This window comes from Muscardinus avellanarius (genome assembly GCF_963383645.1).
Source record: "Muscardinus avellanarius genome assembly, chromosome: 10".
Taxonomy (NCBI): Eukaryota; Metazoa; Chordata; class Mammalia; order Rodentia; family Gliridae; genus Muscardinus; species Muscardinus avellanarius.
Window position 1 is genome coordinate 29,168,946 of NC_137796.1, and position 121,896 is coordinate 29,290,841.

The following is a 121,896-nucleotide window of genomic DNA, read 5'->3' on the forward strand; positions in this document are numbered from 1 at the left end:
CCTCCCTCCCATGCTTGGCTTAGTAGTTGACATCTAGTATTATGGCATTTTATCTAAAATTAAAAATGATAATCTCACATAACAGTTTCATTTGTCTGATACCAAGCTTTTGATGACTTAAAGATAACATTTCAATATTTCTTTTTGCTTTCTTTCTTACCAGAGAATATTTTTTTTCTATTTTTTTTAGGTGAAACTATCATATATTTATATATTTATTTTTCAGAAAAAAATCTATCCTAATATGGAATATGGACTCTAGGTACCCAAAACGATCTTGAAAAAGAACAAAGCTAGAAGATATATATTTTCTGATTTCAAACCATATAAAGCTATAATAATTGAAACAGTGTAGTACTATTCTAAAGGCAGATATATAAACCATTGGAGTTAAATAAAAGCCTAGAGCTAAATTCTTCCCTATATTGTCAAGTTATTTTTGACAAGGTTTCCACGAACATTTGGTGGTGGAAATAAAAATCTTTTAACTAAATATTGTTAAAAAAATAATAATTACATGGAAAAGAATAAAATTGGACCCTTACCTAATCCCATATACAAATATTAACTCAAAATAGATAAAAGGCTGGCTTCGAATCTGTGCGATCCTCCTGTCTCTGCCTCCCAAGAGCAGATATTACAAGCATGCACCACCACGCCCGACGACTTTATGATTTTTTTTTTAAAAAACCTAGGCCTTAATTTTTATGTAAAATCTCCACTTTAAAAAAATCTGCTGGCATGGTACTTGGGAGGCTAAAATAGGAGGATTGCAGGTTTGAGGATAGCTCCAGCAATGTAATGAAACTCTCAGCAACCTAACAAGACCCTGTTCCAAAATAAAAATAAAAAAGGGCTGGGGATTTAACTCAGGGGTAGAATGACTCTGGGTTCAGTACTCTGTATGACACACAAAAAATATGAAATCCTTGAATCATGGATTTGATGGCCTGGATAAAGCCTCTTTTCAGTCTCTGAGCTGAGCAAACCCACAGTAGAGAATCAAGGGATTGCACAATAGGGAATCTCTCAGTTGCATAGGTAAACTGAGGCCCAAAGTATTCCCTGCTTCCAGCTCTGACTCCTTTGGGTGGCCTCCCGAGGAACAAAGAGCCTTTCAGGCTAGTTTTTTTTCTTTGGGCCCCAGGCAAGCCTTTAACTGTGGGGCCCAGTTTTTCAAATTTGCACTGGGACTGTTGGAGCCAAGTTTGGCAGCTGCCTGGGACTTGAGTGTGTGGGGTAATTAGGGTTTGAAAAATCACTTTGAAGCCTCCCAAAGCAGAGGAGCTAAGTACACAGAGAAACACAGAAGGGAATTTCAAAGGGCTTGTTCCTTAAAGTACTACCGACAGATATGCCCCATCCTGTCCCCATGACTAGGCGGCCTGACCCAGGGAGTTGTGGGAATCTAAGGGGTACACCATACCAGAGAAGCCTGTCCTTTCCTTCCTCCCTGCTGTCCCCCTTCTCCCTCCCCCAGATGCTCAGTGAGCCCCTCCTATATGCCAGTCACAGTGCCAGCCCTAGAAACACATCCTCATGGGATTTGCAGCATAACAAGGAAAACGGACAGGGAGTCAGAAAAGACAGTCAAAGGGAGTCAGTGTGTGATACAACTGGAACTTGCAAGGGGTCCCACCTAGAGGTCCAGGAACCCCTTCCCCAATTTCAAGGAAGTGATGCTTTAGCTAAAACCTGAACACTGAGCGGGTATTAGCCAGGGTGGAGGGAAGGTGGAGGAATGTTCCAGGTGAGAGGGAGTTTCCAGGATCAGAGGCTAGGGGAAGGGGGAAGTTTAAGTGTTACCAGACCTGAGATACCCATGTTGGCCAGGGCTCAGCGCTCACGGCCAAGTGGTGAATTGGTGGAGGTAGATAGGAGCCGAGTCACACAGAGCCTTAGGAACCAGGGCAAAAGCTTTGTGAGGTGTTTCTGTTTGTTTCTTCATTTGTTTGTTACCTGGAGGGTAATAGAGTAATGAGAAATTTCTTAGTTTCAACCCAAAAGAAGATGTTTTATTTTATTTTATCTTATTTTATTTTTTATTTTTGGTACTGGGGGTGGAACCCAGGGAGTTTCTACCTCCAGGCTATACTTCCAGACCTATTTTATATTTTATTTGGAAACAGGGTTTCACTAAGTTGCCGAGAATCTCACTAAGTAACTGATGCTGGCTTCGAACCTGCGCGATCCTCCTGTCTCAGCCTCCCAAGTGCAGGGATTACAAATGTGCGCCACCACGCCCGGCAAGAAGATGTTTTATTTGGTTGCATTTCTTCATAGCTCAGCTGTTACTTTCTTGGTTTCCTCTCCTTAGAGGAAAACTTGCCCAAAGAATCGCTTCAATTTCTGTTCTTCTATGATCACAAATCTCCTTTTCTTCACCCCAAGACACTAGCAGCTCACTTGCAAGGTGGATGCTACTGTATGCCCATATTAGGGATGAGAACACTGGGTCATAGAAGTCATTTTCCAAGGTCACCCAGCCAGGCAAGTGCAGAGTGAGAATTTGAACCCCCGATTATCTGGTTCCAAAGCCCACATTCTGCACAGTGCAGGGATGGTCAATATAATGGCTGACATTTAAGAAGTGAACTGTCTCAGCCACATCCCTTGGTACAAAGATCCCCCTATCTGCAGAGCTTTCCTGCAGATGTTGGAGAAGAAAAAAAATCTCATCTCTAAAATCAACATCTGCATGGAGTTGGGTCAACATTTGCACAGAGCGGATGGAGGAGCTAAAGATGTGTGTTTGCCTACTAAGGAAGCAACGACCGGGCACCTGCAGCTCATTAACCAGGGCCTGACCTCCAGGGTTCTCGGGACACCAGCTTTTGTACAAGTCTTTTCTCTTGCAGAAAACATTGCGCAGGTTCCGGGAACACATGCAGCACAAAAGGGCCTTTCAGGGCTTCCTGCTGAATGAAGCGTTCTGTTCTCATGAAGCTTTTAAAGAAAACAGAAATGTTTGAAAGAAAACAGAAATATGCAAAGAGACCAAGAATTCTGCTTCTTGGGGTGGGCAAGCGGGCACCCTACAAAGTCTGAGAACAGGCCTGTCATGAGACAGACAAGCTGCCTGGGCCTGGGCTGAGTCACAGACCCAGAACCTGTGGTTAGTGATGGCCCTTGGTTTATAGCCAAACAACCTGAAAGAAGACTGGAGTCATGAGATATGATGGGACACTCGGTGGTCCAAAGGCAGCAGGAGATGCACACCCTTTTCCCCTCAGCACCCAAGGGATCCCGGGAAGGCGTGACCTGGGATGCTCCTGGATGATTTTTCCAGGGGAGAACTGGGTTCATTTAAGTGCAAGAAAAAAATGAATACAGATGCCTTTCAGAGTAAATGGCAAGATATCCATCTGCACTTATAAATGCAAACTGAAACAACAACAAAATACCATTTCAAAAATCCATGTGATGGGCAGAAATCCAAAAATGTGAAGCACACTGTGTAGGGAGGCTGTGGGACGTAGGCGTGCTCAGCCACAGCTGCACCCAGATCATGAAAGGCTCACGTGCTTTCAAAGCAGCTCCGCTTGTGGGAAGTGATCCTGTACATTTATGTGCATGCTGTACACCACATGTGTCATTTGCCACAATCTTGTTTGTAAGTGACTGGAAAAGGACCATGACAATGGGAATGGGGTCAATTAATTATAATATGTCAGTGTAGTGGAATTCTAGACAGCCCATAAAAACACAAGGCAGTGCCAGGCGCGGTGGCACATGCCTATAATCCCAGCTACTTGGGAAGCTGAGGCCAGACGATCATAAATTCAAGGCCGACCTGGGCAACTTAGTGGGGCTCTGTCTCAAAATAAAAATTTTAAAGGACTGGTAGTCACAAAAAGTGAAGGGTCATATGAGTAACTGGGATACAAGAGGGACTTTACAGAATGGAAGAGAAACCCCAGTGAGGTGATGGAGGGGAATTAAGGGAAGGATGGCAGGAGGTGGGGAGAATCGATGAAGGAAACACTTCCACTGAAGTTACGTATGTATGTGAAATTACCAATGCCAATCTCAACATCACTGGATAACTGGAGAAAGCAAGACACGGATGTGTATGGATCAGGCAGGCAGCCTTTGTGGAGGGGGAAACTGGGAGAGACAATCTACTGGCTATGTTTGTTTTTGGTCTGAAAACCACCACCAGGAGGTGCAGAACCAGGCGTTGGTGCTTAGTTAAGAGGCCTGGGAGTGGAGGTTTTGCTCAGCTGGGTGGGAGACTTAACACTGTGAGAATTTGGTTTTTGATTTTTGGGTTTTGAGATGGGGTCTCACTATGTGGTACAGGCTAGCCTCAAACTCCTGGGCACAAGTGATCCTCCTGCCTAAGACTTCTAAGTATCCAGACTACATGTGTGCACCCAGCTTTGTAGCATTGGGATTATTACTATTATCATTATTTGCGGTGTGGACAATTAAACCCATGGTGTCTCCCAGTCTAAAAAGGTGTTCTACCACTGAGCTGCAACCCCCCCCAGCTCCAGTATTTGGATTGTGTATTTTACCATATGCTTGTATTGCTTTTACAATAGAAAAAGAGAAAGAAAATAGAAGAGATTAAAAAACACAAAATGATATTTACACCATACAGAAATAAATACTAATAAGATTTCAGCTCATAGATGGGTATGATTGCGCATGACTGTGATCCCAATACTTGGGAGGCTGAAACAGGAGGAAGGCAGGTTCTGGGACAGCCTCAACAAGTAGTGAGATTCTCAGCAACATAGCAAGACCTTGTTCCAAAATAAAAATAAAATAGGGCTGAGAGTGTAACTTGGAGGAAGAATGCCTCTGGATTTAATCCCTAGTAACACACACACACACACACACACACACACACACACACACACACACACACATTTTGTATAACAAACATGTAAAAACACATACAGTTTTTTTAAACAAAAAAATTAGCCTATAGTTCCTCTCTTCTCAAACATAGGTTGGGTTCATCTTTATTTTTTAACATTAATAAATTTTTAAGGGTTTGAGAACAGAGCTCAGTCATAGAGTACTGAACTAGCATGCATAAGACCCTGGGCTCAATCCCCAGCTCTTTTAAAAAAGTTTTCTTTATTTATTTTAGAATAGGCATCATAGTCATATGGTTCAAAATTCAACAGTGTCAAAAAGAAGGAATCAATGAAAAGGTACCTCCAAGCCAGATGTGGTGGTGCAATTCTATAATGTCAGTTCTTGGGTGGCTGAGACAGGAGGATCTCAGGTTCGAGGACAGCCTCAGCAACTTAATGAGACTCTTAGCAATGTAGCAAGACCCTGTTTCAAAATAAAAAAAAGAAAAGAAAAGAAAAGAAAAAGGTCTGGGAGTGTAGCTCTGAGGTAGAATGCCCCTGGGTTCTGTGTCAGTAGAGAAACAAAACAAAAGTCCCCCTTCTTCCCCTGACCCAGCCATGCAGTTCTCTCCAAGGCAACTATTCCCTGTTCTGTGCTCCTTGTGAGGCAGGAGTACAGGGTTTCGTTTATGTCAGTGACTGCTGAAAGGAAAGGAGTGCCTGCTCTTATGCTTGATAGAGAAGGCAAGAGCACCTTCCCCAGCCAGGTCCATTGTGTAAAACAAATAACAAGAAAGCATCATGCCAGTACAGGCAGAGCTGACCACCACTGTGCACCTACAAGTAAGCAAGACCCTCACTTAAATGCATTTAGAGCTGGGTGTGGTGGCACACGCTTGTAATCCCAGTACTTGGGAGGCTGAAATTGGAGGATCGCAGGTTCAAAGTCAGCCTTGTCAATTTAGCAAGGCCCTCTGCAACTTAGTGAGACCTTGTTTCCAAATAAGAAATTTAAAAAATTGGGCTAGGGGTTTATCTCAGAGGTAGAATGCCCCCGGGTTCAATCCCCAATCACACACACACACACACACACACACACACACACACATTTACAAGCTGTGTACAGTGGCACAAGCTTGTAACTCTAGTCCTTGGGAGGCTAGGACAGGCGGATCCCAGGTTTAAGGTCAGTTGGATGGTAACTTAGTGAGGCTCTGTTTTAAAATAAAAAATAATAAATGGGGAGTAGAGATCAGAGGTAGAACATCCCTGGGTTTAATCCCCAGTACAATAAAAAATATAAATAAATGCATTCACACACTACACAATAAAGGAGGAGAAAGGAACCCAACACTAGGCACATTTTGAACCATATACTAACATTTTTGGCTGAGTGAGAAATGACAGATGGTAGTAATAATGTTTCTGCATAGCTTATGATATGTTAGTTTTAAGCGCGCGCGCGCGCACACACACACACACACACACACACACACACACACACACAACGTATACATGCTATTTGCCCCTTGGTTTCCTTGCTACTCTGCTTAGGGGTAGTCATCTTGCTATGTGAACCAATGTAATAAATAATTCCCACCAAGCCTCTCTTTGTTAGCCATGTTTGATTTCTAAAGAACCCACTGAGCAATGAACATGCATGGATGTTTCATATAAGTATCTTGGGAGAGTCCAGAGTTTGGACTTCTTGTGAGCAATGTGCAGGAACCTATCCATCCTTATAGTTATTGTGGCATAGTGGCTTCTGGACCTGCAGCTTCCCAGGATCCCTTAAGAGACTCCTTTGATCCCCTCTGGAAAGAACCAAAATGTCTTGGAGGCCAACCTAGTAGCTGAGACAAAACATCCTTTTGAGGTCAGGAAACAAGTCTGGCGTCAGGTGACATCATGAGCAGCTTTCCATGGGGAATCAATATGCTTCCACATCGTCATCGTCACCCGAGAAAGCCCACTTTCACCCTTTTGAAAGCTCCAGGGGCAGGAGGCAACGTGTGGAGAAAGGAGTAAGGAACACAGGGAGCGTAGCAGGTCAAGGTTAGGTCTAGAACCTAGCAGGCCAGGGCTGCAGCCCAGACTCTGCCGTTTATCAGTAATCCGAGTGACCACTGGAAAGTCAAAGTCTTTATTTTTTTTCCAGAGTATTGGAGATTGAAGCCAGGGTCTTTTTATTTATTTATTTATTTATTTATTTATTTATTTATTTATTTATGGTACTGGGGTTTCTGGAAGCCCTTCTACCTCCGGGCTACACTCCCAGACCTATTTTTACTTTTTATTTGGAAACAGGGTCTCTTAAACCAGCACGGCTGGCTTCGAACCTGCGCGATCCTCCTGTCTCCGCCTCCCAAGCGAGGGGATTACAAGCATGCACCACCACGCCCGGCTGAAGTCAGGGCCTTATTACACATGCTAGGCAAGCGCTCTACCACCAAGCTAACTCCCCAGCCCTATGAAAGTCACTATCTTCTTCCACCCATCTTTCTCACTGTAAAATAGGCAGACTTCTACCCACTGCGTGTAGCCGCTTTGAGGAACAAATGAGCGAATCTAATGGCTGCCTCCCCATGTTCAATAAAAGTAGCTGCCTCTTCCCAGCCCAGTAGGGAAGGTGAAGTCACAGCCTGTGGTCACCTTTGGGACCCTCCCTATGCCCTAGACACCCACTTTCAAAGCCCACAGGGCAGCAGCCTCACCCACATTCCTGCCTTGCTGAAAGGCATCACTTTTGATGATAATTTCATTTGCTTTGATGTGCCATTAGTACTTCTAGAAAGCCCAAAAGACTGGCTTCCCTGTGAGTCAGAGACTATTCCCCAATAGACTCCAATTCTTCAAAATATGAAACTGAAGACAACGATATTTTTGTCAGTGGTTTCATTGCCTTTTTCTAGGGTGTAGGGCTCTTACCCCATGTGGGAGGTTCTGAGACCGCCACGCAATCATTCCATTCGTGCCAGAAATCTGGACTGGAGACCAGGCAGCTTTCTCCCCAAGTGTTTGAGCCACTCAGTGAGCCAAGGTGGTGAACAGCCTTGCTCGCAGGGAATTTACATTCTCGGGGAGGATGGGAGGAACCCGAGTAAAAACAATGAACCGATGAGTGGGTCATACAGTTTGTTAGAAGGCAATAAATGTCTTGGAGAAAAGGACAAGAAGAGCCAGGCGTGGTGGTACATGCTTGTAATTCCAGTACTTGGGAGGCCGAGACAGGAGGATTGCGCAGGTTTGAAGCCAGCCTCAGCTACTTAGTGAAGCTCTTGGCCAATGTAGTAAAACTCTGTTTCCAGATAAAATATAAAACTCTGTTTCCAGATAAAATATAAAATATAAAATATATTCCCAGTATACCTGGAGGTAGAAATCCTGTAGGTTCCATCCCTAGTACCACCAAAAAAAAAAAAAATAATAATAATAAATAAAAGAAATAAATAAAGAAAAGAAAAAGATAAGAAGAGTACAGGGGCACAGAACTTGGGGGAGTAGGGGATCCAAAGCAGATATAATAGGATGGTCAGGAGTCTCCTTAAAGATGCAAAGCCCCTCAACAGCCCTGTGAAGCAGTCTCCATTCCTAGATAGTGCAGCAAAGGCAGAGACGGGCTAAATACCATGCCTGAGACCACAGCCTAGGCAAGGGCTGGGCCAGACTGGACTCCGGGCTTGAGTCTGTGTTTTACCAACCTGCTGTCTAAGAGCTGCAAGGAACCTGGGGATGGAGAAACTGAGGTCCAGGAAAGAAGGGTGATGGAGTAAGAGGCAGAGATGAATGAGTCCATTCTCCGCTTACTAGGGCCATTGGCGCTCTTCCCCTGGAGCTCCCAAAAGGGAGGGACTTGTAGATGATCCCTGAAAAAAATTGTGGTTTTCGTGGTCTTAGTAGTTTTCATTTTTTTCTAATATATATGCGAAAAATACAACAGCACATCAAACTCATTTCATAAACTTAGCACTTAAGATGAATAATTTAGAGTCAATTCGATGTAAAGACTCAACTATAAATTAGACAGAATGTAGGTATAGCAAGATTTAAGGGAGATTAATTCACACTGAAGCTTAGGCAGTTGTGCCTTTGGCTGTGGCCTTCTTTGGGGCTGGAAAAGGAAATTTTTGGAGGGGCCCAAAAGCTCAGCCTCCTCGCTCAAGGATGGTCTGCCCAGGAATTCCTACCTGTTCCTACATTATCACCACTGCAAGCTGCCCCTGGCTCGCTGCCTAAGACTGTGGGAACGAGCCCTTTTTATGGACAATTTCATCTTCAAAGTGCTCTGGGCTTGTTAATTGGCTTGGCAGGTCCTGCCAAGAGTGGCTGGTTCCCATCAAGCCAGCTGGATATCCCAGATGCTCTTCTTGGTGGGAGGTTGATGAAGGGAAGACCCTGCTGGGCTGATGGCCAAACCTCTTCTTGCTGAGACCCCTGCCCTGAGTTAGAAAAGCCTAGGAGAAAAACCCCAGACCCACCATTTCAGTGCACCTTTGGAAGCCAGTTAACTTTTTAGATCTATGATATGGGGGTGATAAGAGGGCTATTGGGGAAGATTCAGCATCTCAAGTACCTGCTGAAATAGATACTCCCCAAGTATTGGTCCCTTCACACTCAAACATCACGTCCTTGTGTGACAATCTGTACCATCTCTCTTCTAATCTCCAGAACATTCTGTTTGTTCCACTTCTAACATGGATCAATTTCTGCCTTATATTAGGGTGAATTGAGCTCATGTCCCTGTTGCAAATTCCTTGATGGAATTTATATCTAAAGGCATCATTATATCCCCCTTGGTAGGAAGCCCACAGCCTGGCACGAAATCCAGTAACTGCTGGCACGCTTCATAGCCAGCACAGCAGAGGGAGCAAGAGCCAGGGCCCCAGAGCCCCACTATGTGGGTTTAGTCCCCATTTTTTCATCCATTAGATCTAAGGCAAGTTACTTAACCAATTCATGCCCTGGAGCCCTGAGCTGTAAAATGGGGGCAATTAATAATGCCAACTACATCATCAAGTTGTTGTGAGGATTAAATCTTAAAAGTTAATATGCCTGAAGCGCTTAGAACATGGTCTCCCCAAGATGAGTGGTATATAGCTGTTGGCCATTAATGTACCAGCATCTAGCAAAGGGCCTTTATCCAAATGGCCTCCATAAACTGAAAGGACTGTATTCCTGCCTCATTCTATCCTTGTGGATATATATATATATATATATATATATATATATATATATATATATTGCAGATTTCTGAAATTCTACCATTCCTAGATCATTATTTGGAGTTAAGACATTAGACCTTGTTAAAATATAAATGTTGATCCAGGTGTGGTGGCACATGCCTGTAATCTCAGTATTCGAGAGGCTGAGACAGAAGGATCTCAGGTTCAAGGCCAGCCTCAACAAATTAGAGAAGCTCTCAGAAATGTAATGAGATATTGTTCCAAAATGGAAAAATAAAAAGGGCTGAAGGTGTGACTCAGAGGTAGAATGCCCCTTAGTTCAACCCTTAGTACCAAAAACAAACAGAATTCTCCCCAAAATGTATGGCGATGGAAAGAGGATTTCCTTCCATTATATACATTTTTCCAGAAAATGTACGTTTTTATTGTGGTAGAATATACATATCATAAGTTTTTGTCTTTTAACCATTTTAAAGTATTTAATTCAGTGGCATTAAGCCACAAGTTTGTATGACCAACACCATTATTGTCTTTGAACCTGTGATCCTCCTGTCTCAGCCTCCCAAGTACTGGGATTACAGGCATGAACCACCATGTCTGGTTCACCACCACTATTTTTAGAAACTTTCTCATCATTCCAAACAGAAACTTATATCCATTACTCAATAACTCCCCATTCCTACCTCCCCCATCCCTTGGCAATCTCTATTCTACTGTCCCTAAATTTGAATACTCTAAGTACTTTACGAAGTGGAATCACATAAGTATCTGCCCTTTTTGCACCTGGATAACTTTACTTAGCATGTCTTCAAGGTTCATCTATGTTGTAGCATGTGTGAGAATGCCACTCCCTTTTATGGCTGAAGAATATCTCATTATATGCATATGCCACATTTTCTTTCTCCATCTCTTGGGTTGCTGACACTTTTTGGCTGTTGTGAATAATGCTGTTGTGAACACTGGTACAAGTATCCGAGTCCCTGCTTTCAATTCTCTTGGGTATATATACCTAGGAGTGAAATTGCAAAGTCCTATCGTAATTCTATGTTCAATTTTTTTTTAAGAATCATCCTACTGTTTTTCACAGGGGCTGTACCACCTTACAGTTCCCCAGCAGTGCACAAAGGTTTCAGTTCCTCCACATCCTCATGTATATGTCTCTATGCCTTTCAACTTAGAATATCAAAATATTACCCAAGCAGTGGACCTGAAGAGGCTGCTAGCGGCAAAAGCAGCACCAAGAAAAAGAAAGTTCCAGAAAGCACCCCAGGAAGATTAGAAAGGACATTCCCTGGAGGAAGGACATGCCCCAAGGTGATATCTCCTGTCCTATGTCCTAAATCCCAATAAAAACAGACTCAAAAGAAAAAAAAGTACTACCCATCCAAGTAACAAGTTAAATAAAATATTTTTTAAAACATTGGTGCCAAAGAGGTGAGAGTGGGTGGGTGATAGGAAGACAGCAACAGAAAGCACAAAGTGGCCCTAACATTCAGCAGTGGGAGCCTGGGAGTTGGAGCACTGACTTTTAGTCTTGTCTTTGCATTTGACTGGCTGCCTTACCAACCCCACCCTAGAACTGAGTTTCCGGAGGGGTCCAATGAAAGGGTTGGGTCAGAGGGCCCTGAGTTCCCTTCCTGCTCCATCAGCCAGGGCCCTCCTCCCTTGTCCAGGGACTTCTAGTTGCTTAGGTGATGCAGGAGCCTGGAGGGCGGGAGGAGAGAAGGTCAAGACTTTTGCTGCTCCCTCCCTGCACTGCCGGCTCCCTCCCTGCACTGCCGGCTCAATGAACATTGCTCCAGCCCGGTAGCCTTCTTGCTGGGATCCTGAGATGGACTTTCCTTCCCTTTTGTCCTTAGGCCTAGGGGTGCTGTGTTAGTTGCTAGGCCTACTATAGCAAAGTACCATGGGGCTGAAAGGCTTCAAACACAGAAACTCATTTTCTCATAGTTCTGGAGGCTACAAGTCCAAGATCAAAGTGTCTGATGGGCTGGTTCCTCCTGAGGTCTGTGAGAATGAATCTGTCTCATGCCTCTTCCCCGGCTTCTGGTGGTTGGCTGGCCATCTTTGGTATTCCTTGGAACGTAGGAGCATCTTTCTGATTTTTTGCTTTCATCTTCAAACACCCTTCTCTCTCCCTCTACATTTATCCTTTTTATCAAGACACAAGTCATATTGGATTTAACTTGATTCTCTTGATTTAACTTGATTATCTAGCTCCAACAGTTTCTCAAATAAGCTCTCGTTCTGAGGGACTGGGGCTTCAACGCATCTCTTTTTGGGGAGGAAGGCACAGTTTGGCCCATAAAACATGATCACAGCTGCAACCCTGGTCTCCTTACCCTGTGTTTGTTTTCCAAGTCCCATACTTCATTCAATTTTTTCGCAGTTCCAGGTGAGCACGCCTTCTGGCTCCTGCAGAGACGCATCAAGCTCAGCACCTTTGTCAATTGGTTTTTGTCTCTTCTTTCATAAAGGAACACTGAGCTAGAGGCATAGCTCAGTGGTAGGGCATGTGCTCAGTATGCACAAGGCCTGGGTTCAATCCCTAGCACTGAAGAATAAAAAAAGCAAAGCAAAAAGCACTGACCTTTGTTCCCCATCTTTGGCTGGCGAGTTCCCTGTTCTCTGTGTACAGCTACCCTCATCTTTGTCTTACACCCGGAGAGGCAGGTGGAATCAAAGGACGTGTGTGGTGGGGACGGTGGGGAGAGACCCACAACATGTCCATATCTGCATCTGAGCTTTGTTCCTTTCAGAGCAGACCCATTAAGGAAAGAGTGATGGTAAAGTGTACCCCCATTCGTAAAATCACCTTGGGAATCCTTGAAGGGCCATTTGGTGGTGTACAGCATAAAGGAGACTTAGAGAGAGGACAATCCATCTTCAAATACCCAAACAGCCAACACGGGAAGAGAGAGGAAGTCAATCTGCTTTTGCAGAGAGACTGATATGGGGATCAAATATAAGCGAAAGAGTTTTGAGAAGTGTGTTTGAATGGAATGACTTGCAAGCCACCTCGTCACAAGAAGTATTCAAACAGCAGTTGGATGGTGATTCTACCCTTGGGCAGAACCCTAGACCAGTGATCCCTTTGGCCCTTTTTTTACTTGGAAATGCCCTGAATGTAGAGAGAGAACTTGAAATTTCATCTAGCCTTTCGTGTCTCCTTAAGACCCACAAAGCTGTATGCTGCTGGCAGTTACAAGAATTCAGAAGTAGAAAGACTCAGAACTCCAGAGCAGGTGCCCCAGAGGTTGGCTTCCCACCCAAATAGGTAGTTACTAAAGCTGAGTCAAGTCTTGGCCGGCGTCTGAAGCTGGCCACACCCAGGGATGGCTCCGGGGGTTTATACAGAACGCACTCCTTAGGAACTGGAACCTATTCCAGCTCTCCACTTTGATCTGAGCCTGGGGGTGAGGAGGGCAGAAGCTGGTTCCTCTGCTCCTTGGGTGCTGGGTTTGCTGCATCCCACCGTGGTCTCCTCTAATTTCAAAATTATTTGAAGACTCTTGGGCTCTTCACTGCCCTGGCAAAGGAGACTTGTCGTCATTGTTAGCACATTTCTGGTCACACCTCTCCATCAATACTGTTTACAGCTTGGAAAGTGGAGGCAAAAGAGGGAGGAATTTTCCAGGTCTTAATAAAAAGATCAAGGAGAATAGATTTGTAGATTCAAAAGAATCACAGCCTATGTAAGTTATAAATGCATTTCAAAATTAGAAGCTTATGCTAAAAGCCAAAGAAAATTAGAAAGAACATCATTGACAAAAATCATGAATCAAAATGTCTTCTTTGAGTGAATTGTTTGGCAATGCTATGATATTTGATCTTGGTAGATGAAACCTTTTCTTTGTTTTCCTAAGGAGTCTTTAAATGCCCCTCACTGAGGAAGTCCTTTAGTACCTGAGGATGTAGTGCACAGCCTTGCCTTATTGTTGTGGGTTGTCTTTTTGTGTCTATGTGGTACTGGAGATGGAATCCAGGGAGATTCTACCTCTGAGCTACACCCCCAACCTTTCTTATTTTTTGTTTTGAAATTAGGTCTTGCTAGGTCTCTGAGAGTCTCCCTAAATTACCGATATTGTCCTTGAACCCACAATCCTCCTCTTTCTGCCTTCCAAATACTGAGATTACAGGTGTGTGACACCACCCTGGCTGCTTTATTGTTGTTCATAAAACAAAAATAAATCCTAGTCCTAAAATGGGTACAAATGGTACACGCTTTTGTGACTTTCCTTTTTTGCTCGGGGGGGGCTTTGGGTCACCCCACATTGTCCAGAATCTCAAGTATGGTCTTGTGGGTGCCACATCATTTACCATGGAGCTGGCAAATGATACAAAACAAGAACAAGAAAAAGATACCACTTCTCACTGCTTATTGGTGCAAATCCATATAATCTAGTTTGTGTGTTTCAATGAGAACAACTTAGGTAGACTGAGATCCTACAGGCTGATGGGGGGGGAGAGGGAGGGAGGGAGGGAGAGAAGAGAGAGAGGCAGACAGACAGACAGACAGACAGACACTGGGGGTACAAGGCAGGCCTCTCCAAGGAGAGATGGCTTGAACTGAGATCTGATTGACAGGTAGGAGCCAGGCTTGAAAGGATTTGAAGGCAGAGGATTCCAGGTGGGCAGAGCTATCGGGTAGTATAGCAGGTCCTGTCAATGAGTTTTGTGGGACTCAAATACTGATTTATTTGAATAAACACACATTCCTTCACCAACTACTTAAAGATTACCCACTGTGTGTCAGGAGCTGCGGAAGGGGCCTGGATGGCGTCAGGCTGGAATGCTGCTTGCATAGGAGTTCCACTCACAGGAGTTCTGCTTTGTGGTGACACACAGAAGCCAGGCGTGGAGAGATCTGGACAGAGCATTCCCGGTGGAGGGAACTGTAAGATCAGAGGGCAGGAGGTAAGACCCAACTTGATGTGTTGGGATCATTTGTAGATAACCAGAGCTCCACAGGTCGTTAGAAGTTTGGATTTTATTCAATGTGTAATGGGAAGATATTGACGGCTTTTATACACGGGAGTGATAGACTTGTGTTTATTGATTTAAAAATATTAGAATCATCCAGACGTGGTGGCACATGTTTGTAATCCTAGTACTTGGAGGTTGAGATAGGAGGATTGCAGGTTTGAAGCTAACCCCAGCTAGTTAATGAGGCCCTTGCAACTTAGTGAGACCCTGTTTCAAAATAAAGGAAAAAAAAAATAGGACTGAGGGTGTAGCTTGAGGGTAGAATGCCCCTGGGTTAAATCCCCATTTCTGCCAAACAAACAAACCAACAATCAACTTTCTTTTTTTTTAATTTTTTTATTTTTTATTGGTGCACTGTATTCATACATCATAGTAGGATACATACTTTTGTAGACATACATGCACACTTTTCCCAGTCAGCCCCCACCCAATCCCCACCCCATTTTCTCCCTATCCCTCCCTCCCATGCTTGGCTTAGTAGTTGACATCTAGTATTATGGCAATTTATCTAAAATTAAAAATGATAATCTCACATAACAGTTTCATTTGTCTGATACCAAGCTTTTGATGACTTAAAGATAATATTTCAATATTTCTTTTTGCTTTCTTTCTTACCAGAGAATATTTTTTTTCTATTTTTTAGGTGAAACTATCATATATTTATATATTTATTTTTCAGAAAAAAAATCTATCCTAATATGGAATATGGAGTCTAGGTACCCAAAACGATCTTGAAAAAGAACAAAGCTAGAAGATATATATTTTCTGATTTCAAACCATATAAAGCTACAATAATTGAAACAGTGTAGTACTATTCTAAAGGCAGATATATAAACCATTGGAGTTAAATAAAAGCCTAGAGCTAAATTCTTCCCTATATTGTCAAGTTATTTTTGACAAGGTTTCCACGAACATTTGGTGGTGGAAATATTAATCTTTTAACTAAATATTGTTAAAAATAATAATTACATGGAAAAGAATAAAATTGGACCCTTACCTAATCCCATATACAAATATTAACTCAAAATAGATAATAGACCTAAATATAAATCTTAAGACTATAAACTTTTAGGAGAAAATCTGGGTCATTAAACCTCACAACATTGAAATTGGCAGTGATTTTTTGGTTATGATTTCAATGGCACAGGCAACAGAGGAGTATACAAACTCCCTAAAAAATAAAAAAATATTGTATATCCAAAGACAATGTAAACAGAGTTAACAGTTACTAATAGAATTGGATAAAATATTTACAATTGCTATATCTGAAGGTATATTAATATTCCAACTAGAAATCCTAAAAATTAACAACAATAAAGGCAAACAATACCCTTTAGAGATAGGTAAAAGACTAACATAAATAATGAATCTCCACAGATAACCAATCTTAGTTGTCTGTTGGATGGAAACTCTTGTTTCTCTGGTTCTGGTGAGTGTTACCTATTTCTTCTTTGTAGTTAATCTCTGAGTATTTTCTCTAGTGCTGGTTTTGAAGACATAAATTCCTTCAGTTTCTGTTTGTCATGGAAGCTTCTTATTTCTCCATCTAATTTGATAGAAAGTTTTGCTGGGTAGGAAATTTTTGGCTGGAAGTTGTTTTCTTTCAGAGTTTGGAATATGTTACTCCAAGCCCTTCTGGCTCTCATGACTTGGTTTGGGAAGTCTGGAGTGATTCTAATTGGTTTGCCTCTGAATGTCACTTGGCCCTTTGCTTTTGTTGCCTTTAAGATTCTCTGCTTGGCTTCCACATTGGTCATTTTGACAATTATGTGGCGTGGGGATCCTCTTCTCCGATCCTGTCTAAAGGGAGTTCTATAAGTTTCCTGGACCTGTGTATCGACCTCTTGCTCTATATCTGGAAAATTTTCTGCTATTACTTCCTTGAAGACATTGTTGATCCCTTTGGTTTCACTTTCTTTTCCCTCCTCTATTCCAATCATTCTTAGGTTAGCTCTCTTAAAATGGGCCCATATTTCTTCAATATCAGATTCCTGCTGTCGGATATTTTTTTCTAGATTAGAAACTATACGTTCATTTTTGGAGTGCTCATCTTCTAAGAGCGAGATTCTGTTCTCCATGTGTTCTAATCGGTTGTTTGTGCTTTGAATTGAGGCCTTTACTTCATTAATTGCATCCTTTATCTCTTTTTGGCTCTCTCTGAGTTCTTTTCGAAGCACCTCTATTATTTCTACAGTTATTTTCCTGATTTGATCTTCTAGAAATCTCTGATTTTCTGTTTTATCGGGTTCTGATGTTGTGGGGTTGTGGGCATTTATTGCTCCAGTATTATTCCTCTTTCCCATGATTTCGGATGTTTGTGCCTTCTCTGGTTTCTTCCCTTGGGTCACTATGACTTCACTTAAGGTGTTCTGGATCTCGAGTCAGTAGTATCTCAGACCCCACTACTCCTTTCTGGGTTTTATCACAGAGTCTCCGACCCAGAGAGTCGATAGAGGCTGCTTTAGACTGTGGGGGGTGCCAGGTTGCACGTTCTCCTATGGTGTGATATCTCTGCCACCGCCCCTCCCCCACTGGGTCAAGACCCAGGGAGTACAGTACTGGGATTTCTCCTCTGTGGCCCGCAATTTGACTCACTGTTCTTGAGTACGCAGATGTAGCTGTACTGGCCTCGCTGAATTCGCTGCTGCTGCCGCCAGTGGCAATATGGCGCCGCTGCTATGCCCTCGGCTGTGGGGCTGGTGTTTTTCTTCTTGGCTTTGATTTCCACTCTGAATCCCTGCAGCGTGTGCTGAGCTCGGCCACTGGGAGCTTTAGATGCTCTCTGCGCAGAGAAATCCCGCCTGGCTGTTCCGCAGTGGCTCACCTTGGCTTGCTGTAGCCGTCCCGTGAATTCGCCGGTGCCGCCGGCAGTATGGCGCTGCTGCCGCGTCTGCCGTGTCCTCGGGCGTGAGCCCGGTGTATCTCCTCCGTGGCTCCGTTCTCAGTCCGCTTTCTCTCTGGAGCCTGGTGATTCTTTGTTTCACTGGTGATGGTGTTTTCTGGCCATGAAAGGCGCTGATTTTGTGGTAATGGAGATTTGTTGTTAGAGGGGCTCTTAAGCCCCGCTTTTCTCGGTCGCCATCTTCCCGGAAGTTAACAACAATCAACTTTCTTGAGGCATACTTTACATACAATAAAAGATTGGGGGATAGCCGGGCGTGGTGGCGCACGCTTGTAATCCCCGCGCTTGGGAGGCAGAGACAGGAGGATCGCGCAGGTTCGAAGCCAGCCACGCGCGCTGGCTTAGGAGACCCTGTTTCCAAATAAAAAATGTAAAAATAGGTCTGGGAGTGTAGCCCGGAGGTAGAAGGGCTTCCAGGAACCCCAGTACCACCACCAAAAAAAAAAAAAAAAAAAAAGATTGGGGGATAAGTATTGGGGATTGAACCTAGTGGCATTCTACCTCCAAGCTATACCCTCATCCCATTTTTAAAAAATAGGGTCTCAGGGCTGGGCGTGGTGGCGCACGCTTGTAATCCCCGCGCTGGGGAGGCGGAGACAGGAGGATCGCACAGGTTTGAAGCCAGCCGTGCTGGCTTAAGAGACCCTGTTTCCAAATTTAAAAAAATATAAAAATAGGTCTGGGAGTGTAGCCCAGAGCTAGAAGGGTTTCCAGGAACCCCAGTACCACCAAAAAAAAAAAAAAAAAAAAAAAGGATCTCACTTAAATTGCTGAGGCTGGTATCGAAACTGTAATTCTCTTGTCTCAGTTTCCCAAATACTGGGATTAGTTGGGTGTGGTGGCACATTCGTGATGCCAGTAGTTGGGAGGCTAGGACAGAAGGATTTGGGGCTTGTGGCCAGCCTCAGCAACTTAATGAGGCCCTCTGCAATTCAGTGAGACACTATTTCCAAGTAAAACAAGGCTGGGAAGCGGGCATGGGGGCACATGCTCGCAATCCCAGTACTTGGGAGGCTGAGGCAGGAAGTTCAAGGAGAGCCCCGACAATGTAGCAAGACTCTCAGCCACTAGCCAGACCCTGTTTGAAAAATAAAATATAAAATAGAGTTGGGGTGTGGCTCAGAGGTAGCATGCCCCTGGGTTCAATCCTCAGTGCCACAAAAATAAAACTAACTAAATAAATAAATAAGCCGGCGTGGTGGCACAAGCTTGTAATCCCCGCGCTTGGGAGGCTGAGACAGGAGGATCGCACAGGTTCGAAGCCAGCCTCAGCTACTTGGTGAGGCGCTCAGCAACTTAGTGAGACCCTGTTTCCAAATAAAGTATAAAATAGGTCTGGGAATATAGCCTGGAGGTAGAGACTCCCTGGGTTCCACCCCCAGTACCACAAAAAAACAAAAAATAATAATAAATAAAAATAGGTCTAGCAGTGTAGCTCAGAGGTAGAATGCCCCTGGGTTTTATCTCTAGTACCACACCAAAAAAAAAAAAAAAAGTAAAACAAACAAAAACTACAGGGATTAAAGGCTTGCACCTCTGCATGCATTTTACAGTATACTTATTTTAAATGTCCAGTTTTAGCCGGGTGTGGTGGCGCATGATACTTGGGAGGCTGAGACAGGAAGATGGCAAGCTCAAAGTCAGCCTCAGGAACTTAGTGAAGCTCTCATCAACTTAGTGAGACCCTGTTTCAAAATAAAAAATAAAATAGGGCTGGGAGTGTAGCCCAGAGGCAGAATGCACCCGGGTTCAATCCCCAGTACCATTAAAAGGAAAAAAGAAAAAGAAATGTACAGTTTTATGTAATTGTGTTTCTTTGTTTGCTGTGTTGGTGATTGAACCCAGGATTCCGACTGTGCTAGGCAGGTTCTCTACCACTGCCCTGCACCCCCGGCCCAGTTTAGTAAGTTCTGGTAAATGTACACGTGTATGTGACCACTTCACAACCAAAATATATAACGTTTTTATCACTCTCCTCAAATTTTCCCACGCCCCTTTACGGCTGATATTCCTATTACTGTCTGGATTCTCAGCCCCAGATGAGAGCTCCGGCAGAGATGTCCCCCATCTGCCTAGTGATATCATCTTGCATAACCATGGTGAATTTGTTCAAAGGAACATTGGTACAGTATTATTAACCAAACCACAAGCTCTAATCAAATTTCACCAGTTTTCTCACTGATGTTCTTATTCTGCTCCAGCAACCAATCCTGGCTGGCACTCAGGATTGCCCTTAGCAATCACCTCTCACTAGTCTCCTAGAATCAGAGACAGTTTCCTAGTCTTCCCTTGGTTCTCTGTGATCCTGGAAGCTTTAGATGTTTCACTTTTTTACTGTGATACTGGGGACAGAAACCCCAAGCCTCATGCTTGCCTAGCCAGAACTCTATTAATGAGCTACAACCCCAGCCCTATTTCTTTTACTTATTTAATTTAATTTAATATTGTTTTATTGTGGTCCTGGGAATTGAACCCAGATATTGTGCCTCCATGGTGAAAAGGCACCTGGTTATCTGAATTTTGAAATGCCGGGTTGGGATACTTAAAAGCTGAGTGTCCGCCACTCGGTACTTGGAATTGTGGCAACAATTCTCATGAGAGAAGGCAAAAGGTGAGACAAAATAGATGCTGATGCATTCTGGGACAGACGTGGAGGTGTGCTGTAGCCACGTGTCCCTCACAGGAGACAGGGATGCCTCCAGAACTTTCTTCACCAGAGGGAGGTGAAAAGCACAATCTGTGTGTTCGGCAGGCTTCATCAGGAAAGAGAAGGCGCATGGTGTTTACAGTGTAGGGAGGGAACAATTTCCCCTCTGCCTTCTGGGTTCCTTGCTAGGATCCCTGTATCAAAAGAGATTAATAGCCAGGCTGTGGTGTTGCACACCTGTAATCCCAGTGCTTGGGAGGCTGAGACAGGGAGATTGCAGGTTTGAAGCCAGCCTCAGCAACTTAGTATTTTAGCAACCTAGCAAGACCTTGTTTCAACATAAAAAAGAAAAAGGGCTGAGGTATAGGTCAGAGATAGAATGTTCCTAGCCGGGCGTGGGCACTCGCTTGTAGTCCCAGCATTCGGGAGACTGAGATTGAAGGATCAAGGTTCACAGACAGCCTCAGCTACTTAGTGAGGTCCTCTGCAACTCAGTGAGACCTGGTTTCAAAATAAAGAATTAAAAAAAAAAAATAGGGCAAGGGGTGTAGCTCGGAGATCAAAATGCCCCTGGGTTCTATCCCTAGACCCGAAAAAAAAAAAAAAAATGTTCCTGGGGCTTCATCCCCAGTAACAAATAAACAATGATAAAAACAATCCTCATGCCAAAGTGGTATGTTTGGGGTAGAACATTCTGCTATCCTTCGATGATGATGGGAGTTTAACGAAGGAACTCCTTATAGAGAGGTGGGCAGGGCTAAGGGGAACCTAAAGACGACGAGGTCCCTAGAGACTCGCACAGTGGGGGCCATTGCCGTCCCCAGGCCTGAAGAACAGGAGACGTAGGAGGCCTCACCAGAGCCCAGGGAAAGCCAGAGAAGGCCGAGGCCCTGCCTGGTAGGGGCTACCCTGCAGTTAGAGGAACACAGCCATTCCCCAAATCACACCCAGCAGCGAGGGAGGAACCAGTTGTTTTGTTTTCAAGTTTTGTTTGATTGACCCCAGGGCTGCTCTGTCTCCGAGCTATATTCCTGTCCCTTTTTATTTTGAAACAGGGTCTTCTGGTGAAGTCACTGTTCACTGCCCAACCCGTGGTCCTCCTATCATAATATCCCAAATACTGGGATTACAGACGCGTGCCACTGTGCCTGGCAGAACCAACGCTCTGACCTTCCCCTCCTCCCAGGCTCTTATTTGACAGTGCAAAGACAGAGAAGGGGGCAGATAGATCTGGGCTGGAGACAAATGGGGAATATAAAACCAGCAACACAGGTTTAAGAACTCAGTAGTGGGGTAGCTTTAGAGACAACTCCTTTATTGTAAAGAATACATTGGAGATGCATAATACTGTGACTTGGGTTTAATGTAAATGTTCCTGAGTCTCATCTTCAGCATCTCTTATTGAGATATTTACAGATTTAAGCTACAGGCGTTTTTTGTTTTTGTTTTTGTTTTTAATGGTGGTGGTGGTATTGGGGATTGAACATGGGGCATTCTACCTTTGAACTATACTCCAGCCTTTTTTTTTTTTTAATTTTGAAATAAGGTCTCTCTAAGGCTAAGGGCTTTGCTAAGTTGCTGAAGCTAGCCTGGAACCTGCAATCCTTCTGTCTCAGCCTCCCAGGTGCTGGAATTGCAGGTATGGACCACCATGCCTGACTTAAATTATAAGCATCTTAATAAGGTTGGACCCTGGCCTCACCTACAAAGGGGGCCAGAGCCCTTAGAGGAGGGCCATGAGATATTTCAAGGGATATGAAACTGTGGACACTGGGATGTGTGGCCTTCCAGGGAGTTTTGAGCCCATGGAAGTATCAGAGAATCTTCAGTTAAAGGAGGCCACTGGGAACAGTAGCAACTACAGAGACTAAAGGTGTTGTGCCACTCGGCCTCCTTGGTTCTGATGAATGTCTGAAGTGGGGGAGAGGGTTAACACACACTGACTTCCTTCTAGCCCCAGGGGATGTGCAGGGGCCCGGGAGAATTTGGGCTTGAAATTAGTAAAACAGGGATAATAATATCACCTACTTCGCAGGATTGAAGACGAAGTGAGATATAACACAAGTAAAGGGTTTAGCCACCTGGCACATAATAAGTGCTCGGTAAATATTGGCTATTATTACTTTTATTTTTTTTATTTTTTTTTTTTTTTTTTTTTTTAGTATTGTCTAACATTGTTTTATTTTTTTTAATTAATTTATTTTTTAAATTGGTGCATTGTAGTCATATATCAATCACATTGGAGTACAAGACTTGAGAGGATATACAAGCACACATCATCCAATTAGCCCTCCTCCAGCCACCGTCCCATTCCCTCCCCCTCCCTCCATCCCACACTTCTTTGGTGATTTACTTTGATATATTTGTTTATGTACCTCCTGCATTTTAAAGAGGCTCCGTCCTCCAGTATTACATACCCTCTGATTGATCACATTAGTTGCTTCACTATAGGGCCCTTTCTATAGCTCAACCTCTTCCTGTTGCCCTTTTCCTCCTAGTTATTGCTGATTAAGAGAAGCGTCTGATTTATATTTTCTGCGATATTTCTCTGTGCATGCTGCGTTGCAAGTACCAATCCCACTCTTGATGGTCCCAGTAGTGGCCTGGCTACTCAGTGGACTGATCCAGACCTCGCTGGCTCACGCAGCGGCCTTGCCTCATGGGAGGACCCAGTTCTGGTCTCGCTGGCCCCTGAACCGGTCAAACCCCTAAGCTGGCTTTGGTCCCAACCTTGGAGGCCGCAGGAGTGAACTTGCCTCACGCCAGGCTCCGATGCTGGCCATTGGCCCCTGCACCGGTCTAACCCCTTGGCAGGATTCCAATCCCGGCCTCGGAGGCCCCAACACTGGTAATGCCTCACGGCAGGCTCCGATGCCGGCCTCACTGGCCCCAGCACCGGCCTAACCCCTTGACAGGCTCTTAAACTGGCCTCAGAGGCCCCAGTACCGGCCTTGCCTCACGGCAGGCTCCGATGCCGGCCTCGCTGGCCCCAGCAGCGGCCTAACCCCTCGGCAGGCTCCGATCCCAGCCTCGGAGGCCCCAGCACTGGTCATGCCTCAAGGCAGGCTCCGATGCCGGCCTCGCTGGCCCCAGCACCGGCCTAACCCCTTGGCAGGCTCTTATCCTGGCCTCGGAGGCCCCAGTACTGGCCTTGCCTCACGGCAGGCTCCGATGCCGGCCTCGCTGGCCCCAGCACCGGCCTAACCCCTCGGCATGCTCCGATCACGGCCTCGGAGGCCCCAGCACTGGTCATGCCTCACGGCAGGCTCCGATGCCAGCCTCGTTGGCCCCAGCACCGGCCTAACCCCTCGGCAAGCTCTTATCCTGGCCTCGGAGGCCCCAGTACCGGCCTTGCCTCAAGGCAGGCTCCGATGCCGGCCTCGCTGGCCCCAGCAGCGGCCTAACCCCTCGGCAGGCTCCGATCCCGGCCTCGGAGGCCCCAGCACTGGTCATGCCTCAAGGAAGGCTCCGATGCCGGCCTCGCTGGCCCCAGCACCGGCCTAACCCCTTGGCAGGCTCTTATCCTGGCCTCGGAGGCCCCAGTACTGGCCTTGCCTCACGGCAGGCTCCGATGCCGGCCTCGCTGGCCCCAGCACCGGCCTAACCCCTCGGCAGGCTCTTGTCCTGGCCTCGGAGGCCCCAGTACCGGCCTTGCCTCAAGGCAGGCTCCGATGCTGGCCTCGCTGGCCCCAGCACCGGCCTAACCCCTCGGCATGCTCCGATCCCGGCCTCGGAGGCCCCAGCACTGGTCATGCCTCACGGCAGGCTCCGCTGCCGGCCTCGTTGGCCCCAGCACCGGCCTAACCCCTCGGCAAGCTCTTATCCTGGCCTCGGAGGCCCCAGTACCGGCCTTGCCTCACGGCAGGCTCCGATGCCGGCCTCGCTGGCCCCAGCACCGACCTAACCCCTCGGCAGGCTCTTATCCTGGCCTCGAGGCCCCAGTACCGGCCTTGCCTCAAGGCAGGCTCCGATGCCGGCCTCGCTGGCCCCAGCACCGGCCTAACCCCTTGGCAGGCTCTTATCCTGGCCTCGGAGGCCCCAGTACTGGCCTTGCCTCACGGCAGGCTCCGATGCCGACCTCGCTGGCCCCAGCACCGGCCTAACCCCTCGGCATGCTCCGATCCCGGCCTCGGAGGCCCCAGCACTGGTCATGCCTCACGGCAGGCTCCGATGCTGGCCTCGTTGGCCCCAGCACCGGCCTAACCCCTCGGCAAGCTCTTATCCTGGCCTCGGAGGCCCCAGTACTGGCCTTGCCTCACGGCAGGCTCCGATGCCGGCCTCGCTGGCCCCAGCACCGGCCTAACCCCTCGGCAGGCTCTTGTCCTGGCCTCGGAGGCCCCAGTACCGGCCTTGCCTCACGGCAGGCTCCGATGCCGGCCTCGCTGGCCCCAGCAGCGGCCTAACCCCTCGGCAGGCTCCGATCCCGGCCTCGGAGGCCCCAGCACTGGTCATGCCTCAAGGCAGGCTCCGATGCCGGCCTCGCTGGCCCCAGCACCGGCCTAGCCCCTTGGCAGGCTCTTATCCTGGCCTCGGAGGCCCCAGTACCGGCCTTGCCTCACGGCAGGCTCCGATGCCGGCCTCGCTGGCCCCAGCACCGGCCTAACCCCTCGGCATGCTCCGATCCCAGCCTCGGATGCCCCAGCACTGGTCATGCCTCAAGGCAGGCTCCGATGCCGGCCTCGCTGGCCCCAGCACCGGCCTAGCCCCTTGGCAGGCTCTTATCCTGGCCTCGGAGGCCCCAGTACCGGCCTTGCCTCACGGCAGGCTCCGATGCCGGCCTCGCTGGCCCCAGCACCGGCCTAACCCCTCGGCATGCTCCGATCCCGGCCTCGGAGGCCCCAGCACTGGTCATGCCTCACGGCAGGCTCCGCTGCCGGCCTCGTTGGCCCCAGCACCGGCCTAACCCCTCGGCAAGCTCTTATCCTGGCCTCGGAGGCCCCAGTACCGGCCTTGCCTCACGGCAGGCTCCGATGCCAGCCTCGCTGGCCCCAGCACCGGCCTAACCCCTCAGCAGGCTCTTATCCTGGCCTAGAGGCCCCAGTACCGGCCTTGCCTCAAGGCAGGCTCCGATGCCGGCCTCACTGGCCCCAGCACTGGCCTAACCCCTCGGCAGGCTCTTATCCAGGCCTCGGAGGCCCCAGTACCGGCCTTGCCTCACGGCAGGCTCCGATGCCGGCCTCGCTGGCCCCAGCAGCGGCCTAACCCCTCGGCAGGCTCCGATCCCAGCCTCGGAGGCCCCAGCACTGGTCATGCCTCAAGGCAGGCTCCGATGCCGGCCTCGCTGGCCCCAGCACCGGCCTAGCCCCTTGGCAGGCTCTTATCCTGGCCTCGGAGGCCCCAGTACCGGCCTTGCTTCACGGCAGGCTCCGATGCCGGCCTCGCTGGCCCCAGCACCGGCCTAACCCCTCGGCATGCTCCGATCCCGGCCTCGGAGGCCCCAGCACTGGTCATGCCTCACGGCAGGCTCTGCTGCCGGCCTCGTTGGCCCCAGCACCGGCCTAACCCCTCGGCAAGCTCTTATCCTGGCCTCGGAGGCCCCAGTACCGGCCGTGCCTCACGGCAGGCTCCGATGCCGGCCTCGCTGGCCCCAGCACCGGCCTAACCCCTCGGCAGGCTCTTATCCTGGCCTCGAGGCCCCAGTACCGGCCTTGCCTCAAGGCAGGCTCCGATGCCGGCCTCGCTGGCCCCAGCACCGGCCTAACCCCTCAGCAGGCTCTTATCCTGGCCTCGGAGGCCCCAGTACCGGCCTTGCCTCACGGCAGGCTCCGATGCCGGCCTCACTGGCCCCAGCAGCGGCCTAACCCCTCGGCAGGCTCCGATCCCGGCCTCAGAGGCCCCAGTACCGGCCTTGCCACAAGGCAGGCTCCGATGCCGGCCTCGCTGGCCCCAGCAGCGGCCTAACCCCTCGGCAGGCTCCGATCCCGGCCTCGGAGGCCCCAGCACTGGTCATGCCTCAAGGCAGGCTCCGATGCCGGCCTCGCTGGCCCCAGCACCGGCCTAACCCCTCAGCAGGCTCTTATCCTGGCCTCGGAGGCCCCAGCACCGGCCTAACCCCTCGGCAGGCTCTTATCCTGGCCTCGGAGGCCCAAGTACCGGCCTTGCCTCATGGCAGGCTCTGATGCCAGCCTCGCTGGCCCCAGCACCGGCCTAACCCCTCAGCAGGCTCCGGTCCCAACCTCGGGGGCCCCAACACTGGCCTTGCCTCACGGCAGGCTCCGATGCCGGCCTCGCTGACCCCAGCATCGGCCTAACCCCTCAGCATGTTCCGGACCCGACCTCGGAGGCCCTAGCACAAGCCTTGCATCATGGCAGGCTCCAATGCCGGCCTCGCTGGCCCCAGCATCGGTCTAACCCCTCTGCAGGTTACAATCCCGCCACGGAGGCCTCAGTAGTGGCCCTGCCTCACAGCAAGCTCCGATGTCGGCCACTGGCCCCGGCGCCCGCCTAACCCCTCAGCAGGTTCCGATCACTGTCTCTGTGGTTAGTATTTCAAAGGTTCCAGTTGTAATGTATCAGATCTCTGCCTCCCCCGAATATTGGCCACTGGCATTGCCACTGCCTCCACCGTTTCAAATCCTTCCCAGGCTCTTTTTCCACTCTGAATGTTGTCCAGTGTTCCTAAGCATGCGTGATGGTAGCATTCGACATTTGGTGTAATTTCTCCAAAAAAATAAAGTTGGTAAGATCCGGTTTCTGCTTCTCCTGAATACAAGTCTCTACCACCATTGCGAAGAACTCTTTCAACACCGCATTTCTCCTTGGTCTCCGCTAAACTCTCTCCTTATATGTGATGTCTGAGATTCTTAACAATATAGAGAAATAGCAGTCCTCTTTCACGGCGAATTTTTCCATAAGTTCCAGTGCATTTAGATAAGTTTTGTCTGCATCTCCAGTGTCCTGGCATCCATAACGGCTTTCTTACCACCTCTCCGATATTTTTCTTTATCTTTTTCTGTTCTGGGCCCGGTTTCTCCAGGGGTCTGGCGTGCTACTCGCAGTTCGGCCGGGACCCAGAGTCCCGCGATCCGGGCCCCAGCTGGCGTGCCCTGTGCTAGACCCCCGCCCAGAACCCAGCGTCTTACTGGGCCTTGTTTCTCCAGGGGTCTGGCGTGCTACTCGCAGTTCGGCCTGGGGCCCAGAGTCCCGCGACCCGGGCCCCATCTGGCGTGCCCAGCCCGCGACCCCTGCCCAGAACCCAGCGTCTTACTGGGTCTGGTTTCTCCAGGGGTCTGGCGTGCTACGCGCAGTTCGGCAGGGGCCCAGAGTCCCGCGACCCGGGCCCCATCTGGCGTGCCCAGCCCGCGACCCCCGCCCAGAACCCAGCGTCTTACTGGGTCCGGTTTCTCCAGGGGTCTGGCGTGCTACGCGCAGTTCGGCAGGGGCCCAGAGTCCCGCGACCCGGGCCCCATTAGGCGTGCCCCGCCCGCGACCCCGCCCAGAACCCAGCGTCTTACTGGGCCTGGTTTCTCCAGGGGTCTGGCGTGCTACGCGCAGTTCGGCCCGGGGCCCAGGGTCCCGCGACCCAGGCCCCGGCTTTTGTGCGCCGCGCGCGACCCCTGCCCAGAACCCAGCGTCTTACTGGGCCTGGTTTCTCCAGGGGTCTGGCGTGCTACGCGCAGTTCGGCAGGGGCCCAGAGTCCCGCGACCCGGGCCCCATTATTATTACTTTTATAGGTAGCTTTTCTGCTGCCTACTGAAGAAGTTGGCTGCTTTTTTTTTTTTTTTTTTTTTTTTTGCGGGTCTGGGGATGGAACCTGGGGGCATTCGACCTCTGAGCCACATCCCCTGCCCTAGTTTTTATTCTTTAATTTGAAACAGGGTCTCACTAAGTTGCGGAGGGCCTTACTAAGTAGCTGAGGCTGTCCGTGAACCGTGATCCTCCGGTCTCAGCCTCCCAAATGCTGGGATTGCAAGCGTGTGCCACCACGCCCGACTGGCTGCTCTTTTTTTCATATGTGATGTGCTGCTAAGTGACTGAACATATGATACTTTGTGTCGTATTTTCTGACATACATGAAATGAGTAGAGAGAAGAGACTGACATGGCCAGCTTCACCCCAGGGCCATGACAGACACATCATGCATTCCCGGGCGTTCTAGAAAGGAGGCAGGTGGTGAAAGTCTGAAGGGTGAGGTGCCCAGGAGGGCTGCTCCTGAGGGAAGCTGGGACAAGACCTCCTCACAGAGCTTGACTAGCTGAACTGGTTTCCCAATCCCAGGGTTGAAAGGACACTGGGAACAATACCACCTGGCCCCGTGTCACCTGCTCTGCTCCGGTGGTCTCCCAGCCCTGTTCCTCCATGGCCCGGGGAGGGCTCCTTGTGGCCATTCCCCTTAAAGAATTTGGGGAAACTGAAGACTATGATCCTTAACAGGCAAGCCCTGGGACAACAGGGATGGAAAAGAGGCTGTGGGTCCAGATCCCTGAAATTATCCAGAGGTAGCCTCCACTCACACTGTTATTTTAAGGTTGTTTAATTATTATTATTAATAATAATATAATCATCATCATTACAAAAGTAAGACAAGCTTGCTGCAAAAACAGCAAGTCAGGCATGGTGGTGCACGCTTGTAATCTCAGCATTTGGGAGGCTGAGCCAGGAGGATCACAGTTTGCGGACAGCCTCAGCTACTTAGTAGGGCTCTTTGCAATTCAGTGAGACCCTGTTTCAAAATAAAGAATAAAAACTAGGGCAGGGGATTTAGCTCAGAGGTCGAATGCCCCTGGGTTCCATCCCCAGTACTACCAACAAAACAAAACAAAACAAACAAACAAACAAAAACCCCCAACAAAAGAAAACAAAAAAACCAGCAAACACTGCAGTGTCCAAAGAAAAAGACCAAAGCCCTTCTCTAGCTGGCCTCCCATGGAAGTAAGCCCAGTGACTTGAGATGTCCTCAAGCCCCAAGTACGCGTGGCACTGTTGGAGGCCTTCTGACCTGCAGAGTCTCCCACCCTTCTCCCTCCATGCCTTTAACCCGAGGCCCCAGATCTCTGTGTTTTACACCTGCACACCCTCTAGTGGGGCAGCTTTATAAACCTGGAGTGGGGACAAGGAGAAGTGGCAGGCAGCTGGCCTGGCCTAAGGCCCCTTTACCTTCCCCTTCCCTGCAAAACAGGATCTAAAATTTTGATCCTGACCGAATCTGCTGGAACTTGACTAGCTGAACTGGTTCTCCAATCCCAGGGTTGAAAGGAAACTGGGAACAATACCACCTGTTGACAAATGAAAAAAGACACCAAATTTATTACCACGGTGACCCCGACCAGTCAAAGGTAGCCTTTCACCCGGAGGTAATAACCACTTCTGGGAGCCCTTATTAAGCACCAGGCGTTCCTTTAAGCCCTTTCATTTGTTCATCTTGTTCTCACAGTACCGCTCCCGAGAGCAGTGCTGTGCATATTCTCTTTGCTAGGTGAGGACAGGTGCCAGGGCAGTTCCCTGCAGGAGGCAGTGCAGGGCAGTAGTTAGCAAGCTGCAGAGCCCGGCCACGTGGCTTGCCATCCTAGTCAACTGTGTGATGTTGGGTTTATGTTACAGGGCCTCTCGTGACTCAGTTTCCTCTCTTGTAAAATGGGGGATGATGACAGGGTCTCCCCTTGCGGGTGCTATGAGGATTAGTGAGTTAGTGTGTGCACGTGCCTGACACAGAGAAGGTGCTCAGTGAGCACTAGGATTAAATAAGTGGCCTGCGTCTCGGCTGGAGGGGGGATTCAAACCAGGTCTGCATGCTGCTGAGGCTCATGGCTGAACCTTTGGACAGCGCTGCCTACATGTCCTAGGTGCCCAGGAGCTCCAGCTCCCAGTGATATGAAGATAACAAGAGTCTCCTCTCAGTCCTCTGCCTGAATAGGTGCTAGGCAGGGAGAATGGGATTTTCCCTATCCTTGGGGAGCCCTGCTAATCTTTCTGAGGTTTATGCTCCAAAAACTCAAATACCCTCAATGTGTCAAACGGTATGATTGTTGGAGATCTGATGAAGGTGTTACTGGCACCTGGTACCTGCCACAATTTGCTAAATCAAATAATTGGGAAAACCCTTTGGGATGAAGGAAAAAGAAATGATTTGCTAGCAAATCAGTAGGCAGCTCACATCTAAGTTGTCTTTGAGTTGGCTCTGTCTCAGACTCACAGTTGCCTGGTGCCAGGTCTTCACCCTTTTAATCAGTAAAATCATAAAAGGATGTCATTTGTTAACAAGGGGATCTGGGGTAGGGAAGGAGGAAAAGAGGGGAGGGAAAGAAAAATGTCAGCTTTGAAACAGGCCATCTGTTAGCAGCCAGGGTCAGGAGCAGGCCTCCCTTACAAAGATACGCAGGAAGTGGGACTGCTTCCTAAGTGTGGGAACAGCCGTGACAGAGGCCTTCAGAAATGACTCCCTGGAATGGAGAAGATTCAAGTCTTTGAAGATGGAAGAGAAATCTGAAGTGGGGGAAAGGCACTCCAGGCAGAAGGCATGATCAGGGCAGAGGGGCTGGACATAGCGCCTGAGGAAGGTTGGGGTTTGAGGCAAGCAGCAAAAGAGGCTGCAGAGACTGATGGTGGTCAGACCTTTGTGTCATCGGTTAAAGAGCTCGTGGTTTCTTTGGTTTAAAATGGAAAGCAAGGCCGGGCGTGGTGGCGCACGCTTGTAATCCCCGCGCTTGGGAGGCAGAGATAGGAGGATCGCGCAGGTTCGAAGCCAGCCGCCCGAGCTGGCTTAGGAGACCCTGTTTCCAAATAAAAATGTAAAAATAGGTCTGGGAGTGTAGCCCGGAGATAGAAGGGCTTCCAGGAACCCCAGTACCACAAAAAAAAATAAATAAATAAATAAAATAAAATGGAAAGCAAACAAAGATTTATTAAATAAATAAAATGACAATGACAGTTTTATCATCTGTATATACCTCATAGAGTTATGGTAGGATAAAAGTACTTAGAATGGCATATACTTAGAATGGCACCTTGAAGCTAAATAAATATCAGAGATGCTGGTGCTGATGGTTATAATGTCTTGTTAGGAAGAGCAACTGCAAAGTCACAAACCATGAAGGCAGTACAGAGAATAAGTGAGGTTTGGCCAGGTGGATGGAGGCCAAGACCAGCCTTATGTGGATATCCAATAGGTCTTGGACTTGTCTGCCTGCTAAAGGTAAACTGCAATCCTCTTGGTGTGGTCCACAAGGGCTATGCTCTGCTGACCACTCTCTCACACACAATGGCCTCTAGCTAGGTCATCTTCTAATCTTCAGATATGTCCACCTTGGCCCCTGGCCCCTGGCCCTTGCTGTTTCTTTTATCTGGAATGCGGTACTGTGGATGGAACCTGGGGCATTCTACCTCCAAGCTACACCCCTAGCCCTATTTTTTAGTCTTTTTAGTGTTTTTTAAACAAGGGCCTCGCTAAATAGCTGGGGCTGTCTGCAAACTGCGATCCTCTGGTCTAATCTCCCAAATGTTGGGATTACAAGCGTGCACCACCTGGTTCTACCACATCTTCATATTGTAAACCTCTTAGTTCAAATGTCACTTCCTCTGAGAGGACTTTCTCAGCCCCAGCACATCAGCCTTAGGTCCAGATAAAATGACCTGATTTACTTTCATGTTAAATGTCTGTTGTTCCATATCCCCTCCAGTAAATAAACTCTATAAAATGATGAGTTATGTCTTTCTTATTTATCATTGGATCCTTAGGTCCTTGAAATTGTTTAGAATAAAAAGGCCCATGAAAAATGTTTGCCAGAAAAGAAAATGAAGGCTCCAAAATGATGTCTTTCAAGCTGTTTCATTCCTTTCAAGCTGTTCCTGGCAGAGGTGGTGTGTCAAGTTGTGATTGGCAAACAGTGGGATAGATTCCGTGAAGTGACAACTTTGCGGACACAGAGACAGGACTTCATAAAGCAGTAAGTTTTGAGGGTCCAGGGCAAAGAACAGACCCAGAGAAATTTCCATTAGAAGCCTGGTCAGGGAAGCTGCTACAGGACTGTGGGGTCTAGACAGGGGACAGATGAGGAGGCTAGAGATGAGGCAGAAAGGGTTCGAGTGAACTCAGAGGCCTGGTCTATCAGAGGGGTCCTGGAGGGCCACTGGCTCAGGTCTTGCATTTCATCACAACCCTCAAATTTAGTCTTTTGACATTATCTCCCAAAGAGGTTACAACTAGTCACAGACACACCAACAAGCTTGAAAAAAGATGCTCATTTGTACAACTTTAATTTAAAAATGTGAATACCAAAAACATTTTGGCTGGGTGTGGTGGTGCACACCTGTAATCCCAGTACTTGGGAGGCTTAGACAGGAGAGTCACAAATTTGAACCCAGCCTCTGCAACTCAGTGAGACCCTCCAAACTTTGGAGACCTTGTTTCAAAATAAAAAATAATTCGGGCGTGGTGGCGCACGCTTGTAATCCCCGCGCTTGGGAGGCAGAGACAGGAGGATCGCGCAGGTTCGAAGCCAGCCGCGCGTACTGGCTTAGGAGACCCTGTTTCCAAATAAAAATGTAAAAATAGGTCTGGGAGTGTAGCCCGGAGGTAGACGGGCTTCCAGGAACCCCAGTACCACAAAAACAAAAAAACAAAAAAAACAAAAACAAAATAAAAAATAAAATAGGGCTGGAGGTGTAGTTGAGAGGTAAAACACCCCAGGTTCAATCCCCAGTATCACCCCCTCAATTATTTTTTTTAAAATTCATCTTTCAAGACTTACCTGTGGTCTCTGCCAGTTTTAATTGTCCTCTTTCTGGCAGCCTTCTCTTCACTAGGCTTCCCAGACATGATGCAAGGTCTCCTGGTCCTACTTCGGCACTAGCTGATGCTTGCTGCTCACCTCCCCATTCCCCCCACCTCTAAATGGCTACTTCTAGAAGGCTGGTAGAGTGCGCTTCCAGGGCCTTCTCATCTGCAGTTCCTCTGCTGGAACATTCTCCCTCATGGCTGGCTTCCTCATTCTGATCAAGTCCTTACCTGAATATCACTTTTTCAGTGAGGTCTCTTCTCCTACAACCTTAATATAATTGGACTCCCTCCAACTCTATTCCTTAATTTCTCTATGGTGCTTACCACCCAGTGACTTACTCCATATTTCTTGTTTAGTGCTGGTCTCCCAGGACTAGGATGTTAGTTCCAGGAAAGCATATGTTTACTTTTTGTTTACCATGATTTATTGTCTGGAAGAGTGCCTAATACAAAGTAGACCCACAAAAAATATTTGTTGAATAAATGGTCATGGCATTTCAATTTTGCACGTTTGCATTTAAAAAACATACAGGCATGCCAGGCGTGGTGGTGTACGTTTGCAATCCCAGTACTTGGGAAGCTGGGACAGGGGGATTGCAGATTCGCGGTCTGCCTCAACGACTTAGTGAGGGCCTCTGCAACTTCGTGAGACCCTGTTTCAAAATTAAGAATAAAAATAGGGCTGAGGGTATATCTCAGAGGTAGAATGCCCCTGGGTTCAATCCTCAGTACCACAAACAAGCAAATAACAACTAAAACATACAGGCAGTCTTACAAGTCCTCCCAGTTCTATAGGCCAAAAATCTGAAATCTGGAGTCAATAGGGCCATGTATCCTCTGAAGAGTCTAGGAAGAACTGTTACTTGTCTCTTCCAAGCTTCTGGTGCTCATTCATTGGTTTCTAGTAACGTAACTCCAATTTCTGCCTATGGCCTTCGGTCTTCTCTGTCTCTCCTAAAAATTCCGATTGAATTAAAGTCTGCTCTAATCCAAGGCGATTTTATTTCAAATTCTTTAACTTCACTAACATCTGCAAAAACATTTTTCCAAATGTTACATTCACCAACCAGAACTATTTTTATCTTATTTTTTGTGCACTGGGGATTGAACCCAGGGGTGTTCTACTTCTAAGCTACACTCCTAGCCTTATTTTATTTTTTATTTTGAAACAGCGTCTCAGTAGGTTGCTAAATCTCCTTAGTTGATGAGGCTGGTCTTGAATCTGCGAGCCTCCTATCCCAGCCCCAATACTGGGATTACTGGCGGGCACCACTACATCAGGCCCCAGTACTACTTAAATGTGAGAATTCAAAGCATTTTTTTTTCTTTTAAGAGTAACAGTATACTTAGTGCTGGTAACTTCTGTAGTTTGCCTCGACATTAGGGGTAAAACAAGGGATCGAGCAGGAATTCAAGACATATCTCTTTAATGACCCTTTGGAATGGGGTAGCGTCACGTGTGGTCTGCAGCGGTGCAGATGGGTTGTCGTGCTAAAGGGGAAGCATGGGGGCTGCACTGGCTCAGTCACAGCCACCGAAGACACCTTGGAGTTGGGTCTCACGCAGATGAGTTACAGCAGCAAAAGACACCATCCCACCTGCGACAGAGAACCAATTTCAGGTTTCCCCGCGTGCAGGGTGACGACATTGCGCAACCGCAAAAGGAAGTGGGCGTGGCCCGCGCAGGCGCAGACGAAACTAGCGTGGCCCGCGCAGGCGCAGAAGGAGGTGAGTGGCGGCGCTCGCTCCTCAGTTTCGTGCCATTTCGCTTCGGGCCTGGTGGGCCTAGTCCCCGCGCAGGTCACCCGGGTGGGTGAGGCCCGTTTCGCTACGCCGGCGTCGGGCGCTGGCCCTGCCCTAAACCGCTGCATCATGCTACCAGTGTTCACCCTGAAACTGCGCCACAAAATCAGCCCCCGCATGGTGGCTATAGGGCGCTACGACGGGATTCACCCGTGCCTGGCAGCCGCCACCCCAGCGGGCAAGGTAACCGCTCCCATCCACACGGGGCCGGGCCGGGGTCCCTGGACCTCCGCCGGCCGCGCCCAGGCCCCGCCCTAGGTTGCCTAGCAACGCGTCGGTAGTCGCAGGGTACCTCTCCATTCTAGTAAGAGTAATAGGGTCAGCTATTAACAGGAGCAGCTTTTCTGAGCAGTTTAGTTTCTTACTGTCAGGCATTTAGACTCGGACATTAGTGGAGTGCCTTGACCGATAAGGAGCTTAGGGGAAGAGAAGCCTCCAGAAGGGAAGGTCCTTGGCCAGGATTAGCAGTAATAGGTGACCACAGATTCCCTCATAGGGCCTCTGTTTGTTGCTTGGCACTTCTCCCATTCTCTCACACTGTCTCTTCACAGGCAGATGGGGCAGGGATAGAAGGAAAAAGACTGTAGACACCCCTAAATTAAGTTCACGTAGCAATTTCTTTCTTTCTTTTTTTTTTTTTTTTTTTGAGATCCTAGAGATGAAACTTGGGGGCTTTCTCATACTTGGCAGGTGTTCTACACCATTGATCTATATTCTCCAGCCCTCAAATTGCACTTTTGATCCTTGAACATGTACATGCAGGGTTTTCTCAACAATGTTTCCAGTATGTACCAGATACTGTACAAAGTATGAGAGACACAGATAATAAAGACATGGTCATTCAACATTCACCAGACTTCTACTGAACACCTTTACGCTAGATATTAGGGATTCAGAGATCAAATTGGAGTTTCTGCTTTCAGAAAGCTTATAGTATAGAAGGCCCATAGGCTATAAGCCCAAGACCAGTATACATGGAATACAGTAACATCAAGGGTAATAACTTCTAACAGGCACAGAGCCTTATTTTAATTGTCTTAGCATCTTTACTACAATGTCAAAGGCAGTAGTATTGCACAGGTGTTGTGGATCCTGGCTTCATTACCTACTAAATTCATTATATTTATTGGGAAGGTACTTAGTAGAAGTACTCAATTTAGAGTGATGAGGATACATTAATTTATGTAAAGCACGTGGCATGTAGGAAGTGGTCACTAATTGTTAGCTGTTACTGTTTTCTTTTTTGATTCTCATTTTACTGACTAGAAATACTTTAGAGAGTCAAAGCAGTGACCAGAGGCCACTCAACTGGAAAGTGCTGGAAATGAGAGTAGAGTGCACGTTTTCTGATCCAGCGTGCATCTCATGGCTAGCATTTGTGTAATGATTCACAGTTTTCAAGATATGCCATGTATGTTTTATGTTGCTTCAAATGATGTGCCTGGTATACATAAATAAAAAGCAGTGATTCATTTTCATTAGTTTAATGGGGTAAAGGTCTTAGCAGAGTGTTTGGTATATGCTAATGTAAGTTGTTAGGAAGCACTGACAAATCCCCCCAAATAAATTCACATTTATTTGCTATATAATGGGCTGAAAAATGTCCTATTGATACTTGCTGGGAATGTTCTTAGCTCTGCAGGTCAATGGTGTGAAGTTTCATCCCTCTGGAGGGTAAACCAGATGAGAGTGTGTGTGTGTGTAGGAGAAAAAAAGTAAGGGAATTGGGATGATGAGATCTTGCAGTGGATCAGTCAGGCCGGATAACATCAGAGGTTTGAAGGAAATGAGGAAACAAACGGTGGGTAGGTAGGGGTAGGTGCCTTTTAGGCAGAGAAATCCACAAATGCAAAGGTTTTGGTGTGTTCCAGAACACAAGAAGGCTGTGGGGCTGGAATGGAATATTGGAGGCTGTGCTGTAACCAGGGGCCGGATCATATAGGGCCTGCCTTGCAGGCCAGGCTTTTATATGGAGTATGTAGGGAAGCCCTTGAGGGTTTTGATAAAGTGGATGGTAGGATTTGCTTTATATTTTAATAAAGGGGCTGTGGTTGGTATGTGTAAGATGTACTGCACGAAGATGCAGGAGGTACGTGTAGGAGTGAGGCGGGGAATCAGGCGGAGGTTTCTATGGAAGCCCTTATGTTAGAGTGTGACCTAGAGTGGGAGTCAGGAATACTTGATTCTAGGGCTGTTTTTGAAGATGAAATAAAGAGGTTCTGTGTTCTGTGTAATTTGATACTTTCTGTTCAGAACTCAAAAGAAATTTGAAAGGTCTGACTTAGTCTTTTATCTCGTGACCTTAAAAACTGATAACATTTTATGATCCACATAACATAAATATATCCTTTATAAACAAACATTCCAGGCGAGGCTAAAGCTTACCCTTTGACCATTAGTGCCTGTGTCTCCAGAATATATTACATTGTCATTACACCTGGCATCGGGGACATTGACTCTGGGCTGGAACAAGAATATTTTATTTGAATTTTTATTTATTTATATTTTGAGATATGGCCTCAAACTCATGATCCTTCTGTCTCAGCCTCCTGAGTGGTTGGGCATATAGGCACATGCCATGGCACCTGTTTTTAAAATATCCTTTAAAACAGGGTTCTTGCAACTCTGTTTTAAAACCGGGGTTATTTTAAAACAGGGGTTCTTTTATTTTAAAACAGGGGTTTTAAACCCTGTTTAAAACAGGGTTATTTTAAAACAGAGATATTTTAAAACAGGGGTTCTTGCAACATGAATATTAGTGTTTTCCTCTGAGAACATATTTTTACCTCACCATGGAGCTGGGGGACATTGTCAGCAGCACCTCCTCAACTAGAACAAATGCTCTGTGAACTTCGGCCAGTCCTAGGGTCTAAAACATAGGCACCGAGAGTGGCCCATTTATCCTGCGACTCAGGTTGGCTTTTTCCTTGCCTGAAGAGACAGATGGGTCTCCTGGGGACTCATTTCTTTGTGCAGAGAACAGCAGGGGGACCTGGAGAGAAGGCTGACGCCTGGGATTCTTGTTGCTCTTAGCAATGAGCGGGAATCTCTCCATTCCAGTAGCAGACTACAGAGCCCATAAGTTATTTTCCCTCTTGTTCTTTCTCAGCATATCTAATTGACTAGAAGACTGTGAGAATTGTGCTCAGAACTGTTATAGAAGGAAGTGTGATATGGTGGCCAGAGTTTAGGGTCGGGGCTTGATGTTTTGGCCCTGTTATTTACAGTCTTGAGACCTTGGGAAAGAGCCTTAACCCTTCTGATCCCTTTGACCTTATCTGTAGTTAGGGGTGAGTATAAGGATCAAGTGCAATTAGTGTTTATAAAAGCATATTGTTGCCAACTGTGGTGGTGCAGGCTTGTAATCCCAGTACTTGGGAGGCTGAGGAAAGAGGATTGCAGGTTCATAGCCAGCCTCAGTTACTTAGTGGGGCCCTCGGCAACTTGGTGAGACTCTGTTTCAAAATAAAAAATAAAAAATAGACCTGGGGGGTGTAGCTCAGAGGTAGAGTGCCCCTGGGTTCAATCCCTGGTACCACACAAAAAAAGGGATATTGTAAAATATCATACAAATGTGAACATAAAGGTAATAGTCTGTAAATGCACACCTTTTTTTTTTTTTAAAGAAAGTCAGTTTTTTGAATTTTTTCGTCAAATAGGCAACCTTTTGTAGGTAATAATTTAAAATTAAAATTGTTTGGATTTATATCGAAGGGATGAAATACTCATTTATAGATTGATAGTTTGACAACTAGGAGGGCCCAGAGACTTCTAGTCCAGCATTTTTCATCCTTTCTTTTACCAGGTTGGTCCCTGCACAACATTTTTTTTAAGACAATCAAAGTTTCCCCCAACGAAATTTTTTTTTTTTTTTTTTTTGTGGGTCTGGGGATGGAACCCAGGGGCATTCAACCTCTGAGCTACACCCCCTGCCCTATTTTTTATTTTTTTATTTTGAAACAGGGTCTCACTAAGTTGTAGAGGACCTTACTAAGTATTAGCTGAAGCTGTTTGCAAACCACAATCCTCTGGTCTCCACCTCCAAAATGCTGGAATTACAAATGTGCACCACCATGCCCGGCTCCTCCAATGAACTTTTAATACCATACACACACACACACACACACACACACACACACACACACACATATACATCTTTTTATAATATGGCCCTTTGGAAGTCACTAGCCATTCTAATATTTAATATTCCTCCACCTCACACCTGGTTACGCGTCTTGGGAGTAATATCACCAATCATGATAATACATTTTTTTGTTCTTTATTTATTTATTTATTTTATTATTATTATCATTTTTTTAGTGGTACTGGGGGTGGAACCCCATGGGCTTTCTACCTCTGGGCTATACTCCCAGACCTATTTTATATTTTATTTGGAAACAGGGTCTCACTAAGTTGCCGAGAGCCTCACTAAGTAGCTGAGGCTGGCTTTGAACCTGTGCAATCCTCCTGTCTCAGCCTCCCAAGCGTGGGGGTTACAAGCGTGTGCCCCACACCTGGCTATGATAATACATTTTTTAGTCCTAACCTTTTCACAGATGGAGCAGGGAATTTGAATGATATATGTAGACACTCAAGTAACTATAATATTTGAAACTGTTGAATGCATTATTTTTGATCCTTCATACTCTTACTACTTATAGATTATGAAAAGGTCTTCAAAAGCTGGGCATGTTGGCATGCACTTGTAATCCCAGTACTTGGGAGGCAGAGACAGGAGTATCTCAGGTTCCCAGCCAGCCACAGCTACTTAGTGAGGCCCTCGTAACTTAGTGAGACCCGGTTTCAAAATAAAGAGCAAAAATAGGACTGGGGATGTAGCTCAGAGGTAGAATGCCTCTGGGTTCAACTTCTAGTACTGCAAAAAAGAAAGAAAAAAGAAAGAAAGAAAGAAAGAAAGAGAAAGAAAGGACAGACTTTAGCTGGGTGTGGTGGCTCACGCTTGTAATCCTCGTGCTTAGAAGGCTGAGACAGGAGGATTGCACAGGTTCGAAGCCAGCCACAGCTACTTAGTTAGACCCTGTTTCCAAATAAAATATGAAATAGGTCTGGGAGGATATCCCAGAGGAAAGCCCCTGGGTTTCACTCTCAGTACCACCAAAAAAAAAAAAAAGTCTTTAAGAAATGTGATTTGTATGATCCAGTTATCCAGTTAGAGTTGGTAAAACATATTTTCAAACTACTAGACTATTATAAAGATTAGAATGTTAATTTATTTTATTAAGGGATTAGACCCAATACAGTAAAGGAAGTATTAATTTTGTGTTATCTGTGATAACAAGATTGTTATCTTGGCAACCACTTCAAAGCTGGCTGACCAAGGCTAGTTACTGAGTGTTTTGACATCCTGTTGGTAGGTAGCAGATAGGCTGCCTAGGTAAGCAACAACTACATCTCATTACTTACCTCCTTCTTTCTATGGCTGAGAATCACTGGTTTTCCATAATTTGTAATGACTGAAAGCTGACCTTAATCTATGTAGGAAAGTGACTCTTGCTGGGTGTGGTGGCGCACGCTTGTAATCCCAACACTTGGGAGGCTGAGACCAGAGAATTGCACAGGTTCAAAGCCAGCCTCAGCTACATAGTGAGGGTCTCAGCAACTTAGACTCTGTTTCCAAATAAAGTATAAAAAGAGCCTGGAGGTAGAAAAGCCCCTGGGTTCCGCCCCCAGTACCACACACACACAAAAAAGTGACTCTTGTTAATGTTGATATTTGTTAATAGTCTCATTAAAAATAATGTATGATGTTATTTAGCTTTTTTGTTATTGACTGTTTTTGTTTTAGGTTTTTATTCACAATCCTCATACACGGAGCCAGCAATTCAGTGCATCCAGAATTTTTCAGAACCCCCTGGAGTCAGATGTTTCTCTTCTCAACATTAACCAGGCAGTCAGCTGCCTGAGTGCGGGAGTACTGAACCCTGAGCTCGGGTATGATGTTCTTTTAGTGGGGACACAGACTAATCTTCTGGCTTATGATGTCTACAATAATTCAGATTTGTTCTACAGAGAGGCAAGTATACCCTTTATAACCATAAAATCCCCATTACTCAATAATATCTACTGGTGTTTTTTATTTTTGAAGGAGATCACACATTTCTTTTGGTTTGTTTATTATGTGGCTGTTACTGTATAGTTAAACAACTTGGAGAGTTTAGTATTTACATCTGCTTTATGGGACTTAAATTTGGAACTTATCTGATCATGGTTGGTAATCACTTGGTGACACTCCAGCTTGTCTGTAAGGTATATTTGTGATACCATCTGTTGAGGCCTCCTATTAAGAATTCAGTGAGGAGCTTGGAAGCCAGAAAACAGGTCTCCTGGTGGCCTTGCATTAAAGTTTAGTGTAGTAGTTTGTGGGAGAAGCCCTTACTGTAGCCTGCCATCTACAGGCTGCTACAATTTTAATACCTAAGTATTCATATTTGTTATAGAAAAGATAGGGAAGCACAAAGGAGAAAAAATCTGTAACTTCTTCTAGAAGTTATACTCTATTTCTCCCCCTCAGAAAATGAGGGTGCCTATTTTTAATATGCCCTAGTCAACAATAGATATTATAGTTCTTTTTTCATCCTTGTTTATCTGAAAAGTGAAAAATGATATATTGTAAGAATGAACATTTTTCATATTGGTGATTCTGGAGAGCCCTGGATTATCGAGACAGCGCGTTCTAACAGTTTAGTGTGAGAGCCAAGGCTCTGAGTTTACCCTGGTTCTACGCTCACCCTTGTAGAACCCGCAGTCACAGGCTTCAGTGGAGAGCCCTGGCTGCCAAAGATAGATTATGTGGCTTCTTATGAAGGATGACAGAGGAATTCAACTGTCTATATACAAAACTGCCATGTACCTGCACATCACTGTATCTAAGATTATATGGGTTTTTGTTGTTTTGTTTTGTCTTCCTAGGTAGCAGATGGGGCAAACGCCATTGTGCTGGGGAAACTGGGAGACATTTCTTCTCCTCTTGCAATTATTGGTGGAAATTGTGCGCTGCAGGGTTTTGATCATGAAGGAAATGATCTCTTTTGGACGGTATGAAGAAAGGGCATTTTTAAACATTTTTATTTTTAATTTTCTGTAGTTTTATAAAAACCATTTAATGTACTAAATAATAAAAATAAAATAGAACAATATTTATAATCATATACATTAAAAAGTACAGATTGTACTTTAGTGATTTGTATAATCCTCTCCATGTAGTTAACATATTTGGATTAAGTGAAAGAAAAGGTGGTTTAATTATTTTTTTATTTTATTTCCAGGTTACTGGAGACAATGTTCATTCTTTGGCCTTGTGTGACTTTGATGGTGATGGAAAGAAAGAGGTCTGTGGGGAGAAGATGCCCCTTTGATATGTTCAGCTGAATAGATTTCCCCACGATAGTGACATGAGTGTTAAGAGTAATAGATTCTTAAAAGCCGGGTGTGGTGGCGCACGCTTGTCATCCCTGCACTTGGGAGGCTGAGACAGGAGGATTTCACAGGTTCAAAGCCAGCCTCAGCTATTTATTGAGGCTCTCAGCAACTTAGTGAGACCCTGTTTCCAAATAAAATATATATAAAAAAAGGTCTGGGAGTATAGCCCGGAGGTATAAAGCCTCTGGGTTCCACCCCCAGTACCAACACCAAAAAAAAAAAAAAAGAGTAATAGATTCTTGTGGCTGATTTTGGAACTCTTATCTAAATTATGAGCTAACCAGCTTGATATTTCTCTCTCTCTCTCTCTCTCTCTCTCTCTCTCTCTCTTTCTCTCTCCTTCTCTCTATCTCTATCTCTGTGTATGTTACTGGGGCTTGAACCCAGAGGCATTCTATCTCTGAGCTTTAACTCTAGCCCTAATTTTTTAAATTTTGAAATAGGACCTCACTAAGTTGCAGAGGGCCTTGCTAAGTTGCTGAGGCTGGCCTTGAACCTGTGATTCTCCTCTCTCAGTCTCTCAAGTATAGGCATGCGCCACCATGGCTGGCTTTTTTCTTCTTTTTGAACAATAAAACATTTGTGTTTGATACAAAGCTCAGGGCCGTAAACTTTCAAAGACATGGCAGAGGGAAGAAAAAGCAGAACAGGGACCTTAGCCATATTTATAATCTTATGAATTGTTTCTGATGTTCTAAACCCGTATTAGTAGCTTCTAAATTTTGGCCCACTTTTTCAGTAATATAAAACTTTTTTTTTTTGATACTGGGGATGGAACCTAGAGGCATTCTACCTTCAAGTTATACCCCCAGCCCGATTTTTTAATTTCTTATTTTGAAAACAGGGTCTCACTAGGTTGCTTGCTAAGTTGCTGAGACTGGCTTCAAACTTGTGATCCTCTGTCTCAGCTTCCCAAGCATGTTCTACCACACTCAGCTGAGATGTTTTAGCTTTTGAAACTATTCTTTTAAAGTGATCTTCTTGAGAGGGCAGTACATGTGAAGTGCAGTGTTGGGCAGTAGCTTAGCCCAACACTGCACTTGTCCAAGGGCACTAGGCTCTGGTGTTTGAAGTAGAGCTTCCTTCTGTGGGCAGGGAAAATGTCTGAGCCAGGGAGCGTTGTGAGGTGCACAGTGAAAGAACATATCTGGCAAGACGTGCATCCCAGTGGCAGGATAAAATCTGGTAGCCACTTTTCCTGCACTAACTGAATGTGTTGATCCTTCCATTAGACAGGACCTTCTTGAGCATTAGATTATTAGAGGATTGGAACTCTTTGGTGGCAGTAACAGCAAAGTATTGTGTAACTTTAAATTTTAGTTATGGAAATCTTTCTGTGCTCACTTACTGAACTAAATGTGTGTGATTCTTTTCCCCCTTCAAGCTTCTTGTTGGATCTGAGGATTTTGACATCCGAGTTTTTAAAGAAGATGAAATTGTGGCAGAAATTACAGAAACAGAGGTAATTAGGACCACTCTTAAGCTTAACCTATAGATTTTTAGTTAGGCCTACTATATAATTTTCATATAGCTACACAATTATTATATGTAAATGATAGTTGTAGATCGAGAAGATATAGAGAGAAATGAGTGCCAAAAGCAGTAGTGTGAAGAAGTGTCTATATAATTTTGCAGATGGCACAGTGCTTCCTACTTTCATTGAGAAAATATGGAATGTGTCGTAATTAACTGGAAAACACAGTAACAAAATGACAAGCTGGTTGAGGCTGATAATCAGTACACAGTTATGCATTTAACAAATACAGATCCCATGCATTTGCTGGGGATAAAATGGCAAACAGGTAGATGTGATTCCTTCCTTCATGGAGTATTACAGGGAAAGCAGATGCACATACAGTACAAGTAAGGAAATCCAGAAATTAGTTTGTGTTAAATGCTGTGAAGAAAAAGAATGACCACTCCTGTTGCCTATGCTAGTGTCTAGGTGAATGGTGAGTTAACCTCGTCCTAGCAGCCATTATGTTGCCATTTATCTAGTACCCACCATTGTGCTGGTCTCATAGTTTAATCTTTGATAATATCTAAATTCTGCTAATGGTGTGTCTTGATCCAGTCTATAACAACAGGAATAGAAAATTTGGACATTATGAGACAATTAACACTCCTTTACAAGTAGAAACGAACAGTGGAAAGGTATAAGCCAGTGTCTTTTGATTACAGATGGAATTCATGTGCATATTGGCCCTTGAAATGTGACTAATCAGCCAAGTGTGGTGGCACTGCCTGTAATCCCAGTACTTGGGAGGCTGAGACAGGAGGATCATAGGTTCCAGGACAGCCTCAGCAAGTAGTGATCCTGTTTCAAAGTATAAAAATAAATAAAATAGGGCTGAGAATGTAGCTCAGAGGTAAAATGTACCTGGTTCCATCTCTAGTACCACCAAAAAAGTGACTAATCCAAATTAAGAGGTATTATCAGTATAAATACGTACAAGATTTTGAAAATATACAAAGAAAATGAATGTAAACTAAGTTTTTTTTCTTTTTTCTTTTCTTTCTTTTTTTTTTTTTTTTTTGGTGGTACTAGGGAACCCAGGGCCTTTTTACCTCTGGGCAATACTCCCAGACCTGTTTTATATTTTATTTAGAAACAGGGTCTCATTAAGTTGCTGAGAGCCTCACTAAGTAGCTGAGACTGGCTTTGAACCTGTGCAATCCTCCTGTCTCAGCCTCCCAAGCGCTGGGATTACAAGCAGTGCCACCACATCCGGTTGTAAACTAAGTTTTTATGCTGGTAAATTACTACATTTGGGGCATAGTGGGTTAAATAAAGTATTATTAATTAAAAAAAAGAAATGTCTCTATAGGAGGTTCTGTTTTATAAGAATGTGCTTATGTGTGCTTTTCCAGAAAGAGAATCCTTAGCTCTTAACTGTGTTCTTAAAGAGGTGTACAAACCTCCATCAGAAAACAATGGGCTGTTGGTGCTATGTTCTATACTATCATATCTTTTTCATTCTAATTTGTAGTAAATCTTTTCCCATTTGGTAGGAGTAATTCAGGGTTTTTAAATTTTTCTGTTATTTTTTAAATTTTAGATTGAGGAGATGTGTAGTCTTTGAAACACTTTATGCTTAAATTCTAAAATAGGAGAAGAGAATATGATATAGAGCTAGAGATTAGAAGGAACTTGTTGCTCCTCTAGTGCACAAAAGAAAGAAGTGAATGAACTAAAGAAAAATCAAAGGACCTGGGGAATCTGGGGCTAAATTTATGAAAGTATGGACTTTATAAAATTGTTCATTTGCAGAATCATTTTTCTGTCCTCTTAACTTGATTTTGCTCCTAGCTCTGATATCTTTTCCCAGCTCAGCAAAATCATGATTCAACTTGGCAGTTGAACAGTTCTAAGTATTGCCAGAGGAATGCCTTGAGCTAAATAACTCTGGATTCCTACACAGCACTTTGTATTCAGAGTTAAGTAAAGTAGGTGGTTTTGTAGAAAGGCTGTAGGTGTAAAGGAAATTATATAACTATTCTCTACTTTTTATACAATTTATTTCTTAATATCTCTTGTATTAGGGCCAGAATTAGAAAATAGATCTGTAGAACATAGATATCATTAAACATTGGCTTCAGCTTTTTTGTTCAGTATTTAAAATTTTATCTTCCTAAGGGTGTTAAATCCTTATATAGTCCTCTAAATATTTCTGGGTTTAATGTATGCAATCTGTATGTTGTTACATACTGCACATACCCATGTGCTTGGATTTTCAGTTTTAAAAGGATTATGCTTGAGTTCATTGTCACAGAGGCGCCTCAGTTGTATGTGCTTGGAATAGATGAGTGATTTCAGTGAACAGTTGACAAGGCCTATGACAGAGGATGAAGAGGAGGAAACGTCTGTGCACTCTGGATACATTTTCCCTGGCTTCAAAAACATAGACACTGTAGGTTATTTGGAAGCTTGGAAGCAAAATTCTGTTTTATCACCACCAAAACATCGTGGAGACTTTCAGTACCTTTGCTGACCAGAAGAAAAGTATTGGCATCTTGAATTATTTAAAGATCTCTTTACAACATGAATTGTATCTAGTGCATCATGGAAGTGGAATGCTTGAGGATGCAAATAGAAATCTAAGCCAGGCACAGACATGGAGATAAGGTGAAAAATCATCTTCCCAGGAAATATTAATCAACCTTGTTCAGGCCTACCAGGGGCTTTTTTTTTTGTACTGGGAATTGGACCCAGAGACATTCTATCTCCAAGCTGCACCCCAGCTATAGCTTTTATTTTTTTATTTTGAAACAGGGTCTCATTAAGTTGCAGAGGGCCTCACTAAGTAGCTGAGGCTGCCTTTGAACCTGCGATCCTCCTGTCTCAGCCTCCTAAATACTGGGATTACAGGTATGTGCTACCATGCCTGGCCTACAAGGGGCTTTGCATATTATACATGGCCTAAAAAGAAGATGAAATTATCAAAGCGTGGTGAGTGAATACAGATGAGGATGATTATGCATACAGCTCAGCAACTGAAAATATGCTCAGTGAGAGCTGGAAGATATCTGTCAATATCCCTTCATTAATTAAAATTCCTGGAGTTTGGGGTCCTTTTGTAAAGAGTTATGTTTAAGAGATGCTAGAATTCTGTAGTGATCAAGATAAAGCCTGAAAGATACTCACCAATTATGCATGTGATAAAAAGTTCCCATCAAGTCCAAATGCCCATATATACTTATACAAATTTCTAAAGAGAGAGAAGGCACCAAGAGCAAAACTGCTAAGTGTGCTTAAGATTTTATATCAGGATGTACCATCTCATAAATTGATGTTAGAATTCCATATGTTACTTAGAAAATCAGAACAAGAAGAACCCAAACTTAAATTGAAAGTATTGCTTGGAGTCTTGGATTTTGCTGGATGCACTAAGAACATAACTGATTGGAAATATTAGGCAAAATATCTGAGATAGATCTTAATGGAGAATCGTCTTGCTTGGGTTCAAGAAGAGTGGAACTCCAAGAAAAACTAGTGGCCCACCTTTCATTTCAGCTACTTTTGGATGAACAGTGATTGATTTTTTTTTTTTTTGCGGCACCCGGGGATGGGGATGGAACCCCAGGGCATTCTACCTCTGAGCTACACCCCCAGCCCTATTTTTTATTCTTTATTTTGAAACAGGGTCTCACTGAGTTGCAAAGGGCCTCACTAAGTAGCTGAGGCTGGTCGCAAACCCGGAACGTCCTGTCTGAGCCTCCCAAATGCTGGGATTACAAGTGTGCACCACCATGTCCAGTCCAGCTAATCCCCCAGTTTTATTGTGTGTTTTTATAATATTCTGAAACTTGCTTGATCTAAAACTCAAACTCTTTGAGTTTATTTAAATCTTGTTCTCCAGCTCTGAAATAGATGACATGGATCATAGAGAAGAGGAATATATTCTTTACTAATGCATTTGGAAGTGCCTTTAAGTCTAATTTTAACATAGTTGTAGCAAAGCATGAAATTGTCTAAATCTATACTTCACATTAAGTTGAACCTTAATGAAAAGCTTTTTTATGTATTATTTTTACAGATAATCACCTCTCTATGCCCCATGTATGGCAGTCGATTTGCATATGCCCTTTCCAATGGCACAGTTGGAGTTTATGACAAAATAGCCCGATACTGGAGAATTAAAGTCAGTATAGTTTAGCCTTTGCTATTCAGAGACTTTATACTTTGAATATTGAGAGACTCCTATACTAATTATTGAAATTCTTTTACAGTCCAAAAATCATGCCATGAGTATTCATGCTTTTGACCTTAATTCTGACGGAGTGTGTGAACTGATAACTGGTTGGTCCAATGGGAAGGTAAGTTTAAATAGCAGAGTTTGTGTATAATTCACAGAGTAATTTTTCTGTAATTTTGGCTGTTTGACTTAAGAGTGGTAACATCTAAATATAAGCTTGAATTCTTGGCTGTGCTTTCAAATTTAACCTCTTAGTCCTTCCACATTATTTTTCCTGATACAGAATGAGCAATGTCCTTACAGCCTTGTAAGCCCTGTTTGAGAGAAAATATCCAGGGAAATTCTATCTAAATCTCTTCTTTGAAGGAATGAGAACTCATCACTCAGGTTGATTATAGGTATAAGCCAGTAAAAAAAAAAAAAAAAGAAGAAGAAGAATTTTAATAACCTAATATTGAGTCATCTAAATAATAGCTCATTCCTAACAAATCTTTAAAACTGATTGAAAACTTAGAATTAGAGGGAAGAATGATGTTAGCATATTATTTTCCCAGCTATAACTTCAAAGTCAAATCTTTTTGCTTTCTTCCTTTTTTTAACTTCAAATGAGAATTTCTTACAGTCTTTTGGCAAGTCAAAATTGTCTTGTTAGAAAGTGCCTTAAGTAGCTGCCAGATCTCCATAGATACCATTTGCCCTCACTTTCTTGTCTGACAGTGTTGGACTGCCTAAAGAAGATCAGCTAATTCCTCTTTTCTTCTTTGATTTTTCTTTACCTTTGGCCAGCACCTTTAGCCTTTCTTTGGTGTTATACAAAGAACAGATTCTAAAAAGTTGTTAGGAGCCGGGCACAGTGGGCTGAGACAGGAGGATCACAGGTTTGTGGCCAGCCTCAGCAACCTAGTGAGGCCATCTGTAACTTACTGAGATCCTGTTTCAAATATTAGGACAAAATAGGGCTGGAGGTGTAGCTCAGAGGTAGAGTGCCCCTGGGTTTCATCCCCAGTACCATAAAAAAAAAAAAAAAAAAGGCTGTTGGTTTCTGTTTCTCTTGGATTTGTCATTGGTGTGAGTATTAAAAATTACAAGCAGCCGGGCATGGTGGTGGACGCTTGTAATCCCAGACCTTAGTGGGCTGAGACAGGAGGATCACACAGGTTCAAAGCCAGCCTCAGCTACTTAGTGAGGCTCTCAGCAATGTAGTGAGACCCTGTTTCCAAATAAATTATAAAATAGGTCTGGGAGTATAGCCCGGAGGTAGAAAGCCCCTGGGTTCCACCCCCAGTACCACACACACACACACACACACACACACACACACACACAAATAATAAATACAAATAAAAAATTAAAAAATTATAAGCAAAGACTATAGAGTTGCTTCTTAAGAAATTTGAAAGTTCATAACATTCTTTTGGGATGTTATAATAAAATCCCATAGACTGAGCAGCTTATAAACAACAGAAATTCATTTCATCCAGTTTTAGAGGCTAGACGTCCAGGATCAAAGTGCCAACATATTCGGTGTTTGGCGAGGGCCTGCCTTCTTGTTGTAGGTGGCTGTCTTTTCACTATAACCTCACATGTTGGAAGGGGTGCGGGGCCTCTCATGGGCCTCTTGGGAGTGTACTGATCCCATACATGAGGGCTCTGCTGTCTTAACCTAATCACTTCCCAAAGGCTCTACCTCCTAATACTATCACCTTAGGGGAGTAGAATTTCGACATACAAATTTTGAGTGACACAAATGTTCAGACCTTAGCAGTAAATTGTATTCTGGAAGAATATAAGTTACTATGATTGATTCAGGAGTTAGAAAACTATTGAACTTGAAGAATTATTAAAAGTTACCTCCAAATAGACTCTGGACCTATAGTTTTTATAGTTAAATGCTCTCAAATTTTTAAGAATTTTCTATTATATAATCTATTACAGAGCATAAAAAGAAGAAAATTATGCAATCATTATATAAGCGGAAAACTGATTATCTACACTTAACTAGAAATAGCATAGGAAAGGAAAACATACAGATGCCACTTGTGAATGTAGGTATAAAGATACTAAGTAAATACTGCTGGCCAGTTAACTTTGACTTTAATAGGTTATTTGTTGAATTGAAGGGCCATCCTCTCTTTTAGGATAAACTTTCATGTTCTTGAACCTGCGATCTTCCTGTCAGCCTCCCAAGTACTGGTATTCCAGGTGTGTACCACCACTCCTGGCTATAAAGGACCTTTAAAGCTAGTTTCTATTTTAAAATTTGGTGGTGGTAGTGATGGTATTTTCAAACCATAGCATAAGTGATTTTTTAAAGTTCTTGTTCTATTTTTAGGTTGATGCTCGAAGTGAACGGACTGGAGAGGTCATCTTTAAAGACAACTTCTCTTCTGCAATTGCTGGTGTGGTAGAGGGAGATTACCGGATGGATGGCCACGTACAGTTAATCTGCTGCTCGGTGGATGGAGAAAGTAAATTAGAATGAGAAATGTCCTTGAAAAGTCAAAATTTCAATTTGGGATTAAAAGTTAGGAAATTTCACTATAAAGCATTTGTGCTGAGATCTTCTAGTTAAAGTAAGGTTACCTAAGTTAGGAAGGTGAGAATTAGGGTTGTTAGATATTTTTTTTCACTCCCAGACGTATTTTTACATTTTATTTGGAAACAGGGTCTCCTAAGCCAGCGCGCGCAGCTGGCTTCGAACCTGCGCAATCCTCCTGTCTCTGCCTCCCAAGCGTGGGGATTACAAGCGTGCGCCACCACGCCCAGCTGATAGAGATTTTTTAGAAAAGCAAGAAGCACACAATAAGGTGGAATGTGTACCATTTCCAGAGAGAGAAAGAGGGAGAGGGGGAGAGAGGAAGAAGAAGAGGGAGAAAGAAAGGGAGGGAGGGAGGGAGCAAGAGATTGATTTTTGGTTGTTGGTTTTTAAGAACATGTAATTGATAACCTAAAATTAATTGTGAGATGGGCATGGTGGTCACGTCTGTAATCCTAGTGCTTGGGAGGCTGAGACAGGAGGATTGTAGGTTCAAGACCAGCATTAGCAACTTAGTGAAACTCTTAGAAACCTAGTGAGACCTTGTTAAAAAAAGAAAAAAAGAAAAAATACCTAAATGTGCCTATACTTGGGATATTCCTTGGTATAGTAATTTTTTCTCCCTCTGTTCAGTCCGGGGCTACCTGCCAGCCACAGCTGAGATGAGAGGAAATCTCATGGACACCAGTGTAGAGCAGGACTTAATCCGAGAATTGAGTCAAAAAAAGCAGAGTCTGTTGCTGGAACTCCGTAACTATGAAGAAAATGCCAAGGTAGGTTCTCGTGTGAAGGGGAAATAGAATCTGAGACCCTGAGACTGGCCAGAGCATTGGCAAATGTGAGAGAATTACAGTGCCAGAACCAGCCAGGCATGGCTTATCCCCACGTAAGGACATCCTTGAGCTTTGCCATTGTTAAAGTTAAGTGGATTAAGTGGGCATGAGTCCATAGATGCAGAATATAGAAATTCTACTTGAAGGCAGGAAATACTTTTAGTGTTTAAAGACCTTATTGAAGCACTTGTTTCAGTGATGCATAGCTGGAATCAATTTAAATGTTCATCAATGGTAGGGAGTATGTGCCAGGGAATTAACAGTAGCTCAAAAGAAAGTATGCATACTTGGAGTGACATTGAAGGGCATTTGTGGTGTAAGTTTAAAAAAAAAAAGAAGTATATGGAGTATTTTTATTGTCCTTTTCTTTCCTTTTCTTTTTGTGGTACTGGGTATTGAACTTAGGAGCATTTTACCTCCAAGCTATACACCAGCTCTTCATTCTTTTGTTTTGAAACAGGGTTTTACTAGTAGCTGAGAATCTTGCCAATGTTGCTGAGGCTGTCTTTGAATTTGTAGTCCTGTGTCAGCCTCCCAAGAACTGGGATTATAAGTATGCACCGCTATGCCTGGCTTCTTTTATATTTTTCAGAAATAAATAATATAGAATTGACAACTAAAAACACATCGTGCGCGCGCGTGTGTGCATGCGTGCGTGCGTGCGTGCGTGCGTGCGTGAACACCAAAGTGGTTGGAGGATGAGTTGGAGAGTGAGACTTCAATTTTTTCTGTCATACTGTACCAGTATTGGGAATGGCCTAGGAAGATTTGAGAAAGCTCTGATTATTAATATATTTCAAAATTTGGGTGAAGGGCAAATCTCTGCAAGGACTTGGTTTCTGCCTAAAAGCAGGCAACTATTCCAATGTAAATTAACCTAGCTAAAAGCAATTAACCAGTCAGTAGAAGAGGAGAACTAGGCCTGTCTCTTATCTAAAGACAGATCTTAGTTGAGGAGAACTAGGCCTTTATCTAAAGACAGATCTACATGATTGGATAAGCTAGCTAAGATGGTAGGAGGGGTCAACCTTCATGAAAGGAGACACCTGCCACACCTTGCTGAGGGAGGTACCCTACAGGGTAAAGGGACGTACCTTACAGGGATGTTCACTACATCAGAGTCACGCAAACAAGATGGAGGTCATGGGTATAAAAGGCTGACTCCACGTGTAATTCCTTTGGTGTATTCATTTCGAGTCACCCCCCCCCATGCCATTTTGGCATGGGGCTGTATTTCTATTTTCTGTATTTCTATCTTTCTAATAAACTTCTTTAAATCTTTAGCAACTGTCCAAGCTATGCATATTTTTTCTTAGCTTAGGACAAGAACCCACGGTAATTTTCTGGTTTTTGTCGTTTTGGATTTTGTTATGGGTTGGGGGAAATTGTGTCCGGGACCCTAGCAGGGGTCCCCGGGGAACAGTTTCCCTAAACCATATTCTTCCAATCCGTAACAATACTATATTTGAATTTGGTATATCAAGTAAAAAATCTTCCAGTCTGTCTCTCTTCTACTGCTGGATGTTGAACCCAGGGCCTTGTGCATGCTAAGCATGTGCTCTACCACTTAGCTACACTCCCAGCCCCCACCATTTTAAAGAACAATATGAAAAGAATGTAAAAGTCACGATGAGGGCCAGTGGACTGTAACCACCAGGAGAGGCAAGGGTATGCATATTTCCCGTAGGGCCAGATAGAGCAAGGGAATGCTAATGAGGTGAGTTCTCTGAATTCCAAAGATTCAGATTAGTCAGGCGATGGGGCCTGCCTTTTGAAACTAAATAGCCATATTTTTTAAAGTGGCATCAATTCAGTGTTTGGTGAACGGAGTGGGGTGTTTTGCAGGCTGAACTGAGCAGTGCAGTGAATGAGGCCGATGGGCAAAGAGGCATAATCCCAGCCAATACCAAGCTCCACTCTTCCCTCTCTGTCAGCCTGGGAACCAAGACGCAAGCTGCTCACGTGGAGTTGTGCATTTCCACATCAAATGGTAAGACACACTTACAGTTGGTTCTTGTCGGTGCCTGTGCCATCTTGGAGTAGATCCTGAACTGCTGTTTTTTCTCTTCTCTGCAGACACCATCATTCGAGCAGTATTGATTTTTGCAGAGGGAATTTTTGTAGGTGAAAGCCATGTGGTACACCCCAGTATTCACAACCTCTCCAGCTCTATTCGCATCCCAATTACGCCTCCCAAAGATGTCCCTGTGGATCTTCACTTGAAAATCTTTGTGGGTTACAGAAGCAGGTGACCCTTTACAAGTCACAGTTTATTTCCATAGAATACCTAGAGGAGGGCAAGATGTGTAGGTTTTCTATTGTGCATGTGTTCTGTGGGGCCAGGGAAACCATTTAGTGGTTCTGCCAGCCAGTCAAGGTTTCCCATGACCTTTTATTTCTCTAACTTAAAATCGTTTTCAAAAACGTGTGTGTTTGTGTGGGAGGGTGTAAGTTTAAGACAGTTATTTTCTGTGTTTAATCAGATGGTCTCAGAGCCACAATTTTTCTTAAAAACATGTTTAATGGGGTTTAGAAGGATGGTTCAATGGTAGTATGCATGTTTTGCATGTGAGACCCTGGGTTTTAGCCCCAGAAACACACACACACACACACACACACACACACACACACACACACACACACACTTTTAACTGATGACTTGTCAGCTTACAGTTCTGGCCACTAAGTGGGATTTACCTTTATATGTAACCTCAGCTAGTTAAGAAAAACCATTTATTTTTGGAAAAGAAAAGTTTTTCATATTCTTTTAGGGTGTTTTAAACACTTGGTGCATGCTTGTGTATGTATAGGCTCATACTATCTTCTTCAGTTCCCAAGTATCATTATGGTAATACTTTAACCCTCAAGTGTTTGTGGGGTTTTCTTCAGTGAAACTCTTAAATATTAGTTGATGATGATTTAGTGGTGACCTTATTTTCTTAAAGTTTTTCTTAAAGAATAGAATGAGGTATAAGCCGTGTATACCCATAAAAGGGCTGTCTCATAAACAGAATTAGCATTGTGCCTCACTCATTTGTACACTGAAGGTAAGGTTATGTCTTAAGTAGAAAATGATTTGAAATAACACTGTGTAAACACTTCTCTTGTATTTCTTTGGTTGGCCACAGCACACAGTTTCATGTATTTGAATTGACAAAACAGCTGCCCCGATTCTCCATGTATGCACTGACCAGCCCAGACTCTGCCAGCGAGCCCCTCAGTTACGTCAACTTGGTCATTGCAGAGCGGGCACAAAGGGTGAGTAGCAGGCTTTTCTTTAAATGCATTTACAATTTGGAGTCCTTTAGATGTTACTTTGAGAAAGAGAGAAGTCATATGAAGGTATAATGTTGGTAGCAGTAAAAATGATATGAAAGAATTATGTAGCATGGTTTGATTAATAACTTGTAATAAAATAGCTTTTCTCACTTTGAAAAAATACACACATTATTTTCTGAGCAATCCTTAATTACAAGTGAATTTTCACTAGTTCTTAATTCCCTACAAGCACATTCTTACTGGTTTTTATTTCCTCTTTTGATAGGATCTTAGTGTGATTGTTTTGACTTAGTGTTTTAAGAGGAACCTACATCAAGATGGAAAGAGAAACTGGGCACAGTGGCATGAGCCTGCAGTTTCAGCTGCTAGGAAGCCTCCTACAAGGAATGCAACAGGATTCCTTGAGTTCAGGAGTTCGGGGCAAGCTTGGGCAAACAAACAAACAATGGAAAAAGTGGTACTTGGAGCTGGGACATGTTTTGCGTTTAAATGCTACCTTAGTTAAATTCCAGTTGATTTGGGGGGATTCCCCTCACCAGTCTGAGCCTCTGTAAGGGAAGATAGTGTTGTCCACCTTCTAAGGGGCCCCCCAGGATACATGATTTACATATGACAGCACTTTGTATTTTTTAAATGACTCTTATCACTGGACTTTAACGTTGGTTGGGCCTTAGGATTCTTGGTGAGACTTTTTAACTACGTAATTTCTCAGGCCCCTGCCCAGTATGTAGAATCAGAAGTTCAACAGGTGGACCCTTCTACAAGGCCTCATGAATGATTCTTACATGGAACTTGTGTTGCAAACTACTATAAAATATTGCTGTTACCAACATTAAAACTTAATGTGTGGAAGTGTCTTTATGTCCGTGGTGTGTGTGGATGTGTACTTAAAGTTTTTCTTAACAAATAGAATGGGATAATTTTAGAAGATAGAAGGGCTGTCTTGTCAACAGAATTAGCATTGTGTTTTAGTCATTTGTACACCTGGTGTAAGATTATGTCTTAAATAGAAAATACTGTGTAAAATCATGCCTGTAGTGGGGCCAGACATAATTATGAATGTTACTTAAGGAGATGTGCACACGTGTGAGGAGGGGAAGGGGAGTGTGATTAGTATTCTCTTGGTGAGGGAGCAATCTCTCCATGCTGACTGTGCTTTAAAAAAGTTCCCTTCCTTCTATTCATTTTTAAGATTGTTATGTGGCTCCACCAGAACTTTCTGTTCCCGGAAGACACTAACATTCAGAATGCTCCATTTCAAGTGTGTTTCACATCCTTACGGAATGGTAGCCATCTCTACATAAAAATAAAGCCTAGCGGAGAGGTAATGTTTAACGCCGTGGGCAGCGCGCGTTGCGCTTGTGCTCTTCAGTCATGGAGCGCAAAGCGAGGTGGGCGGTGTCAGTGTCAGGCATAAAGCTCAGCGTTTCAGCCCGTCTGTTAGCATTGCCTTCACAGATATTGGGTATGGTCTGCAAGACTGGTATAATTTGAGAACGTTTGGGATTACAAAGGTGCATAAAAACATATCCATTGTTTGAAGAAATTTTCATGTATTTTATTAGGCTATAGTTACCTGTAAGAAATAATTAATATGGTTTATAATTTCCTTAAGGATTAAAGCTTATCTCATTTATCACTTCTTATAATGATATGCTCAGGTATTGTATTGAATAGGGAACCATTCAGGTACTTTTTCAGTTAGGTTTGTTTCATATATAATGATGCTAAACCTGCCTATTTTTTTTTTCTGGATAGATCACAATAAATACTGATGATATTGACTTGGCTGGTGATATTATCCAGTCGATGGCATCGTTTTTTGCTATTGAAGACCTTCAGGTAGAAGCGGATTTCCCTGTCTACTTTGAGGAATTACGAAAGGTGCTTGTTAAGGTGAGGGCACGGAGTGGATGCACTTGTGAGACAGAGTGGTCTCATTCGTAGGCTTTTTTTTTTTGGTACTGGGAATTGAACCCAGGACATTCTAGTTCTGAGCCATACTCCAATCCCTTTTTATTTTTTATTTTGAAACAGAGTTTCACTGGGTTGCTGAGACTGGCCTCAAACCTGTGATCCTATGTGTCACCCTCCCAAGTACTAGGATGACAGGCATGTGTGACCATGCCTGGCTCATAGTTTGAAATTTTTCTCTGAGAAGATGAATGGGACTACAGATGTGCTTATGTTATACGACAATTATGTTCTAATTGTTTTTTTTTTTGTAAAAATAACAGTGGTGCACACTTTTAATCTCAGCATTCATGATTCGTAAGGCTGAGACAGGAGAATTGCCATTTTTGGACAACCCCAGCTACTTAGTGAGGCCCTTTGCAATTCAGTGAGACCCTTTTTCAAAATAAAGAATTAAAAAAAATAGTGTATCTCGGAGGTAGAAGGCCCCTGGGTCCCATCCCCAGTACCAAAAATAAATAAATAAATAAATAAATAAATAAATAAATAAATAAAATGAACTAGTATTGAAGAGTTCACTAAAGGATTTCTTCTGTAAAAGTAGGTGGTCATCTCTTGACCACCCTACTTTCTTTGGGTTAGGGGGATACTTGAAAAAATATATGTCATATTAACATTTTCCTTTTTTAGTCTTTCATTTTTTTATTGACTTATTATTTATTATTATTATTATTATTATTATTATATATTTTTTTGCGGTACTAGGAATGGAACCCTGGGGCATTCTACCTTTGAGCTACAGCCCCGGCCCTATATTTTTATTCTTTATTTTGAAACAGGGTCTCACTGAGTTGCAAAGAGCCTCACTAAGCAGCTGAGGCTGTCCTGGAACCCCGGTCCAACTGTCTCAGCCTCCCAAATGCTGGGATTACAAACGTATGCCACCACGCCTGGCTAGTTTTTCATTTTTTTATTGGTGAATTATATACTTGTACATAACAGGGGGATTCATTGTTACATATTTTTACAAGCTCATTATCCTAGCCTTTCTTCTTATCTGGTTGTATCTACCTTGCTTTTCAGTTTATTGATTTTTCAAAACCCAAATTCAAAATAAGAAAAACAGAGGATTGTGATCGGCTCCAAATTATAAAACCATTCTAACTCTGAATTCTTAAAATGTTAACATATGCCGGGCATGGTGGCCCACGCTTATAATCCCCATGCTTGGGAGGTGGAGATAGGAGGATTGCGCAGGTTCGAAGCCAGCCTTGCTGGCTTAAGAGACCCTGTTTCCAAGTAAAAATATAAAAAAATAGGTGTCTGGGAGTGTAGCCTGGAGGTAGAAGGGCTTCCAGGAACCCCAGTTCCACACACACAAAAAATGTTAACACATATGCTGCTAGAACGTCTAGTGGTAAGATAGGAGAAGGGCTTACCTGGACTGTTATCATTAGAGGCAGCATAGGATAATTATTTTTATGAAGAGGAGATGAAATAATAGAAAGTATTATTTCTGTCATGAATAATAGGTTCCAATATGAGGGAACAGGAGAAAGAAAAGGGCCTCTGTAAATGGTAGGTAGCATCTTCTCTGTATGTCAGATTTTTAGTTAAGAAGATGCAATGCCTTTTTATTTATTTATTTATTTATTTATTTATTTATTTATTTATTTGCAGTATGGGGGATGGAACCCAGGGACATTCTACAGCTACACTCCCAGCCCTCTTTTTTTACTCTTTAATTTGAAACAGGGCCTCACTGAGTTGCAAAGGGCCTCACTAAGTAGCTGAGGCTGTTCTTGAACTGCGATCCTCCTGTCACAGCCTTCCTAATGCTGGATTACAGGTGTGTGCCACCACGCCTGGCTGGTAATGCCTTTTTGTTCGTGGTTTCCAGGTGGACGAATATCATACAGTGCACCAGAAGCTAAGTGCTGAAATGGCTGATAATTCTAATCTGATCCGAAGCTTGCTGGTCCGAGCTGAGGATGCTCGTTTGATGAGGAACATGTGAGTATTTACCATGGGTAGGACAGGTGCAGGATTAAACCTGAGCAGTGGAAGGGCAGCTCTCAGATGCTACTCGAAAGAGTCTAAATTGATGCATATCATGGCACTATTTTTTTTTTTTTTTTTGGTGCTGGGGATTGAAACTAGAGGCAGTCTACTTCCAACCTACACCCCAGCTTGATTTTATTTATTTGGAAACTAGCTATCACTGGGTTGCTAAGAGCCTCGCTAAGTTGCTGAAGCTAGCATGGCACTATTGGTAAAGTTGAAAAATACTATGACCCAGCAATTCTGCTTCTAGTATATAATCTAAAGAATCTTGTGTACATATAAACCAGGATATTTATATAAGAATATTTATAGATATATTGCTTATAAAAATCCTGTATTAGTATATTTTCCATTGTTACAACAAAATACCAAAGAGGCTTATTCAGCTCATAGTTTGGGAGGTTGCCAGTCCAAACAACATGGCGGTAGTTCTGGCGAGGGCCTACTGGCTTGTCACTAACGGTGAATGGTGTCAAGGCAGGCATGCGTGTAAGAATGAGAGAGCACATGGTGAGACGGAAAGCCGGGCTTGCTCGTTTACAGCAGTCCTCCTGAGAACTAGCCAGGGTCCCAGGAAAACTGCCTTCGTGCCTTCTGAGGGAGGGCCTCTCATGGCCTAATGACCTTGCACTAGGCCCCACGCTTAAAGGCTGCACTGTTCCATTCTCTCTTAACAAAGCCACACTGGGGACCAAGCTTCCAACACATAGACCTTGGGAACATGACTTACATCATGTCCAAACCATAGCAGATCCCAAAGTGGAAACAATCCAGAATAGCTCAACAGTATAATAAGTTGGTGGATCTATGACACACAACATGGATAGCCCTTTTTCTTTTTGGTACTTTCCATTGTTTAACTAAATTGTTGTTACCATTCACCTGTCCCTGCACATTTAGGTTGTTTTCATATTTTGAACATTGTGAATAGTGCTACAGTGAACATTGGAAGGCTAATTTTAAGATTCTGATTTTAGTTCTTCTGGATAAATACTCAGAAGTAGGATGCTGGATCATATCTATCTATTATCTAGTTTTCTTTCTTTCTTTCTTTCTTTCTTTCTTTCTTTCTTTCTTTCTTTCTTTCTGTATTGGGGATTGAAACCAGGGGTATTCTACCTTTAAGCTGTACTCTCAGCCCTATTTTTTATTCTTTTTATTTTGAAACAGGGTCTAAGTTGCAGAGGGCCTCACTAAGTAGCTGAGGCTGGCTGCAAACTTGTGATCCTCCTGTCTCAGCCTCCCAAGTACTGGGATTAAATTGTGCACTACCACACCTGGCTTAGGCTTATATATATTTCTATTTTAAATTTTTGAGGAATTTTCATTGTTTTCCATAGCAGCTGTGCCATTTTATATTTCCCCCAGCAGTGTGTACAAGGGTTTCAGTTTCTCCACATTATCATCAACACTTGTCTTTTTTGGGGGGAGGCAGGTGGTGCTGGGATTTCAGACATGCTATGGAGTATCTACCAGTGAGCTATACCCTAGCCCCATCTTTTTAACAATTGTTAACCTGATAGGTATGAAGTGATATTTCATTATGGTTTCAATTTGCATTTTTGTGATGACTAGTGGTATTGAGCATCTATTCATATACTGTGCTTATTGGTATGTCATTGATATATTTTGGACAATTATCTATTCAAATCTCTACCCCTTCTTGCTCTACTCTGGATTGAACCCAGGGGGCGCTCTGCCACTGAGCAACATTCCTAGCCTTTTTTTTTTTTTTTTTTTTTTGCGGTACTGGAGTTTCTGGAAACCCTTCTACCTCTGGGCTACACTCCCAGACCTATTTTATACTTTTTATTATTTGAAAACAGGGTTTCTTAAGCCAGCGCGGCTGGCTTCAAACCTTTGCGATCCTCCTGTCTCCACCTCCTAAGTGCAGGGATTACAAGCTTGTGCCACCACGCCGGGCCATTCCTAGCCTTTTTAATTTTAAGACAGAGACTTGCTAAATTGCCCAGATTAGCCTTAAACTTGCAGTCTTCTGAGCCTTCTGAGTAGCCTCACTTAAAAAAAAAATTGGGGAATTAGAGTTCTTTTTTTTTAACTATTGAATTGTAGAAGTCATATATTATGAGCAATGCTGGCCATCTTATTGTTTTAAGGGCCATTTGCCTTTTTAAGGGCCATTTTGTGTGTGAACTGTTTATTTTGTCTATCTTTATATCTACCTATCTAATTTTTTTTTTAAATTTTGAAATAGGGTCTCGCTAAGTTCTTAAGTTTGGCCACAAACCTGTGATCATCCTCTTGTCTCAGCCTCCCAAGTACTGGGATTACAGGTGTGCCATCACACCCAGATCTTTTTCCTGTTTATATGTGCAGTATAGTAATTCCTTATTTGTGATATTAGTTGCAGATATTTTCCCTGTTTTGTCATTTACATTTTCTCTTTGCTTAGATATTTTTTAAAAGTCTTATTTTGGTTTGCCATGTAAAGACTGAAAAAATTATAATATAGTTAACTGAGTAGTTTCTTAATATATCTACATTTTGAATTAAAGTTGGAAAAGTTTACTCCTGTTATAGAATAATTCTGTACTTTCTTTTAGTTCTGTTTTTCTTTCCTTACATTTAGGTGTCTCTTCCAGTTGTTTACCCTAGTGTTCATGTAGTACTAAATTGCATTTTATCTCTTTCCATATGACTATCACATTGTTTCAGTATCCTTTTATGTTTTTCTTTGCGGTGCTCGGAATTGAACCCAGGATCTCACACATGATAGGCAGAAACTCTTAGCACTGAGCTACACCTCTAGTCAGTACTACTTCTCTAAATTTTTTCCCCACTGACTTGAGATGATGCTTTTATCTTATTTACATATGCATTTTTGAGTTTGTGGCTGGATTTTTTTTTTTTTTTTTTTTTGGTATGGCAAGGATAGAATCAATGGTCTCATGCCTGCTAGATGAGTGTTTTGACACTGAGCCCATTCTATTTTTTATTATTGAGATAGGGTTTCACTAAGTCTGTCCTTGAGCCTCCTGTCTCAGCCTCCCAAGTACTGGGGTTACAGGGGTACACCACTATGCCTGGCTTAAATTTAATTAATTAATTATGAGACTGACATTATTACAACAGTGTCTTGTTATTTAAGAATATATGGCAGGCCGGGCATGGTGGTGCATGCTTGTAATCCCAGTGCTTGGGAGGCTGAGACAGGAGGATCGCAAAGGTTCAAAGCCAGCCTCAGCTACTTAGTGAGGCTCTCAGCAACTTAGTGAGAAGCTGTTTCCAAAAAAAATATAAAATAGGTCTGGGAGTATAGCCTGGAGGTAGAAAAGCCCCTGGGTTCCACCCTTAGTATCTCACACACACACACACACACAAGAATATATGGCAGTATGTCTTCGTTCAAATAATGTTTTTTTGTCTTTCAGGAATGTTTTATGGGTTTTTTTCATGTAGAGATTAGATATTTCATATTAAGTATTTTTATTTTTTTATTTCCTTTAAAAATTTTTTCTTGTAGTTTTTCCCATGTTTAGTTTAAGCTTAGGTATTTTCTGCTTTCTTTTCTATAATTATAAGTACTATCTTTCTACCACATCATTACTATCTATAATTATGGTTTTGTGAATATTTATAAAGACTATTGATTTTTGTTATGTGATATGCCACTTAATTATCTTTTAATTTTTCCAGATGGGTACTTGCATCATTGATAAACTGACATAGATTTTTGCCTTATCTGGCCTTTGCTTTTTCTAGTCAGATCTCTCTAGACCCTCTAATTTGTTTTGAAATAGGGTCTCACTAAGTTGTTGAGGCTGACCTTGAACATCTGATCTTCCTGTCTCAGCCTCCCAACTAGTGGGATTACAGGCATGTGCCACTATGCCTAGCTTGACTTTTGATTCCCAAGGTGCTGGGTATCAAATCCAGGACCTCACACATGATAGGCAGGTGCTCTGCTAGTGATACATGCCCAGCCTGTAAAAGCCTGTCACATTAGCAATAATGATACTATGTTTCTGTTGGTTTAACAGGAAAACAATGAAGAATCGCTATATGGAACTCTATAATCTTAATAAAGACTTGCTAAATGGATATAAAATTCGCTGTAATAATCACACAGAACTGTTAGGAAACCTTAAAGCAGTAAATCAAGCAATTCAAAGGGCAGGTCATCTGCGTGGTAAGTCGGGCTTCATAGCACTGGATTCGTTTGTGATGTTGGGTGGGGTGGTGAGGATCACTGACGGTGCTGGTAGAATTCCATATGCATATCCAGGCCCAAAGTAGCTGTGCTTTAACACTCCAAAGTTGGCCCCATTGCTTGTGTTTCTGTCAAGTCAGCCTATTATTTAGTTTTGATCTCCAGATTTCAAAGGGACAGAAAACCTTCAGCTTATTTTCTAAGATCTTATTGCATTAGCGTTTATCTCCAAAAGGAAGTGTAGCCCCTTAATAAAGTCTCCATTACAAACAAAGAATGAGGCCGGGCATGGTGGCGCAAGCTTGTAATCCCCAAGCTTGGGAGGCGGAGACAGGAGGATCGCGCTGGTTCGAAGCCAGCCTTGCTGGCTTAAGAGACCCCGTTTCCAAATTTCAAAATATATAGCTGGGCGTGGTGACGCACGCTTGTAATCCCCACGCTTGGGATGAGGAGACAGGAGGATCCCGCAGCTTTGAAGCCAAGAGACCCTGTTTCCAAATAAAAAAGTATAAAATAGGTCTGGGAGTGTAGCCCAGAGGTAGAAGGGTTTCCAGGAACCCCAGTACCACCAAAAAAGAAAAAAAAAAAAAAAAAAGAATGAAGCCGGGTGTGGTGGCGCATGCTTGTAATCCCAGCATTTGGGAGGCCGAGACTGGAGGATCATGGTTTGTGGACAGCCTCAGCTACTTAGTGAGGCCCTCTGCAACTTAGTGAGAGCCTGTTTCAAAATAAAAAATAGGGCAGGGGCTGTGACTTGGAGGTCAAATGCTCCTGGGTTCCATCCCCAGACGCACACACACAAAAAAAGAATGAAAATTCATGAGTTGTGTCCAACTTAAAATTTTAAAAAAGAACAATAGGCTAAATCAAAGAAAGCAGAAGTATAGTGAGATTTATATCTGAATTCTGCTTTGACCTCTTTAGAAATTTTTTGCTAGTCTAAAAATTTTTAGAATATTTGCTAGTCGGGTATGATGGCACATACCTGTATTCATCCCAATACTTAGGAGGCTGAGACAGAAGGATCACAGGTTTGAGGACAGCCTCAGCAACCTAGCAAGACCCTGTTTTAAAACAAAATGGATGGGAAGTACGATGCCCCTAAGTTCAATACCCAGTACTACTACTACTATTACTACTACTACCACTAATAATAATAATAATAATAATAATAATAATAATAATAATAATTTTTTGCTAGATGGATGTAGGCTTTGGTTCTTTTCTGTAAAACCTACTTTTGGTTTCTAGGTTTGAGATGGCCTCTAAGTTTGTTTTGAGATAGTCTTTTAACAAGTTATCGTTTTTAGAAAGAGAGTGGTAAGATGAATTAGTAAGAAGTTGCATATATAACTCTTTTCTACCCTAGATTTATATTATTTTAAAACTGGCCTCTGATTTATTATTTCACTTTAGCAGTGTTTTGGGACATACTGATTTGGTTTTTCTTCTTACATAGTTGGAAAACCAAAGAACCAGGTGATCTCTGCTTGTCGGGATGCAATCCGAAGCAACAACATCAACACGTTGTTCAGAATCATGCGGGTGGGGACAGCTCCTTCACAGAAGAGGAGTAATCAGGCAGTGAAGTTCCCGGAAAAGGGTTTTTCCTAAAAAGCCTTGGCTGGTTCGCTTTAGATTACATCTTGGTGAACCCAGGGTGCTAAGAATGAAAACAATCTTGGTGAGTTGTACAAATTAAAGACAGAAGTATTCCAGTGAAAAATGAATCCACTTCCTGTTTTTAAAGCAGTAGTACTGTTGTTGAATATTCGCTGTAAATGAATGAATACTGTTGGACTGTCAGGGCCATGAGGTCCAGTTTTTGTTTATATATGTATAAACATATATTTTTTCTTGAAGTTGTAATTGAATTTGTAATTTTCAAATAGATTATCTACTTTTTCATTAAAATTAAAAACTTATCTTCAAACGCATTATATATTGTATAGTTGTACAAAAATATTTCTGTCCTTATAAGCTTTTTCTATTAAAATACCGTTTTACTTTTTAAATGTTTTGTAAAAACTAAAAGCTGGAATGTTGGTGCACACCTATAATTCTAGTACTTGGGAGGCTGAGAAAGGTGGATCACAGGTTTGAATCCAGCCTCATTAACTTATTGAGACCTTCAGAAACTTGGTAAGACCCTGTTTTAAAATAAAAAGGGGCTGGATATGTACCTCAGAGGTAAATGCCCCTAAATTCAATCTCCCATACCAAATAAATAAAAACTAAGAGTCAAAGACACATTAGCCTAGGCCTCCACAGGGGGATGATGATCAGTGTCACTGTCTATCTGCACAGCTTGACCCACTAGAAAGTGGCCTGGGGCACTAACACTCATGGGGCTGTAATCTATCACAGCACCTTCTTCTGGAGCACCATCTCAAGGTCCTGTCGGAGGCTGTTTTTTAGGTAACTCTTAATAGAAGTGAGCTCTAAAATAATGATAAATAGTATAATATGTAAACCAGTGGCTGCCATTTATCATCAAATACTACATATTGTTCCTAATTGTGGTATACCTTTATACAACTGGCAGCACAAGCTCGTTTATGCCACCATCACCACAGACAGAAGAGCAGTGTGTACATTACAGACACTGTGACCTCTCTTGGCTACAGGAATCTTCCAATTCCATTAGAATTTTAAGGAGCCCATCATATATGCAGTCCGTCCTTGACTGAAAACACTACAGAGGACTTTACTACTGAGGAAAAGAAGCTTCTCAATCTGCATATCATCAGACCAGAAAAGCAGCCCACAAGTCACACTGTTCTTTATGGTCCAAGAGGTGCTGCCATAGACGACGGAGCTGACAGTAATATCAGAGCTGGGCTCTTAGGGATTTGCTCCCTCAGATACCCAAATCCTTTTCACAGTGTAAAGAAGATTGTGCTATGTTGACACCATAAGCACACAGAGATGAAGGAGAAACTAATAAGCACATTTTCAAACACGGGTAGGGGCTGAGATTTTGAGCCAGATTTCCAGAACTGGAAAAGCTCAGTGGTGTTAGATGGATGGCACTGACAGCCATGAAGTCTCAACTGTTTTCCAAACTTGGTACACGTCATGGTTTCACCTACCCAACACCTTCCTCTGGGGCTTCCTGGGGCCACAGAGATCAGGGCAACTATAACCTCACTCCTCCACTCACAGCAACAGGGCAGAACGCAAGTGAGGGAGACTGACAGTGTGAGAGTTGACTTTCAGTCCCCAGGAACTTGGAAAAGACCAGCCTCAAATTGACCATTAGTAACAAAGTATCTGTAACCCCATCTGAGTGTCACTGCACTGTGGTTAAAATGTGGTCTCCAAAATGGTATTAAAAATGGTTCATTTAGCCAGGCGTGGTGGCACACACTTGTAATCCCAGCATTCGGGAGGCTGAGACCTGGAGGATAGTGGTTCGCGGAGAGCCTCAGCTACTTAGTGAGGTCCTCTGCAACTCAGTGAGACCCAGTTTCAAAATAAAGAATAAAAAATAGGGCAGGGGGTGTAGCTCAGAGGTAGAATGCCCCTGGGTTCCATCCCTAGACCCACACACAAAAAAAGTCCATTTGTCACGTGGGTGTGGGAAAGCAATACTAGAACTGGTCTGGATATTCCTACCTTGTCACTTAAAAACTAGTATTTATTTTATCATACAATAATGTTTTATACCTAATATTTACAGATAATTAACCATATAATAGAAAATATCCATATTTATTTATGACAGATAAATATCCATATAACAGGCATATATGCTAAAATGTGTTTTACTGGTTGGATAATAAAAATTGAAACCATCAAGCTAAGAGGCAGAAAGTGAGACTCATTCTCTTTATTTAAGCACAAACTTCACAGAAGAATCAGTACTCGAAGTTTTGGAAGAAGAAGCATGTTTGAGAAGTTTAAAGGCCCATTGCTTTTCCTATTAATTAGTAAAACCCACACTAAAAAACTACTGCAATAGCAAGAAATGGATGGAAAAAGAGAAAGGATATAAACAGGGCAATAGACTTGGGATGGAGTGAGAACAGCATTTTTCATGCACCCAAGCACAGCCCCGCACAGTAGAAAGTTATGACAGAGCCCTCTGGAGCAGTTCAGAGGGAACCTGTAACAAGACAGACAGCCTCTTGGCATTCTGATGTGGCTTTTTAGCACTGGAACTCTTAAAGGAAGAAAAGACAAACTAGTTGACCCTACAGCATTTAGGAAAATGGAATTCACATGTGAAGCTGAACTCACGTAATGTACAGAAGCCACAACACCAGGATGGGAAGGCAGCAGGCAGCTGGAAATAATTACCTATGCCAACAAGTGGCCTGTCCTCTTAATCATCAGAAGTTCCTTGGGGTCACGTGGATTTAGGCAACATAAGTCTACCCTGTCCTGTGAGTCACAGTGGGACACAGCCCACGGAGCGGGGGAGAGTGTGATGACTCAAATGTGTCAAAACTCTAAGACTCAGCCTGAACATGATTAACGTTCTGTAATTTTCTAGGTTAGTGTGATTGGGAAGAACAATCTGCAATCACCTAGGAGTAAAAAGGGAAACACTGAAGAACCTTGAGGGCTTTATGCTAAGTGAAATAAGCCAATCACAAAAGGACAAATACTGTGATTCCACTTGTAAGGAGTATGAGCAAATTACCTGAGAAAGAAAGAAGGAATAGGAGTAGATGGTGGAGAGTTACTACTTACTGGGCACAGAGTTTCAGCTTGAGAAGATGGAGAAGTTTGGGATATGGATACAAGCTGAATGCACTCAATTACACTGAAAGGTACTTTTAAAAATGGTTAAGCTGCTCAGTTTTATGTTACATGTATTTTACCACAATAAAAATAACAAAAAAGTTCAATAGAGTTAGAAAAAGCTTCATATTGAACAGTTAATATGGAAAATGAAGAACTAAAAAAAAATTAAAACCCCCTTTTTATTTAAATCAAGAGAAAAGTATACAACGATGAGCTCAAGGTCAGGTAGGTAGAAGACAATCATGATTCCTTTTACTGGCCAGCCAGTTTAAGAACACCAGTAGATCGGCCACCATATAGCTCTCCTCACACCACACTTCGCTCCCCAGACTTCTCAGTACTCGGGGTTACTTTTTTGTTCAGCTTTGTCAGTTCTTTCATTCATAATAGACGAATGAAAAGTCCCAGAAACCAGTTCTGTTTGGGAAGGTCTTCTTTTGTTCTAGGCTTCGGTGGTTAATATGCTTGACAAATTTCAGAGTTTCTCTATCTCTGTAGACCAAGGCCAAAGAATTGTTTTCGGGACTCACTGTTAGCAGCTGAAATAGGCAAATTCAGAGACACATCAAGACACAGAGCTCATTCTCACCTCACCACACAACTGATGTGGTTTCCTTTTTATTTATTTTTTTCTTTTCTTTTTTTCTTTCTTTTTTTTTTTTTGGTGGTACTGGGGTAACTGGAAGCCCTTCTACCTCCGGGCTACACTCCCAGACCTATTTTTACATTTTTACTTGGAAACAGGGTCTCCTAAGCCAGCATGCGCGGCTGGCTTTGAACCTGCGTGATCCTCCTGTCTCTGCCTCCCAAGCGCGGGGATTACAAGCGTGCGCCACCACGCCCGGCCTGAAGTGGTTTCAATATCAAGTACTTAAGTTTGGGATAGGAGGTTCTTGATAGTAGCTAATTCCCCCTGGCTGTCAAGACATTTTCCAACAAGTTCTACTCTACCAGCACAAAATCAGAAAGGATTTATCTAAAGCATTTATTTCCAGCTATGTCAAAAGATTCATGGGAATGATTCACAAGCCTCTTAATTTGGAATTTCTCAATAAGGCAGAATAGATACGTAAGTGATTATCCTTTAGTATCTTTATTCCATGATCAGTATTTTCCTGTAAAATGTGGATTTATATTAGTTAAAGACACAGCTGAGGCTAAGAAAAAAAATTAGGTATCTGCAGAATGAAAACTTTCTCAGGAACTACAAAGGACAGTTTGCTCTCAGAAGCAACTTACCTCTTCATCTTCACCTTTGGCAATGTAGGAAGTAAAGCCACCGAATTCTGGTTCCCAGCCTGACAAGGGGAAACACAGACTCAGAGAGCTCTCACTGCAAGAGTTTATATCAGCTCTGAAAAGCGAGGGGCCTGGGATTCAGCAGTCACCAGCTCAGTTTATCATCTCTCAATTCAGGGTTCCCTTTCCCCTAATGTCTAAGTCCCAAGGCAGCTGAACTGGAATGCATTCTTACTTCAGTCAGTGTTGTCTAAGAAAGTTAAGAGAGAGTTTAAATATACCCAGAAGGGCAATTTCAGAAAAGCTGTGGCTCAGGGGCCGGGGGAGAGGGGAAGTTTGGAGAAAAGTCATAGTATGACTCTCCTCATTCCCCGTCACACACATATATCCTACTTTGAGTTGGGAGACTGAAATTCCTGATCCTGAACATCCCTCTGAACTGTGAGCGCCTGTAATCTGAGATTGTGGCCACAGCAAATGATTTTTAAGTGGCTCAGCTGGAGAGGGTCACTCAGGTGGCCCCTCTAGAGAAACAGTTCACTGCTTTCCTGCCTCCCTCTTACCTTCACAGCCACAGTAGAGAACTGCATCCAGGGCAAACTCAGTCTTACTGTTGTCATGGATTAAAGTGTAGTGACCAGTCTTCCAGCGCCTCAGTTCTCCCTGGCATGTGGGGACACTTGACTCTTCAGAAAAAAACAGCAGAAGAAGGGTAAGTTTTAAAAATAAATGATAAAAATGCTAAGTTTTAAAAATAAATGATAAAAATGCTAGATTAAAAGGGAATGATAGGGGCCGGGATGCAGCTCAGTGGCAAAGTGCCTGCTTTGCAGGTATGGTGCTCTGGGTTCGATCCCCAGTTCAAAAAAAAAAAAAAAAAAAAAAAAAAGGAATGATAATTAGAAATAGTAATGCACTAAGGGGGAACCAGTCTCATAATCCTGTACATGATTTTCAGTAATTATAAGGTCTATTTGGGGAGAAAATGTTGAATTTCAATTTCTCTGTAATAAATACCAGATGAATTAGATTTAACTGCTAAATAAATAAAATATGAATATTATTTTATCTAATCCTGAAGTAGAGAAGAGATTTCTTGGCACTATAAAGAGAAACTAAAAGCAGAAACCATGAAAGGCAGAAACAGATCTGACTACTAAAACAGGTTATGAAGGTTATGGGCTGGAGATATAGCTCAGTGGTACAGTGCTTTTAACTAGTATGCACAAGGCCCTGGATTCAAGCCCTAACATCTTTAAAAAAATTATAGCTTAGGTGGGGCGTGGTGGCACACACTTGTAATCCCAGCATTTGGGAGGCTGAGACAGGAGGATCGCGCAGGTTCGAAGCCAGCCTCAGCTACATAGTGAGCCCCTTTGCAACTCAGTGAGACCCGGTTTCAAAAAATAAAGAATAAAAAATATGGCTGGGGATGTCGCTCAGAGGTAGAAGGCCCCTGGGTTCCATCCCCAATACCAACCACCCCCCCAAAAAAATTATAGTTTAAAACATGCTGAACAAAATCTAAAAATCAAACTATATAGCATGTAGGACACAAGGTTATTACTATGACAAAAAGCCCAAATCGTGAAAGAAAATCAAATAATAAATTGAGGGGAAATTTAAAATCATACACCATCAATCTATGAAAGGCAAATGGCATTTTCACCAACAAAATAAGCAGAGTGGAAGAAAGACACACAAAAGGCAGTTTCCCAGAAAGAAGGAAGGTATCATGTACAACGCTAGTGGGAGGACAAAGCGATACAAATTTTGGGGAGGACAATTTGCCAACTGCTTCACAATTTTGAGCAGTCTTTGATTTTGATGTAGCGTTTGTGTTTCTAAGAAGCTAGTCTGGTAGTCGGGCATGGTGGCACACACTTGTAATTCCAGCATTCGGGAGGCTGAGACAGGAGGATCACAAGTTCGTAGCCAGCCTCAGCTACTTAGTGAAGCGCTCCACACTTAGTGAGACCCTGTTTCAAAATAAAGAATAAAAAATAGGGCTGCGGGTGTAATTTGGAGGTAGAATGCCCCCGGGTCTGATATTCAATTCTACCAAAAAAAAAAAAAAAAAAACTATTCCAGGAAATAATGATAGTAAAGGACAGGAAATGTTATCACTAAATAAGTTCATGGTATGAACTGCCTAGGAGTCACTAAAAATTATAGAATGCTGGTTCTATAAAGTTTCAGGTTTGGAATAAATTCTTAAAATGAAACACAAGGAAAGAAATGCAATGCTGAACAGCAGGTATATATGTCTATAAAGCTGTTTGGTTGGGAGGTGAGTGACTCCTAACTGAGGGAGTTGTACAGATCTGTTATATTTGCCATAAAGGATATAAACAGTAAGAAAGAGGTTTTCGAATTATTAAGTAAAAAAAGATTACTGCCCAATATATATGGTATAACCCATTGTAAATATTTATGTGTGAGTGTGTGTCTGTATAAACTGATGGTCTGGATGCAATGAGATATCTCAAATAATAAACTACTTCCTTGGAAAAATGCAGGTATAGGAGTGTATAGCTAAGAAACCCAGTGCCAATTTGAACCAGCCTGCTAAGTGGTTATATACCTTATGTCAAACTGCTAAACCTCTCAACTTCTTATATTTGTAAAATCTGGATCATAATACAGCTTTTCTTTTCTTTTTGGGTACTGGGAATTGAACCCAGGGACATTCTGTCTCTGAATTACAACCCCCAGGTCCCCAGCCCTTTTATGTTTGGAAGATGGTACACACACACTTATACATGTATACACCTACATAGCACAAAGGAGTAGAAGGATATTACAAATGCTAATAGTGGCCACCTTTACGTGCTTTTTATTTTCCGTTTTACTTGTTTACCAAACATTCTGAAATTGATGTGTTATTTTTTATTAAAAAACAAAAGAAAACCTTAAAATTACCAGGTCCATTACTGGTTATATCACTAGATGTGCCCCAACTATGCCAACATTTAATACTGCTATTAATACCCAGAAATCTTATAGCTTCTATTTAAAACAAAACAACAACTCTCTATAGTTTTTCTGTAAGATGGTAAACTTTGCAAATGGACTTTTCTCATTCATTTTTATTTTTTTTTAATTTTTAAAATTTTTATTTATTTATTATATTTATTTATTTATTTATTTATTTATTTTTGTGGTACTGGGGTTCCTGGAAGCCCTTCTATCTCTGGGCTACATGCCCAGACCTATTTTGACATTTTTCTTTTTTTTTAATTTGGAAACAGGGTCTCTTAAGCCAGCGTGCGCGGCTGGCTTCGAACCTGTGCGATCCTCCTGTCTCTGCCTCCCAAGCGTGGGGATTACAAATGTGCGCCACCACGCCTGGCCCTTCTCATTCATTTTTATATTCCCCACTGTTTTACTTTAGGGCCATGCATATAGCAGATGTTCAATAACAAAATAAAGTGTCTTTTGATCGTCCATATAGATTTTCTTTCAAGTTGCAGGTATCCATAAAAAGAAAACCAAAAAGAAAACAAAAGTGGACAAATACTAAAAAATAAATCCTGAGGCTCCACTGACCTTCACCCCAACTCCTTTTAGGCTCTGGGCATAGATGCCAGATATCAATTATCAAAGAAAACTAATATTTCAACGAAAGGTTATCCTGTGCACTGAATAGCACAGAAAAAGCCACTTGGGGCTAGTTTCCCCAAGCATTTATGGTAACTTAAGTGACTTGGTCACTCTGCTTTGGTAGGCCACAGACTGAGTTAGGTTGCTCACAGTCATTCAAGTAATTGTGTTTTTGCAGGTCTCCACTCTTGTTTGGGCTCTCCAATTGCACAGGGTCTTTCCCAAGAAAGAGATGGAAGCAGGCCACGCTAAGACTGAGCACAGGGCCTGAGTGATGGGTTTTCTAATCTGAAAGGTCGGTGGGTGTTAAGACATCTAAGATGAATTTGTAGACCAGAGAGTGGTGCTAAAAGAAGTAAAAGCTCCTAAAGAGCTTTACTTTGTATATTTCCTGTATTTTTCTTTTCCATCTTACTTGTGGATGATTAAATTCCCTGTTTATAATAATTTTCTTCTACTTGTCTAAACTCATGCAACTTTATTTAGACTCCTTTTGACTCTCAGCAGACATTATCTGCTAACCTTTTTGTTCTTTATGTTCTTGTGGCTTAGAGTACTTAAGGCAGCTGTACCAATATTTTCTCCACCACTTGTACTATTCTTAGCTTATTAAAAGGTGCCAACCATTCTTCTACCTAGCATGCTCTTTTGCAAATCCCTTGTCATTCAGCTTAAATGGCAGCTCCTCCAGCAGGCTTTTCTGGTTTATCTACTCAACTAAGAGACCTCAATCATCTTATCACATGAGACTTTTAAAATGCTACATAAAGCACTTGTAATTATTTGACATTTTCTTGTTGTTTGTATATATATTCGGCCTTTCTTTTCTTACTAGAATGTATGTTCCAGGAGAGCAGAGACCTCTGTTTTTCCTCCAGCTCCTGAAATGGGGTTGAGCACAACAGTAGATGCTCAAAAAATATTTGTTGAATGAATACATGATTGAACGGCTAATGGTAAGTATGGATGGACCCCAACAGCAGTGTACCTTTCTTTGCTCCATCTTCCTCTGTCTGTGTGGAGTCTGTCTGTTCACTGCTCTGTTGGCAGTTGCTGCTGGCGGCTGCCTGGCTATTCTCAGGCTCCTGGGAGCTATGGCTGGTTCCTTCTTCGGTGCTATCAGCAGCACTTGCCACTTCGCCCTTATTTTTGTCCTCAATCTCTTCTTCTGATGGGGCCAAAAAGTGAAGCTTCAGGCCTGTGAAGTTGGAGAGCAGCAAGAATAGTGCCTCGGAGTGGAATAAGTCCATGCAGCCCTTCAGAACATCAGGGAGCTTACTCTCCTCTGCTTTCTCATAAAACCTGAAAAGCACCAAAGCCAAGTTTATCAAGGCAGACATGTCAAATTACTCATGGAATAGAAGCTGATCTTAAGCTTTGTAGCTCTCTCCTTAAATCTCAGCATAGCTTACTAAAAGCACAAGTTATTACAGTGGTGGGATTTTGTTCAGGCCTGGAGATCCCTAACAAAATGACGTCCCTTGGAATAAAATGGCATTAGGGCAAATGTGCTATTATTGGAGATGAGCTATGTAGATGAAGGTAGTTCCTGAGTACAGATGCAAGTGGCTCAGACGATGGCTTCTACCTTTTGTTAGGTGGTCCACGGGTACTCCATTCCACATCTCCTTTCTCCAACGCCTCGCAGACCTTTGCAAATTTCTCAGGCTGGAAAATAAGCAAATAAAGAAGCAGTTAGGAACTTTTCCTATGAACCTACACTGGTCTGGAAGGGGTGACAGTTCCACCAAACATCAGTCTGGATGGTTCCTAAGAGGTCCACGTGATTCTCACCTCTTTCATAAAATATCCCCTGCTACTGTGAAACCAGGGCAAAGACTGGATAAACTGTCTTCTTGTTTTAGCTAAGAGACCCAGTACCAATTTAAGCCATCCTATTAAATGGTTGTTTAAGTCAAACTGCTAAGCCTCTTAAATTTCTAGATTTATAAAATGTGGATCATAATACAGACTAGACTTTATTTTTTTCTTTTTGGTACTGGGGACTGAGCCCAGGGGTATTCTCCCTGTAAGCTATGCCCCCAGGTCCCCAGACTTCTTATTTTTTGCTTTGAAATAGGGTCTTGCTAGGTTGCTGAGAGTCTTGCTAAGTTGCTGAGGATGGTCTAAAATCTGTGATCTTCCTGCCTCAGCCTCCCAAGTACTGGGATTCCAGGCATGCACCACCATGCTCAAAAAATACTGTGAAGAGAAAAGTTAAACTGCATTATATTCAATGTTATTACAATTAAAATTTCTACATAACAATACAGATTCTCTTGGCCCCAGAGTATCCTCTCATTTACTAAGCTTTCTAAAACTGAAGAGTCAAGTTCAATACAAGAAGCCCAGCTGGGTGTGGCGGCGCATGCTTGTAATCTCAGTACTTGGGGGGCTGAGACAGGAGGATCCCAGTTTGCGGCTAGCCTCAGATACTTAGTGAGGCCCTCCACAACTTAGTGAGACCCTGTTTCAAGATAAAGTACAAAAAATTGGGCTGGAGGTGTAGCTCGGAGGTAGAATGCCCCTGGATTCAATCCATAGCACCACAAGAAAAAAAAAAGGCCCATTAATCAATACCACCCACAAGAGGCTCTATGTTTGCTTAATACAATTCCCCAGGGGGTCCTAATCAGCTGTAATTTGTGAAAGAGGAAGGACCCCATAGCATGGTTTAAGTGAGCTCAATTAAATAGCTAAACAAGCTTATTTATTAAATGCTTCTCAAATTCTGTAATATGCTAATGTCAGTTGTAAAATTTTGAGAGACAGCGAGAGGAAAGGAGGGAGGAAGAAAGAAGGTGGAGACAGGAGAGGGAAGGAAGGAGGGAGGATGTCAAATCCCTCTGTACTTTGTCCTGGAGGCAGAGTTTCTTTTGGGAGTAAAGCTCCAGGAACCCCATGGTCAACTGTGAGGCAATATTTCATTCACCAGTCTCAGCAAATATTATTTAATGGGGCCTCACAAGGGCCTCTGCAAGAAAGGTAAGGTAGGTATTAATTATCTCACTATAATTGATAATAAAATAAACACCTAGAGCCGGGCGTGGTGGCGCACGCTTGTAATCCCCATGCTTGGGAGGTGGAGACAGGAGGATCACGCAGGTTCGAAGCCAGCCACGCTGGCTTAAGAGACACTGTTTCCAAATAAAAATATAAAATAGATCTGGGAGTGTAACCTGGAGGTAGAAGGGTTTCCAGGAACCCTAGTACCACCAAAAAACAAAAACAAAAAAACACCTAGAAAGATTTAGTTCTTTGCTCAAGTTAGTAAAACTAGAGCCAGGACATGAATATTGGTCTCTTGCCTGTAGCTCTCTCTCCATGATTAATAGACCATCATTAATAGATGATGGTCAACTATAATTAATAATAAGCACCATATTTATCAAATGAAAAGAAAGGTAACTAGGTAACAACTCCCTTTCAGGGTAGAAGCTTCTGTGTGTATCTTTTTATCATTTTTTTTTTTTTTTTTTGCAGGTATGGGGGTGTAAGCCAAGGGGTACTTGACCTTTGAGCTATACCCCCTGCCCTATTTTTTATTCTTTATTTTGAAACAGGGTCTCACTAAGGTATGGAAGGCATCACGAAGTAGCTGATGCTATCTGCGAACCGCAATCCTCTGGTCTCAGCCTCCTGAATTCTGGAATTACAAGTGTGTGCCACCACACCCGGCTTTGTGTGTATCTTAACCATTAAGACTAGAGAATTGGGAGATACCCAAGAGACTCTTAACCTGTTAAGCATACAACTGATTCTAATGTTTAAGATTGTCATTTCTGTATTTTTTTTCTTTTGGTGGTACTGGGGTTCCTGGAAACCCTTCTACCTGTGGGCTATACTCCCAGACACCATTTTTTATATTTTTATTTGGAAACAGGGTCTCTTAAGCCAGCAAGGCTGGCTTCGAACCTGCGTAATCCTCTGTCTCTGCCTCCCAAGCACGGGGATTACAAGCATGTGCCACCACGCCTGGCTGTATTTTATTTTACTAAAATGACATAAATGTTCCAATCAGGAAGAAAACAAGCAAAAACTCTCTTAGTGATGTTTATTCACGCATTCAAGAAAGAAGACTGAATGCCAAATAAGATCTACAGAACAGGGCTGGGTGCAGCGGCACACACCGGCAATTCCAGTTACTTGAGAGGCTGAGACAGGATGATTATGCTAGTCTGGGCAACTTAGTGAAAGTATGTCTCAAAATTAAAAAAGGGCTGAGGCTGTAGGTCAATGGCAGAGGGCTTGCCTGGCGTGTACAAGGTCTGGGGTTCAATCACCAGCACTACATACATACACAAAGATATCCTGAACAGCATATGTTGACCTACCTTAAGAAATTCCTTCAGGAGAATTTCAGACCTTTCTTCAAATTCTTCTTGAATTTGAAGTTGATACTCCATGTCGAGATAAGTAGGGTTGATCCACTCATACAAAACTTCATGCTTAAAAAGAAGCAGTATATGCAACACATGGATTAATCATTACTACAGCATTTGTTCCTACATCATTTCATGTTACTAAGATATAGGCAAATCCTCACTTTTTAAGTTTCTTCTATTAAGCTGGATATGGTGGCACACACTTGTAATCCTAGCATTTGGGAGGCTGAGACAGGAGGATTGCAAATTTGTGGACAGCCTCAGCTACTTAGTGAGGCCCTTTGGAACTCAGTAAGACCCTCTTTTAAGATAAAGAATAAAAAAATAGGGCTGGGGGTATAGCTCAGTGGTAGAATGCCCCTGGGTTCCATCCCAAGTACCACAAAATAATAATAATTTCTCCTATTAAATATAAAGTATTAAAAATGGTGCCTGAGAAAGACACTATCAAAAGTTTATTTAAGCCAGGCATGGTGTCACATGCCTGTAATTCCAGCTACTTGGGAGGGTAAGAAAGGAGGATCACAAGTTTGAGGCCAGACTGGGTACATTAGGGAGACCCTGTCTCAAAATAAAATAAAAAGGGCTAGAGATGCCGGGCATGGTGGCGCACGCTTGTAATCCCTGTGCTTGGGAGGTAGAGACAGGAGGATCACACAGGTTCGAAGCCAGCCTTGCTGGCTTAAGAGACCCTTTTTCCAAATAAAAAATATAAAAAATAGGTCTGGGAGTATAGCTCAGAGGTAGAAGGGTTTCCAGGAACCCCAGTACCACCAAAAAAAAAAAAAGAAAAAAAAAAAAAAAGAAAAGAAAAAAAAAAGGTGGGGGCTAGGAATGTGGCTCAGTGGAGTGCTTGCTTAGCATGTGTGAGGCCTTGGGGTTCAAACCCTGGAATCACTACTACAAAAAAAAAAAAAAGAAAAAAAAAAGTGGAAGCGGGCAAGTTCAAAGTCTAGTTTCATTATCAGGAAGAGCTCATTTTAAAATGAGAAAAATGAATAAGAATCCCAATAATTTATCCTTACATCTTGAGGAATATGGGGGTTCCGAGGTATGGGAGGTTCAAAGTAGGTGGGAGGCCTGGTCAATGAAGGACCATGAAACCAGCCGCTTATAGATAAACGTGGATTTTCTTCAGATAGGACTTCAGACACCTGAAAGGACAAGACAAGCAGCATTTCAACACAAAGGCTGAGGAGGGAAGATATCATCTAAGGAACTTTAATTTGAAGATCCTTTAAGTATGAAAACAACCTAGTGAGATAACAAGTCCAACAGGAAGCTATCATATTTAGATAAAGATGTCTTAAAAGCATGATCCTTAAGACTTTATGTATTTGTGGCTTAAAATCTTTACCTGGTGAAAGGATACTGGAGACACTTCAAAGAAAACCAGTTTGTTCCACGAAGGGATAAGAGACTTGACAATCTGCTTCGGCTGAAAGTGCTCTGCACCAGGAGAGAACACATCTATAAATGTGGCTCATTACCAGCAACCACTTCCGGCTGCTGCTTCTCACTCTTAACGGCTCTCCCCTTTCAGAGGGTACCTAGATACACCCTCAGATCCTAAAAGTCACCCCTCCCATCTTTCTCACTCAGATTTGCTCCTTCTGCCAGGGACATGTACCTTGCCATGTCATCCCCCTAGTATTGATGAGGGCTGGAGCAAGTTCTCAAAGTTTCCTGGAATCAACCTCTGTGCCAGTCCTTTAAGAAACCCCTGGCTTCCTATCCAAGAGACTGGATCTTACAGATTCACAGCCACAGGAAGCTTCATATGCTTTCTACACCTCAGTGGTCAGTTTTCAGAAGCAGGATCTATTTCTAACCTTAAACTGATTACAACTTATTCCTGGAGTAATGGTTATTTTAAGTACTTTGAGATGGCTTCCATCTCCTTGGGGAGTACACACAAGACATATAAGATGCTGAGTCCACAGGTCTTCATTGAGAAGTGGCCATTGGTGACAAGCATGCACTTGTCTTACCATCAGTGCTGTATAGGTCCAGGCTGCCCCCAAAGTTCTTGTCCCAGGAAGGAACCAGGTACAAAATGAAGGCAATGCGTCGACCCTCCAGCTCATCGTCATGACAGAGGAGGGCATCTGTAAGAGATCAGTGCACACCTTAGATCCCGGCACGGGCAATGAGCAGCTGACATCTTATTCTGCATTGATATCAGTCCATCTGACTTTTATCGGTAAGTGTCAGCTCCAGCTTTAAATGTCCCCCAATCTTAACATGATACTTATTCTTCTCTTTTATAAGTATAGAAATAAAGCTGTCAACTAGAAACTCTAAAAGCCCTGAAGAATACACATGTAGATAGGTCTATACAGTCACAATATTTTTGCATAGATTCATCTTGTATTTTTCCTATACATGCATATTTACTTTTCAAATTATATCTAGGCAGGCACAGTGATGCACGCCTGTAATCCTAGTACTTGGGAGGCAGAGACAGGAGAATTTTAAGTTCCACACCAGCCTTGATAACTGAGACCCTATTTCAAAATAAAAAACAGAAAGGGCTTGGGGTGTAGCTCAGAGGTAGAATGCTTCTGGGTCCAATCCCCAGTACCATAAAATTTTAAAAATAAAAAATAATTAAAAAATGGTAGCCTACAGTGGTTGTTTGCCTTTCTTATTACATGGCAAGTGTAATAAACTTTCAATGGTACTACATTGATTTATCTTTTGGACAAACGATAATATAAATAACTAGAAGATGTAAGTTTATCTTCTAGGCCAGGCATGGTGGTACATGCCTGTAACCCTATTACGTGGGAAGCAGAGATAGGAGGCTGGCAGGTTTGAGGCCAATATCAATAATTTAGCAAGGCCCTCAGCAACTTAGTGAGACCCTATTTCAAAAAAGAAAATAAAAAAAGGGCTGGGGTGTAGCTTGAAGGTAGACCTCCCACCCCAGTTCAATACCCAGTACCACAATAAATAAATTTATCTTCTTCCTCCTTTAGTTGATTTCCTGTTTATTAATTGTTCCTATTTCTCGACTGGTATAAAGACTCCTTTAATGAATATTATTATACATGGATCCTTTGTACTTATTCCCATTAACTGCTTAGGCTAAATTTCTAAAGGCCATTTGGTGGGATTTAGCAAGGAAGGAATATATGCAGGGTGAGGTGGGGAGAGAAGGCTACAATGAACTGATGTCATTTATATCCAAAGGGATTATTCTAGGTAATAACTATATTGAAGATAATAGGAGCCAGGTTTCTCACTGTTGAAGAAAGAAATTACAAATATAGAAAAGAAGAAATCTAGAATGAACCCTGTGGCATTCAACTGAAACTGTAGTAATCAATGTGAATTTAGTTTTCTGTGTCTGGGTATAGAAATACATATAAATGAAGCCAGGAATGGTGGTGCATGCTTGTAATTCCAATACTTGGGAGGCTGAGGCAGGAGGATCTCAGGTTCCCAGCCAGCCTCAGCTTCTTAGTGAGGCCCTCTGCAACTTAGTGAGACCCTGCTTCAAAAGAAAGAATAAAAAATAAGAATGGGGGTATATCTCTGAGGTAGAATGCCGCTGAGTTCAATCCTCAGTATTGCAAAGGAAAAAAAAATCATACAACTGAAAATACATGTGTATGTATCCATATGTTTATCCACAAGCATACAGTCATTGGCTACCTCTTTCAACTGAAACAATCTGAATGGAGTGACACCATAGTGAAAAAGATACCTACAGTCCAGATCCCAATTTTAAGGTATCATTTTTGACTAAAGAGAACCTAGGTTCCTTGGAAGAATGGCCATCTCTAGGTTATTCTAGGACCTGGGCATGGAAATTTTATGGTAAACATGTAAAATCTTGTTTTGCACAAGATAAGAAATAAAAGAATGATAGGGATATGCATAGCCAAAGGACACAGAAGTCAGCTTGAAGGTGCTTTTCTTGATGAAATCAAGGGCAATACAGGCATCAATATAATTTAAACAGTAACTGAATTAGCCCGTTATATACATGATAATCCATAAATCCATACTAATCAAATAAGTGAATAAATAATGAGTAGAGAGGTTTTCAATACAATAGAATGTTAAGTAGAAGAAATAATTGTGTGTGTGTGTGTGTGTGTGTGTGTGTGTGTGTGTGTGTGTGTGTGTATATATATATATATATATATATTTTTTTTTTTTTTTTTTTTTTTGCTGAGACTGGCTTTGAACCCATGGGATCCTCCTGTCTCAGCCTCCCAAGCATGGGGATTACAAGCCTGCGCCACCACAGCTGGCTGAATGATTGTATTCTAAAGTCACAGCTTGGCAACCTTCCTTGCAATAGCAAGAAACATCAGTGAATGCTAAAAAAGGGAATCAAAGTTTAGTGAGAAGCGGGATAATTACTTAATCTTGAAGTATCGCCCCACAGAATACATACTGATGAAGTGAAAAGGAACAGTGGACAAACTTGTTATTAGTGACACCTTAATAAAGTACTCAAAGTTAACGTCACTAATGTGACACACAGGAACTGTGCCACCTGCTAGGATGCGGTGATAAGAACACAGCATTTTCTTTAATATTCCTACCAAAAAGGCATGGCTTGAATCTGTGAGGAAGCTTCGGACAAATCCAAATTGAGGAAAGTGTTACAAAATAGCTTATCTTAGGTCTTCAGAAGCATTAAGATGGCTGAGGCTGGTCTCAAACCTGCAATCCTCCTGTCTCAGCTTCCCAAGTACTGAGATTACAGGTGTGTGCCACCATGCCTTGCTATACAAATTTGGCTTTTCACACAGATGGGAAAGTATTTCTGTTGTCTCTAACTTAGTGATACACAGGAAAAGCCATGTTGTAGCAGCTCATCTTTAAGTCTTCAGAAGCATTAAGATCCTAGAATGCAAGAAAAAGTCCGAGAAACTGTTCTATTCTGAGGTAGACTGAAGAGACATGACAAGAAAATGTGATAGGTAACCCTGGACTGGATCATTTTGTTATCAAGGACCAGATAATGGAATGTGAATGGGGCCTATGGATTAGATGAGAATAATGTATGGATGTTATTTTTCTGATTTTGATGGCTTATTATTATGTAGGAGAATATACTTGTTAAAGGAATTACTAGCCGGGCGCGGTGGCGCACGCTTGTAATCCCTGCACTTGGGAAGCTGAGAGAGGAGGGTTGCACAGGCTCAAAGTCAGCCTCAGCTACTTAGTGAGGCTCTCAGCAACTTAGTGAGACCCTGTTTCCAAATAAAATATAAAAAAGGTCTGGGAGTATAGCCCAGAGGTAGAAAGCCCCTGGGTTCCACCCCCAGAACCACAAAAAATAAATAAATAAATAAATAAATAAATAAAGGAATAAATAAATAAAGGAATTACTAAAGTATTCAAGTGTTATGGCCCATCATGATTGCAACCTACTTTCAAAAAAAAAAAAAAAAAAAGAGGAAACAAATTGAACTGTGCTTGCCTCTTTTCAGTAATTCTGAAATTACCTCAAAATAAAAAAATAATAAAAATTAAAATAAAGGTCAAGGCATGGTGGTGGCAAACACCTGTAATCCCATCTACTTGGGAGGCTGAGTTAGGAGGATCACCAAGTTTGAGACCAACCTGGGCAACACTGCGAGACCCTTGTCTCAAACTAAACAGAGTTGGGGACATAGGATGGTTGTAGAGCACACACCTAGCATATGTAATGCCCTGGGTTCTAACCACAGGACATGTCAAAATAAACAATGAAATAAACAATACAACATGGCTTTTCATATGAATCACTAAGTTAGAAATAATAACAACAAAAAACTTTTCTATCAATGTGAAAAGCTAAATTTGTATTCAAAAGTACATTTGTAGTCAGGCATGGTGGCAAAGGCCTGTAATCCCAGGATTTGGGGGATTAGACAGGAGTACTGCATGTTTGAGACCAGCCTCAGCCATTTAGCAAGACTTTGAGCAACCTAGTGAGATCGTTTCAAAACAAAAAATGAAAAGGGTGTATCATAGAGATAGAATGGCCTTGGGTTCAATCCTCAGTAAAACACACACACACACACACACACACACACACACACACACACACACACACAACATGTATGTGCTCTGAAAGGTCAATGAGGACAGCAATCTCTGAACAGGGGGCAGAGAGGTAAGGGGGACTATCAGGGTGTTCACTTCTTATCTTCAAAATAAAGAGAAGATAGCCGGGCGTGGTGGCGCACGCTTGTAATCCCAGCACTCGGGAGGCTGAGACCGGAGGATTGCGGTTCACGGATAGCCTCAGCTACTTAGTGAGACCTCTGCAACTCAGTGAGACCCGGTTTCAAAATAAAGAATAAAAAATTGGGCAAGGGGTGTAGTTCGGAGGTCAAATGCCTCTGGGTTCCATCTCAAGACCCACACACACACACAAAAAAAAAACCAAAATAAAGAGAAGAAAAAATGACCCTAAGGGAGATGGCTATTTCTTAAGAAGTCAAAGAACAGAATTTATAATATCACCTCTGAATTTTACATAGGCAAGGTTAGTATCTATGTGAATTATGAACATTTTTCTGAAATAATGGTGAATAGCTTTTATCATATTCCCAAAGAGAAACCACTGCCTTATCCTCTACAATATGTTTGCTCTTTCTATATATGAGTTGGTCTTTATTAGAAAGAGCCTGATGTTGTACAGGGACATTTAGGCTAGTATTTTGATGTTATCTTTCTATCATTGTGGAGTTTAAGCCTTTATATCTCGTAGACATCAGGGCACTGTCTTCCTTACCAGTGAATTCATATTTAGCACAGGACATGTCAATTGTTGATTCCAGGTCAATGTTAGAAATGTCAGAAAGCCAGGCCCGAAAATCTTCAAACAGAAGTTTCCTAGAAGTATAAACAAAAGATAACTTGTTATTCCATAGATTGGACTCCATCTGGATTTATGGCATAACTCTTCCTTCCTGGAGGTCACATTTTATTAAAGAAATCCATTATTATTGCATTCAAGACATTCTGAGAAATGTTTCTCAGTTTAAACTTGCATAGTCTAAGACAAATGTTCCCAGAGAAGTATCAATCTTTAGATACTATAGCATATTTTTATTTTAAAGAATCTCATTTATTTCATTCTTCTACCTAAATTTAAATGTATGTCCTACCATGGCAGCAACCTGGCCTTTGTTATAACAACTTATCACACATTGTTCCATTTTATTTTATTTTACTTTTTTTGTGGTACTGGGGATGGAACCCAGGGTGTGCCTCTGAGCTACACCCCAGCCGTGGTTTTTTTAATTCTTTATTTTGAAACAGGGTCTGAGCTGTGAAGGGCCTCGCTAAGTAGCTGAGGCTATCCGGGAACTGCAATCCTCCGGGAGAGCTGGGATTATAAGCGTGTACCACCATGCCAGGCTGTTCCATTTTAAATAATGGATTTTCAGACATGTTTTTCAGCAATAAAATGTGAAACTCAACTGTTTTTCTGTATACACTTTACTTCTAACATCAAATGTGTGTGTGTGTTTTTTTTTCTCCCATACTGAGTGATTCTCTGAAATCAGCTGGATGTCCTACCTCATTCAACTAAATTCTGACACTATCTATGGGGCTGAATCTCATAGGCCTGCCACCCCTCACACACCAACCTTAACTCCAGGTTATAACCTGTGCTTCTGACTGACTGGCTCTACATCAGAGGTCCCTTCAACAGCCTCCCCAAACATGGTCATTTGCTAGGCAGTCTACTTACTCTATCACCAGTGTATTATAAAAGGATACAACTTAGGAAGAGCCAGGTGGAAGAGATGCATAGCACAAAGTACTGGGGAGGGGCGTCTAGCCTCCATGTTCTTCCCATGCACACCATTTCCCCAGCATCTCCACATTTTCAGCAAATACAAATTTTTGTGGAGGCTTAATTAAACAAACCATTGGCCACCAGCAAGTAACTCAGCCGGCTGCCAGCCCCTCTTTCCTTCAGGGGTTTGGGATGATAAGGACTGAAAGTTCCAACCCTCTAATCACAATGTTAACAAAAACATTAATATTAACTCATTAACATATTCTCAGACATGGCTGAAAGGGATCTGTTGTAACAAAAGATGTTCTGTGCCAGGCATGGTGGCACATGCTTGCAATCCCAGTACTTGGGAGGCTGAGACAGGAGGATCACAGGTTCACAGCCAGCCTCAGATACTTAGTGAGGCCCCCTGTACCTTAGTAATTTCCCTGTTTCAAAATAAAGAATAAAACATATAGGGCTGAGGATGCAGCTCAGTGGTAGAATGGCCCTGGGCTCAATCCCCAGTACAAAAAAAATAATAATAATTTCATTTACCTTTACGGAATTTTTTTTTTTTTTTTTTTTTTTTTTGGTACTGGAGTTTCTAGAAACCCTTCTACCTCTGGGCTACACTCCCAGACTTATTTTATACTTATTTAAATTTGGAATCAGGGTCTCTTAAGCCAGCGTGGCTGGCTTCGAACCTGCGCGATCCTCCTGTCTCCACCACTACGCCTGGCTTACCTTTACTGATCTTTTTTTTTTTTTTTTTTTTTTTGTGGTACTGGGGGTGGAACCCAGAGGCTTTCTACCTCAGGGCTATACTCCCAGACCTATTTTATATTTTATTTGGAAACAGGGTCTCACTAAGTTGCTGAGAGCCTCACTAAGTAGCTGAGGCTGGCTTCGAACCTGTGCGATCCTCCTGTCTCAGCCTCCCAAGTGCAGGGATTACAAGTGTGCACCATCACGCCCGGCTTACCTTTGCTGATCTTAACACTTAAATTCCAAAGGTTCTAGGAACTAGGTGCCAGGAATGGGGACCAAGATAAGATACATATTTCCTCTAATAAGTTGCAAGATCACAAACATCAGTACTAGTACTATCATTTAATTTACACTTGGGTGTAACTCTTGTAGAAGACCATGATTGTAAATTACATTAACAATGAATACTAGCTGGGTGTGGTGGTGTACACTTATAATCCCGGTACTTGTGAGGCTAAGGACAGGAAGTGAGGCCCTCCACAACTTAATAAGACCTTGTTTTCAAAAAAAGAATACGCCAGGCATGGTGGCACACCTTGTAATCCTAGCATTTGGGATCGGCTGAGACAGGAGAATCAAGGTTTGCGGCCAAACTCAGCTACTTAGTGAGGATCTCCACAACTCAGTGAGACCTTGTTTCAAAATAAAGAATACAAAATAGGGCTGGGATGTAGCTTGGCAATAGAATGCCCCTGGATTCCATCCCCAGTACTGAAAACACACACACACACACACACACACACACACACACACACACATCACACACATCACACACATCACACACACACACACACACACTGAATACTAACCTAAATGTACAACAATAAGTCCTTCACTGATGCTAACAAAAAACCATTAAAAGATGGTGAACATTTCCATTTATCAGCTAAAGTGAGACTCTGAAGAAATCTCTAATACAATTCATAACCACTCGGTCTATCAACTATGACATATTAAAACACTTTCAAAGGACTTACATTAGTTCAAATTATGCACATAGATATTTGATTAATATTTTTGAGTTCTAGTTCAAATGCTTATAATTTAAATTCCCATAAAATGCAACTTGTTGTACATAACTATCAAGTCTCCAGGTAGATCTGTAAGAGTTATCAATAAATGCCTATTTATTTATTTATTTATTTATTTATTTATTTGTTTTGGTGGTACTGGAGATGGAACCCTTCTACCTCCGGGTGACACTACCAGACCTATTTTATATTTTATTTGGAAACAGGGTCTCTTAAGCCAGCAAGGCTGGCTTCGAACCTGTGCGATCCTCCTGTCTCTGCCTCCCAAGAACGGGGATTACAAGCGTGTACCACCACGCCTAGCGTGCCTTTTTATATTATATACTACTCAAACCAAAATTTTCTATAAAATGTTGTACTTGGTTAGTCCAACTGGAAGTATTCTTTTAAAGGCAGACCTTCAAGTTATAAATGAGCCATGATAGCTAAACTGTGGAACCATGCTTTAGGCAATATGGAAGTTAAACATTTCTGCTAAGTCTTAATACTTTAAACAACTAATATCATCAAAGCCTTAAATCTTTCTTTTATTGGTAAGATCAATTTTCACAACCTTACTCCATAAAGAGCTTTTCTACTCTATGAATTTGTCACAGGGACAAGCTTATTTTTCTGTCATCATTAGCATGTGCTAATAATATTCATGAGAGAATTCCCAGAACCCAAATGAAAAATAAAAAGGTCAGTTTTCTGTAATCAGGGAATGCTCTCATATTTGGCTGTGAACCTCTGGTTATGGAATGCAAACTCAGTCCCAGATTAAATGATTCGTAAAAGGGTGTTGTGAATTAATGAGGTAATGGCTTAAAGTGAGACTGTCTCTCTTTTGGGAGAAAAATGTTTAAACATGAAATAGCTGGGTACAGTGGCTCAGGCCTATAACCCATGTATTTAGGAGCTGAGACAGGAGAACCACATCTCACAAAGCCGGCCCATGTGGTAACTTAGTGAGACCTGACTTCTCCCTCCCCCACCCCCTTTTTTTTGGTCCTAAGGATTGAACCCAGGCACATTCTACCTCTGGACTACAAATGAAAGCTCCATTTCAGTTTTATTTTTGAAACAGGGTCTCACTAATTTGCTGAGGATGGTGAGAACCTGCCATCTCCTAACTCAGCCTCCCAAGTACTGGAATTACAGGCATACCACCGCCACACTCAGCTCTGAGACCCTGTTTCAAAAATGGAAAAAAGGCTGGTGGTGTAGCACAGTGGTAGAACCCCCTTGGGTTCATTCCCTAGTACCACAAAATAAATAAATAAAAATATTTGAGTTATAGTAACATATAAATGATACTTCAGGATATAGTCCCAAGTCTCTTTAGTTTTTAAGTGGATATCCAATATATGGGTGTTATCTCTTTTTAAAAATAGAAGCTACTGCATGCAATTTTTTTTCTCTTGACAAAAGTATATGTCAATGAATCCAAGATGCCTTTCATTTTAAGGAGTATTATCATATATACCCTTAGGAAAAAAAGGGTTGCTAATTAAACTAGGACAAAACAGTGATGTGTGAAACACTAGATCTAAGATGTTAAAATGTAAACATAAATTTATAAATTGATCAAATAAAGCATAACTATGCTTATGTATTAAAATTCATGCACATTTAATGGCTGTATAGTTCTCAGTTTATGTTTTGCAACACCAACTATATTAGTCTTCATGAATAACCATTTGAATCTGTACATAATTTGTCATCACTATGAACATTACAACATTCTTGTATGGAGTCTTTGAGCACATCTTTAATTATTTTGTCATGATAAAATCTTAGAAGTAGAAGTACTCTATAAAAAGATATGCATACTTTTAAGGGTTTTGACACATCTTTCCAAACCATCTTCTAAAAAAGACTGCAGCAATACACAAAAGTATCTATCTATACTTCTGTCACTCTGGGGTTTTGGTTTTCAGAATTTCCCAACCCAAAGTAGGGAAAAAGGTATCTCCAGTGTTACTATGTGTTTTCTTGATTTCTAACAAAGTTGAACATTTTATTATTAAGAGTTTGGGGCTTAGAATCAGACAGACCTGGGTTTGTATCCTAGCTCTCTCAATTTAGCTGGGTAGCCTTGAAGAAGTTACTTAATTTCTTAGAATGTGGTTCCTCCTGTACAAAATGAGATGATAATGTCAACAAAGACTATATGGCATAACAGTATAACATTTAAAACACTACTCTGCCTAATACATACTGGGTACCAAACAAATAAAATTATTTACCTTACAGCTGAGATATGAGGCTCTTTTCTCTTCTTCAGATCATCAGACTTCATCATGAGAAAAGGAAACAAGAATTTCCTTGTTACAATATATTGGACACAAAGAGAACAGTATATTAGTGAAGACTCTGGCAGTATAGCATTGTGGTTAAGAGCCTGGATTCTGAAGTCAAGTCGGCCTAGGTTGTGTTTTAATGCATATATTTTGAAGGCAGAGATAGAAAAATTCCCAGATGGACTAGATATGAGGAGTGAGAGAGAAATCAAGGATGACTCATTTTTGGCTTGAGCTACTGGAAAAACAGAGTGGCCACTGTGATGGGGAAATGAAACATTTAGGAGATGAGTTTAGTTTTAGATTTAAGCGTGAGGCCTAGCATTACCAAAGATGACATAATCATAAAGGCAAAGAACTGGTTTTTCATTAACCCATGTAAGCTTATTATTGATAAAAGTTTAATTTTCATTAGACTTTCTGAAGTCTCATCATTCTTATATTAAGCCTCTGTAATTCTATCACATGCTCAAGGACCAAAGACAGACTGGGGTGAGGCAGGATCAGGTCCAATGTAAAATACTTAAAAGAAGAGAAATTCATTATTTACTCTCTTATCCCAGATAAAAATCAGGGGAAAATGCAAAGAAAACAAAACATTTCTCATCTTTTCGATTTTTATTTTTTGAAATCTTAAGCCCTGATCATCACTGAGATTTTCTAAACTGATATATTCCATGTATTGAAAGATATCTTCCAAAATGGGGAAACTAATGACCTATTCTATACTAGATTGGGCTGTGTCTTCTAAGAATAGAAAAAATGCCTAGATTTCAAGATAGTCTTTTCTGACAAGTTAAAATGTCCACACACTAGCCGGGTGTGGTGGCACATGCTTGTAATCCCAGTGCTTGAGAGGCGGAGACAGGAGGATCGCTCAGGTTCAAAGCCAGCCCCAGCTACTTAGTGAGGCTCTCAGTAACTTAGTGAGACTCTAATTCCAAATAAAGTATAAAACAGGTCTGGGAGTATAGACTGGAGGTTACCAAAAAAAAAAAAAAAAAAAAAAAAAAAAACCCTGGGTTCCACCCCCAGTACCACTAAAAAAAAAAAATCCACACACAATACAAAAAATAAATGTAATCGAACATACTGCATTGATTGCAGAGTATACTGCAATATAAGTCTCTAAAACAAAATTATGAACTTAATTTTAGATGGCATTTATCTTTTAATATATGACTCCCTTCATCATACACTCCTATATATGTACTCAACTCCTTTGTTCTTATGTACTTACTGGTTTAATATATATCTTGACTATCTCTGTCACTGTCACTATTACCCCTATTAGTTATAGATTTAAGGTCTTACAGAACAGGGTCTGTCATCTTCCTTATGATAGTTATAGCAACTAATATCTAGTTAACGAACAGCAAGCCTATGTTAAATTAAGGAAAGCTTTTTTTTATTATTATTATTTTTGGTGGTACTGGGGTTCCTGGAGCCCTTCTACCTCCGGGCTACACTCCCAGACCTATTTTTACATTTTTATTTGGAAACAGGGTCTCCTAAGCCACGTGTGCGGCTGGCTTCGAACCTGCGAGATCCTCCTGTCTCCGCCTCCCAAGCGCGGGGATTACAAGTGTGCGCCACCACGCCTGGTTTAAGGGAAGCTTTTAACACCACGGAGGCAAGGATCCTCCAAGGCATACCCAACCTAAAACCTCGAGTCTGTTTTTGAGTGTGTATGTGTGTGGTACTGGGGATTGGGCCTAGAAGCATTCTACCGCTAAGCTACACCCCCAGCCCTATTTTTTATTGTTTATTTTGAAACAGGGTCTCCCTAGGTTGATGAGAGTCTCACTATTTACTGATATTATCTTCGAACTTGAAATCTTCCTGTCTCAGCCTTCCAAGTACCGAGATTATAGGAGTGTACCACCACACTGGATAAGAATCTTGAGTCTTAAAGGTGCTGGGCGTGGTGGCACTCAGGATTACAGGTTTGAGGATAGTCTCAACAAGTAGTAAGACTGTTTCAAATTAAATAATAAGATAAAGGGTTGGGGATCTAGGTTGGAAGTAGAATGCCCCCGGGTTCATTCCGTAGTACCATACATGGAAAAAAGGTACTGAATGGCATACTTGTAATCCTACGACTTGGGAGGCTGAGAAAGGGGGATTGCAGGTTTTCAGCCAGCCTGAGAAGCTTAGTGAGACCCTGTTTCAAAATAAGAAACGAAATAGGCCTGGGGCTGTAGCTCAGAGGTAGAATGCCCCTGACTTCAATCCCCAGTAGAAAAAAAATGGGATTCTGAATGATTTTATAGATAATGAATTTCTGAGGTAGAAGAGGTAATGTGACAGGGGAATAAGTACCTGCTGGAACTTATATAAATCATTATACTTCTCATGGAAGTCCAAGTTTAAAAGTTCCTTTTGAAGTCCTTCTAAGAAGTCCTGGCTCTGGATGAAGTCTGGTATCACACAGTGAAGGAAAGGGTCCATGTCCATGACAATAGCTTCTGTTGGAAAGAAAATATTATGTATGGCTTTATTCCCTTTGGTATTTTTGACCCCCAAGTAACATGGCAGAAAGAAAACAAAAGAGGATGGTCATGGATTCTAGGGAAGTTAATGTGTAAGATTTGGGGAAAGAATTATAAACTCTGTCCTTTCTTTACTTAATGCTACCTTTAATGTGCTTAAAATACTAATCCTTAATGTCACTAAAAAAGTCTGGCTTTTTTCAGTTTAATGATGATTGAACTGAACATATTTTAGATTCTTAAGTCACTTTCCCCAAACCTAATTAAATAATAGCAAATTAAATGAGAGTAGAAATACTGGCTGACAATCTCTTCACCCTTGCTGTTTCTCTCCCCAAATTATTGTGGGAGGAAATTACTATACTTTTAAAAATTGGTTCAGGCATAACTTTTTCTAATTTCTCGATTTCTACCTAAATAGTGTAAAAATATCTCTGGCAGACTAGATCACTAGTCTTGTAACATGAACAATCACCAGGTGCTTGGCTCAGTAGTGCTATACGTAAATCTCTAACTTTCTTAACAACTCTGGGATAGATATTATCACAACCCCCAAATTACAGAAGATAGAGTTGAGGAAACCTCTAACGTCCAGACCTTGCACTTAAAACACCAAGCTATCATTTTTCCTCTGCATCCAGAAACGCCAGGATTTGCCTCTTAACAACTAGCCTGGCGTGGTGGTACACGCCTGCAATCCCAGTACTTGGGAGACGGAGACAGGAGGATTACAGGGTTCAAGACCAGCCTCAGAAACTTGGCAGGACCCTGTTTCAAAACAAAAAAGAAAAGGGCTGGGGGTATAGCTAGGAGATAGAATGCCTTTGGGTTCAATCCCTAGTACTACAAAAACAAAAATATAAACACGGTATATTTTTGGAAGAAGATCAGTGACACGTTATGCAGAGGCTGGAATCTTTCTGCAAATGTTTGTTCCATTTGTCAAGACACGGTATTTTACGCATCATGTAATCAAGCCACGGGCAAGTCAAGACGAAGTAAGCTCAGGTGTCTGCTCTCTTGCAGCTCACAACAATCGAGCTATATTACCCTCGCCAGAAAAAAAAAAAAAAAACCACACACACACACACACACACACACACACACAAAACAACAACAACAAAACAAACATGAGCTACTCAAACATCTGTCCAAATATTTATCGATTCTTATTTAGAGAAACATTTATTGGTGCCTACACGTGATCACCCTATTATTACCGTTCGACACCTTTCCGAGGTATACGATTAATTGTCCCATTTTATAAAAGATGGAACTGAAGCTTAAAAAAGTTAAATCCATCGCCCAAAGGCCCACAATCGGTGCGCAAGATATTAAGTCAATAATCTCTAACGCCAGAATTCAACTATCAATTTGTATGTTCTCTGCTTCCGGACACTCTCCGGCCTACATTTCTTTTTCTTCTCAGGTTCTCAATTTAGAATGGGAGGAAGTCGCAGTAGAGGCAAGGAGGCTCGCAGGTGGCTAAAGCCCTCCTTTGCCCCTGGGGCCCAGCTGCCCAAGACTCCACTGGATCCCAGGGCTTTTTCAGAGGCTTCCAGATCCCTGCGCTTCTCCCCAGCAGCACCCGGTTACCGTGACGGAACGGCGTCCGGCGGCTCCAGGCCTCAGCCACCTGCTTTTTCAAGGCTTCCTCAGTGACAGCATCAGAAAACTCCGCAATCGCCTCCTTCTTTCCCTTTTTTCCCACCCGGGCAGGCCCGGGTTCTGCGGGCCGCTTTCCATTCATCTCTTCACAAGGTATAAAACCACGCCACACCGATCCAGGGATCACTGCCTTCCAGGAACTACAATTCCCAGAATGCCTCTTCCCCCACAGCGATAGCCAATGGGAGGTACCAAAGTAAGAGGAGGCGGAACTCATATATGATTTACCAATGGAAGCTCCAGATACTTCAACCATCGAACCAATGATTGGACCAATAGCGATCGGCCTGAGAGAACTCCGCCTCCCTACTTCCTGCCGCCAGAGGGTCCGGATTTACTTCCGGCGTGCGTCCGCCTCCTCTCGCGCTCTCAGGTTAATGGCCGGCGGCAGCTGCTGAGCGGGACGCAGTTAACCGCTGCCTGCGCGGGGAGTCACCCCTGCCTTCCGCTTTCTCGTTGCAGCCAGTGCCAGAGCTTGCCAGCATGTCTGTAGTACCGCCCAATCGCTCGCAGACCGGCTGGCCCCGGGGGGTCAACCAGTTTGGTAACAAGTACATCCAGCAGACCAAGCCTCTCACCCTGGAGCGCACCATCAACCTGTAAGTGCAGCGCGGCCTTGGCGACCATCCCTCTTGTAAGCTCTCCCGTGGACGCGTCTCCTTCCGGCGCGGCCCCGGAGGGTCGGCGGGCTCCCCGCCTGCCCACATCCCGGTTGCCCGCTCCGGGATGCGCGCTTTCCTTGGTTCCCAACTAGGGCTCCTTCCTCGTCCTCCCGCTCTAAGGGCTGAGAGCCCTGTTTGGAAGAGGTTTCCCCTTTTGAGACGATTTGTTCCCATTCCTTTGTACTCCCGTAATGACTATTATGGGTGCTATGGAAGTTTGCGTTGAATTCACACTTTCCTCACCTCACCAGAGGTAAACAACCTGAAAGTGCGGTTTTTATCCTTTCCGGTTCAGCGTTTCTGTTTCTCACATCGAAGGTACGGTGTTGCTTTGTTTGTTTTTATTTGGAATGAATTGTATAACGTGGCCCCATTTTTGCAGTTTTCGCTTTTCTCTAAATAGTAACTTTTTGAAGTTTACCTGTATGAAAAGATCTAGTTTAAAAAAATATATATATATATATATATATATATATATATATGCTTTATAGTATTTCACCTTCTGAATGCACCACATTTTGTGTTCTTAGGGCTATCCAGGCTGCCCCATGCCTTCATATTTATTATCTATCTCATCAAAGGCAACCTAGGCCCCAGGTTGGAATTAGAGTGGCAGGCTTTCAGACCATAGAGGGGTGTTGCCCCACAGAACCCATAGTGTGTTCAACACACCTTTCTCCTAAGCAAACCGTTGTATTTCAAGATAACTTTCAAAAGTCATGTCTTGTAGTAATTGGCATTTGGGGTGTGTCTTGCACAAGAAATTGCCAATATACTTTTTGTCATTTTTGAGAGTTCCCTTTTGAGGCAACATGGTTCTGATCTAATAGAAAGTGACCAGTTTATACTGGTCAATGGTGTGTGTGTGTGTGTGTGTGTGTGTGTGTGTGTGTGTGTGTGTGTTACTGGAGTTGGAACCCAGGGGCTTTTCTACCTCTGGGCTATACTTCCAGACCTATTTTATATTTTATTGGAAACAGGGTCTCTCTAAGTTGCTGAGAGCCTCACTCATTAGCTGAGGCTGACGTTGAACCTGTGCGATCCTCCTGTCTCAGCCTCCCAAGCGCTAGGATTACAAGCATGTGCCACCATGCCTGGCCTCTGGTCAGTGTTTTAAAAGTGGGAGGATTTGCTGATACTGGTGTTGTGGTAAGACACTTCAAGAGTTTTTATATTTAAATAAATGAACTGCACCCCCACCAACCAAAAGTCACTTGAAATTGAGAAGATATTTATTAGTATTCTTCCTTGGCAAAACAGGTGCTGATTTGGAAATTTACCTAATAAAAATCGGGCATTATTTGTGTGTATACAAGTCTTTGTAGCTATTAGTGTGCAGCCCATTAATTTATATGACTTTAAAAATCTCACAAGATTCCTATGCAATGGAAAAGACAAATGTTCTTTTTAAAAAACTGGGAAAATAAATTTGTGGGTTACTGTCAGTGATGATGTGAACTAGAACCCACAGGTTTTTGTGTTTGGTTTTTTTTTTTTTTTTTTTTTTGTCCTGCCTTGATTACTGGATCAATTTCCATCAGGTCACTATGTAGAATTGGGGAAATAGTTGTGCTTTCAACAAATGTTTTAATATTTGCTCCATTAAAGTTGTGGGTTGATTTACAGCACTTTCCCTCTCCTATGTAAATACAATATCCAGAAATAATCAGTGTTGTGAACTTCAGTTCACCTGAGTAATGAGCTGTTAAATTGAAAACAGTTTCCTCTTCCTCAATAAATTTTTGTTTATGAAATAGTACATGAATGAATGCCTGCCTTGTACCAGGCAGTGTGCATATTGCCTGGTTTACAGTTTGGTAAGGAAGTAAGATGTAGCCCCTGCTTTATGGTGTTCATAGTAAAAGAATAATATGGCCGGGCGTGGTAGCGCATGCTTGTAATCCCAGCATTTGGGAGGCTGAGACAGGAGGATCGCAGTTCTTGGCCAGCCTCAGCTACCTAGGCTCTTTGCATCTCAGTGAGACCCTGTTTCAAAATTATACCACCATTCCTGCCTGGCTGCATTTATTTATTTATTTATTTATTTATTTATTTATTTATTTATTTATGTGGTACTGGGGGTGGAACCCAGAGGCTTTCTATCCCTGGGCTACACTCCCAGACCTATTTTATATTTATTTGGAAACAGGGTCACACTAAGTTGCTGAGAGCCTCACTAAATAGCTGAGGCTCTCTTCAAACCTGCACAATCCTCCTGCCTCAGCCTCCCAAGAGCTGGTATTATAAGCATGCCCCACCACACCTGGCTTTGGCTGCATTTTAAAAGGTTACCTGGCACACGCCGGGCTCCTTGATCACATGGTACTCTGGCTTCAAGTTTCCAAGAGGAGATTCCAGTCTCTGCCATCTCTTAGCTGGTTGTGTAACTTTGGACAAATTCTTTGTCTCTTAGCATAATGTGTACACCTTTTACCATTTTTTAAATATGTAGTTGGTATCTGTTGTGATAAATTACGGTTGTCAGTTCTCATGCTAGATGTTTATCTTTGGATCACAGGTACCCTCTTACCAATTACACTTTTGGTACAAAAGAGCCCCTCTATGAGAAGGACAGCTCTGTTGCAGCCAGATTCCAGCGCATGAGGGAGGAATTTGACAAAATTGGAATGAGGAGGACTGTAGAAGGGGTTCTGATTGTACACGAGCACCGGCTACCCCATGTGTTACTGCTTCAGCTGGGAACAACTTTCTTCAAATTGTAAGTTGTTGGAAATTAACAGCAAGACAACTTTTTTGGGCGGTAACTGGGAACTCAGGGGCATTCTACCTCCAAGCTATACTCCTAATTTTTTTAAATTTTGAAACAAGATTTTGCTAAGTTGCTGAGGCTGGCCTTGAACCTGCCATCCTCTTGTCTCAGCCTCTCTGAGTACTGGAATTACAGGTGTTCACTTCCACAGCTGGCTAAGTACTGGATTTACAGGCGTGTGCCTCCACACCTGGCTAAGACAGCTTTGTATAGGATGGCTGCTTCATGCAGCTTTGGAATACAATTTAAGCAGTTTATTTCAACAGACTCTGCTGTTGAAGTTTTTTGAAAGAAAAAAGCACGAGTGTTTGCTCCAGTATAATGTTCATTTATTTTTCTGACTGGAATCTGCATGTGTCTGTATGTTATTGATGTTAATGATTGATCTTGGTAGAAACCCGATGAAACAGAATAGTTCAAGCCCAGTTTTCAGATGTAATACCATTTATTAAGAGCAACTGCTATTATTTCTGTCTTCGAATGGTATTTTCTCTGATTTTTTAGTTTTGTCAGTTGAGCTCATAAATGTTTTAAATATATACAACTGTTTGATTAGAATAAACCAAAAAGAAAGATCCCAAAAACTTAGATTGAATTTTTTGAAATATGTCCCATTTCTCAGACCTCACAAATGTGGTCTAATGCTCCCTAGGTACTTCTAGACCCTATTTATACCACATAGATTCCAGACGTGATTGGGATGGATTGGTGACCAGCAGCTGTGTTTATGTTTAGGTTATGTTACATATTTTTTTCTTTTTAAAGCCAGGGTGTATAGCATTAGTCTGGTAAATTAACTTTATGAATTCAACTTCCGAGTGTTGTTTCTTCTGCCTTTGACATACATTTGTTGTGAATGCCTTATATGACATTGTACAGTTTGTCTTAACTCAGTTACCTGATAAAAATAACTATTATTGTGTTCTTCCTGTTATCCCCAAATTATATCACATTGAAAGCTGAAATTCTTAACCTTTATACAGACCTGGTGGTGAACTTAATCCAGGAGAAGATGAAGTTGAAGGACTAAAACGCTTAATGACAGAGGTATTTTTCTGTTTAACTTTGACGGTTTTGTTGTTCATTTGAATGCCATCAACTTATAACTATTTTTTATGTCTGTGAAAAAAAATTTTATTTTGAATGTTTATTTTCAGTAAATACAACTTAAACCCAAGTGTTAGTATAATGTTGATTTTTCTGCTAGTTGGACTTATTTTAACATTTGAAAAATTGAAATGTTGATGTAACAGTAATGAAAACCTAGCATTTTTGAGTTCTTACTGTGTTAGACACTGTTCTAAGTGCTTACATACAGTAACTTCTTTAATCATCACAACCGCTAAGGGAAGTATGTATTAATCCTGTCTTACAAATAAGGAAATTGGGCGCAAAGAAAAAACTTCTGTGAAGTGATACAGCCAGTCAGTAGTAGAGCTGGAGATTTTAATGGAGGTAGTTTTGTTCCAGAGTAGGTTCCTGTAGAATTTTGCATAAGACAAAGGTGCCTGTTTGAGTTTTTCATGTCTTGGATTTTGCCCAAATTGTATTCTGTTATTTTTAGTTGTAGTTTTGTGGTGCTAGGGATTGAACCCAGAGCCATTCTACCTCTGAGCTACACCTCCAGCCCTATTTTATGTTTTATTTGGAAATGGTCTTGCTAAGTTCAAAGCCAGCTAATGGAAGCTGGCTTTGAACCTCTGATCTCCTGTCTCAGCCTCCCAAGTACTAGGATTACAGCATGTGCCACCACTTTTAGAAATCATTCTGATGTCTGCTGCTGAAGAGTTGTATCCAAATGCATATATAAGTGAAGGCTGTTGAGATGTAGATGGTTTTATAATTAAATACTTTTTTTTAACATGCAATCTCCTCCCTCATAATTATAAAAGTAATATATACTTTCTGCAAAAAACCTTTTTCTCGCAGAAAAGCAAAGGAGAAACAACTAAACTTGCCTCTAATTCCATTTCTATTGACCTATTGATTTGTTTTTCTAATATTTTTAAAATACATTATAACTCTTAGATATGCTCTGCTTGTACTTCCATTTATATGTGGTAGATTGAACCTACCTGCTTACTTCTGCTTCTGAAAACTTCACTTTAAAAATATATAAATCCTAGTTAACACACACACACACTAGCACTGAAGGAGTGCAAAATGAAGAAAATGCAAGAAAAATATTTGGAGACTCTGGAAAGCAGATGGGCAAATCATAACTGACTTTGCAGAAGCCTTAGCTCAGAAGGAGGGAGACAGTCCAGAATCCAGCACTGAAGAACCCCAGAAAGGTTAAGGGATTGGAGGTACCTATAAAAGTGGGTGCTTGCATGGGCTGAAAACTAAATTGGTTGAAAGTCTATACCAGACATATTCCTATACGTAGATTGTCTTCCCTGTTCTGTACAGTTAGGCAAAGACTGGTTGCTGATTGATTCTCTGTGGCACTTAAATCAGAGAGCACCTAACAATGAAAGTTTCCAAATTCATTATGATACTCCTAGACTAAAGCAGTGAAGCAGGGCCGAGAGCATCTAGTACAAATTGGAGTAGCACAGTACAGAAAGCCTCTGCTCACTGGCGGAATGTTAACTAGACCTGTGTATTCCAGGCAGAAGATCAGGGATTTTGTTTCTTGGGAAAATGACTAGTCCAAGGGAAACTCCGAGTGATGCTATTTTGGAATCTTCTAAAGAAAGAGCAAAGCCCTATCATTCATACACCTAGAATTGAAAATGCTTTACACGTAGAAGCGGTTAACCACATATTACTAGGCTTGTGGGAGAAAAACTTCTTAAAAAGAAACAAAAGGAATTAAAAGTGGAAAATTCACCCAAACACAAAACAATGATTAATATTTGGAGTGTGATAAGAGTAGATACTGCATTTGTTAAGGGGGGGGCATTAAAAATATTTTGTGTGTGTGTGTGTGTGTGTGTGTGTGTGTGTGTGTGTGGTACTAGGGATTAAACCCAGGGGCATTCTACCTTCGAGCTACACCTGCAGCCCTGTTTTTAAATCTTTATTTTGAAACAGAGTCTCTCTAAGTTGCAGAAGGCTTCACTAAGTAGCTGAGGCTGTCCACAAACACTGAACCTCCTGTACTCAGCCTCCCAAGTACGGGGATTATAAGCATGTGCCACTACGCCCAGGAAAAAAAAGGACTATTTAGCCAATAAAAATTAAACTAAAGTTAGAAACAACCCCAACAGAGAGTTAAAAGGTAGTTTCATTCTACCAAAAGTAAGATGAAAAGATAGACTATAGGTTGAGAAAAGATAAAATTAGAATGATCAATATAAACTATAGATACATAGAACTGAAGAATAGGAAGAATTAGCAAAGCATAATTTGAGAAAAATCTCCCAAACTCAAATGACTGAGAAGACCTATTGGCCTGCCCTCTACGAGGAGTGTTTAAAAATCCATGCACATTGCCTGGCGTTGTGGCGCACGCTTGTAATCCCAGCATTCGGGAGGCTGAGACCAGAGGATCACAGTTCGCAGACAGCCTCAGCTACTTAGTGAGGCCCTCTGCAACTCAGTGAGACCCTGTTTCAAAATAAAGAATAAAAAACAGGGCAGGGGATGTAGCTTGGAGGTCAAATTCCCCTGGGTTCCATCCCCAGACCTGCAAAAAAAAAATTTACAGAAACTCACAAAGATGAATCAGAGACTTCCTATGGACCCTACACCCACTTTCCCCAGTTGTTTGGTTTGGTTTAGTACTGGGGATTAAACCCAGGAGCATTCTAATTCTGAGCTATACTCTCAGTCCTATTTTATTTTTTATTTTGAGACAAGGTCTCCCTTAGTTGCTGAAGCTGGCCTCAAATCTGTGAACCTCCTGTCTTAGCCTCCCAGGTACTTGGATTACTGGCATGTGCTACCAGTGTTGGCTCTGTTTCCCCATTTATTTTTTATTTTTTATTTTTTATTTTTTGGTGGTACCACAGATTAAACCCAGGAGCATTCTACTTCTGAGGTATGCCCTCAGCCTTATCTTTGATTATTTATTTTGAAACAGGGTCTCACTAAATTGCTGAGGCTAGTTTTGAACCTGTGACCCTCCAGTCTCAGCCTTCCAACTACTGGGATTACAAGCTTGCTTTTAATTTTTTAAACACCTAAAAACACTGGGCATGATGGCACATTCCTGTAATCCTAGTACTTGGAAGGCTTAGACAGGAGGATTATAAATTCAAGGACAGCCTCAGCAATTTAGCAAGACCTTGCTTCACAACAAAAAATTACAAAAGGGCTGAGCAGTTAGTTCAGATATAGAATACCCCTGGGTTCAATCCCCAGTACCACACACACAACCTAAATCACCCTAGTATCTCCCTATTATAGACAAGGATGCATTTATACCCCCCCACTATTCTTCCATTATCAATACCTGATTATTCAGTATTCAGTATTTAAGTTAATATGATTAGGTAGAAATTAGCCACAATGATTGGTAAATTACAATTACTTTTCCTTACTTGTATAACTCTTTTTCTTTAGAGTTGAAAACTTCATTTTACTTGTTATCACTAATTTCATTCTCTGGGAGCTCAAAGTTCTTCTCAGTTCAAACAAAATTACTCTATAAATTTCACCTTTTCTTTTTTTGTGTGTGTTTTTGTACTGGAGATTGAACTCAGGCATTCTACCTCTGGGCTACACCCAGTTTATTTTGAGACAAGGTCTTGCTAAGTTGCTGAGACTGACCCCAAACCTACAATCCTCCTGTCTCAGTCTCCCAAGTACCAGGATTATAGGCATGTGACCACTCCCAGCTCAATTCCACTTTTTCTAAAAGACATTCCTGTTCTGCTCCTATCTGTATTAGATACACTCAGCCCTGCTTCACAGTTGGGAGTCCTAGGGCTTCCCCAGTCTCTCTCCAGTTAGATTCTAATATTCTAAATCCGGTGTATTCTTAGTTCATTCCTTTATTTTGGTAGTGGACACCCTCTTTAGTTTCCCTGAGAAAAGAAACAACAGAGATTTTGCATATCTGAAAATGACTACATAACCCGTACTTTTATAATTTAGGAAAAAAATTCTAAGATGGACTAATCTCAGAATTATGAAGGTATACTCCAGGACCCTTTTGCTTCCTGAGCAGACTGATGCCATTTCTGTTTTTAATGCTTATATTTAAACTGTCTTACTGCCCAGTCACTCCCTTCCAGTTTGGGATCTTTGAGAAATTTCTCTTTATTATCATTGGTCTAATTTCATGGTGCCTGTGCATGGTTGTTTTTTTTTTTTTTTTTTTTTTTTTTTTTGGCGGGTCTGCAGATGGAACCCAGGGACATTTTACCTCCGAGCTACAGCCCCTGCCCTATTTTTTATTCTTTATTTTGAAACAGGGTCTCACTGAGTTGCAGAGGGCCTCACTAAGTAGCTGAGGCTTTCTGCAAACTTCAATCCTCTGGTTTCAGCCTTCCAAATGCTAGATTACAAGTGTGCACCACCACGCTCGGCTTGTAAAGTTAAAATAGTTTATTTAAAAACAATTCTGAAATAGAGGCAAATATTAGGGATAAAAACAGCTGGGAGTTAATTGTTGTAGCAAGCTGAAATGGGTGAAGCAGGGTAGAATACTGCTGTGTGTGTGTGTGTGTGTGTGTGTGTGTGTGTGTGTGTGTGTCCTGGGGATTGAACCCAGAGGTATTCTACCCCTAAGCTATTCCCTAGCCTCTTTTTATTTCTATTTTAAAATAGGATCTCAAGGTTGATGAGAGTCTTTCTACTTGCTGAGGCTGTCCTTGAACCTATGATCCTTTTTGTCTTAACTTCCCAAGTGCTGGGATTACAAGCATGTGCAACTGTGCCCGGCTGGGCACTGCTTTTTCCTACTTTTAACCTTGTAGAACCATTTTTGACCAATGAAAATGTGTAAAGGGCCAGGTGTGGTGGCTCATTCTTATAATCCTAGCATTTGGGAGGCCGAGGCAGGAGGCTTGTAGTTTGCGGACAGCCTCAGCTACTTTGTGAAGCCCTTTGTAACTCAGTGAGATCCTGTTTCAAACTAAAGAATAAAAAATAGAGCTGAGAGTGTAGCCCAGAGGTAGGATGCCCCTGGGTTCCATCCCCAATACCGGAAAAATATAAAATGTGTAGAGTATAAATTTGATCAAAATACATTTAATAGCCGGGCGTGGTGGCGCATGCTTGTAATCCCCGCGCTTGGGAGGCTGAGACAGGAGGATCGCACGGGTTCGAAGCCAGCCTCAGCTACTTAGTGAGGCTCTCAGCAACTTAGTGAGACCCTGTTTCCAAATAAAATATAAAAAAGGTCTGGGAGTATAGCCCAGAAGTAGAAAGCCTCTGGATTCCACCCCCAGTACCACCACCACACACACACACAAATACATTTAATGTTATGTTATATAGAATAATAAAAATGAGGACTTTTGCATCTTAAACCTATTTCTGTAACTTGGCTAGGTAGATGATTCATAGAAACTATAATTGATTCTAGAAAAACTATTGTATGTTACTTTGTTTTCCTGTATATAACCAGAGAATAGCAACAGATTTGTTGGTCCCATAATGTTATATTTATACTAGATTGCCAGTTTTGGACTAATAATATTTGTCTTTGGCATAATGACATGAATAAATAGTTTATAAGAAATTGTGCAGATGAAATCTATAGGGAAGGACTTTGGTAGTTATTTGTCACTATTAGGCTTGCTGCCAAAAATACTCTCTTCAAAAAAGGAGGATATTCGTAAGTATATTTGGTTTACTACCTGTATCAATTCTTTTGTTTGTTTGTTTTTGTGGTACTGAGGTTCCTGGAAGTCCTTCTACCTCTGGGCTACACTCCCAGACCTATTTTTTATTTTTGGAAACAGGGTCTCTTAAGCCAGCATGGCTGGCTTCGAACCTGCAAGATCCTCCTGTCTCCGCCTCCCAAGCGCGGGGATTTTTTTTTTTTTTTTTTTTGGTGGTACTGGGGGTGGAACCCAGAGGCTTTCTACCTCTGGAGTATACTCCCAGACTTTTTTTTATATTTTATTTGGAAACAGGGTCTCACTAAGTTGCTGAGAGCCTCACTAAGTAGCTGAGGCTGGTTTCGAACCCGTGCGATCCTCCTATCTCAGCCTCTGAAGCGCGGGGATTACAAGCGCACGCCACCACGCCCGGCTACCTATATCAGTTCGGTTTTTTTTTTTTTTTTTTTTTTTTTTGTTCATTACAATTTTACATCATATTGGGGTACAGAGTGTGAGAAAAATACATGGACACAACTCTTGGTGTCCTCCCTCCTGGGTCCCCTAGCCCCAAGTGTCTTCGAGATTGGAATTGGTAATTGTATCATTTCTTTTTACAGATACTGGGTCGTCAGGATGGAGTCCTGCAAGACTGGGTCATCCCTCCTGGGTCCCCCCTCCTGGGTCCCCTAGCCCCAAGTGTCTTCGAGATTGGAATTGGTAATTGTATCATTTCTTTTTACAGATACTGGGTCGTCAGGATGGAGTCCTGCAAGACTGGGTCATTGACGACTGCATTGGTAACTGGTGGCGACCAAACTTTGAACCTCCTCAGGTCAGTGTTCAATTATATTTGTTGGACATTTGGAGAAGCAAAAAACTGATTCAATTCTAGAAATTTCAGAAATGATCAAAGTAGAATTTGACTTGAAATTTTCTTTTCTCCTCCCCTTAATTTTGATAAAAAAATTCCAAAGTCACCCATTTTATTTTATTTTAAAGCAAAATTTCATAAATTTACAAACGCAGAGAAAATAATAGTAAATGAGCTCTGTTGGCATCCATCTTTAACAGTTGGCAACTCAGGGTCAAACATGTTTTCATCATGTTTTCCTCCTTGTGTTGACCCATTTTCTTGGTCCTCACCTTCAGTGGTTTTGGAGCAAATACTAGCTATCAGTTGATCTTTTTTTTTTATTTTTTTGGGGGGAGTACTGAGGATTGAACCTAGGGCATTTCTACCTCTGAGCCACACCCCAACCCTATTTTTACTTTTATTTTGAAATAGTCTCACTACGTTCATGAGAGTCTTGCTACTTGCTGTGGCTGTCTTCAAACCTGTGATTTTCCTGTCTCAGCCTCCCAAGTACTGGGATTACAGGTGTGCCATGCCCATCTGGAACCACATCTTAAGGCTTGTTCAGAGATAGAATCTGATCCTAAGCTCACATGTAGCTGACCTCTCAGTTCCTTCTGGGCTCAGGTTTTGCTGGTGTTGACCCAGGGCCTCTCTCAGTTCCTTGTCTTGAGATCTTCTCTAAAGGATAACTTCCATTAAGGCAGTTGGCTCCCCCCAGAGCATGTAATTTAAGAGATGGTAAGATAGTGACAAAAATTGTCCATGAAGGAAGCTATAGTCTTTTACAAAGTCGTCTTGGGGGTGGAATACTGTCACTTCTGCTGTGTGCTATTCTCTTCACACTCTAGTACATTCTGGGAGAGGACTCCACAAAGGTGTGAATGCCAGAAGATATGTGTCATTTGGTGCAGTCATCTGAAGGCTGGCTCCCATGGGTCATGTTTAGAATATCTGGTTGTCTCTTTTGTAATGTTAGCAACTCACTAATGATAATTTCTTGGATCTTTTGAATTCACTAGATTGTGATCCTTATGTAAAAGAGAAACGGCTTTTGTTTTGTTTTAGTGGTACTGGGGATTGAACCCAGGAGCATTCTACCTCCAAGTTACGCCCCTAGCCCTATTTTATTTTATTTTGTCTTTTGAAACAGGGTCTTACTAGGTTGCTGAGACTCTCACTGCTTACTGAGGCTGTGCTTAAACCTGTGATCTTCTTGTCTCCGCCTGCCAGATATACTAGAATTACAGGCATGCACCATGACACCTAACTGAGAAATTGCGTTTTACCTATGTTTAGAGAGGAGTATAGTTTGTATAAGAAAAAACAGATGTTTCTTTTTTTTAACTATGAATTTTCAGAATTAGTTCATTCCTTTGCATCTTGCAAAGTCTTTCTTCAAAAGAAAGAATAAGATTTGGGTACAGATACTTTGAGAGTTGATCTCAGGGAGCAGCAGAAGTTAAAAAGAAGGAAGGGGGTGCCATTATTGATTTTATTACAGTTGTTGGCAACTAGATTAATTCTGCTAAGGATGGTCAGAAACCATTGGAATATACCCCAGAATTGTCCATCAGAGAGGTGGAAGGCCAGGGGCTCCTATCTCCATTGAATGAGAGTTATATTAACTCCTTTGCACTTTCATGTTGAGTCTGAGCATGAGTTGAGAGTCCTTCCAGGCTTTAGAAAAGCTTGGAGGCTGAAAAGCAGAGAGTGGAGACCTGGCAGCAAGCAGGGAACTTTCTGACACTTCCAAATTGACACTGCCCTGAAATGTGAGGAAGAAAGAGGTACTGAGATGTGGGGCACAAGAATGCTGCAGTGACCTTTTTAAAGTGTCAGTTTGAACTTTTACTAGTGAGTAAACATTTTAAAGTTGGATCCTGAATTGTTTTGACAAATCAAAAGTCCTGTGACGTGATAGCATCTTTGCATGATAGGATGTTTTCAATCAAGAACAACACACAATATCGGCCAAGCAAAAGATAGTTCTGCCCTCTTGTTGCTGAGTGTCTTGTGTAGCAGAGGGATAGGAAGACATGGGGCTGTGGAGGCTGGTGCTAGTGATCACTGCCTGAGAAATGCCAGGAACATATGTGTCCTGGCTCTAAGAGGAACAGTTTCATACAGAAATAGTGAAGTTGCTGGCTCAAAAGTACATAGCAGAGCTGGGCGTGGTGGCATACGCTTGTAATCCCCGCGCTTCGGAGGCTGAGACAGGAGGATCACACAGGTTTAAAGCCAGCCTCAGCTACTTAGCGAGGCTCTCAGCAACTTAGTGACACCCTGTTTCCAAATTTAAAAAATATATAAAATAGGGCTGGGAGTATAGCCAGAGGTAGAAAGCCTCTGGGTTCCACCCCAGTACCAAAAAAAAGTACATAGCAGAATTATTCTAAACTTATTTTAGTTTCTTGAATATTCTTTAATCTAATTGAAAAATGCTCAATAATAACTCAAAGTTCATGCTGCTTTCTTCTCACTCTTACCCCTTCCATGGTCCTAGGACAGTTCCCTTACTTCCCTGAAGCCTAACCTTGGCCCTAGCTGCATTGGGTGTAACCTAAGATTGTGTGTTTATTTAGTAAACCTAGAGTTTTAGTTAGGTATCAATGCAAAAAAGGTGCAACATCATCTTGCTGCCCCAGTCTTTTCATATGGGTGCGAGTGGCTTAGATATTTAGACTAGGACTGAAAAAGAAAGGCTAGGAAAAGGAACTTACAACCTTAATTTAAAAGAAAATAGGGTAATGGCATTCACTTTGATTTGGTCATGGTTTGGGAACTTTTGTTTATGAGGACCACAGGTGTTTTTTTAGCATGTGCTACTTAAGCCACTTCTGACCTCTTTGTCTCTTTGCTGCTGCTGTGCGACAATGGCCTCAATTCATTGTACCGTAAGAATGGCTCTGAATATTGCTTGGGTGCCAGTGAGTAACATAGTGGGAAATAACATAGGCTTTTATAATCAGATAAGCGTTGAATAGGTACAGTTGAATTTTGGCTTCTCTGCTGAGCTGAGTAATCTTGGGAGAGGTACTAGGCCTTTTTTAGCGTAAGTTCCTATGTAAAATGGAGATGATAATAATACTTCCTTTCAGCAGTCTCTCTTTTTATTCTGCTCTCCTCTAATATCTATTTTTGCACTTTGCTGTTGTTTTTGGTACTGGGGATTGAACCCAGGGGCTTTCTACCTCCAAGCTACACTTTTATTTTGAAACAGGACCTTACTCAGTTGCTGAGTCTGGCCTCAAGCCTGCCATCCTTGTGTCTCATCCTCCTTAGTACTGGGATTATAGGTGTGTGCCACTGCACCTGGCTTATTTTCAGCCCTTTTTAATCCCCCTGCCCTCAAATACAACTCAGAGCAAAGTAGATTTCTCAGTGTATTGTGGGAAATGTAGAAGCTTCCAAAGCATATACATAATAGGCTTAAATTTTTATTTATTTGGTTTTTTTTTTTTTTTTTTTTTTTTTTGTGGTACTCTGGGGATGGAACCCAGGGGCATTCTACCTCCGAGCTACACCCCCAGCCCTATTTTTTAGTCCTTTTTATGTTTGAAACAGGGTCTCGCTGAGTTGTGAAGGGCCTCACTAAGTAGTACCTGAGGCTGTCTGCGAACCACAGTCCTCCCATATGCTGGAATTACAAGCGTGTGCCACCATGTCCAGCAAAAAAAATATTTTTTTAGATATTTTTTCTCCGTGTCAGAATCATTCATTCCCATTTTCTCTCCCTCCCTTTGGTACTTGGGATTGAACCCAGGGTGTTCTACCTCTGAGTTACACCCTGAGCCATTTTTTATTTTTTCACTTTAAAACAGGTTCTCAGTTACTGAGGGTCTTGTGAAGTTGCTGAAGCTGGCCTTGAAGCTGTGAATCTCCTGTCTCAGCCTCCCAGATACTGGGAGTGCAGGTGTGCTCCAAGCACCCAGTTGAATTACTCATTCTTGAGTAGCAATTTCCCTCTTGAATTCTCTTTATCCCGTTAGAGTCTCTAAAATATTTTTCTATTTAAGTTATATTCTGCCCAGCTGGCAGAGCATCACTTAGATGGCTCATCTGACGTTTCTGAAGCATGAGCTGTGTTCATGTAAGGGGAAGGTTTGCTGAGGATAGGAGCAAAGAAGAATTGTTAAATACCTGAAAGGCTGTATTTAAAATTTTAAAAAGCAACAAATTTTATTAAAAACACTAAAATCAGATAGATGACATTGAGTTAAAATTTCTCAGGCCATAAATTCTGTGAAAATATGTTTAATTGTCTTGAATGGCTTACTACCTATTTTATATGTATAAAAGCACTTATTAGTTTATCTGTTAGGTACTTGGTCCTAATAAATGGAAAACTAACAACAGTTTACACTGTATTGGGAGTGAACATGCAAAGAAATTAATGAAGCAATGTGTGTGGGGGGGGGCATACATTTTAAAATAAAATTGTATCCAAGATATGACAGACGATTTAAGAAGGGTTCATAGTTTTGTGTCAAATGAGAAAAATTGGTTATTAAAGTCATGGAGATAGAATGCTAAGTCTTGAAAGCTTCAAATTATTCTCATTTGTTATTTTAGTATCCATATATTCCTGCACATATTACAAAGCCTAAGGAACATAAGAAGTTGTTTCTGGTTCAACTTCAAGAGAAAGGTAAGCTATTGTGTTTTTGAAGGCAGACATCTAAAATTTTTATAGTGCTTTCAAAGATATTTCTATTGGTTACTTGAATTTTGGGATTTTTTGTAAAACTCCAAAACATATACCATGTTCATACAGAATTACCTAGTTTCTCTTAGTTGTGCTGTCGTGGTCCAGAAGGATAAGTAAATTTAACTAGAATCTAAGATACCAGATTATACTATTTTTAATAATTGTTTAATTTTTGGTATTGATTTTTTATGGTGTGATACACTAGTGAAAACTTGAAGAAAGAAAAAAAAATCTTTATAGACTCTTTTGTGTTTTAACAAGTATTTCTTTCTTTCTTTCTTTTTTGGTGGTGCTGGAGTTCCTGGAAACCCTTCTACCTCCTCCAGGCTACACTCCCAGACCTATTTTATATTTTTTTTATTTGGAAACAGGGTCTCTTAAGCCAGCAAGGCTGGCTTCAAACCTGAGCGATCCTCCTGTCTCCACCTCCCAAGCGCAGGGATTACAAGTGTGCGCCACCACGCCCGGCTTAACAAGTATTTCTTATAATAGTTTTGTAACAGAATTCAAAATAAATAATAAGCGAGGCATAGTGGCACATGCCTGTAATCCTAGTACTTGGGAGGTGGAGACAGGAAGATCACAGGTTCACAGCCAGCCTTGGCAACTAAGCAAGGCCCTCTGCAACTTAGTGAGACTTGTTTCAAAATAAAAACTAAAAAGCCAGACATGGTGGTACCTGCTTATAATCCCAGCATTTGGGAGGCTGAGACAGGAGGTTCGTGGTTTGCGGACAGCCTCAGCTACTTAGTGAGGTCCTTTGCAACTCAGTGAGACCCTGTTTCAAAATAAAGAATAAATGTAGGTCTGGGGATATAGTTCAGAGGTAGAATGCACCAGTGTTCCATCCCCAGTACTGCAAAATTTTAAAATAAAATAGGGTTGAGAGTGTAACTCAGAGGTACAGTGACCCAGGTTCAATCACCAGTACCAAAAAAAATAAAAGAGAAAAGATTATGAACCCAAGGCCATTCTCTCTTTTCTTTTAGATCCAGTATTTGAAGTTGTTCTTACTTGTTAATAGCATGGCTTCTGAAGAGAATCAGTTTAAAACTGATTGTGATTGCTAGCTTAGAAAACACAATCAGAACTTATTGAGAATTATATTTTTTTAAGTTTTTCCTCAGATATAAAATTGTTGGTTAATTTGAAGTAAAGTGGCAGCAGTGATTATATGAGAAATTATAGAAAATGAACCCTATTTCATTTATTTTAGCCTTGTTTGCAGTCCCTAAAAATTACAAGCTGGTAGCTGCACCGTTGTTTGAATTGTATGACAATGCACCAGGATATGGACCCATCATTTCTAGTCTCCCTCAGCTGTTGAGCAGGTATGGACATTTTTTATTAATCTGTATAAATTTTCAAATTTATAATATTCAAAGCCATTAGAGAATGGGTAGCTCACAAATTCTGGTGTTTAAGGAAATGAAGACAACAGATGGACTCTTAGGTCATGTGCAGGAGCCATAGATAAAATGTGACCAAATGTATCCTCAGACTTTTAACTGCTGGCATGATGCTCTGATATTTGTGGAACTGCTCTTTCCCTAATCTGATACTCTCCACAGTTAAGTTTGAAGTCTTTGCTCAAAGAAGAGGAGATAAAATAGACAACATTGTGTAAATATAAGAGGAATCATCTATGTTAAAATGTGGAGCACTGAATCTCTTGATATAATTCTTTCCTCTTTGAAACTTACTATCCATAGGCTTAAATTGTGACATGTGGAGTTAGGCCCTGAATTTTTACATAGAGCAGAATGATGAAAGATGTATTTTTTAAAGCTGTATTGGCTGCAGCCATCTTGAGCCAGGGGTGCCAGTGTGTTTGGTGGGATGCGCTGATCCCAGCCTTTATTCTGTGGCCAGGACCCCCCAACACACACACACACACACACACACACACACACACACACACACACGTAATCCTAATACTTGGGGGACAGAGACAGGAGGATCACAAGTTCAAAGACAGGCTCAGCAACTTAACGAGATCTGGTTTCAAAATAAAAAATAAAATAGGTCTGGGAGTGTAGCTTACAGGTAGAATTTCTCTGGATTCCATCTCTATCTCCCCCCCCCCCAAATTAGGAATGATAAACAACCGTTTTTGTGTGTGTGAAGTTTTAAAAGTCTTCAGATAATTCAAATGTTGTTTTAAAGCTCTTAAGTCAGTATAAGAATTCCAGTCAGAAGAATATCTTCAGAATTTTACAGAAGAGAAGGCATTGAAAATTAAGGAGAATGATAGATCACTTTATATTTCTGACCCTTTTAGTCATACTTCTTGATCATCCTAAAAAGCTTGGCTGCAGAATTGTTGGTCCTCAAGTTATTTTATTTTTTTTGGTGATACTGGGGTTCCTGGAAGCCCTTCTACCTCCGGGCTACATTCCCAGACCTATTTTATACTTTATTTGGAAACAGGGTCTTTTAAGCCAGTGCAGCTGGCTTTGAACCTGCGTGATCCTCCTGTCTCCGCCTCCCAAGTGCGGGGATTACAAGCGTGCGCCACCACGCCCGGCAGTCCTCAAGTTATTTTGTATGCATCATCAATAATGTGTCCCAAGAATTGAACGTGCAGTTTATATTTTTGTGGTTTTAGAGGTAGAAAGCTAGATAAATTGAGAAGGCTTATCCACAGTGCTGGTGTTAATCAGCTTAATGAAGACATGACTAACATCATTGTGGGAAACTATGATGATGAACCAAAACAGTTTTGGACTCAGTCAGCCCATAGGCCCCAGGTAGTGGGAGCTAAATGGTTGCTGAAGTTTTTTTAGTAAAAGTTACGTGCTTCTTGAAGAACTGTGGATTCATGCTAACTACCAGCCAGTAGAAATTCCAGTTTCTGATCAACCTGAAAGTAAAACCACTCTTTCAGAAAAGAGGAACCATAGCTTCATGAAGAAAGACTTGGCTCCCAATGCAAAGCATGAGCAAGCTGATGAAGATCTGTTCTCAGCATGTAAATAATACCTTCATAGTAGTTGAGGCTGAGAAGTCTAAAGCTGGAGCCCCACATTGGGCCCTGTAATGATTCTGCTCATGCTGAGCACTTCAGTGATTTTACTCACATTTCTCTGCAAGAAAAAAAAACACTCTTGTCACTCATTGCCTCCCTGATGGCTCTGCTGTTACTGAAGAAGGCTTATTTAGCCAAAATGTTTTATTTTAGGTGTTAGTAATGAAAATGAGGACAATATTGCAAGCATCATAAGATAACATGCTGGAAAGATTGTTTCCCTTCTAAGCAGAATTATTGCTGATGCTGCCCTGGTTTCCCTGTTGGGGTGTGCAGTAGAAAAAACTGTGGGAGAAGCTATCACAAATACAGGTGGTCACTTGCATAGACCACCAGACTTTAATTGATCCCAAGTCAAGTTCTCTCTCCACACCAGTCCTGGTAATGACAGGAACAACTCCTTGGGAGGATTGTGTTACTTCTTTCAGCCAGTGTGTTGAAGCAGAAAAAAGTCTCTGATATTTTTAGCAAATCACTTTGGAGCAAGATTTTAAGAATTTTTTTGTTTGCAAATCCAATGCAAAGAAAGTGATGCTTGCCAGAACACATCTCATATTGAAAGAGCCCATCAGTTCTAAATATTGAAGCTGCGAAGAAATGAAACTTAACCGCAGTCATAGCATGGCTGTTGGAGACTGCAAGAATGGAAAAGAGAGCAGATGAAAGCTGTTTTCTGACTGAAAATTTACCTGAAGAAGAACAGAGATTGGAAACTAAAATACCAAATGGAGTGAATCTAAATCAAGATATTCCTAGGCCAGGCATGGTGGCACACCCTTGTAATCCTAGCCTTTGGGAGGCTGAGACAGGAGACAGGAGGATCGCGGTTCGAGGACAGCTTCAGCTACTACTTAGGCCCTTTGCAACTCAGTGAGACCCTGTTTCAAAATAAAGAATAAAAAATAGGGCTGGGGGTGTGGCTCAAGGTAGAATGGCCCTGGGTTCCATTCCCAGTACCACACACACACACACAAAAATCCCACACAGCCTGGAACACACATGGAAACTCACAGAAAAATAATTGGATATGACCCACTTTCAGAGTAAAACTTTTCATGCTGTGATCTTGTAACATGTCTGAAGGTTTCCAGTCTCCCCAGCTATAGGGCAGCCACTGCAGAAGGAGCCCATTTTATACATGGACACACCATCAAAATTTTTATTCAGAGACAAACTCTTCAAACTTTCCTTTTTTGTGAAGTTTCATTTTCTACATTATCTCACTCACCTTTATCCTAAACTCTCAGCAACTTAGACCCTGTTTAAAAAAAAAATAGGACTGGCGGTGTAGCTCAGAGTTAGAATGCCTTTGGGTTCCATCCTCAGTATTAAAAAGTTTATTAAATAAAAGAACACTCATCTAGCATGCACAAAGCCCTGGTTTCATTCCCAGTGCTACACACACTTGCTTTTCAAGTACATATATTAAGCCAGGCATGGTGGCACAAACTTGTAATCCCAACTACTGACTAGTCTGAGATAAGGGAATCAAAAATTGGAGGCCAGCTTGGGCAACAGGGTAAGACCATCTCTGAAAATAAAATGGATTAGGGATAGTTGGGCATGGTGGCACACGGGTGTAATCCCAGTACCTGTGCATTTGAGACAGGAGGATTGCAGGTTTGAGACTAGCTTCACAGTAGTGAGACTTTCCTCAACCTAGTGAGATTCTGTTTGAAAATAAAAAATAAAACAGGGCTAGGGGTGTAGCTGAGAGGTAGGATGCCCCTGGGTTCAATCCTTAGCGTGTGTATGTGTGTGTGTCTGTCTTGCGCGCTCTCTCTCTCACAAACACACTCTCTCTCTCTCTCTCTCACACACACACACACACACACACACACACACACAATTTTTTAAGACTCAATGTGAAAGAGGTTATTGAAGCATTCTACAGATTTTAATGTCTCAACAAGTAAACATTAGTCTCTGTAACCCACACAAGCAGAAACCTAGAGCAGCACTGCTTCTGGGATTCATCCATGAGTACAGGTAGCTCTGGTGGTGACCTGCCAGACTCACAGTTAGCTAACTTGTTTGGTGGTTTTAGATCTTTGGTTTGGATTTTTAAGTTTGTTGTTTTGTGTGTGGTTTTGTTTGGACTTGTTATTGTTGTTTTGTTTGTTGGTTTATAATTTTGTAGCTAGCATCATTAGTGATGAACAGTACTAGGAAAGAGTGGTGAGGTGAGGCCAGCCCTTTCAGCCAGCTCTCGCTGCGATGATGCCCTCAGGGGCTATTGTGAGATTCTGAGGGACATTGGGGAGGGCACCTTTGTGCAGTTCAAACTGGCCTGCTATATCCTCGCCGGGACTGAGGTGGCAGGAAGGTCCTGATTAAGGACAGATATACACTCTCCCTTGTTCTATCTAAAATAGTGGAGCACCCGAAGGTGGTCCAGTTTCTGATTGTAGATACCACTGACTGTCTACCTGGTGATGGAGCATGTGTGTGGAGGGCACTGGCTCACTGTGACCTGTATTAGATGAATATGTTGCTGCTCTGTGCTGGACCCAAAGATTAGCCTTAGTTTGAGCCAAGCAGCTCTAGTGAAAGGGGGAGCATAGGCACCGAGGATTATTTAACATCAGAGTGTCTCCAGTGAAAGCAGACCACTAAAAGGAAAATACCAACTCCCTGGACCCTGACATTGGCCAGCCCATTGTGGACACAGATAGCTGCAGGAGAGACATGCACACTGCCTGGGGCTTCTCCACGGGGATTGCAGTCACAAGGCCACTGGAGCCTCCTGGAGATGAGGGCCCCTCCACCTGGGAGAAACCTCAGGGACTTTTTTCTGGGAAACTTCCCCTGCCCCAGGATAGTTCTTAATAAATCTATTTCTTATGAGTCATAATAGATGATTCTGAAAGTTTTTTTTAATTAATTAATTTATTTATTTATTTATTTATTTATTTATTTATTTTTGCGGGTCTGAGGATGGAACCCAGGGGCATTCGACCTCCAAGCTACACCACCTGCCCTATTTTTTTTTATTTATTTTTTTTATTCTTTAATTTTTGAAGCAGGGTCTCGCTGAGTTGCGGAGGGCCTCACTAAATAGCTGAGGCTGTCCGCAAACCACGACCTCTGGTCTCAGCCTCCCAAATGCTGGGATTACAAGCGTGCACCACCACGTCCGGCTGTGAAAGATTTTTTTAAAAGTTGTATTATGCATTGGTTGAGCTCCTTGGAACTAACCATAGATAAGAATTGCAGAATAAAATGGTAGGTAGTTAGGAATGTAGATTCAGGAGTCAGTGTTTGGATTTGAAGCCCACCTTCAGTACATGCTAGTAATTTGACCTTAGATAAACTTTCATGCCCATTTGCCTGTTTTCTTCATCTGTAAATGGGGATGATAGTTCCCTTTTCAAAGGATTGTGAAGACCAAGTGAATTAACACATATAAAGTGCTTATATGCCAGTGCCAAGATCCTGGTAAGTACTGTATAAATATTAGTTCAGAAACAGGTCCATAGTAAGTTTAGCTTCTGAGAGCTTGTTGAGTATGAAATCGGTCTACTTTGTCAAATAAAGTTTGATTCTTGCTCCTCTGCTGTGACCCCTTGTGAGGTGACAAGTTGAAGTATGACAGATGAAAAAATAAGTCAGGTTGTTCACTTAAACTCCTACCAGGTATAGGAACTGCGTTGAGTGATCAGAATACAAGGACAGGTTAACATCTTTCCTCTCTTCAAGGAACTTATTAATAGATGGCTAACCCAATATGCACTTCTATTTTTTTGTTATTATAAGTATCCAACAATACTGTTAATGCAGAAAGAATAACTGTCTCTGTGTAGAAAATGTTAAACATGTCAAGGGAGGTAGGAACATCCAGATAAATTTCCTTATCATCTGAAGTAGAAACTGTAACTAACATTGTTTTTAATAAAGGCATTGTTCTTTTTAAAATTTAGGTTCAATTTTATATACAACTGAATTTCTGCGCAGAGGAGAAGTAAAAAGAAGCCGTCTCTGTGAGCACAGCTATATCCAGTGTAGAAGAATAAACATCGTAGAAAAGTTTTTTTGGTTTTATCTCTTTCTTGATCCCTAAATTGCCTCCTACTTTCTCTTGTCTGAAAAGTAAAGTTAATATGAGGAACTAGATGGTGGTGTAAACAAATGTGATGTTTATTTACTTTTGGTTCTACTCATACATCTTTTGTACAACATTAAAGAAAGTGAATTTTCTATTTGTATTTTTTTTTAATTTCTCATTAAACTTTTAAAAATCTTACAGTTGAGGATTGGTTTTTCCCCTCTCTAGGCTGGTGAACATGAAGACATAATGGCAGTTTGGGTCAGCTGAGTTAGTGGGACCCTTGCTCCATTACCACTTTTGGAAATTTGATTAGTCTGATTGTGTGTCCAAAGTGTAATTCCTATACCAAACTTTATACTCTAGTACAAAATTTTAAACTTTCATGAGTTGTTACAGAGAATCCCCAATATATTAACTGACTAGTATGTTATATAACCATCCAGGCCTTAATTAGTAAACAGACCTTAAACATAGTTGAAACCATTGAAATTGGCTAGGTCAGCAAAGTCATGGGAATTGGTATAAAAAGAGACCCATCTAGATAGATCTCAGTTTTTTTCTTTAATGTATGCTTGTTAGTTATATGTGCTATTGTGCAGTTGTGTCTTATTCTTAGAGCAATAGTAAAAATACTGTTAGATTTTGAATTCTTAGGTTACAAAAGTTAACTTGCGGTTATATTCATAGAGACGAAAACTTGGTTATAGCAAGTCACAGGGACTTTAAAAAATATTTTGGAGTAATCTGAATCAACTGTACTCCAAGGGCAAGATAGGGAACATATTTTGTCAGCCTAACAGAAAACACTTCCCAATTAGGATTAAATTTGAGGGAGTAAAAGGAAGTGTAGAACAAAAGACTCTGCTGGTTGTGTCATTATTTAATACTCAAAATGTATTGTTTATACTTTATTATTAACTTGCTGACCGTAGGCTTAATGAAAAATCTTGTAAGACATAGCTAATTAAAAAAAATGATAGCTCATTTTTTTTGGGGGGTGGTACTGGGGATGGAACCTGTCTACCTCCGGGCTACACTCCCAGACTTATATTTTATTTGGAAATAGGGTCTCTTAAGCCAGCGAGGCTGGCTTCGAACCTGCGCTATCCTTCTGTTTCCACCTCCCAAGCGCGGGGATTACAAGCGTGCGCCACCATGCCCGGCAAATTTTTGATAGGCAGAAATAAATTTCAGATTAGGTGTAGGGGTGTGTGTGGGGGGTATTGGAGATTGAACCCAGGGGGATCTACCTCTGAGCTATACCCCAGCCCTAAATTTTTATTTTTAATTTTGAAACAAGGTCCTCACCAAGGGGCTGAGGGCCTCGTTAAGTTGGTGAATCTAGTCTCGACCTGTGATCTTCCTGCCTCAGCCTTTGAAGTATTAGGATTACAGGCCTGGGCCACCTTACCTGGCTTGATTAGTTCTTTTATTTTTATGGTGTCCCTCACAAAGCTAGGCTCCCAAATCTACTCAGGTGATACTATTTTTCCATATTTAGACTTAAGAAAATCAGGCTAATGGTGGCTGAAGGAATTATAGTCAAGTTATTTAGTTGGAGTCATGTTAAAGCTTCACATGGTTGTAAAGTAATGACTGTAACCATGCCACATGCTTTGTAGTGAGTTCTAGTCTTTATGATCAACAATGATGAGTGATTTCCTTTGAAAAGGCACTCTTTCAGGGCTGTCTTGCCACTTTGGTTTACATTAGCATTTCTAATTAGTTTTACTAGAGTCCTTTAGCTAATCCTTCAAATTGGGGAAAGGTGGCTGTGGAGATGGGTTAATCCAGCTTATCTTCCATGCTTGCTGTAGCATCCAAATAAAGTGACCACATTGCAGATAATTGCCCTTGAAATTTTTGGGAGGGTTGAAAGAGGTGGAGTTTTCTAGTTGTGATTTATAACTTGCTATCAGGAGTGTTTGTGTTGAAGTTATCTCATTTAAGTCTACTATTGTGCTTTGTAATTTAAGCTTTGGCCTAGAAATTCTTTCTAGTCGATTCTTTGCAACAAGGCATTCATCTATACACCAGGGTCTAGTGAACAAAGCCTTTTTTTTTTTTTTTTTTTTTTGCCATACTGGGGATGGAACCCAGAGACATTCTACCTCCAAGCTACACCCCCAGCCCTATTATTATTATTATTATTATTATTATTATTATTATTATTATTATTCTTTAGTTTGAAACAAAGTCTCACTGAGTTGCAAAGGGCCTCACTAAGTAGCTGAGGCTGTCTGCGAACTGCTATCCTCCTGTCTCAGCCTCCCAAATGCTGGGATTACAAGCATATGCTACCATGCCGGCTGTGAACAAAACCTTTGATTCAAGTAGGCTGGGTTGCTAACCTTGTGATAGAAAAGATTTTGCTTTGAATATAAAATTCATATTGCACAAATTTATTTTTTTGTGGTATTGGGGTTTGAAACCAGGGGCATTTTACCTCTGAGCTATACCTGCAGACCTATCTTATTTTTTATTTTGAAACAGGGTCTCACTAAGTTGCAGAGGGTCTCGCTAAATTGCTGAGGCTGGTCGTGAATCTGTGATTCCTCCTGTCTCAGCCTCCCAAGTACCAGGATTACAAGTATTTGCCACTATGCCGGGGAACAAACATAAATTTTAAAAATTCTTTTGCTTTGTTCAATTACATTTGGATCCCAATACCGTGTTTTAAGTTTCCTTGTGGATAGAATAGAACTAGAGGTATTCAAATCTGGTGTGGTCTTATAATCTTTAGGAGAGGAGATAAGGCACTGTTTAAGATCTTTTTATACAATTTCTTCAAGAACTAACAGTCTTAAATTGTGCATTCAAATGATTTATATACTAAACATTGGATAGTTTTTCAAATAAGCTCCTGATTAACATTTTTGAGTGCCTACTGTTACAAGTTCTGTAAATGAAAGTTGTCTTTATGTTATATAAGCATGCTCTATGCTATCTTATTTTCCCTGAGTAATCTAAGTGGTGCATATTCTATGTGCAACTACCAAATGGCACTAGAAAATGTTTAATATAGGGAGTAAAACTAAAAAGTTTTACTCATTTATTTGAAGTTGTATTTAGACGTGACCTGTCCTTTGGAAGAAAATTAAAAAAAAAATTTCTTCTTCTAAATGATGAAGGCCATTGCAATTTTTAAAAAGTAGCTGATACTCCGAATGGCATTATGATAATTTTATACATGAATTTGTACTGTTAACAGCATATCTGAAAGTTTTTTACTTTTTATCATTGTCTTACAGTGTAACTAGCATTCAATTATTTTGGATATTTAAAATTTCCATTAAATTAGTGTTGTGTTTGGACAAAATTTAACTAGATTAGCTGGTTTGTTTTTCCATGTTTAAACAGAAGAAAGGTAGAGATCCTTCATATTGATGAGGCCAGCAACAATCAGCTTACAATTCTCATCCTTAAATGATGTGAATCTTTATGTGCTTACCTTTTATGGACTTTTTAAAGTACCTGCTCAATCACTTAAGATGAAATGCTTAGAGTAGCTTTTTTGTATTTTAGGTCCTCAAACTTAATGTTTTTCCTAGTTCGTAGTGTTTGGAACAGTATGCGATTACTAAAACTACTTTAGAGATCTTGCAACGTTTTATGTTACATGCCAAAGAAGGCTTAGTAGTTTTTGACTATAATACAAGTCAGCATCTATAGCATAATTTTGATTTTTCCCTAAGTTCTTCACCTACTGATATCACTTTATGGTTTGTGTTAACATGTAATGAGAGATAACACTGTTACTCGGCTTGACCCATAAAATGCACCCCCCTCCTTTTTGCTTTTTATTTTCTCTGCAGAGGATCAGATCCAGGGCCTTCTGCTTGCTGGATGAGTGCTCCACCATTGAGCTACATCCTGTTTCCTAAATTTTTTTTAACAGTGTTGGGGATCAACTAGGGCCTTGCAAATCATAGGCCAGCACTCTACCACTGAACTACATTCCTAGCCCCATAAAATTAATTTTAATATTAGCTCATATTGTTATTAAGTCTGTTTTTTTAAAGAAAGATTTATTAAAACCTAGATAAGTCTAGATTAAGCCAGTTTAGGCATACTTTGTATTTTAGTGAGGAATTGTAAGAATAGAGATATGTTGGGAAAATACATTTATTATGCTGTTTTGTTGAGGGAAAGGTATGTATTTGAAAACTTTGGCTGGGTGTGTAGCTCAATGGTGAAGCACTTGCCTAGCATGAGAGGCCCTGGGTTAAATCCCCAGCACCACAAAACAAGAACAAAAACTTTTGTTTAACTGTTTACATCATAGGGTATAAGTACCATTTAGTTTTTGAGAACTTTTCTGGTATTGTTCATAGGAAATGTATAAAATGGTTTGAAGTTTTGGTTATATTTTTATATTTGTAAAGCAAGGGTTTGGTTAAAATGGTCACTGTTCTTTTTTATTTTATTGTCATTTCAATAAAAATGTTTAAAACAGAATGGCTGGTTGTTTGGGATAGTCCTATGTTGGGTTGCTAACCTTAGTATGAAATCTTGCAGTTGTTTTTTAGTGTCTGACTGAAGGCCATTGGGTAGAGACAATCTGGTAGGATGGTGAGGGCATCCTACCAAACTGGGCCATCAAAGCTGCTTCTTTCCCTTGGCTCCTGCATTATGCACTAGCATGTTCTTAGCACATTGTTTCCTGCAATTGAAGGAGTCACTGGATTTGGAACCTGAAAAGGGATTTAGAAGCTTCAATACAGTTGTGTTAACTGCATATTTCTTCATAGGAAAGAATCGACTTTTACCCCCCTCGAACTTGCATGGAAATTTTGTCATACATCATGCTTGCTGGCTTACGTAATACTGTATAATTTCAGTGTCTTATATAGAAATAGAGTACCTAAAATATGGGAATATATACATATGTAATAAAACCATGGCTTTTGAGCCTTATAATCAGAACAAAAGTTGAATGGAATATGATAATGTTACTGTTTTGAAAATTTTACTTGTATATTAAACAGGTGTCAAAGTTCTATAGAAAATAAGTATGAAAGAAAAGGTAGCCAGGTGCAGTGGTACACATCCATAGTCCCAACAATTTAGGCCACTGGTAGGAGGATCACATGTTCAAGGCCAGTCTGGGCAACTTAGCAAGACTCTTGTCTCAAAATAGAAAATAAACTGGTTAGGTACACTTGTAATCCCAGTACTTGGGAGACTGATATAGGCAGTTTGCATGTTCGAAACTAGCCTTAGCAACTTAGCGAGGCTCTCCATAATTTAGTGAGACCCTGTTTTCAGATAATAAAATAAGGGAAGATGGGCGTGGTAGCGCACACTTGTAATCCCAGCATTTTGGGAGGCTGAGACCGGAGGATCGCAGTTTGCGGGCAGCCTCAGCTACTTAGTGAGGCCCTCTGCAACTCCATGAGACCCTGTTTCAAAATAAGGAATAAAAAATAGGTCAGGGGGAGTAGAGCTTCGAGGTCAAATGCCTCTGGGTTCCATCCCCAAACCCGTAAAAATAAATAAATAAAATAAGGGATAGGGGTATAGTTTGAAGGTAGAATGTCCCTGGTTTCTATATCTAGCACCACAAAAGAAAAAGAAATACTGGAGATATAGCTCAGTGGAAGAATGCCTCTGAATTAAATCCCTAGTGCCACTAACTAAAGTTTTAAACAGCTAAAAATTGAAATGTCTGTAATTTAGTTTTTTCACCTAAAGACTTGGCTATTTCCACCCTCCCCACTAGATTTAGCAATGGGACACACTGGTCCAGCTCATAAAACACCAGAATTTCATAGGAATACAGTGAAGGCTACTGGATTCGATGGTGAAATTCAGCCACTAGACTTTTGATACTCTCATGAAACAAAACTACCCACCTTCTCTCATAGGATGGTGAAAAATGAGGTCATGCATATAAAAAGACTTAAAATACATTTTTATTTTATTTTTACTTTTTTGCAGTACTAGGGATTGAATTCAGGGCATTCTACCGCTGAGCTATACCCCAGCCTTTTTATTCTTTATTTTGAAACAGGGTCTCACCAAGGTGTGGAGGGCCTCATTAAGTAGCTGAGGCTGGCTACGGACCTGATGTCTCAGCCTCCCAAATACTGGGATTACACGCTTGGCTTTAAAGACTTTTTCTAAAAATGAAAATAGTAATCATTGTCTAGGT

General features: G+C 42.0%; 3 protein-coding genes and 1 pseudogene across 7 annotated transcripts; 3 read left to right on the plus strand and 1 right to left on the minus strand.

Annotated features, from left to right (window-relative positions):
* Positions 1 to 33,439: 33,439 nt before the first annotated feature.
* Positions 33,440 to 65,891, plus strand: BBS2 (Bardet-Biedl syndrome 2; the record flags this gene model as incomplete). Its single annotated transcript, XM_080703524.1, has 19 exons — positions 33,440 to 33,496; positions 34,614 to 35,231; positions 40,855 to 41,086; positions 41,983 to 42,104; positions 42,335 to 42,397; positions 43,873 to 43,950; positions 48,026 to 48,130; positions 48,219 to 48,305; positions 50,517 to 50,652; positions 51,354 to 51,493; positions 53,399 to 53,543; positions 53,630 to 53,801; positions 54,682 to 54,811; positions 56,025 to 56,156; positions 56,591 to 56,728; positions 58,647 to 58,759; positions 62,812 to 62,960; positions 64,441 to 64,584; positions 65,683 to 65,891. The coding sequence occupies 19 exons, from the start codon at positions 33,440 to 33,442 to the stop codon at positions 65,889 to 65,891; spliced, it is 2,970 nt and encodes a 989-aa protein (XP_080559650.1).
* On the plus strand, positions 46,292 to 47,527 carry LOC308267863 (TATA box-binding protein-associated factor RNA polymerase I subunit A-like; annotated as a pseudogene). Its single transcript has 2 exons — positions 46,292 to 46,403; positions 46,953 to 47,527. The product of its transcript is annotated as a TATA box-binding protein-associated factor RNA polymerase I subunit A-like (transcript).
* Positions 65,892 to 68,110: 2,219 nt separating the features above from the next.
* On the minus strand, positions 68,111 to 93,030 carry OGFOD1 (2-oxoglutarate and iron dependent oxygenase domain containing 1; the record flags this gene model as incomplete). Of its 4 annotated transcripts, none has more annotated exons than XM_080703286.1 (13): positions 68,111 to 68,272; positions 68,973 to 69,031; positions 69,536 to 69,658; positions 73,564 to 73,877; positions 74,164 to 74,243; positions 76,910 to 77,023; positions 77,986 to 78,114; positions 78,318 to 78,409; positions 78,952 to 79,068; positions 83,709 to 83,809; positions 88,735 to 88,781; positions 91,111 to 91,253; positions 92,877 to 93,030. In XM_080703286.1, 13 exons carry the CDS (start codon positions 93,028 to 93,030, stop codon positions 68,111 to 68,113), a joined length of 1,635 nt encoding a protein of 544 aa, XP_080559412.1. The 4 variants fall into 4 exon arrangements, with proteins under 4 accessions (XP_080559412.1, XP_080559411.1, XP_080559413.1 ...); XM_080703285.1 differs by having other exon boundaries at positions 91,111 to 91,256; XM_080703287.1 differs by lacking the exon at positions 77,986 to 78,114 and having other exon boundaries at positions 91,111 to 91,256.
* Positions 93,031 to 93,431: 401 nt separating this feature from the next.
* On the plus strand, positions 93,432 to 121,571 carry NUDT21 (nudix hydrolase 21; the record flags this gene model as incomplete). Its single annotated transcript, XM_080703525.1, has 10 exons — positions 93,432 to 93,547; positions 96,129 to 96,329; positions 97,364 to 97,427; positions 103,845 to 103,934; positions 108,531 to 108,606; positions 109,883 to 110,020; positions 110,238 to 110,289; positions 111,275 to 111,416; positions 111,502 to 111,637; positions 121,465 to 121,571. 10 exons carry the CDS (start codon positions 93,432 to 93,434, stop codon positions 121,569 to 121,571), a joined length of 1,122 nt encoding a protein of 373 aa, XP_080559651.1.
* Between the last annotated feature and the right edge of the window lie 325 nt (positions 121,572 to 121,896).